The sequence below is a fragment of the Rattus norvegicus genome, chromosome 2 (assembly GCF_021556685.1).
Source record: "Rattus norvegicus strain SHRSP/BbbUtx chromosome 2, alternate assembly SHRSP_T2T, whole genome shotgun sequence".
Classification (NCBI taxonomy): Eukaryota; Metazoa; Chordata; class Mammalia; order Rodentia; family Muridae; genus Rattus; species Rattus norvegicus.
The window spans coordinates 209,964,663-210,108,841 of record NC_141535.1 but is presented as its reverse complement, the minus strand read 5'-3'; the positions used below and the strand labels follow the sequence as shown (position 1 = coordinate 210,108,841).

General features: G+C 39.0%; 1 protein-coding gene and 1 pseudogene across 9 annotated transcripts; one reads left to right on the top strand and one right to left on the bottom strand.

Annotated features, from left to right (window-relative positions):
- The first annotated feature begins 46,393 nt into the window (after window positions 1-46,393).
- Window positions 46,394-106,956, top strand: Ptbp2 (polypyrimidine tract binding protein 2). Of its 9 annotated transcripts, none has more exons than XM_087624858.1 (14): window positions 46,394-46,492; window positions 48,066-48,096; window positions 64,617-64,692; window positions 71,956-72,128; window positions 72,848-72,991; window positions 76,379-76,543; window positions 76,631-76,741; window positions 83,582-83,777; window positions 99,789-99,928; window positions 101,352-101,385; window positions 101,805-101,897; window positions 104,946-105,162; window positions 105,265-105,342; window positions 105,490-106,956. In XM_087624858.1, exons 1-14 carry the CDS (start codon window positions 46,485-46,487, stop codon window positions 105,620-105,622), a joined length of 1,599 nt encoding a protein of 532 aa, XP_087480984.1. In that variant the 5' UTR covers window positions 46,394-46,484; the 3' UTR covers window positions 105,623-106,956.
- A 10,816-nt stretch (window positions 106,957-117,772) lies between these two features.
- LOC103691683 (40S ribosomal protein S25 pseudogene) lies at window positions 117,773-118,158 on the bottom strand (annotated as a pseudogene).
- Between the last annotated feature and the right edge of the window lie 26,021 nt (window positions 118,159-144,179).

Genomic DNA, 144,179 nt, shown 5'->3' with positions numbered 1-144,179 from the left:
ATTGGCATTCTTTCTTAACACGAATAACCTGCTTATGTGTGTTTTTTAATCCCGCAGGCTTATGGCATGAAAAACAGAGCTGTTTTGCATTGTTCGCAGCAGTTGATTATGGTTTGCCTTGTGCTCTACCAGAGGCATAATTTTGCCAGCTACAGATAGCTTCTGTGATTGTATGATGCTTGGGATTCTGGAGACTTTTTGGAGGATCTATAAATGGTAGGGCTCCTAGAGGCGGGTGGGTCATTAGTTGTTGTTGGTCACAGTTTGTTAAGTAGTTATGCACAAAGAAGAAACACGAAGAAATTAAATATTCTGCCACCAAATATCAAACTTGCCCCCAAGGAAATGGACCCCCACCTTCAGTAATCTAAGATAACATTGCCTCCTTTCTGATCCTTGATTTTATTCAGAGATCTCTAACCTTTCCCCTCTATCCTTTTTTCTTTCCTATCTAGTGTTAGAGGATTAAAAGGGTGGAAGAAAAGGGGTGAGAATGGTGGAAGAAAGAACCCACAAAGTAGCAAAAGAGAGCTACACCTGAGTCAAGCTCTGTGAGATGAGAAATCACCATAATTCTGACTCTCATCATCCTTATATCCTGTGTCTAGCCCATGTAAGCTACCACCTTTCCCCATCAGAACTCTTACAATCCTTAACTCTTCCTCCTACTTGTATTCTTGCAGCCTATCAGCCCAATTGCCACACAGCAGAGTAATCTCTCAAATATGAATCAGAATGTGGCCCTATTGATTCATTTCCCCCTTCACCAACAGTTTCCCATTACAATCAGAATAATGCCGTTACTTCTGAGGCATAAGCCTCACAGGCCTGGAAATCTTCTAGCTCTCTGTGCTTAGCTAAGACAACTCTATATTCCTACACTGTCCATCTCTCTTATTCTCTGTTCTTCTAATACTGCCTTATGGTTCTCTCTCTGAAACACCCAGTTTGTTTCTCCTTTAGCATTGTATCATGAGCCATTTGGACTGGAACAGCAACATTGTCATGAATGGGGTGGCGTACATTCTAGTCTGTGTTATGGCAGATGGTATCTCATAGATGGTACCTCTTCCCTGGAGTCTTACATAATGGATGGGGCATGCAGCTCCTTCAGGTGTTGTTGTTGTTGTGGTGGTGGTGGTGGTTGTGGTGGTGGTTGTGGTGGTGGTGGTGGTGGTGGTTTAAAATTAGGGCAAAGTTCAAATTCAGAGCCTTCATGGCCTACTTAGCTCCAAAGATTCTATTGTTAAGATATAGGTCTCAATATGTATAAATTTTTGGAAGAGAGATATAAATATTTTAAGGGTTGGTCTATATATTGTCCCGGTCCTCCGTGCATTCACAGTGCCTATGTATACTGAGCACCTAGTACAAAACAATTTGTCTCCTATATAAGGTAACAACAGTGACTAAAGGCCGGTTCTCATGGAGTTGAGGCTTAGGAGAGTTCTGTCATGTTTCCTTAGGATTTCTGAAATGGCCTCCTAATCTTCCTTTCTACATCAGTTCTTGCTCCATTTAAATTCAATTATATGTAATAATAAATGGTTAATAAAAAATACTCTAAAATCTTGCTCTTTTCTCTGTCTAGGGTTCTCTCATATTTCATGCTTAATCTTCCTCAGTGCCCTATGGCTACCTAAAATGGCTATTTCTGTTTCACCCCAGTGTTCGTGTGAATGGGTGTGTGTGTGTGTGTGTGTGTGTGTGTGTGTGTGTGTGTGTGTTTTGTAGGGTCTTGCCTGTGGTCTCCTCCAGAGAAGGCAAACATTGTATCATTGCACTACTTGCCTTACCCTTCATCTTTTTCTTATCTGACCCTCCTATTATATTCTTAGCTTAGTAATGGTAGGGACTTTTAATCTTTTAATCTTTGTGTCCTTGTCGTGGGAAATAATAAATAAAAAGCACCATCTCATTCTAGCGCCAGGCACTGGCGGGCCACATGGCATCAGCGAGATATTCTCATCTCAGTCAGTCTGACTCGGCAGACTCTCTGGCCCAGAGCTCTCGAAACATCTCCACCGGATTCGCTAAGTTCCCTTGGTGGATCGCTGCCATGCCAGCCCCGTGCAATGACGGCCCATCTCGCAGTTAGCTGTCACAAATCCTTGTACCCAGGCAAAATCAAAGCCATAGAGGCTTGTAAGTTATCAATCAGATTCATATCAGTAAGTTCTCACTCCACAAAACGTTCACACAATAGACTCAGAACCAATTGATATTGATATAAACTGCCCACCCAGATAAGACAAATTGTCCTGTAATTATCCATCCTTTATAAGATATTCATAGCTACCTGTGGCCATTTAAAACCACACAGATTTGGGTCATCCTTCCCCTCCTCCATCTTCCTCCTACACCATACACTCTGTCCCCTCTCTTCCTCCCTCCGTTCTGGAAGTCCCACCTACTCCTCATCCAGTGATTGGTCTCCTGAAATCTTTATTCATTAGGGGAAGGTCTTTACCACATGTCTTCAACAATATCTCACATGTTATTTAGAGTTAATGCATCTTACATAGTGAGGACATTGTCTAGGATGCTGAACTATGAATGACAATGGAGAAGAATGTAAAACACATGGAGTTTTAATCATCCTGCAAGTTTCCAAACTTGGAGTTACCATATGGACTAGTGAAGCCATAAGAAGAAGCAAATTTCTTTACAAAACATTATTTATATAGTACTTCAAATAATGGACACACATAATTTTTGTGACCCATACAGAAAAATTTACATTTTTGCCCCAAAATTAAATTAGGAGAGTTACCAGTGAGCACTACTCTTGAAAATATAGAGACTTTGTATTATAAAATTCTACAATTAGAAGGATGGAAGCAAAGGCTTTAAGCTTAAGGAAGTGATGGGAGCGATAGCTCTGCCCAATTTAAAAAAACAAAAAACAAAAAACAAAACAAAAAAACCCCACACTCTTGAGCAGTGGTTCTCAACCTGTGGGTCTCAGACCCTTTGGGGTTGAATGACCCTTTTGCGGAAGTTGCCTAAGACCATCAGAAACACAGATGTTTTCATTATAATCCATACCAATATCAAGATTACAGCTATGAAGTAGCAATGAAAATAATTTTATGTTTGGGGATCAACACAACATGAGCAATGGCACTAAAGTGTTGCAACAATAGGAAGGTTGAAAACCAGCGCCCCGGAGAAATCAATGTGTTCTTTCTAGCAGGAATCAATGTGTTCCTTCTAGCATGTATCTCTGTATTCTGTTTTCCTCTACTCTCATTCATTCAAATTGAAACAGCCATAGTTGTATACAGAAAATCCACAGATGTCTTGTCAGATGCGAGGAAGAAAACTATGTGGAAACAGATTGGCCAAGTGTTTGGTGTTAACCATTGCATAGTACTTGTCTTTAAACATCAATCTCTCACCTTCTTAGGACTACTCCATAAGGTAGGTATAATTTTACAGACAAGGTTCAGAAATAGTCAAGTGATCAGCCAATGTCCTCACAGATGTCAAGTGACTTGGCAGGGACCTCAAATTGCAGGGACTTCCTTCATGTCTGTTCTCTTTACCACTAATGTCTTAGTAGAAGAAACTCATGCAAAAATCCTTCTGTTAATTCACTTGGCCTTCGTTCATTAATGCAATGAGAAGGAAGAAAAACAAGACACTCGAGGTGGATACGCAACAGCAAGTAGAGCCCCTAACACAATCAAACAAAACAATTAGCACGATGGGAAGCAAAATAAGTCAGGAAAACTGTTTAGTGGATGTCTAATAATATCCCTTTAAAAGATTCGAGGGGCTGTTACCTTCATAACGAGTCATATAATCAAGCTGTTTTCAAGGTGAAAAAAATCAGAAAATAAAAAGTCCTTGGGAGTCTAAAATATTGTTGAAATTTTCAGAATACGACTGCACTTGAAGAATAAAAGGGACATGACATAAAACCAAGTGCTGATGTGAAGGAGACAATAAAATAATTCTAGGAGATGATACATACAGTAACATAAATAATGTTTAAGATCTAATAGATACCGTTTACATGTGAGAAATTGATCTAGGACAGGGCATCACAGTTAGCTTCAGCTGTGACCTTGATGCAAACCTAGAAGAATGCCTCCTCTGTCCGATTAGAGGTGTGTGAAGCCATGCCTGGCAAACAGTCCATCTATAAAAGAAGAGTGAGAATCAAATCCCGGAAGTTGTCCTCTGGCCTGCATACCTGTGATGTGACGGGCACATGCTTACACTCAGATACACACTCCACACATACACACACACACAATTAAAAAGCGGTATCATTTCAATAAACATATGAGTCTGGAATGTCAATCTATTTTACCAATATAGAAAAGAGAAATCAATGATGAACTATATATGATAAGCTCTATAAGAAAGCCATTCTTCTAAACTGGGGGGAGGGGCATAATTCAGTAATTTTCAGTATATCATACCTGATGTAATAGTAGAACATTCTATTCAGAGGACTAATCTTAATCATGTATGATAAACTGATAAATCACAGAGCTGGGGTTGTGGTGTTTCATGTTCTATAATTAGGAATAAATTCTATTTTAGATTACAATTTTGAGTCAATGTATTGTCAAAATCACTAAAACCCTGATTTTTTTTCATTTTTTATTATTTTACTCATTTACATTTCCAGTGCTATCCCCCTCCACAAGCCCCCTATTCCCTCCTTCCCCTGCCTCTATCAGGGTGTTCCCCCACCCACCCACCCACTCCTGCCTCAGCGCCCTAGCATTCCCTTACCTGGGTCATTGAGCCTCCACAGGACTAAGGGACTCCCCTCCCAATGATGCCCACTAAGGCATCTCTACATATCCGAGGGTCTCCACATGTGTACTCTTTGGTTGGTGGTTTAGTCTCTGGGAGCACCAGGAGATCTGTCCCACCTAGGGATCCATCCCATCTGCAGATACCTAACCCAGACACTATTGCCAATGCCAAGAAGTGCTTACTGACAGGAGCATGGTATATAGCTGTCCCCTGAGAGGCTCTGCCAGACCCTGACCAATACAGATGTGGATGCTTGTGACCAAACATCAGACTGAGCACAGGGACCCCAATGGAGGAGTTAGGGCAAGGAATGTAGGAGCTGAAGAGGTTTGCAACCATATAGGAAAAAAAAACAACAATATTAACCAACCAGACTGCCCCACCCCCACCCAAAGCTCCCAGGGACTAAACCACCAACCAAAACCCCTGATTTTTACTTATAAAATGATTCAAATATTCCTTGTAATGGATAATACTAGAATGACAGAATTTGAGAGACAACATTAGGAGCACTGGAAGGGCCTGTTAAGGTATTTTATTCTTCACAAAGGTAACTGAAAGATTATTGAAAAATGATACATCAAGAAAAATAGTATTAATATTTAAAATTATAACTGTTCTGGTTGACTGGTTGGCAAGTTGACAAAAGCTAGTTACCTAGAAAGAAGGAATCATAATTGAGAAGATGCCTCCATAAAATTATGCTCCTGTGGGCGAGCTTGTTGATCATTTTCTTGATTAGTGTGAAATGACTCAACTCACTCACGGTGGCACCACCCCTGGTGATCCTGAGGTATACAAGAAAGCCGAGGTATACAAGAAAGCCGAGGTATACAAGAAAGCCGAGGTATACAAGAAAACAAGCTGAGGAAGCCATGGGGAGCAAGCAAGTAAGCAGCTCCTCCTTGCCCTACCTCATGGCCTCTGCTTCAGTTCCTGCCTTTAGGTTCCTGCCTTGGGCTTCTGCTTTCACTGCCCTCCATGATAGACTCTCTGTTACCTGGAAGTGTAAGATTAAATAAGCTGCCTCCCAAATGGCTGCTCTTGATCACAGTGTTTCGTCTCAATGCTGGGAACTGGAGACAATGGCGATAGCCAGGAGATTGATATAGCAAATGGAGTGGAAAAGGAAAAGAAAGGAAGAATTGGATAGAAATATAATTGGGGTCACTTTCAAATTTGCAGCCTTGTTTAAGAACATCTGGTATACAATGTCATTAAGAGATATAATTTTAACTTGTAGGACAACAAATTGTACAATACATAAATAAATGGTCCTATAAAAGTGGCAAATGTCTTGGTACCCTGGTGGTATCCTGACTAAAATACGAAATGGAGGAGTTAATTAGTCTTCAACTCACATGGCTCAAAAATGATGCTATTATAAGTTAAAAGCATATATTGTGAAACAATAAATTATCTGACTTAAATATCATAATAATGACTGTTTCTTAATTGAGCTGAATAAACAGTGTCAAATAAGCAAAGATGCCATAAATGAAATTATAAACATATTTAAACGTTTATTGATTTCAATAGCTAGAATAACTCAACAGCCAACTTTACTCTCACCATTACTAGTTTGCATGAGGACAGAAGGTCATGGAGGACACCTTCTTCAGTATTTGGGTCTGGTGTGGTGGCTCCAATCTGTGCCCTATTCAGTAGCCCAAGCTAATTAGAAATTTTCTTCCCATCCTAAAGACTGACATTACTGGAAGGATGAATAAAAAGATATACTGTTTCTTGGGGTCTGGGTCTGTTTGCAGCACAAATGAAAATATGTTCTTTCTATGTAGCTAAGGGAGAAATATGAGCATTTGCAGGATAATAAATGAGGCGACTTCATTCATGTTTACATTAGATTATTTCTTTCCATTGACCATTACTGATTTCATTCAGAAATGTACTTTAAGAAATTATTATTCCACCCACGAACTTTACCTACATTTGCATCTCAAGATTATACACACACACACACACACACACACACACACACACACACACACACACATTGCTCTAACAGGTTTACAAGTTGAGCTGCCAGTAACTGTGAGTTAATAGAGCAATTTATAAGCAAGCCATAATTTATCATTTCTCTGTAAGCAGACACTGAAAAAGCTTGCATGATAAATTACCCTTAAAAGTGAAAAATATCATTGTATGATACATTTATGTGTTCATTATATTAATTCCAGGAGTGGGATATTCGGTATTTGTATGTATGAGCATATAACATTGATAGGATATTGCTCAATTGAGTAGCAATTTTATGCTCACAGCCACATGTAACTTCATCTTTTAGGGATCTTGCGTCTCTTTGAACCTCCACCAACACTGAATAACGTGTAACCACCGCCAAATTATCCATTAACAAATAATCTTCCCTTTCACCCCTACTAGATGGGAAAAATGTTATCATTTTACTTACTTAGTTTTAAGACTGCTTTTCAGCAGTTTTAAATTCACAACACAATTAAGAGAATGCATCATTTCCCCATGTATGCGTACTGTCCCTTGTACTCTCTGCCCCACTATAGTGGTACGATTGCTTTAACTGATCAGCCTGTATCGTGCATCACAGTTGCCCAAAGGCCATAGTCTACTTATAGCGTGTAACTTTTTGGTATTTTGAGGTTGATTTTTGTTTTGCTTTGTTTTGTTGTTGTTGTTTTCAATAGTCTCATGTAGCCACAACTAGCCCCAAATTCATCTAGCCAAAGGAATATGAATTTGTTCTGATGGATTTTGTGGACAATCATTTCATTCCTTACTACCACTGGTCTGTTAAATTATTGATTGTCATTAATGCACAAATCAGGAATCCCTTTAAGGCTGAGTCAGTGTATGACATTTTATACAGAGACATCGCAGAGCAGCATTTCCTGCAGCCTTTGGGATGGTCTATGAAGAAGTTTTGTGGGTGTACTTGTAGAAATGTGCTGCATGTTTTAGGGGGATGAGCTTGTGCTACAAGGCAGGGCACTATTTAAACAAATTGCTTTTTCTTTTTTTTTTCTTTTCATCTTTATTAACTTGGGTATTTCTTATTTACAGTTCAATGTTATACCCTTTCCCGGTTTCCGGGACAACATCCCCCCAACCCCTCCCCTCCTCATCCTCCCCCCATTGCCGCCCTCCCCCCAACAGTCTAGTTCACTGGGGGTTCAGTCTTAGCAGGACCAAGGGCTTCCCCTTCCACTGGTGCTCTTACTAGGCTATTCATTGCTACCTATGAGGTTGGAGCCCTGGGTCAGTCCATGTATAGTCTTTGGGTAGTGGCTTAGTCCCTGGAAGCTCTGGTTGCTTGGCATTGTTGTTCATATGGGGTCTCAAGCCCCTTCAAGCTCTTCCAGTCCTTTCTAAGATTCCTTCAACAGGGGACCTATTCTCAGTTCAGTGGTTTAATGATGGCATTCGCCTATGAATTTGCTGTATTCTGGCTGTGTCTCTCAGCAAATAGCTTTTTCATAAGGATTCTGTTGCCCCAACCAAACTAACCGGACTTCAAACTTCACAGTACTTCACAACTGTACTGTTCCTTCTGACTCCTTCCTCTTCTACCTCCTGGGTACTAGGCCTATACTACACAGTGTGTGAATGCTATCTCCAGTTCCTTAGCTCTTTCTCTCCTACACCTTCCACAGACACTTTCCCCAATCAATGCCTTGCACGTCTAATCCCATTTCAGTTTCTCTTTTACAACCGTCCCTTTAGATCACAAATAGTTCAACTCAAGAGAAAGTCTAGGACTTGAGGATCATGTAAGCCTTCATAGAAGTATCATAATAGCTAGCCTAGATGTACATACTAACATATGTACATATTAATGGTATGTGCATATATAAACATATCTATGTATGTATATTTATATATACAGTAAGAGGAGAGTGAGATAGAGGGAAAGAGAGAGAGAATTCAATTTAATATCTTAGAATTTCTAGTGGGACTGGGGAAGGTAGCAGAGCAAGGCGATCTCCAAGTAGCCCTTCAACTGGGCCTCTCTATGATGTTCCCTGTATTGCAGATGCAGAAAGATGCTGAAAATGAGAAAGAAGAAAACACCAAGAGAGACATGACCTTCTTGTCCTTTGGCCTGTGTGGTTCCTACTTCTGAAATGCATCTCAAAGTGAACTCAACTTGTTGAAGGTACATCAGTTGAATCTGTAGTCATCATTATTTCTCAGACGTTAGGATTTTCTTCTGCAGTCCTAAAGTGTCTCTCGATGTTAAGTCATGCTTGATTTTGTGAAATGCAAACCACTTTATGTTAAAAGATCATTTATAGAAAAAATAAACTACCTTCATTTTATAGAGGTCAAAGGAAATGAAATTCATCAAAGACTTTTTTGTCAAAAAATGGTATTTCTTATGCTTAAGCATCTTTCGAGGATACGATTATGTGCCTGAGTTTTTGCATTTTCCTCTTGGTTAGCCTTCATTATGCTGACAGCCATTCTTCAGGTATGCGGGTTTTTCTTATGTTACTTTTCCTATGTATTATCAGACATGTCTCAGGAGTTGTTTTGTTGTTGTTTCATTAACATATTATAATATATATATCATATGATACATAATATAAAATAAAATGAAAATCACATTTTAAAGAATGCCTGGAAGAGTGCTCGATGTAAAAACACAAAAGCTATAATAACATTGGAAACACTGGAAACTGGTAGGTAAAACAGAAGACATTATTTGAAGTCATTATAAGTGCCTTCAACAATGCAAGAACACCAACAATGGTCCTCTAGTGTGTGATCTGTTAAGGGATACTACCTAAATATCTGTAAGACTTGCAGAAAAAGAAGATGTTGGACTAGAGAAACTGCTCAGTGCTTAAGGGAACTTACACTGGGAAGTTCACAATGTTCTGTAACTCCAGCAGACCCAACACCCTCCTCCATCCTCCTCAAGTGCTACAACCTATCTATCTCCCTGTCCCTGTCCCTGTCCCTGTCCCCGTCCCCGTCCCCTCTCTCTCTCTCTCTCTCTCTCTCTCTCTCTCTCTATGTCTCTCTCTCACACACACACACATACACATACACACACACACAGACACACAGACACACACACACAGACACACACACACACACACACACACACACTTTTTGAAAAATACAAACAAAATGTACACTAGGCTTCAGCTGCGTTGGTTTGAGAATCCTGACAGTGCTTTTGCTGCTCAGACCACTGAAAGTATATTCTAGCTATACAAAGATCCATCAGGAGCCTCCACAATAGAGAAAGAGCCAAAGACTAACTGAAAAACCTGGGTAAAACAATCCAGCTTGGATTCCTCTGTCCCTGAGAGTAGGAGCACCCAGAGAACAGAAAGAAAATAGCTATTTGGTGGCCTGTATTCATGATTGTCTTATTGATTTCATGAGGAATGACACGGGATACAGAGTCAGGCACAGCAATGGGAATAAGCGTTTGTTAAGTGACCGTTTCAACACATGCCTGAGTAGCCAGGCTATGGACGTACATTTGGTACCAAAAAGAGAACTAGGTTCTGAGGACGTGTGCTCTGACTCAAGGTGCCTGGTAAGTTTCCTTCTGATTTGTAATAACCTGACAAAACTAAGTTTACTGATGAGTATTGACAAGACACTGCCAGTTCCATTTCACCAGCAACTAAAATGAATCACACATAACAGGTTCATACCTCTTTTCTTTTCAAGCAAAAAGAGGATCCTGGAAAGACAAAATGTTGCTTCCATTGCTGTAATTAAAATACAAATATCAAGCAACTTTATAGCATTTACATATCTTTACAATCTTAAAATGCAGGACATTGTGGGTAGGGCCGACAAACATTGTCTTCTTTGTTTCTAAACTGAACTATATTCCAATTATTGGCAATAATTTGGTCTCATTGTTTCTATGGCTTCTATTTGGAGAAGTCCAATAAAGCATAGACCACTGAAAAGACAGTGTTTCTCTGCCACGTTTCTGAAATAATTCTTTCTTAAAAATGTCCCTGGCTTAAAGAAAATTTGAAAAAAGGTTTTCTCTTTGAAAAAATTCACATGATTGAAGAGATTTCACCTTCAAAGGGTTTGCCTCCCGAAGGAGCCCCCTTTGAGAATTTTAAGTATTGCATGGGAAATATATTCTTTGAAGATTTTCATGTTAAAAAACAGTTGCATGTCCTGGGTATCCTCTTTGAAGTTTAAAAAAAAAACAATATTTAAAGAATTTCCCCCCTTTGGATATTTTTAATGTTACAGAAGGCTCATTTTCTGGGGAAGTGTTCATTCTCTTCGAGCAGCTTGCTTTCTTTTTTCCCTCTTTATTATGGTAGCGTTGATTATTTTGTTCTGAAGAGACTATTATACCAGGACTTCCCCTAGCTACCATGAAACTGAGATCGGGTTTCCCAGCCCCTTCCTATATCATGTCAGATTCATAAGTACTATAAAACCACTAATGCCTAAGTAACTAATGTAGAAATAAGTACAGACCTATAAACCCAGATACTGAGGAGCCTAATGCAAGAGAATTGCAAGTTAAACACTCACCTGGGCTGCAAAGCCAGTTCAAGACCATCCCAAGAAACCTAGTGAGACCATGTCTCTAAATAACAAGAAGGGGCTAAGGATGCCGTGTGGCCGTCGAGCACTTACATAGTATGCATGGGGCCCTAGAAAGGCAGGGGAAATTAGAGTCTGGGGCTCTTAGTCTCATTAGTAAAAGGATTTAAGAATGCTCAGAACAAAAGCTCGAGGATAATTTTATTAGAGTTTAAAAGAAAACCTCCCAGGCCAGTACTGCTGTAAATCTCATCAGCTGCCTGGGGGAAGAGAATGAAGGAGAGGAAGGGGGCAGAAGCCATCTCATTAAAGCCAACATGGAAGTCACACCCATGGCAAATAAGCAGCCCCAGGGGGCAGAGTAAGGGTTCATAGGAAGAAGAGTGAAACCCAGATGTCCTGGTTAGGACTACGATTTCTATGGTAAGATATCATGGTCAAGGCAACTTGGGGCAGAAAGGGTTTACTTGGCTTATATATCTTGAATCACAGTCCACTGAGGGAAGTGAAGGCAAGAACTCATGCAGGGCAGGAACCTGGAGGCAGGAGCTGATTCAGAGGCTATGGAGGGGTGCTGCTTACTGGCTTGCTCTTCATGGCTTGCTCAGCTTGCATTCTTATAGAACCCAGGGTCACCTGCCCAAGGATGGGACTACCCACAATGGGATGTCCCTCTCATGTCAAGAAATAAGAAAATGTCCTACTTGCTTCCCAATCTTATAGAGGCATTTTTTCTTCTCTCCAGTGACTCTAGTTTATGTCAAGTTGACATAAAACTCGCCAGTACACCAAAGCAACAGATAAAGCATCCTTGGCTCTGCCAGTAACCAAAAGAAAGAGACAAGAAAAGAAACAGAGAAATTTGCACCTTTCTGACTCAGACCTCAGAAAGGCAGGAAGATCCTGCTGAAACAAATACTCCCTGGGACTATGCTAGGGGCTGGGGAGGGGGAGAAAAAGTACAGTACCTTACTAAAGAAATAAGTATTCCACCTGTTTCTTTAGCGTGGCTTAAAGAAAGTCCAACTTCTTAGGTATGGTCCCTTGGCCAGGTGATTGTTGTGACCCAAATGGAATGTATGGTCTCTGCCCAAGCCAGTCATTCTATTCTCTTGACCAGGAGGTGTTTTTTCTTCATGGGTCTTTATTACTATTCAAATGTGAGACTGTAGAGGAAAGAGATAATGGTATCTGAGCTAAGGATATTTCTAGGAACTGGGGAATTCCTCAGCAATTACTTAATAACCCCATAAATTGATTACAGATGTTAGAGTATCCTCCAGTGAATGATCTCATCATTATTGTATCCTGAAGCCATATATAGCTCAAGAAAAAGGAAAGGATCTCTTAGGATACATTGGGTGAATAGCTATGTAATGATTTAAAATAATGAATACCAACTTCCTTTCATTGAATTAACTTCTTATAAGACTCTAACTTGTTCTTGCCAGAGTACTTAAAATTAAGCACCACTCTTCCCCTCAAAGAGTTTACAGTCTATAAAGACTCTAAAGTGACCACAAATCAGAATCATGTAGAGTTCTGTGTTAAAGTACATCGGAAGTGAGAAGCATGGATCAGAGTTTAGAGAAAGGGAGATGAAGGATTAAGTCTGTTACAGCACCTGACCTTTAAGCAAGCCCAGTAGCAAGGTTTACACACAGAGACTAGCTAGTCATAAGTGTCCAAGAGACAATTTAACAGGATAGAGCTCTGCATTCTTGTTTACAAGCGATAAATAGTAGAGAATACCAAATAAAAAGAAGATATGCACATCTATCTCACAAAGTGAGAGAAAGTCTGCTTTCTTTCTTGATATTCTTTTTTAATTGTACATATATGTGTTGGACTGCAAGGATACATACATTTTAGTAAAAACATAGCCAACAAAAAATGAAAAGCTGTTATGTTCAAAGATGAAAGTTTTGAACAAATTAATTGTGGGAGAAAAGACACATTTGACAGAGACATCAGGAGACAGAAAGTTGAAGGACTTGTAACTGACTTCTGGAAGATAGAGTTCACCAGTGAGCAAGGTAAGGCTGAAGCAATAAAATAGGGTGAGGAGTAGGGTGAACTACAGACGTACTTGACATCAAAGCTTCAGCTTTGGGTATTATTCTGAGCACAGACAAGCCATTGGTGGATTTGGGACAAGCAATAACAGTATCAGAGTTATGTGCCAGGACAATCATAATATTGTGATAGATTGCAGGAGGACATTACAACCAAAGGAGCAATTATGAGGTATGGCAATACTAATAAAACAAACATGGTATTTATTACTTTAAAATAAAATATATGTTAATACTCCGCAATTTTTAGAATACCATCATTGCTCTAGACTCAAATAGATTGTTGTTTTTTGTTTAATTTTGAAAATTAGGGTTTAAAAAAATCTTCCTCGTAATTATGTTCTTTCAAATAGGGTGTACACATTTTGTACTACAGTGGGGCTGGGGTAGTAACTCGCTAATTAAGAGCACTTGTTACTCTTCCAGTGGACCTGGGTTCTAGTCCAGGTATTCACAAGGATGCTCACAACCGTCTGTCCCAACAGCTCAGAGAACCTGATGTCCTCCCCTGACCTCTATGAGCACTAGGTAAGCACAACATTTGTACACATAAAATAAAAAATAAATAGGGCTGGAGAGGTGGCACATCGGTTAAGAGCACTGATTGCTCTTCCAGTAGGTCCTGAGTTCAATTCCCAGCAACCACGTGGTGGCTCCCAACCATCTGTAACGAGCATTTGATGCCCTCTTCTGGTGTGTGTGAAGACAGTGAAGTAGTGGTATCTACTGTTACCACATTCATGAAGTAAATAAATAAATCCTTAAAAAAAGTAAATCAGCCTTTAAAAGATAATTGAAAGGTACACCATAGGAACAAAATATAAACCCTAAGCCTTGGAAATTAAAATTCATTCATGTTTTGTTTTCTTAACATTAACTTGAGGCATTTCCCCAATTGTTATATTTTAAATACGAAACATTTGACGCACACCATAAGTTGATGTGCTAAATGCTTGGCTGTAACTGTGATTCTGGGATATTCTGGAAACTTCGAGAATTAGTAGTAGTTATTGGAAGTGGGTCCTTAAGGACCTTTGTCCCTGGATCCTTACCTCCCTCCTTTTTCCTGTCTAGCCTTAGTCCATCAAGCCCTCCTACACATATTCACACTACAGCTGCTTTCTGTGCAGGCAGGAGAACTGGACTTCGGATCCCCAGAACTCACATAAATATTATCAACTGCATGTGCCCTTCACATACATGCACATGCACTTGAGAAAAATAAAAATAAATAAAACTTAACTCCGTATCTTTTAAAAATAGCCTTTTACTTTGTTCTGTGGTAACTACTGTTTTTTACTTTTTTAATCTCTTGACTTATTCAGAATATCTGTATGATTAAAATCACACAGTATATGATCTTCTATCTCAGGATTTTATTCAGGCTGATGTTTCCAATATTCCCCTTGTTGTACCACAAGTCACAGTTTTATTCCTCTGTAATGTGACTATGTGTTTTTTATTATAGCTTCTCATTGGATGCTAATGTGAGGATGCCCTGAAATCTTCCTGTAGGTTGTCTGGCTTTATCTGACGGCAGCACTTTGCAGGCCATAGCTTTGGCTTGCTGCCTCTCTGCAGGCTAAAAGTTTCGCATCCCTTCTAAAGAGCCAAAGAGAGCCATTAGCAGTACCACCTGCCAGAGAGTTGTTCAAAACCCCCCACTCCTGTCTGTCCCTAAGGGCTGTCTCTTTAAGTTTCCAGACTCAGAGACTTGTGAACCTGGATGCTCCAAGTCACCAATCTTCTAGCTTTGCAGAGCTTCCTGAATGCCTACAACTTCGTCTGACCATTGATCCCCACTGAAGCATCCTTCCCTACTCTGCTGGGGTAAATGCCCATTGCAACGGAATCACTACGCATTAACATGTTGAAATTTGCTAAGAGGATTGGGATTCTTTACTATTTTAAAGAAAGTCCCTGAAGTGTTGCTGATCATCTGAAGAATGCTGGATAAATCATACATGTAATTCTATAATGACAAAAACAAAACAAAACAAAACAAAAACAACACCTCTCTTGGAATATGTTTTTATGATAATATTTTGAAATAGCTGAGATATTTAATTTCCAGATCTATTAAATCAGTTTTGTACCATTCTCTATATACCTGAGACGGTTGCTAAGGAACTATTCAATGTAAATATCAAGTAATTCAGATTTGGGCTTCAAAGGGCAAAGTGATAAATCTGGGAGATCAGAGAGAGATAATGGTGCTTTATTTTCCTTTCCCTTTCCCTCCACTTGCAAATGCACAGAGATGTTCTGAAGACTCCTTTGTTCCTGTGTTGTGGCCCCTGTTCCTTGCCTGTCACTACATTCATCCCTCTTAGGATGCTATCAGGCCTCAGGGAGAATTTCCACGGTCATCTCTGTACTGCATGAGATCTGTCTTTTATTCCTTCATGTTTCTCTCAATTTTGTCATTCAAACGCAGGCCCAATAACAACCCCTAGCCTGTTACAGATTCTCACATATCTATTCTTTAAATGAATAGAGAAGCTAAGTAGACCAATGGAGTTCATTCTTGCTTTGTTTTCTAGGTTTGTTTCCCTTTCTCTTCCAGAAGTAACAACTGGATGTGCAAGTGTCCTGGTGCTGAGCCGGCCATGCAACACCTCCTTCTAGATCCCACCCCACCAGCAATTAGTTTAAGAATTGTAATGTGGTCCAAAGTCAGCCAGATCAAAATCAATCCTGGGTTTTTCTTGGAGCTTGCTGGGAAGAGGAGAATCCTTTTGTCTAGAGTTGCTGAACTGAGAGACAGTACTTTGGAAACGAACAAGGCCAGAACAAGAGAGAAAAGAGGTTGACAGGCAAACAGAATGACTAGGGACCCAGACAGATCTACAATCTCTGAATCCATGTCTCCCCTGCCTTTCCTGCATGCCATAACTTCCATGTGCCAATGTAAATCCTTTCTATGGAAAAATAGTGGACATCTCCATCATTTGCAAAGTAGAGTCCTGATTGTAACACACACAGCAAGCCTTAAGGAAGATGGCACATTTGAATACTGTACCAATTATGGGTACAATAATTATGGGTAAGACATCTGTAGTAATTATGGGTAAAACATCTCATGGTGAAGATAGCTTTCATGCTTAAAGTACTGTTGTTAACTTTCATGAGCACTCTCGCTCTCCTACACAACAAACACGACAGAGGTTCACTCTGCTGACCACGTGTGATCCGAACCTCACCCTGTTCCTGCTCCTCTGTGGAAGCCTATAACATGGCTTAGCGACCAGGATTTGTTGGAGGATGAGTGTATGATCTTAACTGACCCTATGAAAGAAATAGAAACTATTATTATTTAATAGTTGCAACCGAAGTCCCAAGATCTCTATGAACAAAGTGAGGGAAAGAGTCCTATGAGGAAGACCCTGAAGTGGGTGTTTGGGGACATGTTAATAATTAGGTCCCTGTTACATTTTTCTTGCTCCTCCTCAGGAAGATCCTAGCAAACTTTTGGAAAATGTTTGTGGGTGATTAGCTGAGATGAAAGTTGGCTGAGGAATTTTACTGGCTAGTTTTGTGTGTCAACTTGACACAAGCTGCAGTTATCACAGAAAAGGAGCCTCAGTTGTGGAAATGCCTTCATGAGACCCAGCTGCAATGCATTTTCTCAACTAGTCAAGGTGGGAGGACCCAGCCCATTGTGGGTAGTGCCGTCCCTGGGCCGGTAAGCTTGGGTTCTATAAGAAAGCAAGCTGAGTAAACCAGGGGATGCAAGCCAGTAAGTAACATCCCTCCATGGCCTCTGCATCAGCTCCTGCTTCCTGACCTGCTTGAGTTCCAGTCCTGACTTCCATTGGTGATGAACAGCAATGTGGAAGTGTAAGCTGAATAACCCTTTCCTCCCCAACTTGCTTCATGGTCATGATGTTTGTGCAGAAATGGAAACCCTAAGACAGAAATAGGATGGGGAGAGTTATTGTCAGCATTTAACAAATAACAAATAACATATAACAACTGAGATGATAGAGAAGATGCACGCCATCCAGACAGGCAAGGTGGGAACACAGGCAAGAGCCCCTGCAGCTATGATGTCCTACCTGGATATTGCTCTTGGAATCCAGTCTCACATCATCTAGCAGTCCTCCTTTTCAACATGTAGTCAATACACGAATACAGCTGCTCTGTATCTGCCTAGAAGGCTGGACTATACCTGTTTCCATGACAATGGCAGGGTTTCAGCAGTGGTCTCAGGAACATACAGGGACTTTTTACCCTAGACCATTACTTCTGCCAAATCCTGATAAGCAAAGCAATCACCACAAAGTCTAGATGCACATGAGGCTGAAGTGATCTTGAGATCCCGAGTGAAGGCACTGCAAAGTCACACCAGAAAAGGCTACCTCACACGGTCTGAAGTGACTTCTCCTCTTAGATATATTTTTTTTCTATGCACTAACAAATTCTCTCTCCTGTGTGGCTTAAGTATGCTTGCCCACCTCGCATGCCCTCCATAATTCCAAATGATACAAGGATGGATTGACTTTTGCAACCAGACTTTGGTCTCCTGCTGATGAAAATCATGTGCATACCTATGTCCTCCAAGGCTCCTGTTGGCCAGTGCTTAGAAATTTCACTGCTTTAACAACTACAGTTGAACTGTACAGGTATTTCCTGGCTACCTATGACCATTCCGTACTGGATAATGGTTAGTCTGTACACATACTGACAAGTGATAAAATTCACCTTACGTTTAAATACTGAAAGATGACTAATGGGTAGTCTACGAAATGGCATAGCTTTGAATTGAAACTACCTCTGCTGTTCCTTTCTAGCAAAATGACTATGGCTAGACATGTGAACCTTTGGTCTCGGGTATTTTGTCTTTATGACAAGGTAGACTGCCCAAGAATCCCCCTACTCTTGAAATCATTTCAAGTTATCCAGTAGTTTTGCTAAACATTTAGTAAATTATGTAGGAGTATTTTGTAAGTCTGTATAGATGATATGAACGGTTCTATTTTCTTTTTAAAATAACATTTACAACACTTTTTGTGATTTACATAGTGAGTACATTATTTATTGAATACATCCCTCTTAGATTTCTTTGTTGATATTAATTCCCAACATGTTTGCAGTCAAAAGGCTGTCTTGCACTAGCTAAGAAAGTCAAGAGTATGAAACCCTTGTGTATCAGATTACTACCTTTAGATGTTTTGTGTGAGAGACCTTTCCTGGACACACACACACACACACACACACACACACACACACACACACACACACACACAGAGAGGAGGTGGGGGGTACAGAGGCAGAGAGGCAGAGGTGCAGTCAGAGACAGACAGGAGTCCATTTGCTTCAGAAAGAGAATACATGCAACTTGGTGAAACAATGAGATTTTATGGGAGTTCCTAACAAGAGTAGAAGTGAGGACTCAGAGAAATGTGGATGGCTCTGTATTAGCTGGAGTTCACCTCACCAAGGGGTAAGGCTCATGAAAGGCATAACCATGGAGCACTCTACACAGCTTGCAAGCCTAATCATGGGTCCCAAGATGTCCTCTCTGCTGCTGGATGGGCAGTATCCTCCCAGCCAGTTGCTTACTTTTGTGAATCTGGGGACGAGCCTTGGAGACCGTTCCAAGTTTCTCCTTTCTTAGACATGTGAGCTTTTGCTTCTTTCCTTAGTGTCGGGAATCTCCCTCTCCCTCCTAACATGAATGTTCCAGTACAGAATACGCTGCTCTTCAGAAGAAATGGCTAAGTGCCTTCACCCTGCTTTCACGTGAAGGCACAATTAGAGGGCACCATTTATGAGATTGGAAGTAGGGTCCGCACACACTGAGTGCAACAGCACCTTGGTCTTCCAGCCTCTAAACTGTGAAAAACAGACACCTGCTATTTCCAGGAGACTGAACCCACAGTAATATACAAATCTCAACAGGTTAACAAAGGACACAAGAGAAAGTCGACAATGTAGAAAAGAAAAAAAAAAGCACATAGTAGAGAGAGAGCTCGTTTATAACTAAGTTGGCCATATAATTTAGGCCAAAATATGACACTTTTGGGAGTGAGGACACTAAGGATAATTCCAGTGGGAGTTAGAACTGTTCTAGACAAACCAAGGTATAGCGTCACTCTATGAATAACCCATCGATGCACTTGAAGATAAGCCAACAGTACGTTCGAAGGTCAACATGCTATGGTTCAGAGATGTATGCCCTCACATGACACAGCCCAAGGGGAGATTTTTACACCAGGCAAAGAAATAGATGAGATTGCTTTCAGTCAATTCTTCAAAATACCTTTCCTCTGGCCAGAGCTTTGAAAGACATTGAATAACAATGTATTGAAGATTAGGATACCAGGCAAACACATCTTTTGAAAAGTGCAGGTTAAAAATAGACCCGTGTATTTTAACAGTCAAAAGAATGGTCAGTACTGCACCTTGTATTATTAAAATTAGCAGTGGCATATGGGAATATTTACTATTACTTCAGTTCTAGAAAAATGGGGAGAAACTCTTGTTTCTATGAGTAATAATTTGCTTACAAATGAGAAGGTAACTGAACTATGACTTATTACTGGTGGAACTTTATACGGTTTCATTTCACTTGAAAAAAGAAAATAGATTGTTAAACGATAGCACTGCCTCTCCAATGTCTAGAGGGATTGCTCAGTGTAGAGCACCTGTTGAGGACGTGCAAGGCCCTTGAATTGAATCCTACACCACGAAAAAGACAAACAAAACATTATCTTTTCCTGCCATTTCCTACAGCTCTTTTCATTTCTTCTACCTCTAGGTAGGTGTTTCTAGTGGACAGCAGGGAGTTGGTTCTACTTTTCACTGAGACTCAGGATGGGTTTGTCTCCTTTCCCCGGTGCTGAGGTCAGAGACACGTACAGCCTTATGTGGCTTTTACACATGTGCTAAATATTCAAACTCAGGTCCTCCTACTCTTAGAACCTAAGCTCTTGTTCACTACATCCTCCAGATTCTCTTCTTCCTTCCATTCTTCCCCCTTCCTTCCTCCCTTCCTCCCTCCCTCCCTTACTTTCATTTTTCTTTCTATCCCAAATGTTGCTCCCCCGCACAGAGTTCTTCCACCATTTCCCCTCCCCTTCACCTCTGAGAGGGCAGGACATCCCTCCCCCCATTTCCCTACACTAGAACATCAAGTCTCTGTAGAATTAGGTTCATCCTCTCCCACTGAGGCCAGAGGTGGAAGCCCTCTGATACATATGTGTTGGGAGCCTTGGACCAGCTTGTGTATGCTCTTTGGTTGGTCGATCAGTTTCTGGGAGCTCCCACAGGTCCAGGTTAGTTGGTATTGTTGGTCTTCCTGTGGGGTTGCCATCTCCTTGAGGGTCTTCTAACCTCCTAACTCTTCCACAGGGGTCCCCGACCTCCATTCAATGGTTGTCTGTGGATATCTGCATCTGCATTTTGTCAGAGGCCTGTTATGCTAGGCCCTGTCTAGGTGGACGAGCTGTTGGAGTAGATGGATCTAGCTAGCAAGGTGGTTTAGCAGGGTTCCAAGCTGGCTAGTTTTCAAGCCCCCAAAGATTTCCACAAGGAAGGGAGATTATCTTAGGGTGTTATAAGGTTCCTCCAGACTGGAGAGCCAGGACACAGCTAGATAATCCAATTATTTTGAACATACCACATTCTAATAAGCCTATCTAGCAACTTTTAAAATGCAGGTGAGTCTTTCCAAACTCTGGAAGTTCCATGTTATTTAATAAGCAAAGCCAGCTATACATTTGATTTTTATGTAATAAATTACTATAAGAAAGTTATCTTCTTTCACAGTGGCAGGTCTCAAACCCAGGGCTTCATGCATTCTATGCAAAAGCTCTCCCACTCAATTACATGTTCAGCTCTGTAATAATGCTCCGTGTTTTCTATTCCTGATCTCATGGTTTTTATGCTTCATGATCTTTATGCTTTTCCTTTAAAATTTTGAGCATATTATAATATCTAAAATATCTGCTAAACTCCATCCTCTGAGGCTTGAGGTATGGCTGAATTGACAGAGTGTTTGCCTGCCCTGCACAGAATCATGGATTCAACTGCATATGCCTAGTTGTAGTGGTATAAGCCTGTGCTTTCAGCACCAGGAACGTGGAGGCAGGAGGATCAGAAGTTCAACATCTCCCTTGGCTCCACAATAAGTTTGAGGCCAGTTTAGACTATAAGACCTTGTTTCAAAAATAAAATAAAAAAGTCATCATCTCTATAATTGATATATAAGCTTCTATTGATTGAGAGCTCTCTAATATGAGACTCATTTTCTATTCATTTGGATGTCCTTCCATTTTATATTGAATTCTGTGCATGACAATTTTTACATCATATGTTGTAACTGCAGGCTTTTCCCCCTGTACCCCAATTCCTGAATAATGACTCAGAGGCTTATTATGCATCAATAAATGCCTAGGCCTTAAGCTAGACTTTTTCCCTGACTAGCTCATAATTCAATTAACTTGTTTATACTATTCTGTGTTTGCCACATGGCTGGTTACCTCTCCTCGGTTTCATATGTCTAAGGCCTCCAAGTACAGGGTGCGAATCTCCCATGTGCCTGACTATTTCCCAGAGTTCCTCTCTCTCTCTGCCAGATGTCCCACCTTCTAATTCTGCCTCAGCTTATTGGCCATCAGCTTTGTATTGACAGGTGATGCTTCCGTGTTGTATCCAAGAGATTATTCCTACAAGATGTGCGTTTGTATTCTCTCTCCCTCTTTCCTTCTCTTCCTCCCTTCCTTCCTTCCTCCCATCCTCTTAGTGCTGAGGAGTCAGTCAAGGTCCCACCCAGCTAGCACCTGCTCTGTCATGGAGCCACACTGCCAGCTTTTTTGATTTTGGTGAATGTTGACACTTGTTTACAAGACATTTAAGGTATTTGTGGATGAACTTGAATCTCTCGAGATTCTTTTTATAGCTTGTTTAGGATGATTGTGAAGAATCATAGCATTAATCCAGACTCATAGCTCATCTTCAGCCTTTCATGGATCTCTGCCCAAGGACATAGCCATAGACAATGGCTGTCCACCTTGCAGTGATTCTAGTCTCTCCCAGCCTCAGATGGCAATGGAGTGTGTCAGCAGACACCTCCTCAGTCACTTTTACTGGCCTTTCTTACCCTGTTTTTTATTGGAAATAGATTCTTTTTTCATATAATATATCCTGACTATAATTTCTCCTCCTTCCTAGTTCCTCCCCACCTCCACTCCCTCTCTGTCTTTCATTACAGAATAACAGGCTTCTAAGAGATAACAATTACAAAACAAAAGGCAACAAAATAAAACAAAACTACTACACCAAAGTTGGACAAGGCAAACCAGCAGAAAAAAAGGGCCTCAAGAGAAGGCACAAGAATCAGAGACCCACTTATTCACACACTTAGGGGCTGAGTAAAAATACTAAGCTGAAAGTTATAATATACATGCAGAGGACCTGGTTGTCTTAGTTATGGCTTTTACTGCTGCAACAAAACACCATGACCAAAAAGCAAGGTGGAGAGGAAAGGGTTTATTCAGCTTACACTTCCACATTGCTGTTTATCTCCAAAGGAAGTCAGGACAGGATCTCAAGCAGGGCTGGAAACTGGAAGCAGGAGCTGATGCAGAGGCCATGAAAGGTGTTGTTGCTTAATGGCTCATTTCACGTGGCTTGCTCAGCCTCCTTTCTTATAGAACCCAGGACTATCAGCTCAGGGATGGTAGTACTCACAATGGACTAGACCCTCACTCATTGATCACTAATTGAGAAAATGTCTTACACTTGGATCTCATGAGGAATTTCTTCAACTAAGGCTCCTTTTACTCTAATGACTGTAGCTTGTGTCAAGTTGACACAAAACCAGCCGTAGACCATTCTAGGCTGTGAGTTTGTTGCTTCAGTCTTTGTTCTCTTGTGTCTCTTGAGTTCATGTGAGCTTTGCTTGGTTGATCTAGAAAACCTTGTTTTCTTGGAGTGCTCCATACCCTCTGGCCCTTAACAGCCTTTCCCCACCTCCTCTTCTGCAAAGTTCTGTGAGCTCTGAGGGGAGGGGTTTGATGGAGACAAATTTAGAGCTGTGTGTTCCAGAGTCTCTCTCTGATAATATCTTGCAGTGAGTGGGTCTCTGTATTTGTTTCCATCTACTGGTCTTGTAAAGTTTCATCCTCTACAGGTACAGTTCACTGGTCATAAACAGAGTCAGAAGTCACTCTTGGTGATGTATAGAGCATCTCTCTACTCTCTTTCCCTTCCAGTTATCAGTGCTTCGTACTTAAGGTACCATAGCTTCATCAGAATCTGTTCGCTGCCATCTTGCTTTTGCTTTGCTTGACTCTGTCCTCATGACAGCCCCCCAAATGCCTTCAGATGTGAGGCTCAAGGACTGGCTCATGGATTTGACCCCATTTCTTTTTTTCTTTTGCCACTTATGCACCACTTGTCCACTTGTCCAATGAAAACACTTTTTCTTCCCATTTTCCAAAGTTCCCTACTGTATTTTCTCATCTTAATGTGTGCAGAACTGAATATTAGTTATTCTCTAAAGGCAAAAAAAGCCTTTTAAAAATTTCTTCATGATGTTCTTATAAGAGCCCCTCTAAGATGTGCAGAATTATTTGAAAGCATTACTTCTTGGAGTTGATGCTGACAGCTTGCAAAGCCATGTTTCAATAAAATGATCTATAAGAGAGAGGTGGCATTGTACATTAAAAGTAACCAATCATTCATGGACATCAGCTCAAATCTTACTTTTTTTTTTATCATAGTCAATTTGTTTTATTTATTAGTAGAGTTTCTGTTTTCCTTTTCATCCAGTGAAACCAGACTCCGGGATAGATGAGAAACCGGATCTTGCCACATAGAAATATGTTCTGTTTGTTTGGGAGTCACAGATTGAAGACAATAATTGTGGGTGGGGAGAGGAGGAGAAAGAGGGGGAGAGTGAAGTGCTCCCTGTGGCCATCATCACTGGCTCAAGGACCTTGTCTCCATTCCAGTTAGGCCAAATGCCCAGAATGTGGTGAACCTTATTGCTATGAGAGACACACAGGATGTTGGCCATTATTTCTTAACCCAATTGATACAATTTAATTAATGTTTGAAAACTATTTCTGTATTGTAAATACTTACATGCTATTTGCACGTTCCATTTCACAATATTTCACAAGTTATTTCACAATAAAAATCTAAAGTTTTGCTTGCAGTGAGACAAACTTTGTAGTTATGAAATTCATGATTTGCCTTTTAATTTTTTGAGTTGCACATTTCTATAAATACTTCACTACCAGAATGCAACAAGCAAGCACAAGGTGGGGATGAGAGAGATATGAATCATCAGGTTTAAAGATAAGGTATCCAGAGGAGATGAAGTATTACGTATAACCTGATTAAATATATTTCTGCATTACAGTACAAGTAAAGAGAATGGTTTAGCAAGGTGAGCACAATAAAGTTTCTGCCCTAGAGGTACCACAAAGTATATATTGGTGAAGTTCATGACTTCAGGAGCTCATCAGAACATTGTAATGAGAATGGGTAATGGAAAGAGAGCATGGGACACTACTATGGCCCATAGGGAAAGACTCTTGTGTAGAAGTGAGATATTGACTCCAATGAAGTAGTAAGAAATTTCTTAGGTGAAGGATCATATTACACAGCAGTACCTGGGAATGAGGTTCAAGCACTATGGAGTTTTCATTCCATGCAAACAAGATTAGACTTCATCTACAGTGGAGAATCATCAAAGGATTCTAAGGGATTTATTTCCATTCTTTAATAGAGTGGAAGGTAGAGTTAATTTGGAAAACAATACCTATTGCAATCCAAAAGTTACTGTAGGAATTAAATAAAGATGTGACGATGCCAGTTCCTCAGCAATGGACAGAGTGTAAGAGTGTGTGTGTATGTGTGTGTGTGTGTGTGTGTGTGTGTGTGTGTGTGTTGTGGGGAGGAGGTCATTGGTGAAGAAAACAGCACAGATGGTCCAGCATCAAGAAACTGAAAGGTGCACCCTTCATCCTCGAAACTAGAACAAAGAGATGTGAAGGGCTTGTGTGCATTAATTGGTATGAGATCTGCTAGCTGAAAAAGATTTATCTTATGGTTCAGGATTTGTTTGTTTGTTTGTTTGTTTGGTTGGTTGGTTGGTTGGTTTGTTTGGTTGGTTTGGTTTGGTTTGGTTGGTTGGTTGGTTTGGTTTGGTTTGGTTTGATTGGTTTGGGTTGGTTGGTTGGTTGGTTTGGTTTGGGTTGGTTTGTTTGGTTTGGTTTGGTTTGGTTTGTTTGGTTGGTTTGGTTTGGTTGGGTTGGGTTGGGTTGGGTTGGGTTGGGTTTGTTTTGTTTTATTTTGTTTGTTTGGTTGGTTGGTTTGGTTTGGCTTTGTAATCTGAATAGTCTGCATGGGAGTGAATGCACTGTTGAGATATAAGTAGGTCAAGGGCAGTGGTCTCAGAATACATCAATGGCTTAATAAAAGCAGCTATTATTGTAAATGCTATTCTGTTGTGCAGTTGGAGGTTTGGAAATATAATATTCTAGTGCATCAGCTATAAGGATGAGACACTTTCATCTAGTGGCACATGACTGTCCAAGTACAGGAGGGAGACTACTAAAGGAAGCATGATTGGTGTTTGTGCTGATCAAGGTGAGGAGAGGACAGGGTTTCAGAGTTTCTCTGAGCATTGGTCAAAAGAAAGAATGGAACTAGAAAATATCATCCTGAATGAGGTAACCCAGTCACAAAAGAACACACGTGGTATGCACTCACTAATAAGTGGATATTAGCCCAAAAGCTTGGGCTACCCATAAAGCAATTCACAGATGATATGAAGCTCAAGAAGAAGGAGGACCAAAATGTGGATGCTTCAGTCCTTCTTAGAAGGGAGAACAAAATACTCACAGGAGGAAATACAGGGACAAAGAGTGGAGCAGGGACTGAAGGAAAGGCGATCCAGAGACTGCCCCACCTAGGGATCCATCCCATATGCAGCCACCAAACCCAGTCACTATTGCTGATGCAGAGAAGTGTTTGCAGACAGGAGCCTGATATGGATGTCTCCTGAGAGGCTTTTCCAGAGCTCAGTGATGAGGATGCTTGCAGCCAACCATTGGACTGAGCACAGGGACCCTAATGGAAGAGTCAGAGAAAGGACTGAAGGAGCCGAAGGGGCTTGCAACCCCATAGAAGAACAACAACATCAACCAATCAGACCCCCTAGAGCTCCCAGGGACTAAACCACCAACCAAAGAGTACACATGGAGGAACCCATGGCTCCAGCTGCATATGTAGCACAGGATAGCATTGCCTGGCAGCAATAGGAAAAGAAGCCCTTGGTCCTATGAAGGCTCATTTCTCCAATGTAGGAAAATACCAGGGTGTTAAGGTGGGAGTGGGTGCATGGGATGGAAGCCTCTTCATAGGAGCAGAGGGAGGGGGCATGCGGGATGGGAGGAGGATAAGGGGATAATGTAAATGCATAAAATATCTAATAAAAATAAAAAGAGCAAGAAGAATAAGAACAAGAAGAAGAGAAGAGGAAGATGATAATGAGAAAATATGCATGGGACATGGATGTAAGGAAAAATGAAACTCCAGAGATCAGCAAACCTAGAGAGGTGGTTAAGAGGTAGTAGTTCTTTCAATTTGATGTCATATGTAGGGAATGTGATTGGAGTTGGGGCCAGGACAACACACATCAAACTTCAGAATCCAGATCAGGGGGTGTGGTGTTTGTCTTAAAGTCAGCCATAGACAAGGATTCAATCAAGACAGTGTTTCAGAAAGAGAGCTGTAGTCCCCTCTCAGAGAAGTACTAAACTGAGGCAGAGAAATGAGCAAACAGGCATGGTAGTGATACAAGTCTAGGCTTACAGTGTTTACAGTTATGTTCTTAAGACTGAAGCAGATACTTAAGTTGAGGAGTTTACTGTCTGTATGCAATGATTGGGAACAAAACTATGATACCCTGGACCTCATTTGGGTTACTCCAGTCCAGTGAGCATTTCTCCCTTCTGGGACTTTAGAAACACCCCATGAGCTGTCCCTGTTTCTCATGTGAGCAAACTCTGCTTTAATTCTAGTTTTCTGTTTGTGCTGTTGCATTTATCTTATTCCACACTAATAAAATGTGATGATACCTTGATTTTTTAAAAAAAAGCTTTGAATTAGGTTAAACCAATATTTTCCTCATACCTAATGGGGGTGGGGCTCTATTTAAAACAAATTTGTCTGTAATAGTCCTATCATTCAAAGGGATGGTACCCTTCGATGAGAGCTCCTACTGAGAGAAACAGGGTGCAATGTTATTTCAAGCCTTCTTTCTTGGAGTTGATTCTAAAGGATCCCCAGACCATGTCTCACTAAAATGATTTGCAAGAGAAAGGTTAGAAAGTGTGTTTTGTTCCACAGGGAAAGGACAGGGCATACAAGTCAGGAAGACAAAGGGAGAAAAAGAGATGGCAAAGTCAAACACTGCTCTAGATTCTTCATTGTCATCCCTAAGAGTTCGGGGGAGGCATCTCAGTGCATAACGGAGCTTGCAGTGCAAGCATGACCTGAATTCAGCTCCTCAGGACCACATAAAACATAGGGCCTGGCTTCGCACATCTAGCGTTGAAGGGTAGATGAAGAGACAGGAGGACCATTGTTGGTGGACGGCCAGACAGCCTAGCCAAAAAAGGAGCAAGCTCCAGGGTCAATGAGAGGTCCTATCTACAAGGGACAAGGGAAAGAAGGGCAGAACAGGACACCCAACCCAACGTCCTCCTCTGGTCTCCTTGGGTATGTATGTGAGCACAGACACCTATGCACGGTACACACACACATGTGAGCAAGCACTCGCGCATACATACTGTAGAAGCTTCATGAATATTTAGGGACTATTGATTCATTCACGAAAATAGACAAAGGAGTGAACTTCACATGCAAATCAGGGCAAAGTGTAAACCTGCAGGAGACAGACTCAGGAAGACAAGGTTGATCACATGGATCTGAGCCCTCAGGCCCAGACAGCGATGCTTCTCATAATGTTTATCTCAAAATTAGGATGATACCTTGACATCCCCCACCCTCCTACTGCTTCTCAATGACACAATTCAAAGGTCCCTCTCTGTGTCTCCTGACCTCCTTACACAGGCCTTATACCCTTAAGGAAGCAGTCACTAGGTGACACCACTGTTTTTTGAGTCACCCTTCTCGAGGGCATCTGTTACCTTTTCTAACAGAGACCGAAGAGAAAGACTGACTGGGTCCCTGACCTTTTATTGCTTCTAAATAAACAACTTGAAGCACAACTCAGTAACTGTCATTTTCATATAATAGGAGCATGACATTTTCAAACATCAGAGCACTGTGATAGTATATGAACATCTCCTGAGAGAGACTGTATGACCAGAAATGTGTGTTCATTCTGAACCACTGCAGACCGCTGGGACTGGATCAGCAAAGAAAGCCACCCTCATAACAACCCTCTGCCCACACATGCAGCCATCTGCCCATATGGGTACATGCTGGCTCTCAGGGCTCTGTTGGTGGGTCCAGAATATTATCTGGAAAAGGCTCATCAAGTTTGTCACTATCAAACCTAGTGTTGGCCTAAGCAGTTATTAAGCTAAATGTGTGCTTACGATATCAACAAAGCAGGGACACCATATATTTCCTTTTTTTAAGGAAACATTCCAAATTGTGGCTAGAGGCAAAATGTGTTGGGCAGGGTTTAGAGATCTTTGGATCTGGGAATCTATCAGAGGCTACGGAGAGAAGTTATGCTTTCCTGAGCAATTATATCCTTAAGACTTACCCACTGTATCTGTAGATATATGCTATCACCATGCTTAGTGGTATCAAGTGGAGAAGGAGGTGGTTAACTGAATACACACTGTGTGATGCAGATTTTTGTTTCTCTGATAAAACACTCAAAGTAAACAAATGGAGGAAACATTTATGTTGATGCATGGTTGATGCTTGGTTCTGTTGGTCAATGGAAAGGGAAGATAGAATGTTAAGGAATTTGTAGTGATCCAAAGATGTTTGACCTGTGATGACTAGAAAGGAGAGAAGAAAGAAAGGATCCAGGTCCTCCTATCCCAGGAAGGACATCCCCCTCCCCCCCAATGATCTAACTACTTACATGAAACTCTCCCTCCCAAGAGTTCAACTACCTCACAATAGTGGCACCCTGGTGAGCAAGTGTCCCAAACATGGACTTTAAATAATACCCTAGATCTAAAGTCTAACAGTCATGTTGGAGGCAAAAGAAAAATGCCCTAGGTCATTTGACAAAGATAAAAGGCAGAAAATAGTTCATAATTTCAGCTTGATCATTTAAGATTTAAGCAACTTAAACTTGTATGGCTAACAAACAACATATTAATGAATACAAATCCTTAGGGGGATGATTTAATGGATAGATAATAATTATTCATAAATTAATCATAATTAGTGTATCAATTGTATTTAAATTCCCTACTTGTGAGGTACTCGAAGCTGTTGAAAGTACTTAGAAACAGTTCATATTCTGCGTTATCCTAAACATGCTGGTTAGAAATAAATTGTACTAACTGTGAGCAAAGAATTATGTGGCAAAAAATTAAATTTTATTCAAGTCCAGTTCTGACTCAAAATAATAACATAATGTAATAATTTCTCACTTATTAGAAAATCTGAGTGTTGTGAAATTTTAAAGGTGACTTTATTTTAACTTTTAATTATCTTAAATGTGTGTTGTGATTTAAATGTGAAATGCGTATTCGCTCCTCTTCTCTTGCTGTGAAAAAAATATCCTGATTTAAGTTTACTTTGACTCGCAGTTCCCGGGGGAATGCCCACAGTGAATGGGAAGGCACAACAGCTGGTAGAGAAAGCACATCACAGGAGCAGCTTATCACAGGAGCAGGACATCAGCTAGTCACATTGTACCCACACTCAAAGGACACCAGTGAGTAGCAAGTGGAACTCAGCTATAAAACTTCAAGCCCTGGGGACAATAACCCACGTCTTCCAATGAGGCTCTACTTCCTGAGGTAACATCGTCTTTCCATTTTAAACACTCATGGTCTAATGAAATTAAATCAAGAAAACAGGCATAGGCCGGTCTGGGCAGCCGGAAGATACTCAAGCCCCTCCCTTGCCCGCCCTGGAATACTCTGTGGAGAGATGGAAGAAAAAGTGAATCTGTGAGCCTTGTACACTGTGGAGAAAGGTGGAACCGAGGACTTGAAGATAAGGAATAGATATGAAGAGGCCGTGGTGAGGACTTGACTTAGGCTCCCACCACAGATCATGTGTCCAAGGGTTCATGGTCCTGCTGCATTCATGGTCCTGCTGCAGCTGGAATCTGCAGTTAAATGCTCTCTTCTAGTCTTCATGAGCATATATGCACATGTACTTCCTGTACATATATACACATACAATCACACACACACACACACACACACACACACACAAACACAAACACACACGAACACGCACGCACTTTAAAAAATAAATATTAAATATACGTTTTTTAAAATGTAGAAAAGGATGATGGGAGAAGAAAACTCATAATTTATATGTGGGTGGGAGTGGAAATAAAGACCCTGTGATTGGCTGAAATCAGAAGAGGGTTATGTGAGGAGGAAGAGGGATTAGCAGAAAGCAGGTAGGGAGAGAAGGAGGAGGGAATGGGTAGAGGGACTCAGGAGAACAAATAAAGGACACTTTAAAATGCCATGATAAAACCTGGTTCTTTGGAACCAATTGAGAGTTCCAACTGTTCTTGAGACTGGGTCTCACTATGAAGCCCTGCTTATCCCAGAACTTGATACATAAATCAGGCTCACAGAGATCCACCTGAGTGCTGGGAATAAAGGCATGCAGTACCTACCTACCCTACCTGATTTGAAAAGGTAGTCAGTGTCTCTTTTTGTTCCCTAAGGCCTCTTTATCATAGTCACACTACTACCAATACCCAAACCTGAAAAGACAGAAGGGCCAGGAAATGGTGAGGAACAAGACCAATGAACAAATACCACCCCTCAGAGTGAGGAGGGTGTGATGATTCCTTTAGAAAAACAGTAACTCATGGTGCATTGATGATATCCGCTATACAACTTTAGAGCTTCCCATTGGGGACTAAGAGGATAGCAATGAGGGCAAAGCCAGGGAAACATTTGGAGAGACATTATGTAACTTATTTTATAATTTGTAATATCTAATTCCAATTAGTGCAGAGAAAGGATGCAAGTTTTAATCTCTTTACATAAATGGTAATATTTTATGAATTCAGATAATTAAATACAAGTAAGTAGAGCTGAAAATATAAATAAAATGTTTATGGTTTATGACGCTTGGGTTGCATCTGACGGAAGTAACCTATTAGCTAAGGAAAAGAGAATAGGGGGAAAGGGTGAGAAGGGAGAGATAGGAAGGCTGAACATAGAGGACGAGAAAGGTTGGCAGGGAAGGAAGAAGAAAAAAAAATGCTCCTCCAAGTACCAGTATCAGTGGGCCTCCGCAAATGCCAAAATAAGGGTGTGGCCATCCAGGCAGGAAGTGTCCTCCCTCCCTCAGATCCCAGGTGCTCCTCAATCTATGCTGGTTTCATTCTTTTGATCCTTCTAAAGATGTATCTGCCTCTCCCCGTACATGAAGTCTTCTCCCTGTGAATTTGTAGGGCTAGAGACTTGGATTGACAAGCTTTAGAATGTTGTTTATTCCTGATCTATCCAACCATGGCCAAGAGCACTCTGCTCATGAAGTGCAAGAGGTACAGGGGAAAGAGTCTGTATGTGAAGACGGTTTAGGAACTGGGCAAGAGAGACAGCATAGGGAGGTTGTTTGTTTATGGATAGCCCACAAATGGTCACATTAAAATGCTTTAGAAAACATTCTAGAGTAGAGGTCACCAAGTCCAAGCCACTGCCCAGTGCAGGAGTGCCTTCTGTCCTCAATGGCAGACCCCTGCTTGCACACTACGCTAACAGAGAGCTGACTAAAGTGGGAGGCAATTTGTTCTGGTATGAGGCAGCTTTATTGTTAGAAAGTTGGTTGCTCTGCTCAGCTGAAATGTGCCTTTCTATAACTTTAATCTACTCTGCTTTGTAGAACAAAAAAAAATAATATGCCTAATTCCTCTTTTTATATGACAGCTCCTCATTTATTTGAAGATAGCTGATCTATCCTTCTCTGGTTTTCCCCAGGGAAAACATCACCAGTTCCTTCAAACTTTCTCTGGGTGTCATGGATGGCTCGTCATTATTTTTTAGTAGATAGTTTGCTATCAGTTGTCCACAAACATATTCTGACTGCTAATGTGTAAAGTTCTAGAAGAATCACCTTGGCTCCCATCAGATTCAGGGTTCAGATGATATGTGATCCAGCAGTGTTGTAACTCCTTCATGTTTCCATAAAGTCTTAGGGAACATTTACTATTCACCAGATGTCCTATATTACAGAAAAAGAGAGGCAGAAACCAAACAATAAATGTTACATAATACACTATAATATTAACATGTGCTTTGAGAATTGATACTACAACCGGCAGTGTGTTTGTCAGCTGGTTACTAGTTAGCCACTCATACTAGCAGGTTGAAAGGTTCCCCATCATTAACAGCTGCTTAAAAACAGAAACTGAAACCACAGGACTCAGGTTACTGCTCAAGAGTAGATTCTAAATATCTCTGGACTTTTCTAGAAACATGTCAAGCTCTAAACTACCCCAAAGAATATAAAATTGCTATCTAGTTGGATGCTTTCTGGGCATGGACAAACGCCCCCTCAAAAGCAAAACAAACAAACAAACAAACAAAACAAAAAAACAACAACAAACCGTGCCAGCAGTCCCCTCCCTTAAGAGTTAATTCTAAAGGTGCTGTCAATCACCTGAGCAGGGAAACACTTTCAGGAAAGCACAAAGTTCCACAGACTTTAGGTAAACTTAAAGCCTACCCTAAAAATACATAGGTTGATGCAATGCTCTCTCGGGCCATTGCCCACTCTCATGCCCCACTTCACTAAAAATAGACTCTATCTTTTACTCAATGCTCTGTGTGTCTCCTCCGAATTCTTTTGATAGAGACAGACATAAAGAGGACAATAGAGTTGTGTGAAGGCCAGAGTGGCATCCTGATAAGATGATCTGGGTATCCCTCTGAGAATTGGGGGGTTTGAATAAGGACTGGGAATTGAAGGCATTATCTGTCAAGGATGCAAGAAATATTTGAGGGAGAACAGAACAACAGCTTAGCTAAGACCTTAGCTAAAAGGAGATAGGATCTCGCATGCCAACCGCATCAGGAATAGTACAGGAGGCCAATGCTCTGCTTAGGAATGGACAAAGAAGACAATAGCAAGGAGTGAGGTCAGAGAGTGGACAAGAGAACAGCTCCGACTAGCTTATACTCAGTCAGGATTTTAGCTTCTACTCAGATGAGGACCAGTTTCATTTCAGGAGGCCACACAGAGAATTGAAATAGCTGTATGTTCTAAAATGATGTTCTCTGGTCTTAGGGAGAAGAGATTGCTGAGGTGCAAGACTGTTTTCTGTCTTCCTGTAGGCTTTATGCTTAGGTAAGCTGCTTTTGTGCTCTGTGTGGTGACTGGTGTCCATCAGAGCCCCATGCTCCTGATGAATATGTTTGTACCATCATCAAATGTAAATTGTAGGGCTATATTGATCTATCTCTGAAGCAATCTTGGATTGAGCTTAGACTGACATTGGATCTTACCAGAAACTATGACATGTGGGGACCATTACTTTGATGAGCTTTTATCCCAGAGCTGCAAAAGAAGGTCAAATGTACCCAAATTACATGGCTGTTCCACAGGAGAAGGACAGAGAAAGAAAGTCAACCATAACACATTCCACAGTCATCGGGACATAAATACTATTTGCTTATTTTAATTCAAAACAAATAATCAACAAAATCTGAATAGAAGCCAATGGGACGGTGCTGCCTTCAGTTGTGTACATTAATTTCATTAACAAGATCAAAGATTTTAATTGCTTTAGGTCAGTGTCTTCATGGATTTTTAATGGATATTGTTATGGTCATACATCTCCTTATATGTAGAACACTTAACATAGCAGTTCTTTTTATTTAAATGTATTTGCATGTGTGGGTGGGGATGGGGTGTGTTTGACAATGTGTGTTTGTACATGTGTGGATGTGTATAGTATAACACATGTGAGGTTACAGAGAACAATTTTAAGGAGATAATCATCTCCCTTTGTCCTTTAGGTGCAGGAGATGAACCGCAGGTCATCAGATATGATGGCCTAAGTGAAAAATGATCCCCACTGGCTTGTGTATTTGCATACTTGGTCTCTGTTTGGTAATAATGCTTGAGAGGTTAAGGAACTTTTAGCCTTGCTGGAGAAAATAGATTACTGGGAGTGGGCTTGAAACATGCACTCACTGATAAGTGGATATTAGCCCAAAAGCTCAAATTACCCAAGATACAATTCACAGACCCCATGAAGCTCAAGAAGAAGGACGACAGAAGTGTGAATACTTCAGTCTTTCTTAAAAGGGGGAACAAAAATATTCATAAGAGGAGATATGGAGACAAAGATTGGAGCAGAGACTGAAAGAAAGGCCATTCAGAGCCTGCCCCACCTGGGGATCCAGCCCATATATACACAGCCACCAAACTCAGACAGTATTGCTGATTCCAAGAAGTACATGCTGACAGGAGCCTGATATAGCTGTCTCCTGAGAGGGTCTGCCAGGGCACAACAAATACAGAGGCAAATGCTAGCAGCCAGCCATTGAACTAAGAATGGGGTCCACACTGGAGGAGTTAGAGAAAGGACTAAAGGAGCTGAAGGAGCTTGCAACCCCATAAGAACAACAATACCAACCAACCAGAGCTCCCAGGGACTAAACCACTACCCAAAGAGTACACGTGGACAGACCCGTGGCTCCAGCTGCATATGTAGCAGAGGATGGCCTTGTCGGGCACCAATGGGAAGAGAAGCCCTTGGTACCCCCCAGTGTAGGGGAATGTCAGGGTGGGGAGGTGGGAAAGAGTGGGTGGTTAGGGAGGAGAAACACCCTCATAGAAGAAGGGGGAGGGGGATGGGACAGGGGGCTTATGGACAAGAAACTGGGAAAGGGGATAACATTTGAAATGTAAATAAAATTATCCAATTAAAAAACCCCAATTTTATAGTCTTAACTCACTTCTAGGTCACTCTTTCTACTTTTGTGTTGGCTGTTGAAGATGTGATCTCTCAGCTTCCCATGCCTGCTGCCTGCAGCCTCCCACACCATTATGGATGCCCTTCTGGAACTGTAAGGCAGCAGGCATTTGCCTCTAAGTTGCTTTTGGTCATGGTATTTTATCAGAGAGACGGAAGAGTCATACACTAGGCTTGTTAGCAGTCATTTTTTTTTTCAATTTACTATCTTGCTGCCCTAGTATTTTATGCTGTTTTGCTTTTACATATATTTATTTATTTGGGGGATATGTAAGAAGTCAGAGGACAATTTGTGGGAACCCGTCTCTTCTTCTATGGTATGTGTCTGGGGAATTGAGTATGCAAAACGACTTTTGCAGTATAAGTCATCTGTCACTTGAAAATCTGCTTAACACTATTTATTGTAAATATTCAATAAAAACAAAATCACATTCCCTTTCTTTTTTATTAAATTTATTTGTTTATTCCCTTTATAACCTAATATCAGTCCTTGCTCTCTTCCCAGTACCCCACGTGCAAGTCCTCCCACCATTCCCTCTTCCCCTTCTCTTTTAAGAAGTGGAAGCACCCCTCTGGCTGTCAACCACCCCCTCCCCCACATATCAAGTCACTGCTGGACTAGACACATTCTTTGCACTAAAGCCAGAAAAGTCTGTCCAATTAGGGGTGCAGGATCCGCAGGCAGGCAGGCAAAAAGCTCAGGGACAGCCCCTGCTCCAGTTGTTGGGGAACCTATATGAAGACCAAGTTGTTTATCTGCTACATATGTGCAGGGGACTAGGTCCAGCTCATGCTCACTCTTTGGTTGGTGATTCAGTTTCTGGGAGCCCCCACAGTCCAGGTTAGTTGACTAGGTTAGTGTTTCTGTGGATTTCTTCTCCTCCATCTTTCTCCTAACTCTTCTGTGAGACTCTCTGAGCTCCATCTAAGGTTTAGGTCTGAGTCTCTATATCTCTTTCCATTGGCTGCTGTATGGAGCCTCACAAACTATGCTTGGTCTCTGGCATGCCCTAGAGATTGTCCTTCCCCAGCCAATCTCCCTTCTCTCTCTCCCTTGTTCTCCCTACATATGATCTCTGCTGTCCCGCCCTATCCCCTCCCATCCACTCTTCCACCCAGTTCCCTCCTTCCATCGGTCTCAGATAGCTATTTTGTTTCCTCCTCTGAGAAAGATTCAGACACCCTTCCTTGTGCCTTGTTGTTGGACTTCTTTGGATTTGTCGATCCTATGATGGTTATACCGTTCTTTATGACTGATATCCTCCACTTATAATTGAGTCCATACCATGCATGTTCTTTTAGAACTGGGTTACCTTACTCAGGATGATATTTTCGAGTTTCATCCATTTGTTTGCAAAATCCATAATGACCTTGTTCAGTGACTGAATAGTACTCCATTGTGTAAATATACCACATTTTCTGTATCCACTCTTCAGTTAAGAGACTCTTAAGTTGTTTCCAATTTCTGGCTATTACAAATAAAGCAGTTATGAACATAGTTGAACAATTATGCTTATTGGATAGGGAAGAATCTTTTGGTCATATGCCTAGGAGTGGTATGGCTAGGTCTGAGGTAGAACTATTCCCAAACTTCCGAGAAACCGTCAAATTGATTTCCAAACTTGGTTGTACACGTTTGCGTTCCCACCAGCGTTGGAGGTGCTCTACATCTTCACCAGCATGCGCTATCCTTTGAGTTTTTGATCTTAGCCATTCTGATGGGTGTGAGGTGGAATCTCAGTTATTTTAATTTGCATTTCCCTGATGACTTAAGACATTGAACACTTCTTTGGGTGCTTTTGGCCATTCAAGATTCTTCTGTTGAGAATTCTCTATTTAGCTCTGTTTAGCCCCGCTTTTAATCAGGTTATTTGAATTGTCTGTGTCTACCTTAAGTTCTTTAAATATGTAGGATATTAACCCTCTGTCAGATGTCAGATTAGTGAAGATCTTTTCCCCATCTGTAGGCCGTCATTTTGTTCTGAAGGCCATGTCCTTTACCTTATAGAAGCTTTTCAGTTTCACGAGGTTCCACTTATTAATTCCCTTCCTTTTCTTAAAAAGTTATTCCTATAGTTAAAAATGGACACGGGAAGAGAAAAACATAGATTGGAGGAACAGTGTTTCAACAGAACATCTATTATGAAACAACTAAGGGCAACCACATTGGGGGTATTTTCAACTCTCACTTCTCACTTGGTCCTTCCCATTATTAAGAAGTCAGAGCTCTTTGAAAGCTTGTTGCTGTTATTAATAACCTTTGAGGCAGTTAATGTTGCCTAAATGAGTATGGGAGTGGGGCCATGCACTGGTGCATTGGCAACCGCCGGTGGCCACATCCCTAAAGGAGAGTGGCTCTTACTCTTTCAGCAGCCATCAACTTTCAAAAGCTCCTCATTTCAAGGGTGGCATCTTGAGGGTCCTCTCCTAAGCCATGCTGGAGTTCTGACTGTCTTGAGCCAATACAGGTCTTGTGCAGGTAATCACAGCTGTGTGAGTTGAATTGTAGAATTGTCCTAGTCACATCCAGAAGTCTATATATCACAGCTTTCCTCCTCATGCATCAGCTTTTACGCTCTTCCTATCCTCTCTTTTGTGATGCCTTGGGTGATGGGAAGTTAATACGGACGATTTAACCGTAGCTATCCACTCTGTTTGCTAATCTTTGCACTTTGACCAGTTGTGAGTCTCTATAGCAACTGCTACAAAAGGAAGCTTCTCTGAGCTAAGTTGAGAGCAACACAAATCTATGGGTAGAAACCTAAATATTTAAAAGGCAGTTTGAAAACGTGGCCAGTCAGCAAAACAATAAATAGCAAGTTCCTCCTTAGGTTCTGTGATCTCTCCAGTCACGTTTCACCATGTTTACAGCTTGGGGCATGCATTCCTCTTATAGAATAGCCAGATAGTAGTTGGTTATCACCACAACATTCATGCCACTATCACACCAATAGGACCAGAGCTGGGTGAAACCATTGCTGTCTTTTTTCCCCCAGAACAGGAATCACAAAAACAGCACAGGCTATTGCCATGATTGCCCGCCATGATTAGCTAATAAAACCCTACTGCTGAAAGCACCATTCACTTTGGATGCAGGACGTAGATAAAGCAAGCTCAACGGGTCAGGAAACGCCTCCTGCTGGCTACCTTACATAGTGATGAAAACTGGCTCCTTTCTTTGTAAAGTTATAAAAGAGTTTAGTGTGGAAACCTTACTCTTTCCACTATGTGCCATTTAATTTAATAGTTTAAATTATTACATGATTTTTGTTTGGAAATAAATTGTCCTTAGCCTCCTTTTCTGTGGGTGTTTGCACATAGCCACATATATTATGATATAGATTTTACATTTTATTTCATGATTTATTGTGAAATGGTGTTGTTTCCCTTGTACTTAACTTCCCCATCTCTCTTTTACTTTTCCGTGTGTTTTTTATTTTTTTATCTTACTCCTAGTTTGTGTCTGTAAGTGTTACCATTCTGAAAGACTCAGATCCAATCAAAGGTATTGTATGCTCTTCCAGGAATAATCTTTTGGTTCTTTTTTTTTTTTTTTTTTTTTTTTTTCGGAGCTGGGGACCGAACCCAGGGCCTTGCGCTTCCTAGGTAAGTGCTCTACCACTGAGCTAAATCCCCAGCCCCAGGAATAATCTTTATTATGTGCACAATACAGGAAGGACAGCCATCTCTGCTGAACTTTCCTTCAGTAAGCATGCAGACAAGCAGTCCTTGCAGCTGAATACCAATGAGGCGATGGTGCACTAAAGCCATACTTCACTCCTGCAGCCTAGTCTCGTCTCTTTTTCAATATAAGGCTTATTTTCTATCAGAGTAAAATATTCACATAGCTTTGAAGGCAAATAGTTCTGGATGATCTGTCAGGAAATAAGTGGAACCCAATCTACACACCCTTCCTCATCTCCAAGTTCCATGACCAAGATAGAAGTCACTATTTTCAAAATGTTCACCTTTCTCTGGCTCTCCTAGTCCTCACTTGGGCTTACATGATCGTCTGACATTTTCTCAGCTATGGATTGTATACTAACTACCTATTGACTTTCCACTTTGGAAGATGCAAAATTTAACCCTAGTGCTCTGGAATGCACACGTGTGTACACATACACACACACACACACATATACACATACACAGACATACACACATATACACACACATACACACACACATACACACACACATATATACACATACACAGGCATACACACACATACACACATACACACACACATATATACACATACACAGACATACACACACATACACACACATACACACACATACACACACATACACACACATACACACATACATATACACATACACACACATACACACACATATACACACATACACATATACAGACATACACACATACATACACATATACAGACATACACACACATACATACACATACACAGACATACACACACATACACACACATACACACACATACACACACATACACACACATACACACACATACACCTATACAGACATACACACATACATACACATATACAGACTTACACACACATACATACACATACACAGACATACACACACATACACACATACACACATACATATACACATACACAGACATACACACACATACACACACATACATACACATATACAGACATACACACATACATACACATATACAGACATACACACACATACATACACATATACAGACATACACACACATATACACACACATACACATTCACATATATACACACACATATATACACATGCTTCTCTACTATTCTCTACAAAATTGTTTCACACGCTTAATTTCGTGTATACTGTAATGGTATTTCATTAAATTTTTAGTTATTCTGGATTAGGAAAACATCTGGTGTGGAAAACTTGGTTCAGCTGTTGGAGACACTTCCTTCTGAGCCTGGTGACCTGAATTCGTCTCCAGAATTCGTGTGGTAAAAGGAGAGAACTGACTCTTGCCAGTTTGCCCTCTGACCTGCACACATGACCTATGGTGAAAGTTCCCATGCTTAGACACGTACAATACAGAATAAATAAACACACGTTAAACTTTTACAAATCCCATACTTTTTTTTTCCCTAAGCATGTCAAGAACCGTAAATCTTAGTTCTCTGTGTTTTTCCTGGAGACTCTTTCCCGTAGCTTTTGTTTGCTCTCTGGCTCCACAGGAACACGGGGACTTGTTCATAGCTAGGACCAGGCTCTCACCCACATTCTGGCTCACATATGGAACCTCAGGTTCTCAGGAACCTGTATTTCCTTCTTTCCTTAATGAGACATCACCACAAAAGAGTTAATGTATATCGAAGAGTTTTTCTTGTTTTGTTTTGTTTTACCTGTAAGGCATCTAGAGGAATTTTTAAAAATGATTTTTATTTAACATGACATCTATGTGTGGGGGAATGTGCAGGCGAATGCAGGTGCCCTCAGAGTCCAGAGGTGTCAGGGTCCGTGAAGCTGGGGTTACACGCAGCAGTGAGCCATTGAACATGGCTACTGGGATCCAAACCCAGGCTCTCTGGAGTGGACAGGCTGCACTTTCAACTGCTGAGTCATCTCTGCAATCCCAGAAGCAAGTTCATTCTGTCTTTATGTGTTAGTGACAACATGGAAGACTCTTTTTTTTTTTTTCCTCAGGATTCAGTTTTGTTTTTGTCTGTCTTGGGGGCTCAAAACAAAGCATCCTAACACGATGTTCCCAGGACCTTCTTAAGTGAGGACGAGGATGTCTGTGCTCATTTCTTTTTGTGTAAACTTTTAATATCCTATTCAAGTGCTTTGTTCATTTTCCTATTTGATTGTTGTTTTTACATGTTTACCTTTAGATTGCATTTTTATTTATTTACTCTGGGTTTGTTTCTCTCTCTCTCTCTCTCTCTCTCTCTCTCTCTCTGTGTGTGTGTGTGTGTGTGTGTGTGTGTGTGTGTGTGTGTGTGTGTATGTACATGCCATGATCACTTGACAACTTGTAGGAGTGGGCCAGCTGGATTTCATGAATTCTCAGACTTAATGGCAAACACCTTTTACCTGCTGAGCACGCTCTTGCTGGCCTTCGACAATTACTTAATTACAACAGCAATTGCTAATCTTTCTCCAAGGTCTCAAGTCCCACGTAGAGCAATTTGGTAGCATCTTTCAGAATTAAAAACACTTTACCTAGTTCTAGAAACAATGAAATTAATTGCAAAATTGTTCACAAAATTAACATAAAGGCCACCTAAGGATTTGTCAGTATGTCTAGTTAAATAAAGTATGATTTTTTTTTCTTGGTGGAACACATAGCTGTGTAGCAAGAATGAGACAATTCAAAACTCTGTAATGTGTGTTTTTAATCTCTCAGATCTCAAAGAAACATTCAGTTACAAAACAATACTGTCTACATAATGTTTATCACCCTTGAGTAAAAACAAACCAACAAAAGAGTATTTTTGTCCCAGTTTAGGTTCCAGTTGCTGTGATCAAATAATGACAGAAGCAACTGCCAGGAAGGGTTTATTCCTCTTACAATTCCAGGGGACACTCTTAGCCACTAGTCTATTGCTGTGAAGGGACACCATGACCAAGACAATGTATAAAAGGAAGCATGCAATCGCTGCCTTGTTCACAGTTTCAAGAGGCTGAGCCCATGCCATCATGATGGGGAGTGTAGAGGCAGGCAGGCAGGCATGGTGATAGAGCAGTAGCTGATACCTTGTATCTGACAAACAGAATGTAGATAGTAAGACAGGGCCTCCGAGCCTACTTCCGGTGACACACCTCCTCTAACAAGGCCACACCTCCTAATCCTTCCCAACAGTTCTTCCTATTGAGGAACGAATAAATATTCACATAGATGAGTCAAATGGGGCCATTCTCATTCAAGCCACTGCACAGTCCATCACGGGTGCGATGTCAAGGGAACAGGAATGTGAAACAGCTAGTTTATCCACAGTCAGAGCAGAGGGAGAATGAAAGCACGTATGTTCACTGCTCAACTCACTTTCCTATAGGCCAGGGCCCAACCCCAGGTAACGCTCTCACCCACACGGGGTACATCTTCCCATTCAATGAGTATGATGGATCAATCCCCCACAGGCCAACTTGATGCAGACAATCCCTCACAGAGACTCTCTTCCCGGATGGTTCTAGACTGTGTCCAGTTAAGTCAACCATCACAATGTCAATACAGGTATTAGAACACATCTGAAAATGTATGTGGTAAAGTGGAAAGACAGGTAGCTAAGGAACTCATGATGGGGCGCAGGATCCTGACACACACACTTATTTCAGCTGAGTCTAAGTATATTTGGCAAATTGTCAAACTCTTACGACATGGTGGTTAGCGACAATTTTCTTCATGTTATAAAGGAACTTTGTGCCTTTCCATATATTTTACATTCCCATGACCAGTGCCCAGCAACTTAGTAGTTGCCCCCTGTTTCTAATGGTTTCCCTTTTCCAGGGAGTTTGTATAGGCTTTGATAGCTTTAATTTCCCTTTCTCTGAGTTCGTATTACCTACTCAAAAATAAGTTATTATCTAATTGGTATATATCATTATTTCTCTTGCCGTACTGAAAAGTTAAGCGATACTCCAGTACCCAAGCAGACTAAGAGTAAAATGTTATTGTCGTGAACATGGTCCCATTTCCTATTTTTATTGCATCAGTGTTAGACCTCATTTTGGCCTAGCCTAGGCTGAAATTTAGATTTAATGATTGTTCACATAACTGAAAAATTCTCTGCGAAAGGTCAAAACTGTTACCATTCCGATGGAAAAGAACAAATCGCTGTACTGAGGGAAGATCTGGGTCTGAAAAGAGTACTGTCCGGCCACTTCACTTTTTATCACTCTATTCTGTAAGGAGACCATAAACATGAATTGAATCTTGTCAGCATTTACAAGGCTTTGCCAACCTCTACTGTTTAATAATCCAGCCCATAGTTAACCCCTACAAGTACACAGACTGATGTATGGGTGGGGCTCTGCAAATTTGCCGGTGACATTTCTCCTGGTTTTCTGCACAAGTGCCAATCTAATTTCATTACTGACATCTTTAACCTTTGGGGAGAACCTCTGTACAGATGTATTTATATGGATATGGGCTGCCCGGAAAGTTCCCAAAGCCAAAAATATGGCCCGTTCCTTCTCCAGAGAATAGTATCAGTGACAAGAACAGCGCTGACCAAGTGACAATCGAGGTGAGAGCAGCCCCATTTCTCAAGCATTTACTGCAGCCAGTCAAGTCATTTGGACACCTATTTGGATGATGACATTACTTTTAATCTCATTTCCATGAAAGAATGAATGCTTCATCCTTGGACTATGCTGACCATGCCCAGGGTCACACAGCTAATGCATCTTAAACGTGAAGCCAGGCCTTCATGGATATGTTTTTGTGGTACACAGGATACAGGGAATACAGTCTTATCCTACTACCAGGTGCCTGCAATCGCAGGTGGGACCAACTTCAATATCTGTTATTTCGTTCTGCACCTGGTCCATCTTCTGCAAACAATGTATGAGAAGTTAACCTCACACCACTAGTATGTCAGACATAGCCGGAGATTAACAATAATAGAAACAGGGCGACGGTAAAAACACACTAAGGACAGTCATGGGAATAGGTTTCCACTTTTAAAAATACTTCGTTGCTTGTTCACATCCAAGGAAGCATTTTACAATTTCTTGACACTTGACACTTTGTTGGCCTACGGATTGCCAGGAGCGCTACTCTTGTGCTTTGGGTGTTGAGTGAAAATAAGGAACTCCTGCATCTACAAAACCTGAGATACTATGATCGTTAAGCTGATTAAAGATACCTATCCAGTGAATAAACTAACTGGAAAACAGCATATTTAGCCTCGATGCTCTGAACAGAGAGAGGACCTATGTCCTGATCGGAGAGTGAGATGGAGAAGCTTTTGTTACGCTTTGCTCAGGATGGTACAAAATTTTAAACCTATAAATTATTTCTAAATTTTTACACTTAATATTTCCCAGCCCGGGTTTGCCACTGAGCAAATGACTGAAAGGGAAACCTCAGGTAGATGTCCGGGGAGCCTACTGCTGTGTGCTGATACATTAGTATTGTTCCCAACTTACGTTGTATTTCCCACCCTTATTTCTTCATTCCATTTTAAAAATCTAGTACTTCGAGTGTCTTGCCTTGCGAACTACCTCACGTGTTTTCTACAGAGTGTTGACTTAAATAAGCCTGCATATTGACTGTGTTGTATGTTTACTCTTATATGTTATTAGAAAGAGAAAGAACGTATTTTAGTGGAATCTGACATTTGACAGAAGAAATTCTGTTCCTCTTGACACAGATTGTCTTCCCCAAGATAAAGCGAGAACCAATTATCAGTGTTGATTGAGCCGATGTGAGGAATATGGAGAAGGAATCCAGTATCCCACCCTCCCTCTGGGAGCGTACAGATTTAATTGTTGAGTTGAAACTACGCGAACAAAACCACAACCCATGAAAAACTATTATTAATGGGAATGATAATGGGTCCTTTATGTATCAAAAGTCAATAGTGTAGATAGAAGGGAGGTGTTATAGGAAATTAGATTTTTTTAAAAAGAATCCCCAATCCCTGAGGCAAATGAGGAACATTTGAGCAGGTGGCGGCTTTGACAAGTTCTGATAGCAACAGTGTGCATGTGGTTGCTGTTGACGGCTTTTGAAACAGGGTCTCACTAAGTTGCTTCATCGTCTGGAGTAGCTGGGGCCGGGTTCTGACCTACCACTTAAAAATAATATACAATCTACCATTTAGTGCAGTGAAATTCTAGGTGGTCAGAGCCAAGAGGTTTCCCGAAGGAGATGCGGCAGACCTGGAAGAGGTATGGAGAACACATGGACGGACACCGTTGGTAAGTGCTGGAGGAGGGAGTGAGGAGCAGAGGTTGGTGCGGTCTGATTGTCACCCGGGGGAACATTTTCTGAAACAAAACTTTGGTAAGGCTATGATACAAACACATGAAAGGAAAACGGAAAACATGTACTACGGTGTCAAGACCTTGAGTCCCATAGAAAAGAGAGATTTTTGTCTAGGCCATTTAACATTCTCATCCTCTCTGCAACTAATGCTAACTCACTTGTCCTTCCCTTTCCATATCCCTCAAATGTTGGAATACACGAAGCCTTTCTGCCACCTCGCTCAGCGTGTGGCCATTCCCATCTAGGGATCTTGGAATCGATGTTTTCTTCTAACAGATGCACAATCATTACCAACCCAAATGAGAATCACCTTTTCTTCCGCTTGGCCTGATTGATTCCAGGTTTGTAAGCACAGGCCAATCTGATGAGCAGTCCTTATTTAGGAGGTGTTGTTTTATTTTACTAAACAATGGGTCTTGTCCAGTGGGGTAAGCTCTTTGAGGATGGACAGTTTGTGGATAAGGTCTAGGATGCTGCTATAGAGTCTTTTCTCTGGGGCTGAGACCATGAAGGGTCATCGGGCTGGGTCTGGGATTGGCCTTTGTGGGTGGAGGTAATGCAGCTTTGAGGTTGGAGGGAAAAGTGGAAGCTGCCTGAGAGCAGTGTTGCAGTCCGGGCCAGCCTGAGGCATACGCGGTTGCAGGTTGCAGGCTGCAGGCTGCAGGCTGTCCCACTCATACCGCCCACAGAAGGGAACCCAGGACGCCCAGCCAGCCACTGCAGCAGGCACGTCTCAGAGGGCGGGAGCACGCGCGCGGGCAGGCGGAGGCAGCCAACGGCGGAGGCGCCCACTCCCCCGGTCCCTGTGCCCCGCCGCTCGTCTCCCGCCGCTGGGCGCCCGCGCGCTCGGCTCTTTCCGCCGCCGCGCGCTGCCCCGTGCGCTCCGGCACCTTCGGCAATTTCCGTCGGGCCCTGGCCGCCATTTTCTCGCCGCTTGTGTGGCTCGCTGGCTGCGTGGCTCGGTTCTTGGGAGCGAAGCTTTGTCCGGTTCGGCAATGGACGGGTAGGTACCGGAGCCCGTGAGGAGATAAGGGAGGGAGAGGAGGCTGGTGGGGCTGCGGCCCGGGTCGGGGTCGGGTCGAGGAGCGGGGCTCCGGCGGCCCCTCCCAGGCCGCGCCGCCGTTACCCAACCCCCGCCCCATCACACACACCCCTCCCCGGGCTTCCCTCAGCCGTTCCGGCTACCGGCGCGAACCGCAGCCGGGGCTGGGAGGCCGGGGAGGCCTCGGGGCTTCTGTGGGGATTCGGTGCGGCCTGACGGCGGGGGATGGGGTGGGAAGCCCGGTGCGGCCCTGCCCCCTCGGGAGCCCTGTCGACGCCGCGGGGAGACCCGAACCCTGAGGTGGCGGCGGCGGCACGGGCTCGAGCGGGCCAAGCCGCGGAGGCCTGTGCGGAGCGCGAAGCCCGAGGCCCGCCATCCCTGGCCTCGCCCGAAACACCGCGGCGGGAGCGCCGAGTGGGAGCTGCGGGGAAGGGGAGGGCGCGTGGCGGCGGGAGGGAGGAGGGCACATGTCACACTCCTTTGTTTTCATCAGAGTCTGGGAGCGGGGGCGGGAGGCCATCGAAATGCCTTTACAACAACAAAAAAATTCAAGGCTTGGCCCAAAGGGCCCAGAAATTAAACCGTAAGCAAAACAAAACCCCATGAAAGTGTTTGAGGTAGCATCAGTCACATGGGCAAAGGCCACCAAGCCATGCTAGGCAGAGACAACAGATAATCCACACAGGGTTGTCTTCCCCGCGCCCCCTACTTTGATTAGTTTCTGGAGAAAAAAAAAATAATAAAAACAAAAACCCGCAAGCAAACATGGAACATGGATTACAGTCGTGTTGCATCCTTTGAGCGACTGGGCGTGAAGATAGGATGCTGAGTGAGCTGAGCGCTGTGAGAAAAAAAGAGGACCAATGTCGCGCCCTGTTAACTCCACATCTCTAACGACCCGTTCAACTCATTGTTCAGAGAAGGGAGCACAGTTCACGGCCCATTGAGGGGAAGGGGCACTAAGAGAGATTGAGTTAACGAGAACATTTATTAAAACGAGTGTCTGGATTTGAAGAGTCTAAAAGTAAAAATCAGTAGGTTATCATTCTAGAGTTAGTTATCTGATGTTTTTAAAGAGAGAATAAAAAGGTAACAGGCTTTAAAAAAGTCATTGCCACAAATTACCTTAATGGCAATATTATTTACCATATGAAATGTAGATTCAGACATGTTTTGAATTCTCCAGACGATTTTCCAATCCCCAGGTTCTGTTTAGGTTACCAAAGAACTTGAGCTATGTTGCTGATGTCAGTATACAAGCACTGTGGGAATAACATAGTGTTTCTGGGTTTTCATCTTGCTGTTAGAGGTTCTTAAAAATGGTCATAAACTGACTGAAACATCTCATGTTTCAAAGTTATTTCTATAAAATAGGTAAATAATAGTTTTAAAAAGTACCACTGGGCATCCGAGTATTTGTTTCTAAATGTATTGCCAGGGTCTGGAGAATTTATCAAAGGTCGTAAAAGTTTTAAAGTTAAGCAGCGATCATTAGAAGAGTAAGAGGTTGACATTTTTATTTTTTCCTTTACAGAATTGTCACTGAGGTTGCTGTTGGTGTGAAGGTAGGAAATTGCTTGAAAGTAAAGTGGTATCTAGGAATGTTGGCTGTAGGAGGCGTGGTAAGAGTGGGGAGGTTCAGTTGTCCCTGACAACACCCAGGCTAGTCTGTGAAGTTAGAACCTATCAACAAGGGTCCAGTTGGATAGTGTTAATGGCTGTGGTATGTTAATTACTTGATAATAAGCTGATTTTTTTTAACCTCTTTAGTAGTGTTAACTTTGTTAGTGTAAGACAGTTTGACTCTTTGATTAAAGTGAAATGTGTGTGTTAGGAATGAATCACATTGGAAATAAGGTGTCCTGACCTCAAAGAAGAACACGGTTGCTTTAAGTACTTTCCAGCTTGAGTTGCTGAAGAGCTTTCTTGTGTGGAGTAGGTTTTCACTCCCTTCTTGGGTAGAAAAACTGCTCAGCCTTTACAATTGACTCCATCCCTACCATCTGGTGCTTCCTTGAAGGCATAGACCTTTTAATGTCTTGGTGCATTATAGATACTTAGTTGCAAGCCTTTCTGCCTTGTTAGGACATACTCTGTCTTTTAACTATGCCCAAGCCTGAGATAGGATTTTTCCTGTCCCTTAACCTTAATAAGTGTAAATATAGAACCCCACAAATATAAATACCCTTAGTACTGTAAGTGTGCCTGGTTTAATGAGATTGACCTTCAGTATTTATTGGATCTTAGAAAATTGTGTTCATGATTGTTTAACCCAGCATAGGTTAGGAGGTGTTACTGTGTAGTGATCTAGACGCCCATGCTTTAATATTTAAGTTATTTTTGAGCTCATATCGTGTAGAACATTTAGTTTTATTGACAGTCATATTTTTCAAGTTGAGATAGTTAAGAGCTTTGAAGTCAGGAATAGATCAAGAGTACAAAATGTATTGATATTGCAGTTATTATCCAAATAGATTTCTTTTGTGAATTATATGAAAGAATAAATGATACAAGGTACTTTGTCAAAATGAGTTAACTAATAACTATGTGGTCTATTACTAGAAGATAAGTTACAAATATGAGTTAACTAGTAGCTCTGTGGTCTCTTACTAGAAAATTGTATAAGAATATTCACTACCCATTCTAAAAAGTTGTTTAATATAAGTTTGCAAAGTTAAAATTAATTTTCTATCATTTTTTAAGTTTTTCACATTTTTAAAAATTACTGATTTGTACCTTACCATGCATGTCTTATTTTTTGTACAAATGCATTGTGTTCTGACCTTTTCAAATTTTTATCTGACATAAATTGCCTGTATTTAAAGTCTGCTTTGTCTGTGCACGCACGTGTAAGGCCCCTGCTGCAGTTGAGGTAAAACCTGTTACTCTCAGGAACGCCCTCCTGCCCCTCTGTGTCCCCTTTGCCTTCCTTCCCCCAGAAGCAAGGGGCTGCCTCACTATAGATTTACTTGGATTGTTAGAATTGTAAATAAAGGGGCTCAGGGAGGTCCTCTGTTGGCTTACACTCAGCAGAAGTTAAAGCTGTTTACATGTGTGTTGATGTTCTCTTCCCCACTCTTTGCTTAGGACATGCTATAGGTAATTAGAAACCTGTAGTGGGCATTTGTGTTTAGGGGTATTATGAAGTTGCTGTGAGCATTTCTGCATGTTATTTGTGCAGACATATGCTTTTATTTCTCTTGGGGCCCATTGTTAAGAATGGCTGAATCATATGTTAGGCATATGTTTAATTGAGCCTCTTTTCCACAGTGGTTGCACCATCTTGCCACCACCAGGATATGAAAATTTCAGTTCCTCCAGAGACTTCTCAGTGCTTTTTAGTGTTTAGTGGGTGTGAAGTGATAATTTAATTGTGGTTTTAATTTGTATTTCTGTGTGGTATCTGTTACGAGCATTTTCAGTGTGCCTTTTGCCAGCTGTTGTTCTCTTTTGTTTTCTGAGACACGGTTTCACTGTATAGACCAGGCTAGTCTCAGCTAGAAGCCTGCCTGCCTCTGCTTCCCCAGTGTTGGGATTAAAGGCTTATACCACCATAACTGGTATAGTATAGTCAGGGTTCTTTAGAGGAAGAATTTATAGAATGAATCAGTGCCCACCCCCCCCCATGGATGTATATACATATATGTGTGTATGTATGTGTATATATATGTATATATGCAACTTTATTACTAGAGTAGCTTATAGGCTGTTGTCCTAGGATTTCTATTACTGTTAAGATACACTGTGATGGAGGCAGCTCTTATAAAAGAAAACCTTTAATTGGGGCTGGCTTAAAGATTCAAAGGTTTATTCCATTATTGTCATGGCAGGAAGCATGGTGGCATACAAGGAGACAGCGCTGGAGAAGCCAAGAGTTCTACATCTGGATTGGCAGGGAGGGAGGGAGGGAGGGAGGAAGCGGGGGAGGCAGAGAAACACAGAAACAGAGACAGAGAGATGCAGACAGAGACGGAGAGACATGGGAGACCTGGCTTGAATATTTGAAATCCTGAAGCCCATCACTAGTGATACCTTTTCCTCCAGCAAGGCACACCCTCCTTTCAAATACTGGCATTCCCTTTGAGTCTTTGAGTCCATTTTCATTCAGATGATCACAGCTGTGGTTCAGTTAGTCTAACAATGGTTGTCTCCAGACCAAAAGTCCAGGAATTCACTGATAGTTCAGTCTGAGAGACTCCTGTGCCAGCTCTAGTGTGCACACGTCAGAGTCCTTAAGGAGTAGGCTCTGTAGTGAAGGAGTGCCTCCTCAAGACACATGAACTTGCCCTTGAGGATGGAGGCAAGCAGGCCAAAAAGCAAAAGCTGCTTTTCATGGCCTTCATATAGGCTGCCACCGGAAGTTAGGTCTTCTGACTTCAAAGACGGAAATGTAGGGTAGGCCTTCCTACTTCCAATGAATTGGTCAAGACAAATCCTTACAGGTAGGTATATGCAGCAGCTTGGGTTTTGGTTAATTCCATGTTTAGTTAAATTGCCAACTAAGAATAGCCACCACACCTAGCTTGTTTATTTTGTCCATGTTTCTAAGATACTGTTTTACTTTTGGATTTTGTCAGGCTTCATTCTGGACATGTCCTTTTTTAATCAGTAGCTTGCACAAATTTTCCATTACCTTCTGTTCTCTATACAGTACCTGGGAAGAGCAGCAGCTACACTGGTCAACTCCATTTTAGTTAACTTCTTTTATGAATGGTTTAGTTTGTCCTAATTTAAGCCTTTCCTAATCTAAAGTAAAATGATTTGTTTTCTAAGAGTTTTTCATTCCAGTTTAATACATAGGTCTCTTCTTCATTTGGGATTAAAGTTTTTCAGGACCTTTCCATTTTGTTACATAGTGCACACACACCCAAAAACCTAGAAGGAAATAGAAGGAAAGATAGTGAAAGAAATGTAGAGAAAGACTACAGTATGAGAAGCAGAAAGAAGAGAGAAAATGTCCCACAAAGCAGAGGTTGAGTTAACCCTTTTAAAAAGCTGCAGACCATGGATTGAAAATTTTTATGTTAGATGTGGACATCAGTTTTCCTAGCAATGTTTGCTAAAAAGAATGTTTTCACTAGTCTTGTAGCTTTGTCAAATTAAGTTGCCTTAAAAAACTTGCCTATGTATGATTCTATGTCTATACTCTTTCCTGTGGACACACTTTATCTGTCTAGATGTCAAAAGTGTACTGTTTAAAGGATTAGTTACATACTAACTTTTTTTTTTTAACATACTCTTCAAATCAAGTTGCCTTGCTCTACCAACTTTGTTTTTTAAAGTTGTGTAGGCTCTTCTGAGTCACAGAGAGCAAACTGGACTCTTACTGTATTTGGCTTGAATTTGTGAAGAAATTTGAGAAACACTGACAACTTAATATTCAAACTTCCTATCAATGACAAAATAAAGTTATTTCTTCATTCTCATAGATTTTTAAATTTCGGGGCATTGGTCTTTAAGATCTCACTGTAAAGTTTTATATATTTTTGTTTAACATGTTGACTGCGTCCCTCAGTATCCACAGCTCCTGTAGTTAAAGTATCTTTAAGAGTTCAACTTTGATTGTTTGGGGCAAGAGTTTAGAAATATGATGTTTATATATTGAATTTCTGTACCTTTGCCAAAGTCAGTTTGTAAATCTGATAATGTTTGTTTTAGATTCTAACAGAATTTTCACATTTCCCATTGATGGCCACCGGTTTGGTTGCCATTTATTTTCTTGTCTGTGACTGGTAGTAAGTATTAAGTTGAATGGAAGCAGCAAGAGTTAGCCAGTTTTACCTTGTTCTTCCATTTAGGGTGAGTAGTCTGTCTTCTTACTCAGGAATTTAAGTTCTACAAACCATCAGTTAAAGAAAGAATGCCATTTTAGAGTGAAGCTCTGTAGGTCTTGGGTTTGCCTTCCCTGTGGGGAAGTTTTAAGCTATGTAGAGAGAGTTGCTTTTGCTTTCTGTCCTTTCCTTCCTTCCTTTTTCTCCAAGACAGTGTCTACTGTTCTTTTTCCATTCTGAAGCTTGGTGTAGATGAGGCCTACCTTGACGTCTCGGCCTGCCTGCCTTGTGCCACTGCACTCAGTCCTTCCTTGTACTTGTCCTGGTTAAGAATCCAAAGTCACTTGAGCACTCTGCTTTCTTCCATTGATATTCATCTTTTGATTGTTGATTCGTATTAATATTCTCACTTCAGCTTCATGAAGTTTTCTGTCAACTTTTTTGTCTTCTTCATTGATTCTTTTTTCTTCTGTCTTTGTCTCATGCGAATTTATACTTTTACTTTTAAAAATTATTTAATTTTTTGAGACCTATTCTCACTGTGTAGCTCTGAGTGTCTCAGAACTCATTATGCAGACCAAACTGACCTAGAGCTCACAGCCGTGCTCCTCCTCCCATTACCCCACCAAGTGCTAGGATTAAAGGTGCATGCTTTTTCAGCCACATGGTTTACGGTTTTACTTGCTTCTCTGTTGCTGTGATAGTCACCATGACTGAAAAACATCTTGGGGAAGAAAAGGTTTATTTGGCTTACGACCTTGTCTGTCATGGAGGAAAGCCAGAACAGAAGCTAAAGGCAGGAACAGAAGCAGTGACCATACAGGAGTCTTGCTCTGTCAACTTTCTTATACATCATGGGACCACCTTCCCAGAGGTAGCACTGTCTACAGTGACCTGGGCCCTTACTGTCAGTCATCAACGAGAAAGCCCAAGCTTTGCTCCTGGGTCAGTCTGATGGAGGCAGTTTCTCAGCTTAAGTTCCTTTGTCCTTGGTCTCTTCTCTAGTTCATATCAGATTGACAAAAGCTAAGCACACACAAACCTTTTCTGATACAGGGTTTAGCTATTATACATCCCTCGTAGTGGTGCTTCTGTGGCACCTCCAAGTCTCAACCTGCTTTTTATTGAATATGCTGTCTTATGCTTTTTTGTTTGTGGCTATTTAATACAGAAACTTTTGATGCAGACTTGTAAATATGGCCAGATCTGTAGCTTTTTTTTTTTTCTTAACTAAAAATCAAGATCTGTTTAGAACTGGAGTGATGATGAAGTATTACTGTTGTTAAGAGTAGCTTGCTTTTTTTTTTTTTTAACCAAATTGGATTCTGCTCTAAAAATAATACATAAATCCCTAACTCACAATTTAAGTTGTACTATATGACTATTGAATTCATCATCGTTGGTTTGCTTTAATGAGTAATTAAATAATACCATGCATATCTTTCTTGGTAATAGTTGAATGTAACCTTTTTTTTTTTAATAAGGAACGTGTTTTTAAAAAGTTGGTTTGCTTTAATGAGTAATTAAATAATACCAAGCATATCTCTTTTGGTAATAGTTGAATGTAACCTTTTTTTTTTTTTTAAGTAAGGAACGTGTTTTTAAAAAGTTGGTTTTGTTGATTTTCCTTTTGTTTAGATTTTGATTAAAATCTTTTTAGTACTAGAGCATGTACTTTGTTCTAGAGTTTTTTTTTTTTCTAAAAATTTCAAGTTTTATAACATAGTATCTGTTGAATGCCAGTATATTGAACATAGGCTTCTAAATAGTTTGTTGATTTTTTTTTTTTACTCCATTGTTAAGTGTACATATTAAATAGTAGATACTCAGTTAATGCATAATGACTCTGAAAATGTCTTGGGCTATAATATGTTTATAATTCATGAACGATTTAGTAGTAAGTAAAAAGATAAATACTAATTTTATTTTACCACATTCATACCTCCTGGCAGACTCAAGGTTTTAAATGAATGCCTTATAGCTATGCTAGGGTTACTTTTGAATGACAGGATCTGATCTGAGTGGGCTCCCCGGAAATAGTGAGCTGTTCTTCCCAGTAGATGGGTCCCCCCCCCATTTTCTATAAGAGTACTGGTCAACAGTTTTTTTTTCTCTCAGTCTAGCAAACAAAATGAATCAAAATATAACAGAATATTGTTGGTGATAAACATACACTTGTTAATGCACCTTATTTTAATAGAAAAAAAAATCCTGCTACTTAGTAACCTACCGCTCCTCCCTCCCCCCACACCCCACCTCACCACCATACACCAAAACTCGGATAGATCTTTGTGTACAACTACCATTCAGTTAACTGGAAATGTAGAGAACATAATCACAGCACACTCTAGCAAACAGTTGCAGGCTGTGGGCAATCTGTGAATTCTATAAATGTGTATTAGTTCTCTGTAGCAAATGAGAGGTGATAATTAAAAAGGATGGAGAAGAGCCAGGTATGTTGTTGACACCTTTAATCCCAGCACTGGGGCAGGGAGGGCAGAGAAACCCTGTCTCAAAAAGCCAAGAAAGAAAGGGGAGGGATGGGCAACTTCTGGGTAAGTGATGTTGTAAGGGAGGTAATAATCAGCTCATTCAGGGCACCTTATATTAGATTCTGATCTTTTCTGCCACTTAATAAACCCTGTAAAACAATAATGTTCACAGGAAGTTACACATTGTGTCCCAGATTTAAATTCTGACAAACTTTTGGTTATCCTAATAGTTTTACAGCTGTTGTTTAAATTTTGGGAGTCCATGGTTTTTAAAGGAAACAACTGAAACATTTACACAGGAAACAGCATAGGTAACTGGAACAGATTTGAATGTGGTGAATCTCATATTTTAACTATGTGTTCAAGAGTCCTATGACTAGTAATTGAGTAGTAATAGTTTCTGATATTATCATACTAAAATACAAATTTATAGGAAGAACTCAGATAATGACTTTTTCATTGCTTTACAAGTGATAATACTAACTTTATTCTCTAGAGTAGTGGTTCTCAACCTTCCTAATTTCTTTAATTTCTTCTTTAATTTCTCACATTGTTGTGATCCCCAACCACAAAATTATGTTCACTGCTACTTCATAACTGCACTTTTGTTATTATGATGTATATATTTGATGTGCAGGATATTGGATATATGACCTCTCTGACACAGGGATTAGGAATCACAGGTTGAGAATTACTGCTCTGTGCTTTCCATTATTAAGAATGTGTTAGAAGTTTGCCACAGAAATAGACCCATATTTTGTCTACTTTAAATTGATCTAGAACTATTTTACATTTTTCATTGAAATACATCAAAAGTTAAGGATTATATTGATTACATTGATAGTATCTTTTTATACAATAAAATTTAAAATAACTTAGTATAATGAGTAGTTTTCCTTTTAGGAACAAAGAAAAGCCAACATGTTGACTAGTGTCTCTTAGAGCCCTTTTTATCAGTCTATTCCTATATCCCCTTGTAATTTTTTGTTAGAGAAACTTGAGTCATCTGTACATTTTCTACACTTCAGTCTTCTGTAGCTTATAGCTTGTTTCATATGTTCCTCATATTTTCTTTATTAATTATGAACTTATAAATTAGATGACACTGGATCAAACTTGATAATAGGTTTATTTTTTAGCAAGAATATCTTGATATGCTATGTCATTTCTGTTGTATTTCAGGAGGCACAGAATGTCTAGTTCACGTGACATCAGTAGGGTGAGATGTTGTCAGTTTGACATACTCATTATAGAATGCTCTTATCATTGATTTAATAACCAATGATTGTGTAATCTTACTGGTATTATGAAAATAATACATTTTCCTCTTCATATATTAAAAGTTCTGTAAGAACTTTGCTCATGAATTATTTGTTTACACTGTAGCCACATAAAGATTTTAAAACTGAAGCAGGATAGGTTTTATTCTCTGATAGTTTTATGACTGTACATAATGAGTTGCAGTTGTTCTTATTCCTACTTTCTGCTTTCATTCCTCCCTCTCTCTTGCTGTACCCTCCTTCTCAAGAAGTCCCCTGCCTGGTGGGAGGTTACTTACTGGTGCATGGGAAATTTTTGGTGGCAGCACCACTGAAAAAAAAAAGGTCCTCTCTCCCAGCAAACACTGACTGGCAGTGTTTCCTTGGGTCTCATAAGCCCTCCTCATCACAGTTCTGATGATGAGCTCCAGTGTAGTTAGTGTTGGGTTCCTTTTTTATTATTATTACCCTTTGGAAATTAAGCATTTTAACATATATTTTGCAGTCTGTTGCAGTGACTTTTAAAAACATTACATCTTGGGCAGGTGGAGCTTCAAATACCAGTAATTTTTGATATGTGGTTGAAGTATCTTTGTTTTAAAATGAATCAGCCATACTTTCCAAAAGTTCTTGTGCCCAAAATGTAGAACGTGCTCCCTAGAAATCACAAGAATGATGTGCCAGGGAGATCCTTGCCTTAAGATTGTGACTGCTTCAGGACCCTTTCAGTGGACAGTTAGCACTTTTTGATAGGAATATCTTAATGAGCTCATTTATTATTTTATTTGTCATTTATACTTAAAGTTACACTGGTTTTGGTTATTTGAGTTTTTAATACTGTTTGCTTATTTGATTTCTTTTTCAGATTTATTTTGTGTTTGAGTGTTTTGGTTACATGTATGTTTGTGTATCATGTACATCTTGGAGCTAGAGTTATGGACAGTTGAAAATTGACATGTGGGTCCTGCAAATCAAACCCGAGACATCTCTGTAAGAACAAGTGCTCTTAAACACTGGGCCATCTCTCCAGTGATTTTGTTTGTATCTCTTGTCCCTGAAAAGTCTTGCTTGCTAATATTAACCTTGATATACCACACATAACACTTTAAGAAACACTAGCTTTTAAAAAAGACACTAGTTTTTAAAAACCATATTAATACTGTACTAACATTATTTAATATGATTTTTTATAGTCATGTTTTTTCTTTAGGGCATATTTTATATTTCACTGTAATGATTGAATTTTAAAGTTTATTGAAATTACTTTCTATATTCTACCACCAAAATAATGATAGATTTGTTTTCATTTTTGGAATCTGTTTTAAAAATTATTTTTAACTGTTTCCTCCAGTTGGAAAAATGACCTGAAACAAGCTTCATTCAAAGAAACTTAGATAACCCTCTGCTTTGTATTCTCTGTATGTGTATTTTCATTAACTGATTGGTTTATCCAACTCATTCATTATATTCAAATAGAAATTTGTTCATTTTCCTTTCTACAGGAGGTAGAAAGTGTAATGCATAATGTCTTATATCTTGGCATTTTCTAAGTGATACCTCCTGGACAACATTGCATGGCTGTAATAAGAAAACATGCCTTCTGTGGACTTTGACTGTTTTTACTCTTGCCAGAATGAAAATAACTAGTATTTCTTTAGAATAGGTCCTAAATATGAAATTGTTGGATCGATGTGTAATACAAATACAGTTTTACTAGATTTTCCTAATTGTTTTGTGTGGGGGTGGTTTTGCTATCCAGAAATAAGAATGCCAGTGTCTCCTAGTATGGGAGAGATTTTGTAGTGTGCGCCTGTAGCCCCAAGTATGTGGTAGGGGAGGAACAGGATGTCTAGGGCTTGCTGGCTGGCTGTTAAATCAGGTGAGCTCTGGGTCCCACCGAGAAGACCCTGTTTCAGGAAAAGAAAAAGTTGGAAATGTTGCTAGTCTAGTGGGTGAGAAAGTGTCCAAATACAGAATTAATTTGGATTTGTTTTACTATGAGGAAGATTAAACAGATTTTCAGCTTATGATTTATACTTCCTATGCCAGGATCTTCCAAGTTTTTAAGTCTGTGTTTGAAGTTTAGATTTCTTTTTTGATTCAGTTACTTAGAATTTGTTTCAAAATTTTATCTGGTTAAATCAGATGAACTTGATTGTATTTTTATTTTTCACTTCGCTTTTCATGAAAAGCATCTTACTGTTTTTGGATAAACATGAGATGTATTATAGAGTTTATATTCCAATGGATTTCATGGACATCTAAATTGAATGGCTAAATCAATATTAGGATGATTTCGAAGGAATAAAACAGATTTTCAGTCTGTTTTGATCTGTTTTTCTTGAGTTTGCCAGGGCTGTTTGGCCAGAAAGACTACGGTTCACGCTTTCTTCTACTGTATATCTTGTGTATATATTATCTTTAAAAAGCAAATCTTAAGCCTGGATTGATGACTTAAGAGAATGCTTGCTACTGTTCCAGAGGACCCAGGTTTGGTTCCCATGATTCATATCAGGCACCTTACAGTCACCTGTAACTTCAACTTCAGGGGATATTTGCTGGCTAGCTTTAAGCACAAGCTAGAGTCATATTAAATGAGGGGACCTCAATTGAGAAAATGCCACCATTAGATCAAGCTGTAGGGCATTTTCTTAATTAGTGATTGATGGGAGAGAGTTGAGCCCATTGTGGGCAGTACTGTCCCTGTCCCTGGTCTGGTGGTCCTGGCTTCTGTTAAGAAAGCAGGCTGAGCAAGCCAGGATGAGTAAGCAAAAACGCAGCCCTCGCCATGGCCTGCACATCAACTCCTGACTCTTAAGTTGTCCTCCGTTTGAGGAAGTATTAACACTTTTTCTATAATCAGTGAGTACCTGTACACATGTGCCATAAACTCATGCTGACACATACACATAAAAAGTAAAAATGAATCTTTAAACAAGTCTTGCTTGATAAGTAGGAGAGATGACCAGAACATGAGCCAAATTTTATGTAGCATCAAGTTGTATCTGTTGCTTGTGAAATAATTTTGTGATAGCTTTTAAAATATTTACTTATGGGCGCACTGTGCTGTGTATTGTACATGCGGGCGTCAGTGGACAACTCCTGAGAATGTTTTCCCTTTCACCTTGAGGCAGTGTCTCTCTTCTTTCTATTGACCTTCAGCCCAGCTGTCCTGGGAGTCTCAGGGCAATTCCTCTCTCCACTCCCCATCTTTCTGTAGCCGTCCTGGGCTTGCATGGGTTCTGGGGATCTGCACTCTTGTCATCAAGATTGTGCCCTTTTACCTGCTGATCCCTATTCCTGGCCTTGTGATATCTCAATCTGTAATATTGATTGTAGCTTGTTCTGGATTTTTTTTTTTCCTGATCATTTGGTGTAGATGTTATTTCACAGAAGTGGCTTATTCGGGGTGATTAAAATGCTTTGTTCTTATTCATTGTTTTCTCCCTGGAACCTTTAGTTAAATTTATTTGTGCTAACATTAGCAATCCTTTATCTACCACTTAAAACTGTGAATATTACATATATATTTATGGCTATATGCTTTTTACCTACCTGGGCATTTTAGTACAGGTATGTCTTCAAGATTTTTTTCTTTCAAATCTAATTTTGTCATGTAAATGCAAAAGATAATACATTTGTTCTTCCATGCTCATTGGTTTATATGTTCTGCATCCAGGTAACCATATATTGAAAATACTGCTTCCACATTGGTTGGTTATGTGAAGACTTTTTCTTGGAAGCAATGTAGTTAGTAAACCTGTTGTTTATGTACAATTTATATTGCATTATGTTTTGTAAGTAACTTAGAGACTTAATATATGTTGGAAGATGTATATAGGTTATAAGCAATTATGTCACGTTATACGCAAGGTTTGAGAGCATTCACTCATTTTATGTCCTTGAGGATCCCAAAACTTAATTTCTTTCAGATACTTGGGTGTATGTATGTGTTCATGTGTAGGCACATAGGTACAGATGTAATATATTTTATGAAGATAGTTACCCATAATTTGTCATTTTGGGGATGGGGAAGGGTCTTATATTGTAGTCTAAGCTGGCTTTGATCTCATGTAGGCAATCCGTCTTTTTAAGTCTCCCAAGTGCTGGGATTACCCATGTGAGCCAGTACACCTGACTGTGAGTGTGACTTCTGTTTGGATTCAGTGAAGATTTCAGTAATTAGCCAAATTATATGTGCAGTTGCATAATACTGTGGAGAGCTCTTCTGTGAAAATGCTCAAATTATCTCATTTGGTGGATATTTGGGATAAGGTTTTTAAAGTTTAACAGTGCTGGTATATGTATGACCAGTTTTTGAGAATGTACATGGATCCTTGAGTGTGTTAAATTTTACCAAGCAGCAGTGGGTTGTTTCTCATGGTTTCATTCTGATTTTTGTCTCAGATTAGTACAGAAGTGTTACATTGCAAATTCTTTTTTTTTTTTTTTTAAAGTATAGAATACAGTTTAGGGCATAGGGAGGGGAGTTGAGAGGGTAGTAGAGACAGAGAAAGGCAGAGGGAATAGAGGAATAGAGGCCAGCCATGAGCATGTGAAGAGAGAGGGGGCAGGGGAATGGGGAGAAAGGGGGGGAGCAGGACAAGAGGACAGAGCAAGAACAAGAAGGCATGAGAGCTATGTTCAAGCTCTTACTGACACTTTTATTTAGTTTCTTAATTTTTGTTAGTCTGGTGTGCTGTGGGTTTTTTGTTGTTGTTTACTTATTTTTGTTTTGTTCCTGGTTATTGTTTTCCCCTGATTCATGGAGTGTACATTGTTTTTGCCATCCGTCTACCATCCATCTATCCACCCTCCTAACTATCTGGTTTTTAAAGGTAAGATCTCTCTTTGTAGCCCAGATTTCCTGGAATTCTCCATAGACCAGGCTGGCCTTGAACTCAGATATCTTCCTGCCTCTGCCTGCCTCTGTCTCCTGAGTGCTGGAATCAAAGGTGTTCACCACCACCCCTGGGTTGGTTTTTATTTTAAATGTGGAGCTTCACGCTAACCTTTACACTTTCAACATCAGATACATTTCATGAACTCTGAGCACTAGGAAGAAATAAAATGCACGGCAGAATTAGAATTAGAAAAATAATTAGCTTTATATTCATCTCCTTTTATAACTCACGTTTGTTGCCTGAATTTAGTTATTCCTTATCCTCTTATAGTCTTTCTTGTTCTCTTTGTAACCTGTTACTTTACCCACATGTACATGTGTTTACCTTATGTGTGTATTCTTGGCTACATTTCACATGAGAGAGAGCATGCAGGTTTTTGTCCTTCTGAGATTGTGTGGTCTTGCTTAATACTATACATTCTAAGTCCATCTATTTTCCTGCAACATTTTTAGTTTTATTTTTCTTTAGGACTTAGTATCCCCCCAACCCCCACTGTGTGTTTTATACACACATGTATATCATTATTTCATTATCCATTCTTTTGTTGATGGGCACCTAGGTTAATTTCTGTTCTTCCTTACAGTAAACAAAGCAGCAGTAAACATGGGGTGCAGGTCTCTATAGAAGGGTATGGCATTCTCTGGAGACACACACACACACACATACCCCCCACGTACACCCCAAGGAGTGAAATAGTTGAACCATACACACCCCAGTCACTACCAACAGTGAAAGGGGTCTTTTCACACCCTCTTCAGATTTAATATGAGATTTGTTAATTATAGCCATTCTTACTGGGGTGAGGCAGTGTTTCAAAGTAGTTTAAATTTGTGTTTCTTTGATACTAGGTTACTGAATGCTTTTACATAGTTATTGGTCATTTTTATTTATTTTTGAACACCATTCATTCTTTGCTATTTTTGATTTCCTTAGCATGTAATTTCTGCAATTCCTTGTAAATTCAGATATAACCCCTTTTCTGAAGCATAGTTGGTAAATATTTTCTCCCATTTTGCTGGCTGTTAATTCTGCCAATTGTCTTTTTGTTGTTGTTGTATAGAAATTTAATTTTCATACAGTACCATCTGTTGATACTTGCTTGGGGTTAGTTCCTGTGTTGTTGCTATTCTATTTCAAAAGTTCTTTTACCCTGCTCTCTTGAAAGCTATCTCCTGTGGTTTACCAGTGTTTTAATATGGCTGCACATTGTTAAAATTATATGAACACATTTCTTGCACATTTTAATTTTTCTCTTGCTCTTCTGGCTGTCTTCTGTTGATTCTCAAAAGCCTGTTGGACTATGTTTGAAAAAACAAACTTAACTTTCTTCTTTCCCATACCCAATGACAGTCAACACAGAAGACTTTCCTGACCCCATAAAGGTTGAAGGGTTCTTTTTACCAGCAAACAAGTAATTATTTAATAACAGATTATCAGCTGAATGTCCTCCAAACAACTTCTGACAGTATACCTAGAGAAAGCCTGTTTTGTTTTGTTTTTTAACCATATTCATTTCTCTCACAGAAATTTCTGTCCTTGTGAGCCTTTCCTTAACTCTGTAGAATACATTTCTTGAAATGATCAGTTATATACTATAATAGATGTCAATGTTTCTCTGATCATACTTATTTACCAAGAGACATTTAAAGCTAATTTTGGCATATAAAATTTTTAGTTGAATGTAAAACCAGTTGATATCTTAGATGAATGAACAGTTTTAAAGATTACATATTCTTAGTACAGGTTTTGATTCTGAATTTAAGTACTAAAAGTTTAATTTGTTTTTGGTAGCCACCAAAATGGAACAGTCATCAATTATTATGTGTGTGGTTTTTACAGAGTCCAAGTTAAAGAACGAGGTTGACTAAGATATTTCATGTAAAATTATTATATTCATCAATGCTGTAAAGTTAACATTGTTGTAGAATCATTTCTCTTGATCCCAATAATGGTAAACCTTTCACTCTGAAAAAGTGAGCATAATTTTCTTGTATAGAATAGCTGTAGATAGAGCCAGCCTTCAGTTCTTGTCACCTCTCAAAATAATAACTTGTATTATGACAGAACATGTGTAAAATGTACTCTCAACAACAGATATGAAGTAATTGGATGAAAAAATGACCAATATACAATTAAAAAAAAAAAACCTCAAAGATTTTGCTAAAAAGAGTTGTTGTAGAGAAAAGGAAGAGAGCCAGCTTTCTGCATGTAGAGTTAGTTAAGAGTAAAGGCTTGGCTTCCCTTTAATTTAGAAACAGGATTTCTTACTCATTTCTTGGTAGTTACTTAGGATCTCCTAGGGTCGAAAAGAAAGCAAGCAAGTTTAAAGATACAGTGATAGTACACATTTGAAAGGATGTCCTGTTTACTTTGGAAGCTGGGATGTGTGTGGGGGTAATGGTGGATTAGATATCAGAAACTTCAAAATGGTTGTGCTCCTTGTTTGGGTAAATAAAGCAACAAAGATTTCCCTGACGTCATCCTGTTTACTTTTAGAAGCAGATATAGAATGGTTTATTGAAGGGCTGATTATATTCTCTATAGGAACCCATCCTATAGTTGGGAGCCAACTTTTGTGTATATAATAACTTGGTTTCAACTGTTTTTTTATATTTTATAATATACAAATATTTACAATTTATTATCTTGATTTTTGTGTTCAATTTTATTCTGATAAATTATTTAAATAACCCAACATCATTGTTTTTAGTTATTTTAAATATTAATGCCCTCCTATGCAAATATACATTATTTTTGTAATACACATTCTTAGAATAGTTGGTTTAGGTACTTTAAATGCTTACCTAGTGAATTATATTTTTATAACATACAGGTATTTTCAAAATATTTAAAACACCACCAAGTGGTTTGAACATGTGAGACATTATAACCTTTCCCTGTGTTCCTTCCTTCCTTCCTTTTCTATCTATCCTTCATCTATACATTTTTGTTATATTTTGCCAAATGAAAAATTTTATTTCTTCCTTGTTGGTTTTAATTTTCAGTGTTCTAGTTGTTGGTGTTTTATACCTTTCTTTTTATTATGCTAATGACAAGTGCCCCATTTTGAAATTTGATTATCTTAATGAAAAAGCTGTTAGAGTGGAAGAGAAAAGCTATCTTTTAAGAAAGGCTATCTCCTCTGGCCTTTTTTCTTTCCTATTGGTAAATAATTTGAGGTGTAGCCTTTTAAAGAATCGATTATGAAACTATACTTTTTCTTACTAGGATTTGGGCAAAAGAAGGAAATGAGCACTTTTATTGGTGTACATGGGAGAGTAAAAAGGGATGAAGTTATCCCTTTGTTTTAGGGCAGGGATTCTCAACCTGTGTTAATGGTTTCCTGAAAATTCATTCTCATATTCTCTCTCTCTCTCTCTCTCTCTCTCTCTCTCTCTCATTCTCTCTCTCTCTCTCTCTCTCTCTCTCTCTCTCTCAAAACTTTATAACTAGCAAATTTACAGTTATAAAATAATTTAAGGTTGGGGAATCACTACAATATGAGGAACTGCATTAAATGGTCATATCATTAGGGAGATTGAAAACCACTTTTATAGGGATTCAGTTGATGCAGCAGTAGAAAGTCAGAAGTAAGAGATAAACTTTTGTGTTATTGTTTTGATCACAGTGACTTACGGTAATCTGTTTTGTTTTTCTAGAGAGGATCTGACGAGCTACTCTCAGGCAGTGTTCTCAGTAGTCCCAACTCTAATATGAGTGGCATGGTAGTTACAGGTAAGTGTCGCTATTTTACTGTTTTCCAGGGCAGTGTTAGAGCCAAAGCATAATTTATGCCAGAATAGTTTTGTTTTGAAACCTGAAACTGGTAATTGTTGTGGGCAAGTAGTGTTTAAATCCGATTGAATCTATTTGCCTGTTCTGTGATGCTCTGGGCTGAGCTCACATCACACTCTTCCTCGTGCCAGGGAATCACTACCACTGAGTCATACCCCAGTCCTAAAACCTTTCCTTGTTTCTTTTTAACCACGGTTAATTTATTTAAAATTTCTTTGTTTCTAAGTGAGAGAAATTCTACATACTTAAAATGTGGGTTGTAGACTTATCTAGATCCTGGATCTTGTAGTTAATATTTCCAAAAGCTTTTATTTTCTTTTTCTTATTTTATTTCCCACAACAACCCCCACCTCCACCCCACCGCTGCTTCCTTTTTTTTTTTTTTTTTTTTTTGATAGTCTCTCTTATCCAGGTTGGCCAATTGGATTGGCTTCCCCTCCTTGGCCTAAGAGGGCAAGTAGTCCTTCCGTGTTAGTTTCCCATGTAGTTGGGACTATAGGCACCTTAGACTAGTTCAGTCTTAATAACTTCCTTTTTAATTATGCATACACAGACAGACACACACACAAAACCATTCTCACATGCCTCATTTTTACATTTTTCTTATAATTTCAGTGTTTGTGTCATCTTTATTATTTCATACTACAAGTTCTATTGGCTATGCTGTAAATGAAAACCCTAAGTTAACCCACCAGTTGTCTTCTATTTAGCTTTATCCTTTGTGCTCTAATGTCTTTTGAATGAATTTCCATTTTGTTGTCTGCTTAACAAGTGTTTAAGAGCAATTATTTACACAGTTAGAGCTTTTCTTGGGTATGTCTGAAAAATATTTTAATGTCTGAAGAAGAAATATGTATTTATCTTAGACTTTAATTTTGTGACTATATTTTGAATATTATTATTAAATTAATTTACCTCAAGACTCTACATTTTATACCTGGTTTCCTAAAACTAGTTTGTACTTTTTCCTATAAAGGTCATGAAAGGATAGACCAAATTTCTGTCAACTGTTCCTGTTTTTGATGGACATAGAGTCCTAGTGCTTTAGTTAACAGAATGGGAAAGTGTTTGCTAATGACAGCAAGAGGATGGAAAGCTAAATTTTTAGTATACATTATTTATTTTACTGTATAACAATTATAAAACAGTATCACCAGGCCATGATTCTGACAATAAACAAGCAGGTTTAAATGTCTGCAACTCTGCTTTGTCAGGTTTTTGATCTATAACATTGTAATTGATAGTAGGAAAGTTTTAAAAGTTATTATTTAGGGCTATACATGAGTAACTGTAGTCTCCAATCAAAAATTACAGATTAGATGAAGAAAGAGAAAAAAAAACACCTAGTGGGAGAAGTGTACAGTAAGGGAGAGACTTCTAAAATGTCTAGGTAGAAGAATTAGTGTGCAAAGACCATAGAATTAAGTTTATGGGAAAAAATTAAAATAACTGAGCAGAGGTTGAATGTCTTTATGTAAAGAATTTTTTTATTTTTAAAGCATAAAAATATTCTGACTGAACAATTGAATATTTGAAATGAAAAATTTGCTTGTTGAGATTAAAGCAGGAAAATGGTTAATAAATTTTCATAAAAATGAGTTAAATTTATTGACTCTGCTAGACAAAAGGTATACCTATGGGAATAGCATACAAGAAGCAAACAGTCTTACCCTCCTCCTAACCCTATATTTGGATTTTTGTATAGTGCACAGAAAGAGTGGAACAGTGTACGTGTGTACATGTGTGTATGTGTGTGTGCATATATTTGAATATGTATATACACGCATATATATGTATACACATGCATGTCTATATTTGAAATAGAAATTACTGGACACTCATAAAGGTTTATCAGAAACACGAACCTAAAGCAGTTCAGTAAGCAGCCTCCCTATTGTTGGGTTAATCTGAAAAACAAATACAGACTGAGGTACAGAGTACCCAGTCGTAGAAAACTAATAGTAAAGATATTAGAAATGTCCATGCAAAAGACATTTAACAAGAAGTCAGCAGATCACACTAACAGAGTACAGGCTAACCTTTTTAGATTTAATAGAATGACATTAGCTAAAATCTCAGAGCACATTAAAGGTTATTTATGAATACTACTGTTAAATGGCAAATGTAAATGATTCTTTTAACCCTGTCTCAGTCATTAGAATTTCTTTGTATTCTCTGAACTTCTGTACATTACCCTTATTATATAGTGGAAACTTTGTATTATAGATTTTATTGATTACGTAGATAAGCCCGTGATGGCAGTCCAAAAGTGAAGATGTTCTCACTTTACATAAAATAATACAATGTTGATTTTAATGTAAAAACATTCTGAACTTGGTGTTATGTACCAGAATCCCACTAATATCTTTACGAAATGATGAAAGTATAGCTAGTAGATAATAGTGAAAACACTGGAAGATAGTCTGATTTTGAAAATAACTTTAAATTACAAAAATCAAACTAGCATTATATTGGCTACTGACCAAATACAGAGAATTCAAAAGTAAGCCCACATGATTATTGATGCTTGTGGGAGGTGCAAAGTCTTATGGGAAAAAAGATTTAGTAGAAAGCTATATAGATTTTGTCTTCCCATCTCTCTCCTGGTGAAGTTTGGATTTATATCTTCTGGTGCAAGTGGCAGTGAACTTCAGATGGACTGTATTTGAGAGTAACACAAATTGATGGGCATGAATAAATATTTAGAGGATAATTTGACAGCCTGAGTACTTAACAAAGTAGCAATAGTAAGTTTCCCTCAAAGCCTATGGTCTCTCCAGTTCTAAGCTTTTGACCAAGTTTACAGTGACAGACGTATAGAGCAGGCTTCCGAGAAGTGGAAAGTCATTGGTTACTGCTATAACTGTCATGCCACTGTAGCATCAGTGAGCAGGCGCCTCCTTCTAAGCAGGTTGGTATTGTAGTTGTAGCATGCAGGTTCTATTGCTAGATGAGGCCATTGATGTCTTTTCTCTACCAGTAGCCTGCATAGCGTCTTCTGTCGCTGAGTAAGTAGGGAGACAGTTCTTTGTCAGCCTAGGTTGATTTCTCTATTTGCCAGTTTCTTAAATTAAAACAGTATAATCAACTGTAGGATTCTGCTCTTTTCTCTCCTAGTTGTTTATTCACAATAAATGAAGTTCATTAGAATGTCTTAGTATGTGAAGGTTAAGTAGATTATAGTAACTCAGAATTAAAACAATGTGAGTGTCGATCAGCAATTCCTGTTTGGGCCGTATGTGCTATTTGTGCAGTATTGTCTGACTTAGCTCTGTAGTGTGAGTTATGGATACAACTGCAGAGATGAATTTCCAGGTTAAGTTAGATAAAAGATAGAAGATTAAAAAGTCTTCATGTCTATAGATGATGAGTTTATAATAGTAAATTGTAAAAAATGATAACTAAGTCAAATTGGCTGCTAGGCAGTTCACAAATAGTAAAAGGACAGTGGAAATGGCATGACAAAGGGGATAAATAGATTGGAAAATGACGATTATATGTAAAGGTACAGCTTCATGTCCATGGCAGCTTGGTCATAGGATTGCCCCTTCTTCCTCCCAACATGCCAAAGACTATGAATACTCAGATCTCCTTGTAAGATGTGATATTTTCATATAACCAATATACATCTTCCTGTGCATTTTTAAATCATGCGTATATTATATCTAACTGTTACATCTCATTTGCATGGAGATGACTCAATGTAGTAATTAGGTAGGAAATTCAAGGGCTTTTTTTTTCATCCTTTATTCATATCATACCTAACAAATGCTTTCTTTTTCATTTATATTTATTCACTTGACATAACCATCACAGTCCTTCTTCTTCCAGTCTCCCCCTTTCATGGCCACTCCCCTCCTCTCCATCCCCTTCATCTCTAAGGAGGGTGAGGTCCCCATTGGGTACCAATCCACTCTGACACCTCAAGTCTCTGCAGGACTAGGAATATCCTCATCTACTTAAGTCAGCCAGGATAGCCTGGTTAGGGGGATAGGATCCACAGACAACAGTCCGAGCGAGTCCTACTCAGTTATTGGTGGACCCTCTTGAAAACTAAGTTGCATATCTGCTGCAGATGTGCAGAGGCTGGGGGCCTAGGTCTAGCACCTATATGCTCTTTGGTTGGTGGTTCAGTCTCTGGGAGGCCCCATGGGTCCAGGTTAGTTGACTTTGTTGTCCTTGTGGAGTCTCTATCCCCTTGGGGACTTTTCCACAAATTCCAGGTAGAGTCTACATATAAAGAACTTGTTTATCTAGAGGGCCAACTTTTTTGTGGTTTCATGGAATATATATACACATACTAAAATTGATCACATAGCATATTTTGTATGTACAGATACTTGAATGACCCAAATTCAGAACATTGACACTACCAAATAGTGATTATGATGTAGATAACAGGACTTTAATTTAATACTGGTAGGGATATTAGATGATACAGTTGTTTGGGGAGCCTTATTTTGTGTTTTCTTATAAAAGTAATCATATTCTTAAACATTGCAAAAGTTGTATTCCTGTTTATTCAAAGGAAATGAAAACTGGGGCAGGGGGAAGGACACAAAAACATGCACACAGATGTTTTATAACAAAGTGTGAAAAAACTGAGATGTCCTTCAGTAGGTAGATTGTACACAATTGTGGTATGTCCAGGCCAATCCCCCCCCCCCCCCAGAAAAAAAAAACAAAAGCAAAATTGGGGAAAGAATCTTTAATGCTTAATACTTGGCTAGGTTCAACCAAAGTGTGATTTACCACGTTGTTCTGATGGTCTGATTAAAAAACATGAAAATAAAGAAGACTTTTAGAGCTGGGGATAGACTGTATATTGTACTGTAATGGATATGATGTCATTGTACATTTTCAGAACTTAGTTACATGAAGAGTGCACTTTAAGGATCTAACATGCTCTGCTCTGATGGAGAATGTTGATAATGGGGGAAGTATATGTGTTTATGTGGGAAGAAGGTATATGAAAAATCTTTGTTACTGTGGATGTAAACTTAAAATTATTGAGAGGTTTGCATTACATTTCGTTCGTAAAAGACTGGACTATACAGTTTAATCAAAAAGATTATTGCTCTGGATTTAAAAAGAAGTTCTAACTACTGTTCTAAAGTCAAGTTGGCACAAATAAGTTAATTGTAAAGGGATGGGAAGTTGTATTCCATTCAAACAGAAAACAAAGTATTATTTTACTGACGTGCGAACAGAAAATTTCAGATGAGGGGCATTAAAATCATATTTCATATTTATCAGAAAACCTAGTATTATCGAATTTTGTCTGGAACTACCTTAAGACATGAAAAACATGATGAAGCACATGTCTTAGTTGTACTTTCAGAAAACCGTTTCCTAGGAATTTATAGAACAGTTACCTCTTTCTCCCAGGATTGTTCCTTCATTGTGTCCCAATACCTGGCATGAAGCAGCGTAAAGGAGGAGAGTATATATGTTTATACTTTAAGACGGGATGTAGTTTCCTGGGACAGGAAAGCTATGGTGGCAAGAGATTAGTAGCAGATCACATTGGGTCTGTACTCAGGAAGTAAAGAGAAATAAGTGCTGGTACTTAGCATGTTGGGATTTTTGTTTTGTTTTGTTTTTCCTCTTCTTTTTTCTTTTATTCCTTTGGCACTCTAGCTAGAGTCTGGGTCTTTTAACTTTTATGGACTCATCCTACTATACCCTCGTATACAAAGTGGGTTTCTGTGGTGATTCTAAATCCAGTCAAATTGACAAGCTTAACCGTAACAATTAACAATGTGAATAAGAAGATACAATAGTGCATTAGAACATTAGGCTCTGTCACCTTAGTGACCCTTGTTTATAAAACTATACTGGGTAACTATATAGGATTAGAAGAAATCTAATAAGGGAGAGCTAACAGTTCTTAGTCACTCTTGGGTGGTCTCTAAAGGCTGGTCCATAAAAGTAATAGGTTCAAGATACTTATTTTTTTTTTCAGTTATTTTTTAACCAAAGTGCTCTGTTTAAATGTGAAGGTCATTTGTACGGGATTATAGGAGAGCTTAAGAATGTTTTTGAAGAAACAAAATTTTAGATAGACAGTTGTGAGAAAGATAATTACAGAGAAACTAGAGAAATATGATTCAGAGTCAGCGTGAGATTACTTTACTTCCCTTACTCATGAAGATGTTGGTGTTAGAGATGGAAATAGGAAACAGGTTTTGACTTAAAGAGAAGTGTTGGAGTAGAAATAGCTTTTAAGTTTCATTTGTTTGGATATTTAAAGTAGAAACTGTATTTAAAGTGCCTCAAGACTAAATAATACAAGATAAATGGTGGGTGACAAGACTCCTGGGCCTCTGAGGTGCCTCACCAGGTAAAGACATTGGCTGTCAAGCCCAGTGACCTGCGTTTGGTTCCTGGGGCACACATGGTGGAAGAACATGGCTCTGGCAAGCTTTGCTCTGACTTTCACATGGAATCATAAAGTATTTTACTTTATAAAGTATTTAGTCTTTAAAATGTAACCATGAATGTATATGTATAAGGATTCTTCGAAGTCTTAACACGTACACTTGAGTCTCTAGTACAATATGACCAACTGATGGATGCAGAAATGCCTTTCAGTTTTGTATGAAATGCTATATAATCTGTAGGCATCCACAATTACACAGTATTTTCCTTTTTGGTGGAATTTAGTAATGAAGGTGTATTTATTTATTGAAACGGACATTACTAGTCTAATGATCCACAAGTGCTTGCTTCTACTTCATTATGGTTTGTTTCATTATTTATTCTTAGTAAGCACCTGTGTCCAATATAAACCTTACATGTGCATGTAACAGAAAAAACTTCAATAGAGCTCAATTCTAGCTGCTTATACGCATACAGTGGGGCCTTTGGGATGTACCTCTTTTGGCTAAGGGGAGCCTACTATATCTTCTAACCTATAAAAAGAATTCAATGGTAATTTACTTGTGTTTAGACACTGGGTAGTTTTGGTATGAAATCGAATTTTATTATTTTTGCTAAGTATTCTTCTATATACGTTGTGCACACATGACTTGATAGTAACGTTAATTGTTGGTTTAATGATTTTTCTCCTTTTGAAAGTCTAATTTGAGTTTTTGAAGAATTCAGATTTACTCACCCATGTTTTAAAGTATTTTTACCTTTTCATAGGAATCAATATTTTTTCATGCTGATTTATAAAGAACATCTCTGCATATCTTTCAGCCAATGGTAACGACAGTAAGAAATTTAAAGGAGAAGATAAGATGGACGGGGCGCCCTCTCGTGTGCTTCACATTCGAAAGTTACCTGGTGAAGTGACTGAGACCGAAGTAATTGCGTTAGGCTTACCTTTTGGTAAGGTGACTAACATCCTTATGCTGAAAGGAAAGAACCAGGTACAGTTCTACAAGCATTGCTAACATGTAAGACTCCAGATTACACAGAATGAGGATTACCTGTCACCCAAAGGATTACTTTTCTGACAAAATTAGAAAGAAGTTCAGTTTTTGTTTTGTTTTGTTTTGTTTTGTTTTGTTTTGTTTTGTAATAGCAGAAAGCAGGGGTACTTACTAGTAGCATCTATTACATGAGTTTATTCATCTGATAGCATTAGAAATCAGGCTTAAGTTTTGGATGCTCGTTCATTAACAGTAGCAGTAGGATCTAGGTATATTAATGACATTGTGTTTTAAATTGCCTGAATTAGCCCTAATAATATACTTAAAATTAAAAGATTTCTAAAATATATGTGATTATTTTCAAATTATGTATCTGTTTGTGGATATGTGCATGTGAGTTAAGGTACCAACAAAAGCTAATGGTGTCACATTCCTTGGAATTGAAGTTTAAAGCAAGGCATTTGTAAGCCACTGTAGATGGGTCTTGGACTGTGAACTTAGGGCCTCTGGAAAGGCAACAAGTGCTCCTAACAACCATCGCTTCTAGCCTTTCAGTAAGATACTAAATTCTTTTTATTAGAATACTGAAATGTAAATGAGGGTTATATTCTAGGCAGTATTTTAATTAGTAAATAGGTTACACAGGTACTTAATTTGGAGTTAAAAATTGTAACTTTTACTTAAATTCATGGTATTTTTTTTTAACTCATTTTCAGGCATTTTTGGAACTGGCAACAGAGGAAGCAGCTATTACTATGGTTAATTACTATTCTGCTGTGACACCTCATCTTCGTAACCAACCAATTTACATTCAGTACTCCAATCACAAAGAACTAAAGACAGATAACACATTAAACCAAGTGAGTGTTTTTAGGTCCATAAATAATATGGCTGATAACATCTTAAGACTAATAAACAGTATATAATAGTAGAAGATAACTTTCATAAGCATTTTTGTTATCTTTAAAATCGTTTCTTTAACAGTTTTGTGGAGAGCCTTCTGTGTATGCTTGCGTCAGTGTGGTCATCCCTCTGTGTAGTGCTGTGGATGGATTAAATCCAAGGCCTTGAATTGGTTAGTTGAGCACTCCATCACTGAGCTATGCTTTCCATCTTCAAAGACTCAAAAGAAGGAAATATATAAGAAATATATAAGACGGAGAACAAGGCTAGATGTATTATTTTAAATTGGAATTGTGACTTTAAGTCCCATATCGAGGGGACTTTGGAATAATGAACTTCAGAGTGGCTAGGCAATAAATTACTTATTCTATTACAAAAGGAATGTTCAAATTAAGTAAAGTTCTTAGTTTTCAAAAGCCCTTCAGACTGTTTTGTCTGTTTTTATCTTATAGTTGGGCAAAGAAAGACCCTGGCAGGTCTTAGAAGAGTCTAAGTACAGTTTTATTTGTAAAATAACGTAGCAGAGGCTGACTAACATCTCCTCAGCTTACCCTTTGTATTCCTCTGTTCTCCCTCGCCCTTCTTGCTCCTGCTTTATTCATATTTGAGAGTGCACATTAGAATTCTCTTAGACTCACATAATTCCCCCTAGATTAAAGTATTGAAGAATTGGGTGCCAAATCTGTCCTCTCTGCCCACTCCCAAATGCCAAAGAGGCATTATTCTAACAAATGTGACGTTTAGGACTTTTGATTCTTTTAAGGGATTATTGGTTTTAGTGTTGAGGGTGATGAGTCAAAGGCAAGAATTGAGTTGCTTGTTCATTATCTAGACTTTTCCTTAATCTGGACCTGTGTGTCCTATCTCTCTGTTTTGTGAACCTTCCAGTTGCTGCTCTGATTCCTTTTTGTTTTTGTTTGTTGTTGCCAATATAAATTTCAGGTTGTCGTGTATTTTCACTCTTTTTTTTTTTTTTTTTTTTTTTTTTTTTTTTGGTTGGTTGGTTTCTAGAATTTGATAAAAATAATTTTCAGCCTAGTGTTTAGTATTTGTTACATTTTTATTCATTTACAAGCATTTTGATATTTCATAATAGAGAGAGAGACAAGTAAATATGTTTTAACTATAGCCATTTTTAAATAACTGAGACCTATGAGTTCACTCTTTACCGTGACCTGTATACTTTTCTCTATTCCTTCCTGCCACTGTTACTTAAATGACACAGTTGTATCGAGTACTAAGTTATTCTGAATCATGTCCTTTTTGTGCTTGGTTAGATAAAGGCCTAGAACACCTCCTGTATCTTCTCCCTTAGGGCCATCTGTTGCCTATACTTTACCTCAGTGTAATTACCAAAAGTAATGATGTTTGGTCCTCTAAGTGGATGAGATTTCTCTTGCTTTTGAAGTCTTTTGGTGCCACTGCTCTCATTTACAGAGGGATTGTGGATAAGGCCATTCTGGGTTATACAGTAGAGACCTATCTATAAAGAAATAGACAAGATACCTAATAGCAGATGTTGGAGTTGATATCCAAGGAAGCTTGAATTCTCATATAGAGGTGACTGGGATGTATATTGGTAGAATCATTTTTGAAATATCTCAAGTTGAGCTTATGCATGTTCTATACTTAATAATTACACTCCTAATTGCATGCTTGAGAAGACATATATATATATATATGTAAATAAAAAGATATGTGAAAAAATTCAGAGATCAACAATTACATTCTAGTAATCCAAAGCTAGAAATGACCCAAGTGTGCATCAGTAGAAGTTGTGGAATATCCATGGCCAAAACAGAATGAACAAGCTCTGTGTATTTGTAAAGCATAGGTGTACATCATGAAACAATATTTCCTGAAAGAAAGCCAAACCAAAGTAGAGCACAGATGTACTCTCAATGAGCACTCCATTGCTTTATCTGGGAGAAGGCATGGCTCTGAATTCTGCTACATTGGTAGTATTACAGGTTATTGTTTTGTTTTGTTTGTTGTGTTAATATTTTTTTTTCAGACTTTAATATGTGGTACTTTACCCAGGTCTCTTCCCAGTTGAGTCCTTTTCTGTGTATATGTAATATTTTGGAAACTTAAAATCTCTTTTGGTAAACCAACTGTGCTTCATGTATTAAAACAAAGTCATTTGTTACTGCTACAAGGAATTGTAATTGTCAAGCTAAAAAAGATGGTTAGCAATATATAAGCATTGAATTAATATATGCTTTTGTTTAGATCTTACCTCTGAAAGGATGGTGATGGACAGGAAAGGGAACTTTGGTGACAAAGTTAAAGGGAGAACACCTTTTGTGTTTGCTGATTTTATGTGGCTACTTTACGGTTTCTAGTTTTGAAAGACATTTGAACTTGTAACAGATGTTAGTTATGGTATTTAATGCTGTCATTAGGTAAATATCCGTACTGAAATGTTGCTCTTAAGGTCTTTTTATTTTCCACAGTAGTATTAAAGTATCAAACAGTTACTGTCTTTAAAAGGCTGAGTTTCATTTGAGGTTCTTGTGATATATGCATGTATAGTTTGTATTGTTAATTAGCATTTAATTGGGCTTCCCCCCCCCCAGCTGGGGACCGAACCCAGGGCCTTGCACTTCCTAGGCAAGCGCTCTACCACTGAGCTAAATCCCTAACCCCATTTAATTGGTTTTTATTTAGATGTATGTGTACTGACTTCTTGAATCTTAGGTTGCATGACCCCTGGTTTATTCTCATAAACATATTAATTCTTTTGTGTTTTTCTTTTAGCAATTAACTGAATTTATATATTTATTTACAATAAAGATTTGTCAAACCATTACGATAATTTGAAATTTAAATAATGTATTTTGCAGGGTCGATTGTATATTATCTACCATAAAATACACTGGAAATATCCTTCATGGTATATGTGAAAATGTTCCAGTTATACTAAAGACCACATTAATTTCTAATCAGATTTTTTGTTTTAATCTCCTCTGTTCATTTGTTAAGATTATATTAGAAATAATAAACCTAATGATAATGTTTGTGAAAGATCATTGGCAGTCCATTTCCTGCAGTGTACCTTGTTCATCGAGTGAATAATATGTAATATGAAGTTAAAGTTTTTATTCTTTAAATTTCTCATTGAACAGTTTCTGATTGTAAACATCTATCCAAGTATATCATATTCTTTCAGAATAAATGGCATCACATATGTGTGTCAGCATTGGTGCCAAAGTGCTTAGGTAACTATTTTGCAACAAAGGTAGTGGAATACTTGGACTACAGAGAGACAGTAGTAAAGCATGCAACAGAGTTAAGTACAGAGAAGGAATCTGTTCCTAACCTACTTGTCTTATCAATTTCAGCGTGCTCAAGTAGTTCTTCAAGCTGTGACAGCTGTCCAGACAGCAAATACACCTCTCAGTGGCACCACAGTCAGTGAGAGTGCGGTGACTCCAGCTCAGAGTCCAGTGCTTAGAATAATTATTGACAATATGTACTACCCTGTAACACTTGATGTCCTTCACCAAGTAAGTGAGGTGTGCTTGCCATAGTTGCTTATAGCGTGAAGAAATACTATAGTAGGTAATAATGCTTTGATTTTAATGTTTTCACAGATATTTTCTAAGTTTGGTGCTGTATTGAAGATAATCACATTTACAAAAAACAACCAGTTTCAGGCTTTGCTCCAGTATGGTGATCCAGTAAACGCTCAACAGGCAAAGCTAGTAAGTGCGGGCCTCCTGAGGTAGTGATGTGTTTTTCATTCGTTTGCGGTATTAGTTTAACTTACAACTCAGTTCTGAGAACCACTATAGCTATACTCAGCTGTAGCCTAGGCTTGTGTTGTGTATTTGTTCAGTTAGGTTGTCAGCTCTGGTCTTGCTGAGACCGTGGGATTGTGTTGGTAGGAGCTTCACGGTGACTTTTCAAGGTAGTTTGGTTCATGTACTTCAGTATTCTGCTCAGCTCTAATTCCATTGTGTCTTACAGGTTTGTGGGGGTTTTTATGTTTTGTATTTAGTTTCTTAGTCTGCTTTTTAGTTATACCATTTATCTTTTAAATTATTTTTAGATATATAAGTTAAGAAACTATAGAGAAGTAAAATTATTGAAAATTCATAAACCTCGTTGCTTCTTAATGCCTAAAGCTGTTTAATTTATTCAATTCTTCTTTTCTGTTTAACTTTTTTGTCATGTTATTTCATTATTAAATCATTAAAAATTAATATTAAGTAATCTTATGAAGCTTATTAAGTCAGTTTTTAATCTTAGTCTTACCTAATTTTTTACTTTTGGTTCTCTTATTTTTTTATACTAATCATGTTCTCTAGTATTTCATTGATTTCTCCAGGTCAAGATTGCCCACCTGAAAGTTGGACCGGTTTTTTATTGTTTGATTTCCTTTGACCTATAGTATCAGATTTGACCAGTTAACATGCTTGCAATAGCAAAACCTCTGTTAGCAGTAATGGCATGATTGTAATAAGCATCTCCTCACTTTTTTTTTTTTTTCTTTTTTTCGGAGCTGGGGACTGAACCCAGGGCCTTGTGCTTGCTAGGCAAGCGCTCTACCACTGAGCTAAATCCCCAGCCCCTCTCCTCACTTTCTTGATATAAAACAATGTTAAGATTTAAAGAGGGACTTATTTATCAGTTTTTCAGGTATTTCAGTCTTAACCTACTTGTTCTCAGGTTATCTGAGAGTAAAAATCTTCTTTTACTCTGCTTTCCTTTCCAGACAGCAGTCAACTGTTAGAATTCTTTCTTGCCCCAAATACTTTTGCTTCACATGTCTTGCCTCCTGTATTTGTAAAGTTTTTATATTAATGTGGTATGAGATTATACAGTTGGAAATGACTAAAGACTCTGGTTTTTATGGCATTTTCCACAATGTCAAAGGTGTTTATTTGTAAATTGTGCACATTTTTTATGTGTATTTTATATGTGTGTTGGGTTGTGTCTGAGTGTATCTCTTACCTGCTTGATCCAGAGGAAGGTATTGGCAAAGGATCAGTGAACTGAGTTTGTTTAGAATTTATGTTGCATTTGTTACAGAAAAAGTTTATGTATCTTGTCTAAAATAATCTATAATTATCATTTAATATTATGATAAAGTATCACAATTGGTTTTTATATTTGTGTGTGTAGATAAGCATCTGACTCTGTGTGCTTGTGTTTATGACTATTTATATACACTCACTGAAGTTTTCTTTACAGAAGTCTAAAGGGATAATTTTAAGAGGAATACACTTTTAAGTACACATTCTGGTAGCTGAACCCTGTTAGTGAAGGGAACGGTATTCACTTTCCACAACACTTCCTTGTTCTATTTTCTTGTCATGCCTTTTGATGACTATAGCAGTCTGCATTTTTTTAACTTTTATCAAGGGTGTACCTAGAGAATATTACATAGCATCCTATCTTCTGACAATTGAGAATGTTTTACATTTGTGTGTCATCACTAGTAGTCGTTCTTCCTGGGGACATATTTTCACATTCCTTTTTTGTCAGCAGTACTCTGTTTTACACAGAGTTAGGGATGATGCTTTTACTCAGTCAGGGTCTTCACTCTCATTTGTGATTTTTTTTTTTAAGTCAAATGGGAATTTTAGTAGTTTGTAGCAAAATCTAGTCCTTAGCACGTTGGTTTAGGTAACTATGCCTCTCTTAAAGAAGGCATATATACTTCATCACCTCTCTAGTATCAGGAAAGAACAGATTCATAAATTTCCTTCTTGCTTCCTTCCTTAGGCTATAATAATTTCAAATATGTTCAAGTTTCTAGTAAATGTACTTCAATTCTGCTGCCGTACATGTCCCTTCATCCTCTTTCATCTTTCTTCTTTCTTTTCATTTATAGTTAGTTGTCTTTTTCTGCTCTTACCTCTTTTGTCCCCCTCTTTTCTCTGTGCACAGTAATTTGATTTCATCCATAGTTGCCTAAACTACCATTTATACTGTTAGTGGTCATCAAGGTAGTGTAATTGCAGTAGTCGTTTTCAGTTTTTATCTTAATCTGTGGGTAATATTTGACACTCTGGCCCCATTTTCTTAAAATTTTTCTTCCTCCTGGTTTCTGATACTTTCCCCTAGATTTCTCCTTTCTTTTCAGTTGTCTTTCCCCTTGACATTCTGCTTGTGTCTGACAGACTTGACTCACACAGCTTAGTTATCTCTAGTGCTTTTGTTTTCTAGCTCAGAACTTTACCAAAAGACCCAGACTAGGAATCTAGCTTTTAAACTTTCAAACGTAGACTGTCCTCTAAGTTGCAATTTGTGGTTCCTAGTGTCCCCTGTGTCTCATAGTGCAAAATGCCAGTGTCATTGTTATTTAACAAACCAGAAAACTTGGGAGTCATTACTCCTTCCTTCCATCCTGTTTCCAGACATTGCTTCTGATTCCTGAGTTCCTGTTTGTCTGTCTGACTCTCTTACCTCCCTAGTTTTAAACAGGTGTTACTCAAAAAGTTGTTTCGGAATTTTTTTTACTTATGCAAATGTACAAAAGCACATATTTGTAGCTATAGTTTACTTAGTCCTGATGCTAATAGAATGTTTTGTGTGTTCAAAAAAAGTAATGCTGTATATTTTTTCTCGTTAGTTTTAATTAAACATATAGGTTTCATTGTAACATTTATACCTGTTATATTTTAATCACACCCGTGCTTATTAATTACCTTTTCTTGTTCTCCTACCACTCTTGTTGATCCCTTTCCAGGAACATAATGTGACGGATTATTACAGGAGCAACTGTCTTAGTTACTTTTTAATTGTTGTGAACAGACACTATGACCAAGACAACTTACAGAAAACTATATTGGTGGCCTTGTTTTTATCCTTTTCAACAATTGGGGACCAAGTATTCAAACGTGAGCCTATGAGAGCCATTCTCACTTAAACCACCCAGAGGTGCAGCTTATTAGTACCTCCACTACTGAAGAAAATGTCTCTCCCTAGTAACCATAAATGCCTGTAGATTCTCACTACCCTTTTCTTTTCTGTTGATGGAATGTTAGCAGGTGTAGTCTTGTACAGATCTTTCTTGTGCAAGTAATTACAGATGCTAAGCACTCAAGAATGCAGTATCATGTCATGCCCAGAAGAGAGTTTTGATAACATTCCCCCTTCACTTGGCTCTTAGATTCTGTTATGGTCCCTGAGCCTTGGAGAGAGGGATAGAGTTTTATTCTTAGTGCTGAGCACTGGTGTGTCTGTAGTTAGCTGTTGCTTGCTGCCAAAAGAAGCTTCTTTAGGCCAGAGTTGGCACTGACACTTAAGGACACAGATGTTTAGATGGAAGTCAAAGAGCAGCCTGTCCATTTGCTACTGGTAGAGTATTTGACACAAGTTACTTTTCCAAGCTACTTGTCTTTGACCAACAGTGCATAGAGGTTTTCTGATCCAAGCGATCAGGACAACCTCTGAAGTCAGGCTCATGGCTTTTGGCTGAAATCTACTACTTCAGGATCTTAGGTCATTCCCAGTGAGTTTGTTTTTTCAGACTACATGTGATGTCAACTTAGGCATACTACTTCCTTTCTCAGTGTCCTTCAGTGACTATGTTTTGTCCTTAGGATAAAGTCTGTAGTCATTAGCTTAGCATGGTTTAGGAGATTAAATGTTTGCTTGTTTAAGTTTCATTTACTAATTTTCCATTTGTGACAGCCTTTAAATATTTAGGTGTGCTTTCTCTGATTTTTGAGGCTCACAGTGTGCTATTTCATTTGTTGCTACTGCTTTTCTCTTCACTTTTACTCGTTTCTTATTCTTTAATCAAATTTCAGTTTAGAAGTTTCTTCACAGAGAACTTCACTTTGTAGTTGGAATTAGAATGGGTTTTATAATTATTAAGAGACGTGAGTTTTCCCTTAGTTTGTGTGGATACTGTGTCTCCTTTGATTGCTGCTGCATCTATTGAGCGCTGACATTTGAGGTGATAAACTGCAGCCATTGCAGCAGTCCTAATTACCATAAAGTAAAGGTCTTCGCATTTGTAAGAAAACTCGTGCAGTATACTGGCAAGGCAAGAAAGCTCTTTCCTTGGCTTCTCAACAATGTTAACATTGAAATGTGTAAAACTAACTGAAGCATGTAAATACTCCAGTTTTAAAGGTTTTTTTTTTGCAGCAAAGTTATAACAACAACGCGTGAGTAGCAAATGTCCTTTTGCTTTTTATTTGAAATACATGAAGTGTATGTTTTTTTGTAGACACTAGATAATGGTGCTGTGTTGTCTAGAATCTTTTTCATATTGTCATTTTGTTTTAGCATACTTGGGGGTTACATTTTAGCTTTTAAGAAAGCAACAGCAACAGTAAATTCAGATGCTTGTAGCACTAAAATCATGTCTGGAGTCTGTTTTTTTTTAAGATGTTTTAAGAAATTTAACGTGACGGTACTTTGTTGACAGTTGGCTTAAAGTTGCTTAATTACCTTTTGGCTTTTACATTTTGCATTTCATGTTTATAAGTTTTATGTTTTATCAAACAGTTGATTTGATCTACTTAATTATTATTTAAAGTCTAAGAGTACTTGGAACTTAGAGCCTCCCTAAAGAATGCAAGTTCCATGTAAACAGTGCCACTGGAGTAACTGCACATCCCATTTTGCTCTTGTAATTGTGTGTTCTGTTTGAACATTTCCCTTACTTGGATGCTTGTGTTTGTAAATTTTAGTTTACTGTGGCCAATTTTTTCTAATTGTTTGTATGCAGTGTCTAACCTTTCTTTGAAAGTAGGACTGTTTGAGAACCTTTGCTTGCTACACATAATCTTGAGCTTTGACTGGTGTCTGCTGTAGTGAGATCACTGTTCTGGCTGCTGCACCCACCATAGGACTGGTTTGTGAAGCACTGTTCTTTCTTGGGATTGTAAATACACTTCGAAATGAAACTTGCATCATTTTTTTCAACATGATTTTTTTTCTCCCTTCATATAATCTTAAACTAGATTCCTCTCTTACACAATTATTTTATAAAATTTTACTGGTTGTTTTTCTAGCTCTCGTAGTCTATATGTAGCTGTGTGTCTTTTACACGAATACAGATATTTTCTAAAAGTTAAAATTGAAGTTATCAAAGGTTTCTAAAGGGTGTTGTAGTAATTGGTGCATTGATCGTAGGTAATTTGACATTCTGCCTTAATATCACATTAAAATAACACTTTAAAAAAAAAGTCTATTGTAGATACAGTAATTTTCTCTCAGCACCGTCAGCATTTACCTAGGGATGGTGACTCATGCCAGTCTAATGAGACATGTACTCCTTGATAATATTTAATTAGTTACCTAGGGGTAAAGTTTGGCTACTCATCTTCTGATAGACATTTGCAGCACTGATATTCACAGTGCATTTAGATTGCATAGCAGTCACAAATGCTGTCATCTGGCTCACATTCTCCCAACAGGAATGCTTTAACTTACTGTAAATTACTATCTGTTAGTGTGTTATATGTCTCCACAGGAGGATGCTGGATTATTTTACATTAAGATCTTGATAAAGTTGATATATTTGGTGTCTACTCTTATATGGTATCTTTTTTTTGTGTAATGATTTGCTTGATCCAAATGTAATTTGAGTAATAATGTTTATGAAATGCCTTTAAGTTAGTTTTTACCAGCCCTAAGATCTTCTGATGGTGAATTTTTTGCTGCTTTTCAGCTCAGCAAAATTTTTGTATATTGAGATGGATCATTGTTCCAGAGAGTAAAGAATATTGCAATGTTCTAATGAATTCCACGCTTAATATACTTAAAGCAACTATAGAGGTTTACTTTTCCATTAACAAGACATTTTTATTCTTATGATAAAAATTAATGCTATTGTTCCCATTTATAGTTTTTCTTGACTATAATATGCATTGTTGAGCTAGAAATGAGTGATATACAGTGGTAAAAACTATAATTATGGTGTCAGTAATTCAAGATAAACTTTATCATGTATGATCTTTTATTTAATCCCCACAGTAACCTTTTAAGGACGTTTGTTGGCTCTTATCATCTCTATTTTCTATATTGCTGCACTGATACTCAAAACGAGTAGTGTTCTTACACTGATGCACTTAAGTCTAGACTTTTAACTATAGATAACACTCTTAGTTCCAGAATTTTCTGGAGTGACAATTGACTTTTCTAATTTTATCAAGATACTCTGATACAGGTCCAACAGCTCATCTTAGGGAATATTTACTCTTCCTTCATCTCGTGGGAATTTTTACACATCTTGAGGCTGCATTTATCTGTATGAGGCAACTTCCTATGTTGGTGGTATCTAGTAGTTGTATCACCTTATTTTAGTGCTGTCATTAGGGCTGTTTGTGTGACTGTTAACAGTTTTATTTTTTAAAGCTGTTTACAGCCTTTTATTCTTTTTAAAACTGTTACATTGATGAAATGGTAGAATTTTTAGAGTTAAAAAGCATTTCCTATTTAATGAGGGCAGTGAGTGAAAGAAACTAACGCATGTAGAACAAAAGTAGCATGGCTTGATGTGTGAAACTTTAATCCTTTTCCTGTTTTTGCTAACTTTCGAATTTATGGTGTCTGATACATTTTATTCACTTTTACAGGCCCTAGATGGTCAAAATATTTATAATGCTTGCTGTACCCTAAGGATTGATTTTTCCAAACTTGTGAATTTGAATGTAAAATACAACAATGATAAAAGTAGGGATTATACACGACCTGATCTTCCATCTGGAGACGGCCAGCCTGCATTAGACCCAGCTATTGCTGCAGCATTTGCCAAGGAGACGTCCCTTTTAGGTATGATTCTTACTGTCTGTACCACCTTCCCTCCATTGCTCACGGAAAGTGCCTGTTAAACCACTGTAAGTAGAGTGAACTTGGATTTTGTACCTTAACAAATGATGTTCGTGTTTTATGAGTTTTGTTCTTGTGTATTCAGAGGGTTGTATGGATTCCATTACAAGAAAACTGTTAACTTCCTGACTATAAAGTATCTCCCTTTACCCCCTTTTTATCACCTCACTTTCCCACATACAACTCCCCGAAAATAAATGAAGAAAAACTGGAATGAAAAAGAATGTAACTAAAATATGTATGCTTCAGATTGGATGTCCTGTCTAAACCAGAGGTTTTTATGTGTCTTGTTAGGGTTAACTTGATTGCTTTAGCAGTATGCAGAAATAGCGAAGTATTAACAAAGATAAAAATAAAAGAGTCTATGAGTGCATGGAATTTTTTAAAAAAAAGTATAGTGTACCATAAATGTTGAAAATGTGTACATGAGGATTTTTCTATAACATGCGTATTGCTCTTCCTTTGGACTTGGTTATATAATTTTACCCTACAATGGATTTGTGCTACTTACATAAAGTGCAGTGTAACATAAGCAGCTGCAAGTTGATTGACTGAAGATTGGGGGAAAATGTAAGTTAGAATAAGCAAACTGATAATGTCAAATTTTAATAGTTTTCTTGAATAGTGTTTTGAAATTATACTTAGGTATTTGTAATACTGTCTTCATTTTTATTTATGTGTGGATGTTTCCTCTGCATGTATGTTTGCATTCCACACATGTACAGTGCCTGTGAAGGGCAGAAGAGAGTATCTGATGCTCTGGAACTGAAGATTGCAGACAGTTGTTAGCTGCCATGTGAGTTCTGGGAGCACAGCCCATGTCTTCAATAAGTGCTCATGTCCACTGAGCCATCTCTACCCCCGAGTAATAGTATCTTTAAATCAGGATTACTGTCTAGAAAGAATCCAAGATCCATGGTTGAGAAAGGAAGAAGGAGCTCTTAAAATTTTAGTCTATGACCATCATTTTAAGAAACAGATGAGTGTTGAACATATTTGTCATGAATATGTTATAGCTACGTTCACTTGTAAATGTATAAAATTATTGGTGTGCATGTGAAATGAGTCTGGTGTTCAAGAGCATTTATTTGCGGTTAATTTTGAGGAGGACATAGAAAATTGATGACCCTTTATACTAGCATGTGCGATCCCTAGCGCCAAGCACTGCTGTTCGTTGTGACTAAAATGAGTAGGTAGATGCTTTAGGTTGTTGTATTAGCAGTGTTCCTGACAGCATGTGATTTTCAGTGTCGGTATGGTTGAAGCTTTGGTTGATTCATAGCTCACAGGTTTTAATGGCAGTGTCAAAGTTGAGATAGTAAATGAGAGGCAGCTTTTAACTTTACTAGGTAGAACTTGTACAGAAAGAGTTAACAGACCTTATAGAGTTTTAGCTTCTGGCTTTTTAGTTGTTCTTCTAAACACTTCCCAAGTACATTAGTGAAACCTTAAATAGCCAAACAAAGTAGGTAGTAGCAAAGTAGCAAAGCTTTTATAGTCTAGAAAATTAAACAGTTATGTCCCACTTCTTAAAGAAAAAAGTTACGGGTAAAATACTAAAAAACGTGCCAATAAAGCACTGCTGATAACATGGTTGATTTCTAAGAAACTATGTGTATGTTTGGATCCTAAGTAGAGGCATAGTTTTTGAGGTCATTGGGAAGTTTCTGGGGAAATGAATAAGTCTTTGTTGTGATCCTTAAGGCTTTGGTGAGAAAATGTAAAGGAAAAAAAACCCTTACTGGCATGCATGGAACTGGAGTTGTTGCATTTTCACACTGCTTGCTCTGTTGCCAGAAGCTACTAAGTTTGAATCTCAGGGACTGTAAAAGCCTGCACACTAGTCGGCCATCTGGGAGTAGAGAAGGGGGCGGGAAGGAGGAGATGGGGGATTCCTGGAGCTCATTCACCAACCTAATTGGTGAGTTCCAGGTTAATTTGAGGAATTACGCCTGCTCTCCTAATTCTGTCATCTTTTACTTGTTTTCATTGTTCTACCTTCATAGCCTTTTCTTTTAAGTGTCTTCCAATGATTTTGAAAGTTTATCTTTCAAAACTGCTAATAATAGACTCTGTAAGTTATGGTGTTCACATGAGGTACGTTCAGATTAGCCAGTTAAAGTTTGGACTTTTTTTAAGGAAAGTAAACAATCAGGTATTGGGTAGGGGACTGAGATCTCTCAGACACTGGATCACCAACCAGGCAGCATACACCAGCCGATGTGTGAGGTCCCTGACACATAAGACAGCAGAGGTCTGCCGGGTCTGGTTTCAGTGAGAGGAGATGCACCTAACCCTCTAGAGACTGGAGGCCCCAGGGAGTGAGGAGCTCTGGTGGGGGTGGAGGTAGGGCTAACCTTTGGAGACGGGGCATGGAGGGGGCTGGGGGTGTGCATGTGGAACAGTCAGAGGTGGACTGGGACGGGGATAAAGTCTGGACTATAAAAAGAGCTTAAAGAATAAAAAAAGTGTTAATTTAGAACAATTAAGTAGAAGTGATAATTTTAGTAACTTATAATGGATATACTTATAATCTTCATTGGTTATTTTTGTTTTTTTTCTGCTCCACTACATTGAATCTTTGAAAGTGGACATTAAAGTATTTTTATTAAAAATTTTTACCTTAAATTATTTTCTCCTAGAACTATTGAATAAAAATATTAATGATTATTGATAGCCTTACAAATTTTTTCCTGGAAGATGTGTATGAATTTGAAATACATGAATGGTGTAGAAGGTGTATTTTGCCCTGTCAGCACACCTTTCTTGGTTGAGACAATGTCACTGTGGGGAGAGCGCTGCTAGAAATTTGCTTTTCTTCCTGGTTGGCCCTGTACTCTTGTTTTTTTTTTTTTTTTTTTTTTTTTTGCCTCAATTGTACTAGTGCTGAAACCAGTATTGTTTTTATACATGGCTTCATTTCTTTTTTAAAGGCATATTAAATTATTGCAGAAATGTATCATTAATTATAAACTGCTTTGAAGCTTTAAAAATTTTCATTTGTCTGGAATCTTTCAGCTGGTGTGTTAGGTAGTTCTTACAAAGGACTTACAAGTTAGTGACTTAGAGATGAGTCTTCAACTTGTTTTAGGACTGTTACCTTTCAGAAAAGTATTTTTAATAGCTTCTCACTTTTTATTTTAATTTTATGTCCTTTTAAAATTAAGGTCCTGATCTTGCCTTAACACCTGCTGCAGTCTTGAAGTAGTGAGAGTATAAGTCTGTGCTCTATGTCCAGCTCAGTGCTGTGTTTCTGAAAAGTTGTTTCCAAACACTTTCCAGGGACATCTAGTGCTCCATTGCTGCCACCATTGTGAAATAACTGTCTTTTCTCTATCTTTTGCCTCTTAGGATATTTTATCGTGACTTCAGAGTACAACCAAAGTAATAGTGGCGAGATTCCTTTCTTGGTCAGTCTTTGTGATGCAGAACTGCTGAGATAACTGCTACAGTACCCCTTACCAAAACGATTATGTGTACCTCAATATTCTTTCACGTGTACAGGGTTCACTTTACTTCTTATATTTAGCTGCTTTGATGAGTCCTTACATTTAAGAAAGATTTTAATCACTAATTCTTTTAAACTATCACTTCCACCTGGTTTCCCTGCCTCCTCCTAGGAATCAGTGTTTTGGAAAATGTACTTTACTCAGAGAAGGAAAACACAGTACTCTGTAGATGCTTAGAAACGTGACATCTAAATACACAATCATAAGTTTGGCAGTCTATTTTTTCACTCATATACCTTTTTCAGAGAACAAGGGGGTCACAATTATTGATTATAAATTGAGGCATTATAATTTTTGTCAAGGTAGATGTTAATATATTAAGAGGTGGATAGTCTTAGAAAATTGCTAGAAATGATTTTTTTATGATCATGTTGTCACTTTAAAATATTAAAGCAGCTAATTCATCAAAGAACAGAGTTTGAATAAAATAACACCCATTCTTAGAGTAACAGCTGATAGCAGCAGGGGATGAGCAGTTGATGACTGAGGAGAGAAAACAGTGCTCATGAGGGTTAGTTTGTATTCCTCGTGTACTGGTGCTTTTCCAAATGTGCTGGCTATCAAGTCACCACGGAAAACCAGTGGGAATGGGCCTAAGGCGTTCATATGTTTTTAAATATCTCAAAATATTTTAGTAAAGCAAAAGTTGAAAATTAACTGCTATTGGAATTTTTATACCACATTTTAGAGTTTTTGTAGTTATTTATTGTGTCCTCATAAAAAGACATAATAGCCATTGCACAGTATTTTAATATTTTTATTCATGTTATAATTTACTTAGTGTAATTCTGATAAAATGTTAGTTTATTGTTAAGCTGGGTTTATTGTGTTTCTCCCTTTTATCTGTAATCCTAAAATTACCAAGTTTATTTCAAATTTTGGAAGGCTTTTCTTTTGTTGGTTTTTGAGTGGGTCATTCACATGGTAATATTGTATAATTTGCATTTATATGTCAGTCTTACATGTCTTAGAATGAATCCCACATCCCTGTAATAGGATCCGTGCTGATCACCGTGGATTTACTTTTTTTCCTATTGTGTTTGAAGTCAAAGTCACATCTTAACTATCACCACAATATCCCAGATTTTCTTACCAAAACATAATTTATCACATCAGGAATTTCTGATTAATTCAATAGAAACAAGAGTCTCCCTATGTGGTCTGGTTCCAGTCTGGTCTTTGCAAATGGCTGTGTAGAACAGACTACCCTCAAACTCAAAATGTTTTTTCTTCAGCCTCCTGCATGCTAGGGTTCCATGTCTTCCTGCGTCACCAAACCAGTCAGTGGATTTTCTCTCTCTCTTTTTTAAATTTATTTTTTCTTTTATTGAAAACAGCTTTTTCCTCAGATAATATATCCTGATTATGCTTCCCCTCCCTCTTCTCCCAGTTCCTTCCCACCTCCTCCAATCAGATCCACTTCTGTTTTCTCAGTAGAAAACAAAAAGGTTCTACTAAAAAGACTAATATCAAAATAAAACAAAAACTGTTACATCAGCATAAGACAAAACTAACAAGAAAAAGCCAAGAAAAGGCATAAGAAACAGATATAGACACAGAAACTTACTTGTTCATACACTCAGGAATCACATTAAAGTACAAAACTTGAAACCACATAAAGGCCATGTAGTGCAATAAAAGAAAAAATAAATTTATAAAAGTAAAAATCAAAATTAAAAGGAGTTAAAGACTGTAACACGAGACAGGGACCCTCTTAAAGACACGGAGTTCATTTTGTATTGGCCATCTACTGCTGAGCGTGAGCCCTGCCCTTAAGAGTAGTTTGATTTTTCAGTGGGGCTCCCTTGAAGAAAATTAATTCTCATTCGCCTAGAGGTTATCAGTTGAAGAGTGCTTCTGGGGTGGGGTTGAAACATACGTCCACTTCTGCTTGCAGTTCTAGGGCCTGTGTGGGCAGACCCTCTGCACGGTCCTCCCTCAGTCTGTGCTCATTGATTCTCCTGATTTAGAGGATCTGTGTCCTTGATATCCTTCTTCCTCTCTGGCTTTTAACCCTTTTCACCTCCTCTTCTGTGGGGTTTCCTGAGCCCAGAGGTGAGACATACCTTTTGGGCTGAATGTTCCAAGGTCTCTCTCTCCCTCTGCAGATTGTCTGACCATTGCTATATGATTTTGTTCCTGGCTTCTAGCACCGATCTCTTAATGCGACCAAATACCTAGCCTGCATCAAAATTTCTTATCATTAAAAGTATTTATTTGTGTTTGGTCTTTTTAGGTAGAATCTCACTGTGTAACTCAGGCTCCTGTGCTAGTTCCTGTATTTTTTTTTTTAACATGGCTTTTTGTTTGTTTTGTTTTTATTTTAAGGTAGCCTTGTGCAGAGCAAGATTCTAAGAGATATACTTGGAGTTGGTTGTTACCTGTGTCACTTCTTTTTATACTCTGATAAGCTTTCTTCTCTGCCCCAACTTTAGTTTTATTGATTTGATTAAAAAAAAAATGAATGTGTTGCTTTTAGGAAAGTTGCTAGTTTACATTGCTCTCGTTGTTTCCCCATAGCACTGTTCCTTCTAGTCCCTGTATTTGGGCTTAACTACATCTCGGGAGAAGACATGTAACATCTGGTTTCTTATTGGTTCCTGATGGAGTTATGCTGGAGAGTGATTGTGACTTATATGGTAACATGAAGTTCATTCTAGTTTCCTGCTAATGGGTTAGTATTTACCCATTACTAGTTACTAGTGACCACTGCCTTAGTGTATTTTATTAGAGTGAGGGGTTTGTAAAGATTTTCCTCCTTTTTCATTAGTTAGCAAAATTTCGACATTTCCCCCTTCAATAAGCTAGATCTTTAACGTGTCATCAGGTGTGTGCAAGATAATTCTGGTCTTTCTTTCCTCTACCTTTGGGGCTGGAAGCAGTAATGGAGACTAACCCAGACTAACCCAGGACCTCAGACCTTTGTGGCCATATGCTTTGATGACTCAGCCTAGCCCTAAGGCAGAGGAGACCTATTCATTCCTCAGTTTCTTTGCTAACAAATAGAGTTGCTAGACACAACATCTGCATGTATTTAATTGTTTTAATAATGAATGGTACAGGCATTAATTCCTGCCAAGTTTATGAGTCAGTACAGGGTATATGATAGGTTAGTCCCAATCTCTGCTTTAACTTTAGAAACCGTTGCTTCCAGGCTCTAGTACCCCAAGAGAGTAACCTGGTAATTCATTGATGCACAGTTTATTGACGTGTAATTATTGACAAAGTTTCCCTTCCTCTGACTCCAAAAAAGAAGGAACCGGGCAAAGGACTTAACAAAGCTAATCAAAGTTTATACACGTTTAGATATATTTCTTTTTCCAAAGGAATGCATCCTAAAAACAAAAAAATAATCAGAAAGCATTAATATTTTCTTAATAGCAGAAGGTTATGTATTACCTCTCATCATAATTGTGAGAACAAAAAAGATCCAGGTGTGACTGAGGTAGTAAAAGTTCATTATTTAGCCATAATAAACGTGACTGTTTTCCTTGCTTGTCCCTCCTGTCCTGTCCCTTTCACGTCTTTGTCCTACTTCACGTCTTTGTCCTACGTCCACATTGTTTCTTGGCCTTAGCACGTCCACATAAGACAACATTCCTAAGTGAGTCTGTCTATCCCTCCACAGAGCCTGTCACGGCACAGATCCATCATTTGAATGAGGTCTGATTTACTGTCTTATCTCAGTGATTTTGTGGGGATGGATCATGAAGGAGTAGCCTCTTTTCTAACACTTTGAGTTTTAGAATTAACTAAAACTTACCTTTACCAATTTTGAGTTAATTTTTATATGAGGAATGAAGTTTAGTAAAATTTTTGTTCTTGTTTTACACTAGCTAATTCTTCCAGTTCAACCAAGACTGAACCTGTATTGCATTATACCTGTTCTTTTTCAAATAATTTTTCAAATATTTTCTGGTCGTGTGTGTGTGTGTGTGTGTGTGTGTGTGTGTGTGTGTGTGTGTGTGGTATCTTACTACCTTGTTTACTCTAGCTCTATATTAAGTATTACAAACATCTTTCCATCATTTTGTCACTTTCTTTCAAAATTATTTTGATTATTTTTAGTGCCTTTCTGTCAGTCTAGCAATTATCTTTGTATAAGCTGCATCAGAGACAACTGATGATGGGGAAAAAAAAAAAACAAAAGAAAACCAAAAGTATAAAAACAAAACAAAAATAGATCACTGTCCCCATATATAACTAATTTTGTGCGTGTACCGAGAACCTGCTTTCCATGCCAGTTTACACCACCCAGACTGTACCAGGCAAGGTTAGTGGGATTGAAAATACCACCAGGACAGGGCTAGCTAAGACACACTCAGTAGTGTGTTAACTATACAAAAAAAAGACTGTACAGTTTAAAAACAAATCCTACACAGCCTTATATTTCAATCTTTTTCTTTAAAAGGAGTGAGTTATATACGGGGGGTTGAATGCTTTATAGACAAGAAAAAAGCTGTTCTAAAACCAACTTATTCATCATCTTCCTCTTCTCATCCTTTTCTTCATCATCCTCATCTTCCTCTGCCTTCTTTCAGCCTTGATCACCCCTTTTTCGCTGCATCAGGTTTTCCTTTAGCCCTGTAGGCAGCAATATCCTTCTCGTGCTTCTTCAGCTTGGCGCCTTCTTCTCACAGGGCTGCTTGTGTCCGTGTCAGTGTTGTTCCACATCTCTCCTAGTTTCTTCACAACATCACCAATGGATAAGCCAGGATGCTCGCCTTTGATTTTGGGTGATACTCAGAACAGAACAAGAAGAGGCCGAAGGAGGCCTCTTGGGGGCATTGGGGTCCTTGAACTTCTTTTTGGTCTCACCTTTGGGGGGGGGATGTAGGTTTTATTTCTCTTTCATAACGACCCTTGTCAACCTTCGCTTCCCCTTTTCTTTAGCAGACATGGTCTTCCACCTCTCTGAGCACTTCTTGGAGAACTCCGAGAAGTTGACAGAAGCATCGGGTGCTGCTCCTTATGCTTTTCGCGGCAGGGTTGCGTAAAGAATGCATATGAGGGCATTTTGTCTCTCGGCTTCTTAGCATCGCCTTTGCCCGTGTTTAGATGATTTTCCTCCGCATGTCAGAGCTGCCCAGTGCTTGTCTGGTTCTCGCTTGTCCCTGTGCTTTCTCTATGGAGCTCAGTTTAGTGCAATGGCTATCCAGTTTTCCACTTTTTAAAAAGCATTTTCTGAAATTACGTTTGCCATTGGTTCCCTTTGTTGTGATTCTGTAACATGCAGAAAATTTTAAACAACTTTTACAAGACATTCCAATATACGTGTTATGTATTTTATAATAGCACCAGGAGGAAAAACTGCAAGTGAGAGCACTGTAGCAGTAAGCAATAGAGCTGTTCTCATTGTTTCTAGATTATATGCTAGTAAGCACCAGTTCTTTTATCTGTGTATGTTCAAAAAATAAGAATTACTGTCATATTTGAAGATTATTGTTTTTTAGTTTGTTCATAATGGTTGCTACTTGTAAATTTTTCTACTGAACCATTAGAACAGATGCTTAGAAAGATGGAAATGCTGCTTGTTAATCTTGTGAATGTAAAGGTTCCTTTCCATTTTTAAGACAATTTTGGAATTAAGTACCTTTTAAAATGAAGTGCTAGTGAAGAGTTGTAGACAATGAGTCTAGGTACATATAGGGATTGGCAGCCATTCTCTGTCCTGTCTCCAGTGCATTTCTTAGTTTCTATTTAAACATTTGACTCCACTGTGAAATACTTAGACAGATCCTTTTGAGGATAGTTTCTCCCTGTAGAATAACTAGAAAAGTATCAGTTTAAAGAAAAATTACTTAAGATTCTGCCTCTATTTAAAGTTCTTTATGTCATTTGTTGCAGCAGAATCATTTAAAATACAGCAGTTTACTAAGTGTTTCAGTCAGAGATAGATTCATTTGGAGAAGATTCTCCCATAAGATTACAATATAGGTAAAAAATGCTGTCTAGTAACTTGTATCATGATAGACTATGAAGCAGTTGTGCTGCCCGCTCTATAAACATATACTGAATATAGCTAATGTATAGTTTATAATACTTGATACTGTTGCTGAATGACTTGCTGACTTGCATCATACCTTTTAAACATTATTTTAGAAAAGCTCCAGTAACTTAGAAAACTTACTGTATGATTGGGTGCCATTTTATTCTAGGAGCAGTCTTAATGCATCTTGTTTGTGTATGATATATATTCAGATATGGTCTGAGAAAATGAGGATTTTTGGTCTAATTTTTTGGTCTAACTAACTGTAGTTGAATTTTAAAACTCTTAATGTTTAAGTCTTAATTCTTTTTGGGGAACAACTGTCATGACATGAGTCTATAGTCTCAGAACAGAATAAAGAAGATTTAGTATTTTTAATCCTGAAGAGCGCAAATTCTGTAACAGTCCGTTCTAGCCTTTGACTAGAGAAAATTTGTTAAAATGAATCCAGGCTGCAGACTTAATTGTAAGCTCACTATAGTCATGTGCACTTGTAATCCCATTTGGGAGGCTGAGGCAGGAGTGCCAGGAATTCAAGATCTGTCTGGACCACCTAGTGAGACCTTGTCCCACCAGCATGATAACACAGAAACCATGTATTTTTAAAAGATGACAAGTACAGATGCAGTGTGTAAAACACACAAACTTTCTCAAGATGCACATTGCATCTGTGTGCAAGCAGTGCAGCGTGAGGTGACGGCGTGAGGTGATGGTTATGTATCATCAGTGGGAAAACATAGACACATACAGAACATTTCCATTAGAGCTTTTTTTTCATGTTACTTTGAACAGGAGAGTGCCAAGGTGTCTGATCTTAACAGATTTTGTATTCTAGTGGGAGGTGATTGCCAAGAATAGTTTTGATTAGAGGTAAATAAATGTAATGCTGTTTTGCATAGAGTGAAATGTGTGATTCATGATCAGAAATATTTTGATATGTCTTCCAAAGGAAGGAAGAATCAGGGTTTTATGAGTCATAGATACAGTATAAGCAAATACGATACAAAGTCTGAGCTGTGTTTTGTGAGGGACAAATATTTTGAATGGCACATAGAATAATTGGGAAAATATGAATGAGATGATGCTACAAAGAGTTACAGGACAAGATCTTAGGAAAATGTTACCTGTGAAATGTAAATTTAATACTGGAATTCTTAATCTCTTAGCATCAAAAACTTATCAAAAGATAAACATCCAAGCATTTTCTAACTATATCTCATGAAAATACTTTATAATTATCCAAAATGTTAAGAACCTTTGCTAAAGGACCTGTCAATTGTCCAAGTAATTGAGTGAGGGTGATCAGTTTATTTTTTTAAGAAACTGGCTTCATGGTTATTTCTGGGAGCTAAAAACAGGAGTACTGGATGCTTCTTTTTCTCTTTTTCTTTTCTTTCTTTTTTTTTGTCTCAAAGAGTCTAAGATAACAGGAAATGGCGAAATGTGGGAAAATAACTGTAAATGCATGATACTTTAATGGTAGTTATTTATAAACAAGGAAATGTGACGATATCTATGAGACAGAAGGGACTTTAGAGTTCTACGTCTGTCTTCCTCCACGCCTGGCCAGGTTTCACAGCATCCGGCCAGCCTTCAGCTCACAAAGATCCATGTGCCTCTGACTTCCAAGTGCCGGAACGGAATTAAAAGCATGCGCCACCATTCCTTATCTAATCTAGAATTCTGACTTTTAGTTTGAATTTTGGCAAGAGCTTTAGGGAGCTATGAATTTAGAAGGTAGAAATTAATACTTAAAACTTTGCTTTACTTTATGAGATTAAATTGTGGAGTAAGAGTTTGGAAGTACATGCATACGTCTTATTGTATTAAGGTGAAGTGAAGACTGCGAGATAGCTCAGTCGTAGAGTACTGCCTAACAGTTACCAGCCCTGGCTTAGCCACCACTCCCTAACACGGAAAGTGATGTCTGTAATGGCATTACCTCCACAGTCACTCTTGGTGCACTAGGCACCATATGATTTTCCACATAAGTACGAAGCATACTTGGAAGAAGTAGACGACACCAAAAAATAAATAAATAAATAAATAAAAAATAAAATAAAATAAAAAATCCACAGTAAATTAATGCCCAAAAGATGTTGTCATAGGAAGGAGAAATGGCGTGATAAATAAAGCATTACCCAAGAGGGAATGTTTGCATGTGTCAGAATTTGTAATGATGAAGTTGGAGTCAGAATGTTGAAGTCCAGCATTCCTGTGTTGGAAATCTGATGTAGCTTCACTGTCTGGCTTACACATTTGCAATGAGCATAATGGTGACAGTCCCTGCCAGCTACAGCTATTGTGAGGATTAAATATAATGACATTTATGAAGGGTTTCCTAGTGCCTCGCATGTAATAAGCGTTTGATTTTCAAGCTAAAATTCTGGAATCGATTGTAGATTGGATCAAGAAATAATGAAAAATATTGAAGCTTAGAAAATAATTGCCTTTTTTTTAGGAACATTGGGAAACCTAGAAGGAATTTTTATCATGTTCTTATAGAAAGTTTGGACCAAAACTGGCAATAGTTTGAATATTAAAAAAAAAAAAGAAAACAAAAACAAACACTAGGAATATTTTTAAAAATTAAAAAAAATAGCTAGGAATAGTTTGGATGTCTAGAGACTTGGTCAACTTCTGTGACATTAGTAAACGGAGGTGAAACTTGTAAGTGGAGTCCAGTGGGAGGTTCTTGGATGAGGTTTTGTGAAAGAATTGTTTAGTGGTTCTTCAGACAAGATTTCTGAAAAAGGATAGTCATGACCACTCCCACTTACTCCCCATGTGACTTCTCTCTTTCACGTTGTTACCTCTTTTTCCTCTCCACCTTAACACCAGCAGTGACCTAAAGGGGGGTTCTTAACCACATGTGATCGCCTGAAAGCTTAAATAAACATCTTTCGTAGTACTTAGTTTCAAGTTGCATGTTACTATAATGGAAGATGTATTAATGTACTTAGCGCTAAAGAGTTTGTAAATCATTAAAATTAGTTTCTCTTGCCAAAATTTAAAACTTATGCATGTGATGTACTTTAAGTTTTACAAGAAGCAGTTATAAAATTGAGTTAACATTTATGGATTTATGTAGAGGTTGCATTTTTATTGATGAGCTAATGCATTGCAAAACATTTTGTAGGTTTTCTTGTTGCCACAAGTACTTACGTAAAATCTAAAAAGTTTCTGTGTGATGACAGAATTAATTTTTCAGAGAAGAATATTTGGAAAAAAGCTGAAGTCTGTCCATAGAGGCTTTCAAGTCTGATAAAAGCTTAAGCTGGGCCTCTGGTGTAGGAGTGAAGGTAGTTTTCCTGCTCCTTAGTAACTGAAGAGCGTAGCATGTTATTAAGAGGCAGCAGTGTTTGCCAGTAGCTCCTGAGAGTCACTGGTTCCATATGGCAGCTGACTTAGGACATCATTTTGCAGTTCTTTTGACATAATTTGCCTTCTGTTTCGAACCCAAACTTTTCTTGGGTGAAATTGAACAGTTACTTTATTAAAAAGTAATATTTATTATAATTCAGCTTAGACTTTTAAACTGTCTTTATATTTGCCTTTTAATTCACAATTATTTTAGGTTCATTTAAATAATTCTTTTAATTTAATGACATTTTATGACCTAAAGCTTTATCTAAGTATTTAACATCAATCAAATTTGCTCTCTTATAAAACTCAGATGTAAAAACCTGGAGTATTTTTTAAACTTTTTTTAAAAATTTAGTGTTTTGAATAAATTTTCAATTAGTTTTGAATTTGATAATTTTGTTAATTATTGAATTGTTGTCATGCGGAAAATACATCTTAAAAGGGGAAAGAAAATTTCCCCCAAAAGTGAAATCTTAATATTTTAATGATTAATTTTTTGAGAATGCAACAGGAAAATAAGTGATTTAGAACTGTCAGTAGTCTAATTTTAACTGTATACCTTAATTATTCCTTGATGTCATTTCTGCATTCTTTTAAATTTCTCAGTACGTTTTAATATTAAGGGTACTATTTGTAAGATTGTAGGGAATCTCTTGATGTCTGGTGAAGGTCCACAAAATCAAAATTTCTCACATTAATACTGTCTTTTAATTCTTGATTGTTCTTATTGGTCTGCAAATTTTATTTTTATATTACCTTAAGGCTAATAGACAGAGTACATAATTATATATTCTCTTGCTCTTACTTTTATTATAGTAAGAATCAATAGGTATAGTCCAGCTTGTTTTCCTCAGTAATTTTAGGTGTAAAGGGAGACATGAACCCAAGAGGTTTCAGTTTTTATTAGCCTCGTTACAGAGCCCGAGAACTCTGAATCATAAACAGGAGATGCTAAGAGTCTAGATGTACAGAGAAAATAGGAGGGCTTTGAAAATTTTTGAAATTGTTTTATTTTTGTGTTATGGTTGGGTTTTCAGTGAAAGTTTTCTGATTTAGAAGCCTTGAAAACTTCTCCTTACCTGTTAGAATCGAAATAGCACATAAATGAAGTTAATTTCATGTGTTGTGGGGAAAAGGGCTTACAAAGTAACTGTCCTTGACGTCTGTATGAAAGAGAGTGAGGCTGAACATGGACCTTTGTTTTCTGTCGCTGGTAGTGTAGTAAGGTTGGTGAGTTTGGTCTTGTTTTTTTAGTTTTGCCAATAATAGTTCTGAAGTCTCATAAAGACCATAGAGTTTAGCAGCATATTAAATTACTTTTTCTTCCAAGAGGTAGCCAATTAAAGCCACTAAAACAAAGAAATGATTTGACAATATAATTACTACATCTGGTATTTCTACTATTATTAAATAATTGTATTGTCAGCCAAACTGCCCAAAAATGCTGGGTGTTTCCCTTGTGTTGTTATTACTTTGTTTCTAAGCAAGGAGAGGTCATTTACCAAGTGAATATAAGAGAAAAAAATACTGAGTATGGGTATCTATAGTGTGTGTGTGTGTGTGTCTGTGTCTGTCTGTCTGTCTGTCTGTCTGTGTCCCCTGACAAAAAAATGATAAATGAAAATAACCTGTGAGGTGTGATGAGAAGTATTTAATAAGAAGAAGTAAGCCAGGGCCAAGGAGATGAGGTAGCGAGTAAACAAAGTACTGTCATGTCAGACCTCAGGACCTACGCTCAGATCCCCAGAACCTGGGTGAAAACGCCTAGAACAGCAGCACCCCTGGAACCCTAGTGCCTGGCCAGGGTCAGGGGTGTGGAAGCCTATTGTCAGCCAGCCCACCTGAGCCACTGAGCCTCCGAGAGACAGTGGCTCAGAACACAAAGACAGCACTGTCTTCACCCGTGCACAGTTAACATTATGAAGCACACATACCACATACAAGTAGAAATAAAATGGGTTGTTAATACGCAAAAGAATATTGTGTTATGATTGTTCAAAACATATGATGGTACTTGGTTTTATTATTTTTAGCCTTCTTAATTTTAAGTTAGAACATCCTGAAACAAAAAGTAACTCCCAAGGAAGGTCAACAAAAAACTGCCAGATATACTCACCCAGAACAATTTTATAACCCAGAATCTTCATCTTAGTGATAGAGTGCTCACAGAGGAAGAAGAAAACCCGAGTGATGAAGAAATTGAAGGAACTTTTTTCACATAGAAACTTAGAAATTTTCTCTCTAAATTCTTGAAACTTCAGTGAAAGTTCATTCTAGTCTTTATAAATCCATCTAAGCCTGACAAGAGAATATGATCTTCACCATGAAGGTAGCAGTAGACTGGAGTGACGCACAAGAGCAAGAACACTATAAAAGGGAGAGACAGTGACTTTACAAACCACAGTGAAGGGCCCTGTCTCCGCAAGTGTGTCACGAGCTCCATGACATTTAAGTCGAGTGCTGCCGCCATTCTCAGTCAAGGTCTAAGATCCATACTGTTTGCACTGCACTTATCGGCAAGTAATAAATACTAGGTAAATAAAACTTTAAGGTTGAAAGTGGGTTCCTTTTGTTTCTACTTGAGTATAAAATTGAGAAGGCAAATTGTCAATGTGATTTTTCTTTAGGACATTTCTATGAATTGTTTAGGTGGATTTGTCTGTATTAGCTGAATTTTATAGGAAAACAAATTTGTTTCTTATGTAGCAGTGGGTTGAGTGGTTGTTGTAAAGGTTTCGTTATACTTACCTTTCTCACTGTAATCATGGAAGTGAGTGAACATTTATTTTTCATGCTCTGTTAGCTTTTCCATAGGGAAGAAAAAGGACTATCGTGTATGTAATATGTTAACATTGTACAGGTACGTACCTTAGTTCAAATAATAAATGGCTGTTGAAATCAATTATTTTTCTATAACTGCTCCACACCAACAAAACATTTTTCTAAACATCATAAAAAATTAACTTACAGGAACCATTTGGAACGGTCAGCATAAGCCACGCAGCCACTGTGCTTAAATTGGTTTTGTAAACGACTTGTGTGTGTTTCGTAAAATATGCTTTATTTTAAAATTAGGGCTTCCTGTTGCAGCTGTCCCAGGAGCTCTCAGTCCTTTGGCTATTCCTAATGCTGCTGCGGCAGCTGCTGCCGCTGCCGCTGGCCGAGTGGGCATGCCTGGAGTCTCAGCTGGTGGCAACACAGTCCTGTTGGTTAGCAATTTAAATGAAGAGGTTAGTGAAATAATTTTTAATGGCTTTTTCATCTCCATTTCATTTGTGAAAGTTTTTCATATTTCATTTTGCACTTGCCTTTCTTTTTATGTATATTCATTAGCCAAAATATCTTTTGTATTTCTGCTTCTGAATAAAATCTCCGTACTTGTTTAGTTAGTACTGTTTCTTTAGACAGTCATATATCTTTATATATGTATATATATTCTAATATAGCTACCTATTTTTCCTAAGAAAAATATGGTGAAGTACCGTAGTTTGGCTTTTTATTTTTCTGTTGTTCTCAAAGGCAAATGTGACCTAATTTTGCAAGTGTAACTGTACAATAATTTTGCTCTTTGCCTTTTCTAATGATTTGCTTGTTCATTTCATGCTTATGTGTCATTGCATTTTTTTTAATCTTATTTTACGTGAACTACTCTAATACATTTTTCTTTGAAGGTTCTTCCAAAGATCTTGACGAGGCACTCTTCCAGTCTTTCTTAGTAATTTTTTCTTTGCAGTTTTTAGTCATTGTCTTCTACAAATATATATATTTCAACTTTACCCTGCCCCCCTTTGTTAAATAAAGTTGCTGTTATTTTGTTCAGTTGTACATTTTATGTCTGGTATATTTTATTTTGATTGCTATGAAAGCTGGTATGAAATGTGGGACCCTCAAATGTATCGAGTTTATGATGTCTAATTTGAATATTTGTCTCATTTTTGATTGGCCTCTGTTAACAATAGATATAACCTAATTTTGTCATTTAGTACTGTTATTCACAGTTCTGCATGCTAAGTGTTTGAATCAGAGTGCCTTTAAGACTTGCCTGCATTTCATAACCAGCCATGCTTATGCAGTTAAAGTTCAAAGTTTAAAATTCCTATGCATGTGTTCCCTCCCTATGTTGAGATGAAATGCTGTATTTACTCTTTGATAGAGATGTACTTTACCCATATTTGTCTTGGATGACTACATTTTGCTCAGTTTTTCTTGTACAGTACATAAACCAACCATTTTCTGACCAAATTCCTGCATTTCCTATGTACTGACCTATATTTTATTTTTTTTTTGTTCCCCAATTCCTTATTTTTTTCTTCTGCATTGCTGTTTCCCTTCCCCATTTCATCCTTTTCCCTGTGTGTTCACCTCCCCTTTCCTTGTCTTCTCCCAAATGCCCGTTCCCTTCCCTGTCTTATCCTTTATTTTCCTTGTCCTTGTCTTCATTCCCTGTCTCCATTCCCTATGTTCATGCTTCTGTGCTTGAACAAATGTTCCTCGGACCAACTTGCCCCAATTAACCGCCTTGAACCATGATCCATGACCACCTCACCATTCTGCGGGAACCACCCTTCGTTATGGATGATCTGTTCATCTCCGCTCTTCCTCGACTCTTCTCTCTTCTTGTCTTACGCTGCTTGCTCTTCTCTCCTTCTAAAGATGGTTACGCCCCAAAGTCTGTTTACCCTCTTCGGTATGTTATTGTTAGCACTATACTTTTATTATTGATTTGATTTTTTTGTTTCACCTTAATTCTTATTTGTAGCTAGCACTTTGGCTTAAAGTTGAATAGTAAATCTTTTGCTATTTTTCTTTGCTATTTAAAACTCTCCATAGACACAAAGTTTGTTTTAATGCATGCTGATTTATTTTGCATGGTTTTTAATTTAATATCATTCACATAGCTTTGAGGGTTTATCAAAAATTATTCTTTTCAAAATTCACTGTTCAAATCTTGTTCTTCTTTATTCATTTGTGTAACTGGTGAGGATGAGTGAGTGATCATGTTGATGTCTGAATGTTTCATTGATGTGTCAGAGAGAGAATTGTTAGCTGACTTGCACATAAAATTAATTCCATTTCTGGATTACCTCTCTGTGGCTCCACAAAAAGGTGTTTATGGCGATGTGCAGCGCGTGAAGATTTTGTACAATAAGAAAGACAGTGCTCTGATACAAATGGCCGATGGGAACCAGTCACAGCTTGGTAAGAGGGGGCTGCTCGTTACCTATACATATAAATTCTAAATGCAAATGCAAAAGTGTATATCCGTGACTAAAAAACAGACCCTTTAATTGAGTAAGAGATCATTTGTGGCTTATTAGTGATCAAGGCTCAAAATGTCTTATTAACTTTTATATTTTTATAGTTTATACATGGTGAATCCGGGTTTTGCTTTCTTCCTAACAAGTCTGAGCACAGCTTTATGGAAAAGGATGTTAGCCCCAAAACGGAAGTGGCTTTTAGTTAAGAGTTCTATTCCTGTCTATCTCCTGTATTACAAATAATCGTTGAGATAGGACAGAAAACCCTACTTAGTGTTCTTGTGCACTGCAGCTTAGCAGTGGAAAGGTAAATGCCCTCCCAGTAAGTTGCTAAGTTTTGCAAAACAATAAAATCTTCACGAATGATTAATCCAAAGACATAAAATGTATTTCAGTCAACTTCCATATACATTACTGGTTTTCACACATGCTTCAATCTAGAATACAACTGCATGTTCAAAACGTGATTTTCTGTAATTATCACCAGACTCTTAGCTTATCATTTAATTCATTAAGATTCAGGAATGATGCTCCCTTTTTTTGGCTGCATTCACATTTTTTAAACTTTGGAATTTACCATTTTTGATGGGATTAATTGTTACAGCAATCAGAAGCTCTGTGAACTTTGTAGCTTAGATAAAATATAAAACTATCTGACTTTCTGGTTTAAAGTGACAATACGTATCTTAAATGTGCTAGCTTACACATAGGCATTTGGTATTTGTATCATTTTCTCCTGGGTTTGTGCACATAGCTTTCTTCTGAGGTGAGTTTTGCTATTATTTTGTTATCACTGAATATTTTGTTTTTAGTAGTGCTGGATATCAAATCCCGAGATGTGCACGTGCTAGGCAGGTTCTCCGAGCTCCAGCTCACTGTTGTTGTTCCTGTACGGTGCCTGGGTGTGTAAGGAACACTTGACAATGTTTCCAGTGAACAAAACATTTTCACTACTTCCTTCTCTCATTAGTATTTGAATTGAGTAGGCTTTATCTTCCTTTCATTAATACCAAATCATCGAGAGTTATCTGAGATAGGGGGACTAACACATTCTGAATACCTTTTGTTTTCATTTTATACTTTATAAGTGGTACCTAAGTCTTTATTGTTCTTGATTGCTGCTGCAACAAAATACTATGATGGTAAAGCTGAAACAACAGAAAGTAGTTTTCTTGAAGTTATGGATGATGTATTTCCAGGTCAAGATGCTAACACATGCGGAAGGCTGTCTTGTTGAGCCTGGAGGCCGCCACTTTTACCTCTGCTATTCATGTTTTTACCCAAAATGAGCATATATGTATTCACTTTTTTCTAATTTGCTTCAACAGAGTGTCTGAGCAGAGAAACTTAAGGGAGATAGGGTTTATTTTAGCTAACAATTTGAAGGTTCAGTCTATCACAATGTCATATCAGCAAAAGCCCAAGGCAGCTGGCCATATTGAATTCATAGCCAGAAAACGGAATGATGAATGTTAGCTGGGTTAGAGCTTGCTTTTTATAATTTGTGTAGTCCAGAATGCAAGCCGATGGTATGTTGCTGTCCTCAGTATTGTGGGCCTTCCCATCTGAGTTCATCTAGATCCCTGCTGTGACCCTTTAATACAGTTTATCATATTGTGACCCTTCTAACCATTAAATTTTGTTGCTACTTCACAACTTAATTTTTTATTGTTATAAATCATAATGTAAATACCTGACTTGCAGGATATCTGATGTGTGACCTATGAAAGGATCATTTGAGCCCCACAGGTTGGGAAGTGCTGATCTAGTTAATCCTTCAGGGGCTCGTCTCTTAGGTGTTAATGCTCAGTATAACCATTGTGTTGTGTAAGAACCTTCAATGCAAAGTGAAGACCCTTTTAAAACAGCGCCTGCTAATGTCCTCGACTCCTGCTTAAAGAAGAAAACACGTAACTCTTTGCTAATATTAGGCAAGTTCTCAGACTCGAGAGATGGCTCAGCCATTAAAGACTAGCTCGGCTCACGACCAAAACCAACCTGATTGGTACCTTAGGAACACATATGTTATCCTATTACCATGTGCTGTGTAGAGATAAGTTTTTTGTTTGTTTTTGGTTTTTTTTGACTTTGTGAATTTGAAGAGAAAAAACAGTTTGAATAAATTACAGTGACTTTAAAGGTATAGGATATTCACAGAGGATATTTAGTGACATATGAGCTTCTGCAACAGATGATTAAAGGGCTTCTGTAGAAGCGACTTCAAAAAATGATTTGATAAAATTGAGAAAAGTGTTAGAGAATACTTTCTAGCTAGAGAGCATGTCCTGTAAGAAATACTACTAAGATGTCATTGCATCATGGCTTGGATAGTGTCTTAGCGCATCACCCCCAGCACTGGCTGTCATTGCTTACCATCAGTAAATCTGTCTGTGCAGAGAGACTGGAAGGAACGTAAGGGTCAGGCTGGGAAATGTAACTACATTAAAGAGCGAGTTTGGATTGTTTCCAGGGATGTTTACTAAGTGATGGCATGATTAATTGTAACCTGAGAAAGTCTTCTACCTACTCTGTATCGAATGGATGAGGAAAATAGATAGAGATCCAACAGGAGGGCAGATAAAAAAGTTGGAGTTGCCCAGATCTCCAACAAATGAGTGACTGGTGAGCCATAGAGGGAACATGATTGTGATAGGGAGCTAAGGGGATACTCCCACTCCTGCCACCCAGGTAGAGTTGTAACTAGGAGACCAAGCAGCACAAGCGAAGACAGCATTTGTCTTGTAATTAAATCCAGTTTATCATCAGGATTCTCACAAAAGATAGAGGGTCATAGACTTTTTTTTGTTCTGTGAAGTAAGTTTTTTGGTAAAGTAAAAACCAAAATGAAATGAAAAATGAAGTCTTAATTTCCAATTCATATGCTAATAAATTCATAATTTTTAAGTTGTAAGAAAATTAAGAATTTTCAAATGAGAGGCATTTTTATTCTAAACTTTGATATTTTAATAGATATTCTTTATTTTTCTAGCCATGAATCATCTTAATGGGCAGAAGATGTATGGAAAAATTATTCGTGTTACTCTCTCTAAACATCAGACTGTGCAACTACCTCGAGAGGGACTTGATGATCAAGGGCTAACAAAAGATTTTGGGAATTCACCCCTGCACCGTTTTAAAAAACCGGGATCCAAAAACTTTCAGAACATTTTCCCTCCTTCTGCAACCCTTCACCTGTCCAACATCCCGTGAGTATCTCAGCTCATGACTAAGCACGGTGGTGGTGTAGCAGAGTGGGAGGTCTACTGTTGTCTGTATTAATCTGGACTCTTCCTGTCTTCTTTCTCTAGTCCTTCTGTAGCAGAAGAGGATCTGCGAACTCTGTTTGCCAACACCGGGGGCACTGTGAAAGCATTTAAGTTTTTTCAGTAAGCAAGCTTCTTTGTCTTAAAATGTGTAACTTAATAGAAATTAAAGTTTCTTTCAAATTCTTTTTATTTATTCATTTTTTTACCTCAAATGGTAAACTCTTAAACTCTTCTTATGAAGTATCTAATTTCATAATTTTGTTTCAGAAGAGATCACAAAATGGCTCTTCTTCAGATGGCAACAGTGGAGGAAGCTATTCAGGCTTTGATTGATCTTCATAATTATAACCTTGGTGAAAACCATCATCTGAGAGTGTCTTTCTCCAAATCAACAATTTAAGGACGGGAGATGAAGATGGCGGGCAGATCCCATTGTTTGGTGTCATCACCTGTTGACTGTTCAGAAAAGTGGGGACCAGAGTTTGATTTTTTCATGCTGTTCTCATTCCTTGGTTATAAATGAAATGGCGTATGTAAGGCAGAGTTGCTAACTGCTGTATTTCATCTGTTCAGTAGGGAAGCCATTTTTGTCTGTTTAAATTTTTAGTTTAATTTTGCTTCTTTTTTTTTTTTTCCAACTTAGTTGACATACGTGCCTTACAAAGGAAAACTAGTGTTGCTATTGTGCATTTACTAGGAAAAAGGAATTGGTTGTTTAGGGCACATTGTTATGTGGAAATTAAAATCTGTTTAGGCAGGGGTGTGTCAAAAGGTTAAGTTTTTGTTTCTCCTGCTTGGAACTTATTTTGAATTATTGGCTTATCACATTTCTTTCTATTTAATCTAATAAGATACTTGATACTGAAAGTGTAAAACAGCATTTTTAGTTCCTACTATCTTAGGCTTTATTGCTTTGAAAACATTGGCCTTTTGTATCTCACAAATCTGGTCTAGATTCAGTTATGAATATAGGCATTAGTTAAAATTAACAAGATGCAGAGTATTAATTTCTTAAGACAAGTGATTTCTGTAAGTTTGAGCCCTATGTGGAAAGCATTGTGGAACCTTAACCTTTTTGTACACACTCTTGTGGGACGTATCATATAAATGTCAGCACTAAGTAATGTCTTGTTTGTGGCTGAATATTTTTCGTAGATGTTTTTGAAGTTGACATGACTTATGTGCATTTAAATATATATTGCCATCCTTAGTTTGTAATTAAGATTTGGAAAATGGTTGTGGATTTCTGAGCATGTGCAGACTGGTCTAGCTAGTTCAGGAACTGGTGCATGTATTTTTCAAAGACAAAGAAAAGTGTACTGCGAAAACTTGCAGGAAGATTAATTTTGTGGCAGTTTTCTAAAACTGACAACCAGGTGGGACCAAAGTTTATGTGCCTTTAGTCTTAATTTACCTTGCATTGTAATATTCAGTTTTAATAAACCTTCAAAATATTTTGTATTTAGGAATAGATCTGACTTTAATAAAAACATGGCTCAGAATCTACAGGTCAAATTTATTTGAACAGTTCTTGTCAATCTGAATTGTTGATTCTGTTAAATGACCAATACTTTTTGAAATTGATGTACTTAGTTTCAAGATTCATAGATTCTGTTATCTATGTAGACAGAATGGTCATGTATATTTTCTATTAGTTGAGTTTTTACATCTTTAGAAATGTAAAATTCAGTATAGTTTGAAAGCGGCACAATTAAAAATTAATTTTCTAACAAAGTTGGGAGGTTTGATGGTTGTTTAATTTCATTTTGTGTGTACTCTGCTTACCTCTGTAGCATGCTCAATAAACACTTCTGTAGCTCTGTATTCACCTTTTCTGTCTTTCTCTGCTGCCTTTTCTCTCTCTCCTTTGTTTTCACTCCACTGTGCTTCTGAATTCATGTTTACTCTCTGCCAGGGTGGGAAAGGAGTAATAATACTACAATCCTATGGCTTTATACCATGAATAAATCCAGATGCTGTGAAAATGCACCAGCTGTTCCTTTTTTTTAATGCAAAAGGCGGTAACTGCTTTTTCAGGAGGACACATTGAACATTTCCCACCCTGTTTACAATCTGCTTAAAGACATAACTTCTACTGTAGCTTGTTAATTCTCTCTCTCTCTTTCGTTGTTGTTGTTCCCCGTAGATTATGCACTAATAGACCTTTTGGATTTGCCATGCTCTCTTGCTGCAGTTTCATCTTTCATCTTTGTGTCTGCTCAAGATTTCCTACTAATTTTAGACCACTTCTGGGTTTGACAAAGGTTCTGGTATTACTGGAAAGAAAGGGCTATGTCACCTGCTTCTAATTGGGGGCCATAAATGCAGGCTTTTCTAAGGTGCTGTAGTGTCATTTTTTATACTGATGCTGTCATCAAGTTGTTTTTTAGTAACTTTTTATATACAAATATTGGTATCAATTAAGTTTGGAGTTACACATGAATACCTCAGAGTCACACACTGTGGACATTAGGTTAATTTTATAAAATGGTCATTTTGAAAAGTATTGTTCTTTTTTTTTTTTTTTTTTTTTTTTTTTGGTTCTTTTTTTCGGAGCTGGGGACCGAACCCAGGGCCTTGCACTTCCTAGGTAAGCGCTCTACCACTGAGCTAAATCCCCATCCCGAAAAGTATTGTTCTTTTCATAAGAGTCTACTCTAAGAAATAAATACAGTAAGAATGGTTCTGTTCTAGAGTTAAGAATCTGAGTGTTGCTCGTGGTTGTTTGTTTGTTTGTATGTTTTGAAAGTGGTGTTGCAGTACAATGGCCAGGTACAGGAAGATCAGCTATGCCTTAATTCTGTTAGTTTACGCCCATATGGGGACAGAACTACTTTAAGTATGCTTTCCTCAGAGTTGCATGGTGGCTCCAATACCTGAAAAAGTAGATTTTTTTTTTCCCCTTTGTTTCAGGTAGTTCTTTGTAGGGTAGAGTTGTTTAAAAGGGACCAAAAGAAAAAAAAAAAGATTCTGGACTATGTTGAGATATTGGGATCCTCTCTTGTAGTGACCTGGGAGGCGTTCAAGATCTCTCGAATGACAAAATCCCCCATCCAGGGTGTGACTGATTTACCTTCTTTGGATAGTTTCCACCAATGCAGTTTTATTTTAAAAGTATCAAGACACTGAAGTGGGAGGGGGGAACACTGGGGGTGATATTCTAGAATTCTTAAAGTTCAGTGCATTAGATTAAAATAGCACTCTATCAAAAGGATGTTAGATAAAGTACTGTCTGCTTCATATTATTATGATCACTCTGCCTCAATCTCTCACACTAGCTAACCTTAAAATATTTTTAGTATCAACCGTTTTGTTAGTAAAAGATTGTCTTGGGAATTTAGAGACAAATAACTGAATTTTTTAGAAGCTTTCTTTTAAAATTAATTAAGATTTGTTTTTGACAATATGTTTCAAATCACCTACATAAGAAGGGGATTCATATTCCTAGTAATGTTGGAAACCTATTTCTTTGTGTGAAATCCACTAAGACCTTTGCCAGGAAAAGGTAACAGAGTTCTGTAAAATCGTTAAAAATCCTGTTAACTATAACAATATTGAGGTTTTAACGTTAGGATAGGAAAATATGTTAATTGATATAATTAGTTCATGTAGATGTGTTTAAACCACCAGATGTATAGTTTTCAGAGGAAGGACAATTTTCCTAAGCCTTAAAAGTAAAATGCAGTCCATAAAATTACATCCCCAGTACTCAGGAAGCTGAGGCAGGAGGATTGCTGTTTGAGCCAAGTGAGACATCATCTGTAAAACAAATGTTAAGTACCAGTATTCCTACCTTGCCAGGTTTGTCTGAAGTAACCCTAGTTATCAACAATCCATATCGTCCCACTGTCTTCCTTACTGTTGTAAAGAAATGTTTGTTAATGTTTTAAAATCGCGTAAATGTTCCTTGTTAACAGAGGGCAGTTACAGAATACATCCCACAGCTTAAGGATGCCCAGCCTTGGATTTTCCTTTGAACGACTTGATAGTTGAGTAATGAATTATAGCTTTTTGTAGTTACAGACTCCATATGAAAGGAGATTGTGTATAAGCCTTTACAATCGACTGTGGAACTTGAAGATAATTCTAACCTTACTAAAGAGTTTTCCAGCATAAGGTGGAAGAAATGGCATAACTTTCTGAGTAACCCAGGGCTCCATACAAGGTGGGAGCATCGGTCTCCATCCAGAACACAAGAATATAGAATTATTTCATGAAATTGCGCACACACAGGATTCTATTTCAGCTGAACACTAGTTTCTAGAAAGTCTGATAAGTAATATGAAAAACTATTAAACTGGCATTGGAGTGTGGGCTAGTTATCAGTCTTCCTAACTTTATGTAGTTACACTTTATTTCCCTAAAGTTATCTCCTTAGTTTGATTTTGTAAGTAGTGTACATCTTATAGTTGCATTATCATTTCTCAAAGTGAAAAAAGTCTGTAAAGAAGAGAACGTAATGGATGAAAGCTGTCCATTCAGCTCTGCTGAGTATTAAAGACTTGACTTGCCTGCCCTTTCCTACCTCTTTCCCATCTTGGTACCTACCTCATTTTGGCACTGGAGGTAACCATTACCTTGAATTTAGTATTTTATTCAGCAGTTGCTTTCCAAAGAATTCATTTTCTATTGTGTCATTGTGTACCAACTTCTCTTCCTTTGAACATAAATACTGTAACACCCATGCTGTTAAAGCAGCCACACTTTGTTGTGGTTTTTTCTTTTGTACATCACAGTTCATAGTTGTTATGATTGGGATGCTAAGTCACTGACAGCCTTTTCTAAAGAAGCTTTATAGCCCTCTTCAGTAAATAATTTGGTTGAATCTCAAGAGTTTCTGAAGATAAACTTGAAAATAACCATGTGGCCATAGCTAGCATTGGTAACCAGCTATGTTTAAGATCTACATATAAAACTGCCAGTTGAACAAGACATATTGCCACCTCCTTATCACATATTACATTCTCCTCTTTCTCTGTCCAATGGACAGAAGCAAAATTCGGTTTCTCTCCTTTTGTTCTTTTTATCTGGTATTAGTGTGTCTTTTTTTTTTTTAAGCCAACAAAACTGGACATTTTTATAAAAAATTAAATCAACCTTGGTTTTCCTTCACCCAACCTTCCTTCATTTTAAAGCGTAGTTATTCAAGAACTACCTTCAGTAACACTATTTCTCCTTAACAGTATTTTATCTGTGGTCACCCCTGTCTTTTCTCTAAACATCTGAATAATTTTAATTTTTCAGTGTTGCTTTTCTTTCTTGGTAACCAACACAACCACAAACCAAGGTCAGTTGCTGTCCCCTGGGACTTAGGTCAGGAACCTTGGACAAGATTCCTGCACATACGAGCCTGAGGAAACACTGTAGAACAGGAGTGGGGAAGGTTTGCTTCCTGTTTCTTTGAGGAGATTTTTTTCTATTTCATTTAGTAGTTGTAAATCAGAGTTAACAGTCCCGCTGAGCCCAGATATAGCAAGCATTGTACATTAGCCGTGAGGATGCAGGCCACCAGGTTCCTGACCCACACTTGACTTGAATTATATGGATTAAAGGAAGTACAAAGTTGCTGTTAGTATTAATAAAGAGAATGTTTGAGTTGATAGATAAATATGTGGTTGAAATTAGTATGGCTTTTTATTTAATGCTAAGTGTTAGCCTAGAAGGAAGGAGAATTTCCACATAAGCTGACTTAAAAATAACAGCAAATTAACTACCTGTGACTTGGTCAACGTGTTAAGAAGGAAGGAAGCCTTGGGTCTTTAGTAAATCATTTTCCTTCCACTTTGCACATTTTAAATGACCTTTCTCACCTCCTGTGGAAGAACAGATACCTAAGGCCTTAGCTGTTGAGAAGTGTGCTGGTAGGGGCCACTCCCTACCTGCAGCACAGCATGTGTCTGGTGTCTGTCCTGTTTGCCTTGCTGTCTCCTGCTTCTGCTCATTGCTGTCAATCTTCCCCTGCTTCAGCTGCCCATCCCTACACTCTATTTCACCATTCTCTCTGAAATTAACTCTCTTCTTCCTCCTCTGATTTGAAACTGTAATCATTTGTACCTTTTTTGTTGTTTTTGGCTAATGAACTGACCAATGACAATGCACTGTATGTATATAATAAGGCATTTTACTGTACTTTTGACTGGTTTGCCTTAACAACTTTCTTGCACACATGTGTGAACACACACCCAACAACAACAACAAAACCCCAAGCAAACCTAGAAATCTAGATGGTGGTAGTAGTTCTGGCCTCCTGAAACTTCTAAGGGTCCCCTTGCCCCAAATGTATTTAGTCTTAATGGAGGAAAAAAAAAATGGTTTGGTTAGACCTTTAAGAAGGTCGCATTCTGACCGGAAGTTCCACACCCGAGGATCCCGGCCCGCAGCAGCTCTCTGCTCCCAAGCCCCGTGGGAGAGAGACCTCACCGCCTGATCAGGTGGGCACTCCTGAGGCTGCAGAGCGGAGGAGACCACCAACACTGCCCACCCCTGCCCACATCCCTGGCCCAAGAGGCAACTGTATAAGGCCTCTGGGTTCCCGTAGGGGAGGGCCCAGGAGCGGCAGGACCCCTGCGCCTGAGACACCGCCGGAACCTGAAGGAAACAGACCAGATAAACAGTTCTCTGCACCCAAATCCCGTGGGAGGGAGAGCTAAACCTTCAGAGGGGCGGACACGCCTGGGAAACCAGAATAGACTGCACTCTGTGCACATCCAGACGCCAGAGGAAAACAACAAACGTCATCTGGAACCCTGGTGCACGGAGGCTCCCGGAAAGAGCGGCGCAGATCTTCCCGGTTGCTGCCACCGAGGAGAGGACTTAGGCAGTACCCCACGAGCAAACTTGAGCCTTGGAACCACAGGTAGGACCAACTTTTCCCCTGCAAGAAACCTGCCTGGTGAACTCAAGACACAGGCCCACAGGAACAGCTGAAGACCTGTAGAGAGGAAAAACTACACGCCCGAAAGCAGAACACTCTGTCCCCATAACTGGCTGAAAGAAAACAGGAAAACAGGTCTACAGCACTCCTGACACACAGGCTTATAGGACAGTCTAGCCACGGTCAGAAATAGCAGAACAAAGTAACACTAGAGATGATCTGATGGCGAGAGGCAAGCGCAGGAACCCAAGCAACAGAAACCAAGACTACATGGCATCATCGGAGCCCAATTCTCCCACCAAAGCAAACACGGAATATCCAAACACACCAGAAAAGCAAGATCTAGTTTCAAAATCATATTTGATCATGATGCTGGAGGACTTCAAGAAAGACATAAAGAACTCCCTTAGAGAACAAGTAGAAGCCTACAGAGAGGAATCGCAAAAATCCCTGAAAGAATTCCAGGAAAACACAATCAAACAGTTGAAGGAATTAAAAATGGAAATAGAAGCAATCAAGAAAGAACACATGGAAACAACCCTGGACATAGAAAATCAAAAGAAAAGACAAGGAGCTGTAGATAACAAGCTTCACCAACAGAATACAAGAGATGGAAGAGAGAATCTCGGGAGCAGAAGATTCCATAGAAATCATTGACTCAACTGTCAAAGATAATGTAAAGCAGAAAAAGCTACTGGTCCAAAACATACAGGAAATCCAGGACTCAATGAGAAGATCAAACCTAAGGATAATAGGTATAGAAGAGAGTGAAGACTTCCAGCTCAAAGGACCAGTAAATATCTTCAACAAAATCATAGAAGAAAACTTCCCTAACCTAAAAAAAGAGATACCCATAGGCATACAAGAAGCCTACAGAACTCCAAATAGATTGGACCAGAAAAGAAACACCTCCCGTCACATAATAGTCAAAACACCAAACGCACAAAATAAAGAAAGAATATTAAAAGCAGTAAGGGGAAAATGTCAAGTAACATATAAAGGCAGACCTATCAGAATCACACCAGACTTCTCGCCAGAAACTATGAAGGCCAGAAGATCCTGGACTGATGTTATACAGACCCTAAGAGAACACAAATGCCAGCCCAGGTTACTGTATCCTGCAAAACTCTCAATTAACATAGATGGAGAAACCAAGATATTCCATGACAAAACCAAATTTACACAATATCTTTCTACAAATCCAGCACTACAAAGGATAATAAAGGGTAAAGCCCAACATAAGGAGGCAAGCTATACCCTAGAAGAAGCAAGAAACTAATCATCTTGGCAACAAAACAAAGAGAAGAAAAGCACACAAACATAACCTCACATCCAAATATGAATATAACAGGAAGCAATAATCACTATTCCTTAATATCTCTCAACATCAATGGCCTCAACTCCCCAATAAAAAGACATAGATTAACAAACTGGATACGCAACGAGGACCCTGCATTCTGCTGCCTACAGGAAACACACCTCAGAGACAAAGACAGACACTACCTCAGAGTGAAAGGCTGGAAAACAACTTTCCAAGCAAATGGTCAGAAGAAGCAAGCTGGAGTAGCCATTTTAATATCAAATAAAATCAATTTTCAATTAAAAGTCATCAAAAAAGATAAGGAAGGACACTTCATATTCATCAAAGGAAAAATCCACCAAGATGAACTCTCAATCCTCATCTTCGGTTGGTTTATATACAAGTGTGCAATTTCTAGGCTTGAAAGTAAAATAATGCTATCTGGTGCTGGATAGAGGAGCCTTATTTTTTATTATGGCAGCTTGCTATTTTTGTAACATGGTGATTTGGTTGAACACAATAAAGTACAGTAGTAACTGATCTCCCCTTCTTCCTGGATGAGTGAGGAGATGATTAAATGTTGATGTCAGCATCCTTGTTCATATTCAGATGAGCTTCTGCTTCTGTTGAAAAGGATGCTGTGTTTGATTGTGGTCCAAAGCTTTGAAGCACTACTTGGCATCTCCTTCCTTGGAGGTCTCACTGTTTAAACATAACAGATTTGATAGCTTGTTGGTAAGGTGAGGTCCAGCTTGTCTCCACTAGGTCATCTTCATGTGAATCCGGTGGTTATACGGTTTTGTTCTAGGGATATTTCATTTTTTTAATAACGGTTTTAGCTGACATTCATGGAGAGAATGAATCCTTAGAACTGTGCCACTAGTGAAAGGAAATCCTGTCTAGAGTATGTTTCTTTACAAAGCTGTGTCACACCATCCTTTGGGCCCTCTGCTGGAAAAGTAGAATCAAGTCTCAAATAATGCCTTTTAAATTGTATCCTCTAGTATTATAGATGTAGGACAGTACCGTATCATACCTCTGTGGATGTAAAATAGCTTGTACCTGCTTTATGATACGTAGTAGTGACCGTGCTTTATCAGAGCTGTTTTTAATGATGTTGCTCAGAATGTTTTCTTTCCAGATGATGATTGAGAAGCTAATTTAAAAAAAAATGGTGCCAGGTACCACAAGAGTAACAGAACTGTGCTGTTTTCTCGGGTTTTGTTTTTTTACTTTTTTTTTTTTTTAATGGAGTGTGCTGGATGTCTCTACAGTTTTGTTCAGATGACTGCAGAACCTGGAAAAGCTGTTGCTGCTGTTGATGCATAACACACTGCTATTATTGGTCTTTTTATATAAATATATATATATATATACAGATATATAATTTGAATTTTTTGAAACTTTAGCTGTGCTGTCAACTTTGGAAAAAAGTATCCCCATTTACTGTGTTGAGTTGGCACTGTACAGAAATTAACAGCCATATTGGTCTAGAAATGTTGAACTTAAGTTTTTTCCATTTGTACAGGGGTAACACACTGTATTAAATATGCAAGGTCTTATCTACGTGGGTTTGATTACAAAAACTAATAAAGTATTCTCTAAATTAAAAAAAAAAAAAGGTCGCATTCTGTGAAGCCTTTCCAGTTCATAACATCAGTAGAAGCTGTCTCAGGGACAGTGTATATTACTGCTGTGATTGTGTCAGCTCTCCTGAATCTGGAATGTTCTGATGTGAAAGTACTTCATTACAGAGGCATCTGTGGAGTATAAGCACTGATGACACTGTAAGGCATTGAAACCTCATTTGACTGCAGTGAGGCCTTGATTAGCCTTAATTTTCTCTTCTGTGAAATAGATAACTGACCTGTGAAGACTGCATGAAACAGTCCCAATCTGTTGTCACTTTTCTTTTGTCCCTGATAAAAGTATTTGGCATTTCAATTAGGAAGGGTTCCCTTGCCCCACCTCTCCTGATTTTTTTGCTTATTTTAAATCTTCAGAAGATATTTGGAGTATGTTATCTATTGGAGTACAAATACAAAGAACCCCAGTATAATTAGTTTCTGTGGCACCTTTAAAAAAAGTGCAGTTCAATATATCAGTTTTTATGTTTACTTAGTGATTCTTTGGAAGAGCTACAAAATGGACACAGGAAACAACCCAGCTAGACTAAGCTGGGTCAGGAATATAAAAGTGCCCACGTGCAAGTCCTTGCGCATGGGTCTCCTGAGTTCTCTGTGTTTAAGATCCACACTGCTCTCTGTTGCTAGCTTATTTCAGATAAGCCTCCTAGTAGCTCATATTAAACTACTGCCCTGCATTCTTTTCCTCAAACTCAAACTAAGGGATCTTCCGAATAAAATGTCATATTACAATATTAAACATTTTTAACCACGTAACATGGAAATTATGCTGGTGTTTTTAAGTCTTTGTTGTGTGTTTTATTGCAACCTTACGATTTTTCCTTAAGTCCCATTTTTGCCTAGGATTACAATTTAAAAGAAGTGGCCATTCTGGTTGCATGTAGTATGATTCATATTGTGGTAGCATATAGAAAAGGATATAAAGTTGGACCTTGGAAAATAAGGTTGTGTTTGCAGTTACTAATCTCAGTAGGTTGGGCCAGGAAAGAAATGAGTTATCTGAGCCCCTTCCCTCACCAGTGAAATTGAGTTGTTCTTCTTTGCTAGGTTAAGATTATAGCTACTATAACCACTCACGTGCCATGGAAATAAGTTTGGTAATGGCTTTTTGCACTAATTTCTAGATGACATTACAATTTCCTGAGTGGACAAATTTTCATCCCCAAAACACCTATATTATACATGAACAACTTAACTGCAAGAGAGCAGAAGAAACAGAAAATTTGACTCTAAGGATTGTGTCATTAAATGACTAGTATTGATTTCAAGTCAAACAGTCCCCTTTAAAAATAAGAATTTTTGTCACCCACTAGTCTCATACTTTTGTGTGTGTGTGTGTGTGTGTGTGTGTGTGTGTGTGTGTGCGTGCGTGGAAGTGCAAACGGGTTCCCATATTTGAAGTCAGATGTGAACCTGAGGCAATTGCCATGTAGACTAGTTGGACTCCTCAGCTGAGATCACAGGCATACCAACATGACTGCCTGACTTTATTCCACAAGAGCCTTCTTCCTTCGTGCCATGTTAAATTTTTCAAAAAATAGATCATAGACATCCTTTGCTAATACCTACTTTTAGCTTCTTGAGGATTGTCCCGGTTATAACATACCTACTAATAATTCAGCTTTGAAAACTAATGGAGAATGACCACTAAAATATACTTTTGTCATATAATGGGGCCTTTAGCCAATGGATAATAGTCCAGGTTAGTAACAGTGTGTGGAGAGCAACTAACTCCACTAGCATATGCTCAGCTGTTAGTAATTAAGATTCTTGGGAGGAGGAGTCCACGAACTGCCCAGGTTTGGGAAAAGGGCACAGGTGTATAGAGAACAGTCAAAAAAATAAATAAATAAAACAAGATGGTAACATCCTGTACAAACTAAAAACTTGACAGAACAAAATCTGATACTTACACACAGACCCACACATATATTGGATATATTCATTTTACACCTCAATATCAGCCCTTCCTCTGCCAGTACCCCTCACATAACCTCACACCTCCCCCAATTCCACCTTCCTCATTTTTGAGAAGCAGAATACCCCCTTTGTGGTGTCAGACACGCAAGAGCATGCACATCAACTCCCCTGCAGTACTAGGCGCATCCTCTCTCACTGACACCAGGCAAGGCTGTCCATACAGGGGCATGAGACCCACAGGCAGGCAAGCAACAAGCTCAGAGACAGTCCCTACTCCAGTTGTTGAGCGATCTGCATGAAGGTTAAACTGCTTATCTGCTACCTATGTGAAGAAGGCCTAGGTCTAGCCCATGCTCACTCTTTGGTTGGTGGCTCAGTCTCAGGGAGCATCCAGGTTATTTGACTGTTGGTCTTACTCTGAAGTCCATGTCTTCCTCCTGCCTATCAATCCTCCCAACTCTTCCTTAAGACTCCCTTAGCACCATCTAATGTTTGGTTGTGGGTGTCTGCATCTCCTTCCATTTGCTGCTGTGTGGAGCCTCTCATGAGAGGACAGTTATGGTAGGTTCCTGTCTACAAGCATAACAGAGTATCATTAATAGTGTCAGGGACTGGTTCTTGCCCTTGGGATGGGTCTCAAATTTAGGGCAGTCATTGGTTGACCAGTCCCTCATAAAGATGGCTTTATCTTTGTTCTGCACATCTTGTAGGCAGGACACACTTGGGTTGCAGATTTTGTGGGTGAGTTGCTTTTTTTATTTTTTATTTTTATTTATTAAGTTTTATTTTCCCAAATGTACAGCTGATTGACTCTGTTTATGCATCTTTACCAGCAGTTGAGGCATCTCCACCCTTTGTGTTTCTGGTGTAAATTACTTGGGCTCTGTGCTTTGAAATCAGCTTGATAAGTCCTTTACTAAGTAGCTCCTGAAGGGCTGCCGTGGCCAAGGAACCTCAAATCTTCAGTCTCTCGGAGACCACAGGTGGAGTAATAAGCTTATAGTTGGGAACTTCCTTACAAAGTTTGTCGTATGTAGCTTTGTCAAACAGGACGAGATTGTTCAGCTTGTCCCAAACTTTGCCTTTGGACCACTTCTTTTTAGCCTTGCCACCAGATTTATTTACTGGGTCTTTGTCTTTTTTGACCGATTTCCTGCATCCTTCTTGTCGTCTTTGGGCGGAATGGCGAAGCTCATTAGTGTGGACCATCCCTCCACTAGGAGTCCTGCTTGGCTACAGGAAATGTCCACTTCAGGACTCACATCCCCCACCGCTAGGAGTCTCAGCTAGAGTTGCTCCCATACCCTCCCTGGAACTTTCCCATTCCAGGTCTCTAACACGTCCTAGAGATAGACCCCTCCTGCCTTTGACCACTGATTTCTATTTTGTTTCTCCTTCTGAGGAAAGTTCAGCCATCCTCCCTTACTTGGCTTCTCTGGGTCTGTTGATTTTAGTCTGGTTATCCTGTACTTTATGGCTAATATCCACTTATAAGTGAGTACATACCATGCATATCCTTTTGGGTACGAGTTACCTCAATCAAGTTAATATTTTCTAGTTTCATCCATTTGCCTGTGAAATTCATGATGTCCTTGTTTTTAATGGCTGAGTAGTATTCCATTGTGTAAATGAGCCACATTTTCTTTATCCATTTTTCAGTTGAGGAACAGCTAGGTTGTTTCCGGTTTCTAGTTATTACAAATAAAGCTGCTATGAACGTAGCTGAGAAGATAATCCCTATGGTGTGTTAGGGCATCTTTCAGTTATATGCCTAGGACTAGTATGCTTGGGACTACTACAGCACTCCCACCAGCCATGGAGGAGTGTTCTTGCACCACATCCTTATCAGTATGTGCTGCCACTTGAGTTGCTGATCTTAGCCATTCGTTTTGATGAGCATTTCCCTGATGACTAAGTATTTCTCAGCCATTCGAGATTCCTCTGTTGAGAGTTCTATTTACCTCTGTACCCCATATTTTAATTGGGTTATTTAGTTGGTTGTCAAAATTTCTTGAGTTCTTTTTATAATTTGGCTATTAACCCTCTGTCAGATGTAGGATTGGTGAAGATCTTTTCCTATTTGTAGTCTGCCATTTTGTCCTATTAATGTTGTCTTTTGGCTTACAGAAGCTTTTTAATTTTATGAGGTCTGATTTATTAGTTGTTGATCTTAGAACCTGAGCCAATGGTGTTCTGTTCAGGAAGTCGTCTCCTGTACCAGTTAGCTCAAGGCTATTCCACACTTTCTGTTCTGTTAGATTTAGTGTATCTGGTTTTATGTTGACAGCTTTGATCCACTTGGACTTGAGTTTTGTGCAGGGTGGTAGACATGGATCTATTTGCATTCTTCTCCATGCAGACATCCATTTAGACCAGCACCATTTGTTGAAGATACTTTCTTATTTTCCATTGTATGGTTTTGCCATCTTGGTGAAAAATCTAGTGTCCATAGGCTTGTGGGTTTATTTCTGTGTCTTCTATTCAGTCCCACTAATCTACCTGTCTATTTCTATACCAATACCATGCAGCTTTTATTACTATTGCTCTGTCAGGGACTACTTGAAGTCAGAAATACTGATACCCCCAGAAGTTCTTGTATTGTTCAGGATCAATTTAGCTATCCTGTTTTTTTGTTTTTGTTTTTTCATATGAAGTTGAGAACTGTTCTTTCAAACAGTATATGAAGAATTGTGTTGGAATTTTGATGGAAATTGCATTGAATCTGTAGATTGCTTTTGGTAAGATGGCTATTTTTGCTATGTAAACCCTATTAATCCATGAGCATGGGAGGTCTTTTTATCTCCTGATATCTTCTTCCCCAATTTCTTCAGAGACTTGAAGTTCTTATCTTGCAGGTCTTTCATTTGCTTGTTTAGAATTACACCAAGTTATTTAATATTATTTGTGGCTATTGTGAAGGGTACTACTGTCTCCCTAACTTCTTTCTTAGCCCATGTTTTGCTTATGTAGAGGTTTGAAAGTTTGGTAGAATTCTGCACTAAAACCATGTACCCTAGGGCATTTTTTGATTGGGAGACTTTTAATGACTGCTTCTATTCCTTTAGGGTTTATAGGACTATTCAGATAGTTTACCTGATCTTCATTTAGATTTTGTAATTGGCATCTAAAAAAATCACCCATTTAGATCTTCTGTTTTTGTGGAAAACAGACCTTTGAAGTAAGACCTACTGGTTCTTTGAATGTCCTCAGTATCCATTATTATGTCTCCCCTTTCATTTCTGATTTTGTTAATTTGGGTAGTCTTTTTGCTTTTTAGTTAATTTGCCTAAGGATTTGTCTATCTTGTTGATTTTCTCAAGGAACCAGCTCTTGGGTTTGGTAATTCCTTGTATTGATTTCTTTGTTTCTAATTGATTGATTTCTGCCCTGAGTTTGATTATTTCCTGTAGTCTACTTCTGGGTGTGTTTGCTGCTGCTGCTGCTCCTCCTCCCCTTCTCCTTCTCCTCCTCCTCCTCCTCCTTCTCTTCCTCTTCCTCCTTCTCCTCCTCCTCCTCCTTCCCTCCCTCTCTCTCTCTTCCATGACGCACTGGATAGAGAGTCATTGAGTTTTCATGAATATGTAGACTTTCTGTTGTTGAGGTCTATATGTGGTTGATTTTGGAGAAGGTTTTGTGAGGTGTCAGAAGAAAGTATATTCTTTTGTGTTTGGGTGAAATTTCTATAGATATCTGTTAGCTCCATTTGAATCATAACCTCTGTTAATTTTGTTATTTTTTTGTGTACTATTAGTTTCTGTCTCAATGACCTGTCCATTGATGAGAGTGGGGTGTTGAAGTCTCCCTCTATTAATTAATGTGTAAGGTTTGATGTGATTAAGTTTTAGTAATATTGATTTTAGGAATGTGGGTGCCCTTGCATTTGGGGCATAGATGTCCAGAATTGAAGTGTCCTCCTGGTAGACTTTTCCTTTGATGCTATTAAGTGTCTTTTTCTGTCTTTTTTTTGTTTCTTGGGATTGTTTGCTTGGAAAATTTTTTTCCAGCCCTTTACTCTGAGGTAAATACAGCAGTATGAGGGATTCTGTTTACTCATCATCCATTCTGTTAATCTGTCTTTGTACTGGGGAGTTGAGTCCATTGATGTGGAAAGATATTAATGAGCAATGATTGTGACTCCCTGTTATTTTGATGATGGTGGTGGTGGTAGCGTGTGTGTGTGTGTGTGTGTGTGTGTGTGTGTGTGTGTGTGTTCCTCTTCTATTGGTTTTAATGGTGTGAAATTATTTCTTGTGTTCTCTTGAGTGTAGTTAGCCTCTTTAGGTTGGAGTTTTCCCTTCTTGTATCCTCTGTAGGGCTGAGTGGAAAGATATTCTTTAAATTTGGTTTTGTCATGGAGTATCTTGGTTTCTTCATCTATGGTCATTGAAAGTTTTGCTGGGTATAGTAGTCTGCTGCCATCTGTGGTCTCTTAGGGTCTGCAAGACCTCGTACCATGCTTTTACAGCCTTTAGAGTCTCAGATGAGAAAATGGGTGTAATTCTCATAGGTCTGCCTTTATATGTTTTTTTGGCGTTTTTCCCTTGCTGCTTTTATTTTTTTGTTGTTTGTTTATTCTATATATTTAGTGTTTTGGTTATTATGTGACAGGATTTCTTTTCTGGTCCAATTGGTTTGGTGTTCTTGTACCTTTATAGGCATCTCTTTTCTTAGGTTAGGGAAATTTTCTTCTATTATTTTGTTGAACATGGTTTCTGGACCTTTGAGTTGGAAATCTTTTTCTTTTATTCCTTTTCCTTTTATTTCTTTTTATTCTTAGGTTTGGTCTTTTCAACAGTGTCCCAAAAATATCCTGGATTGCCTCAGTTTCTGTTTTCTTTATTGCTTCTATTTTCCTCTTCGAGTCTTGGGCAGTTTTACTCATATCCTTCACCTGTTTGATTATATTTTCCTGTATTTCTTTATATTCATCTGCTTCCTCTTTTAATGCTTCTACCTGTTTCAATGTATTTTCCTATATTTCCTTAAAGGAAATATATGTCTTTTTTTAAAAAGCCACTATCATTTTTATAAGATTGGATTTAGGATCCCCTTCTGGTGCTTCAGTTTCGTTAGAAAATGCAGGGTTTGTTGAAGCAGGATAGCTGGGCTCTGGTGGTGCTTTATTGCCCTGGTTCTTGTTGTATTCTTAAGCTGTCTTTTAGGGACTCGATTTTTCCTGATGTTGACTGAATGATCCTAATGGCAACAGTCCTTTTTGGGAAAGTCGGGGGAGCTGTGGACTAGACAATGGAGGTCACGGTACCTCGGTCATGTACTCTGTAGGTTGTGTCCTGGGTGGGCCCTACTCTGCAGTCTGTGTCCCAGTAGGACTCAATTGTCATGGCAGGAGGATCTGACTGGGATAAGATTGCTTAAACAGGGTTATTTGGTTAGTCTTGGGATCTCCAAAGGTTTCCAGAGGGAAGCAGGACACTCTTGGGGTTCCCCCAAGTATCCTCCGTACAGAAGAGTGAGCTCAGAGTTAGACAGTGGGGCTCAGGGACCATGTGCAGCTCACCTCTATAGTTCATCCCAGGCAGACCAACTGGGATGGCGTGCGGATCTCACTAGGATGGGATTGGCCAGGTAGGGTTCTGAGCTGCTTAGGTTTAGAGCCAGCAAAGGTTTGCATGGGGAAGCAGTTCGCTCTTGGGGTCCCGGAAGGACCGAAGAGCTACCTGAGAGCTTATGCAACTCACTCAAAATCTGATTTTTAAAATTAGCATTCTAAGTACCATTATATCGTTTTTCAGTTCTCTTTTTGTGAGTTTTGGTCGATCTGGGACTGGGATGGAGGTAGAAGTCCTGGAGCAAGAGTTGGGGGTTCAAGACAGGTACAAACCCAGCTGCTCTCTTCCTGAAATCTGCAGTAGTAGGATCGCTCTTCTCTGAACTCAGGCCTTCCTGTCCTGGCTCATGTAGCCTTGTGCGCCCACCTTTGCCCCTCTGGAGATCATGTAGCCTGATAGCCAGGTTAAACTTACTCTCTGCTTATAAGGTCATGTTCAGCAGCACCTGAAATTCCTCCTTATGCAAATGAAGCATCCTTAGTGCATAGCCCCTAGTCACTCCGCAAAGGTTTAAATAGCACCCATTTCCCCCATTCAAATGAGCTATCTCATTGAAGCTGCCTACAGTCTTTTCTCCGTACGCATTGCCTCCTGTGCCTGTGATCTCTTCTGCTCCTGGCTGGCTTGCCTCGCTTCCCCACTCGGTTCACAAGGTTGTGATCATGGGCCAATCATACAGGTCTGGAGAAGTGGGGCCTGTTGTGGCTTGGTCTTCCCCATTTTAAAGTTCCCATCCAGTCTGTCTTGATATTCCAAGAGTCATTTTGTGCCATTCCCACCACCCACCTTCAATGCTTCTCAGCTGTTCTTACCGGCTCATGCTCCCCTTCCTGGTTTTTAAGGTTCTTCCTCACTTAGCACCTGCATGATAGTGTTTTATGTGCATACATTACAGACTTGGATATGCATACTGAGGAATGTGGGATTTGTTTGCCTCACCTGAGTTTGGATCACTTGCTTAAAATGCTTTCAAGATCCAGTTATCTTCCTATTAAGTTCCTGATTTCCGTTTTTATAAAAGATTTAATGATGTATGTATTGAAGCTGTGTGTGTGTGTGTGTGTGTGTGTGTGTGTGTGTGTGTGTGCGCGCGCGCGCGGGTGGGCACATGGGCACCATGCCCTAACAAGTGAATGTTTCTCTGGTGACCAGAAAATGTTATGGGATTCCTGGAGCTGGAGTTAAAAGTGATTGAAACTGGAACCAAACTCTGTAAGAGCAATGGGTCATACTTCTGGTCCTCATAATCTTGTCTTCACAGCTGAATAAAACTCCACCTAGTTTATGTGCCACATTTCCTTTTCTGTGTGACCTGATGGACATTTGGGTTGGCTCCATGTTCTTGCTATGATAAAGACAGACGATGAACAGAAGTGGGTTTACAGGGGACCAAATGAGGAGAGACAGATAGGGAGTAGTCAGGTTATGGGGAATGCTAAGTTGTTTAGAGTACTCTAAGACCAGTAGGCCTCTTAGAGGTCTAAAATATAACCATTACATTAGATTCTTAAGTCTGAGCAATATAGATGTGTTGGTAATCTAGACAGCAAGTATTTGACCTGGCTTTCCTCTTTTTTAATTAATGTATTTTTGGAGAAAGGATTTCCTGTTGCCCAAAGTGGCCTTGACCTCAACTCTGACCCTCATTATGTAGCTGAGAATGGCCTGTGTCCAAGCCAGGAGGTGCATTTCTTTGTGTGTAGACAGATTGTAGCTCCGTAACTCATACTGGCTTGGATTTTTACAGTGTTCCTGTCTCTGCCTCCCAAGTGGTACAATTAAAGGTATGTCTTAGGGTTTCAATTGCTGAGCTAAAACCCCATGACCAAAACCAGGTAGGGAGGAAATAAAGTGTTTATTTCAACTTACATGTCCCAATTACAGCCCATTATGAAAGGGAGTCAGAGTAGGTAGGAACTCAAGGCAAGAACTAGAGGCAGAAACTGAAGCATGAGGCCGTGAAAACTGCTGCTTACAGCCTTCCCTGTTTTCTTAAAAACCCTAGCACCACCTGTCTAGGTGTAGCACCACCCACAATGGGCTGGGACACACAGCAATCATCAGTCAAGAAGATGCCACACGGATTTGCCTAACTGCTGATCGTAGAGCAGCGTTTTCTCAGTCGAGATGCCATCCTCTCAAATGATCCTAGCCTGTGCCAAATTGACATACAAAACAAAACAAACAAAACAACAACAGCAAAGAAAACAAAACAACAAAACAAAAAACAAACAAAAAAACCTAGCCAGCCCATTGTCTGAGCTAACAAGCCTGATTTTTTGAACCTTTTTTGTTGTTTTGTTTTTTAAATAATAAAATGCATGAATACATGAATTACTTAATTCTTTCAAGTAAATTTGAGAAAATTCAATGAAAAGTGAGACACTAGAGAATACCAGTCATGCAATGTGTTGAGATGTCTGAAGATAACAGACTCAGTCGGATGAGCCTATTTCTCTTGGGCCAACTACATCCAACAATGAATTCATTCATCGGGGTTTAGGATCATGGTGACCTCTTTTCTGTCCCCAAAGAATGAAACATTTTATCAGAAGCTTCTAGCAGTTGTTTGACAGTGTGGAAAGCACAATGTCCATATTAGATACTAAACTTAAACTCTTATTTACTTTGATGAGGACACTAAATCAATCTGGTATCTGTCCAGGGATCTAAACTTTGTTAGATTTTCAGTACAAAAGAACAGACGCCTTTAGACTGAACCCAACACTGAAATCATATGATTGCTTCCTTCGGTGAAAGATGAGCCTCCTCCGATCTTACCCTTGGCTCTTTACTAAATCATCTGTGTCTCTGCCATGATTCGATACTATTGTCTGCCAGCTCTGCCTCAAGGAAAGAATTACAGGACAAGAAGTTTGCAGTTCAGGGACAGTACATTAGCACACCAAGTCAGAACCTCCTGCATGATGTAAGGAGGAGGAGGAGGAGGAGGAGGAGGAGGGGGAGGAGGAGGAGGGAGAGAGAGAGAAAGAGAGAGAGGGGGGAGAGGGAGAGAGAGAAAGGGACAGATGGACAGAGACAGACAGACAGAGAACAACAGGGGCAGAGAGGAGGCTGGGTCATTTTAAATGACAGCAAGGACTTGACCTGATGAGACAAGGGTAGGGACCTTTGAAATTCAGGTGAAGTAAGTCCAGGGAGCCCTCCTGTTCTCCCTGGCCAACAGGGCAGCACCCTGAGGGTCATCTGTGGCCCAAAGGCAGGTAAGGAGAAGGTTGGCCTTCTGGCCTAGAGCCCAACAACCTGCCAGATAGGAAAAAAGAGCTCAGTAATGAGGCACGTTTTCTTGGACATGAGTCCAAGAGTAAAACCCTCTGGAATCTAGTGTGGAAGTGCTCAGAGGTCATTCTGAATGACCTAGAACCTCTCCTAGCTGTCTACCTAATTAAGAATGACCTATCTCCCCCTTTCCCTCAATACTAACATTTTATAGTCCTTTGGATATAAATCCTGCACATATAGGTCATATGTAAGTATACAAATTGCATTTAGATTATACAACAAAACATAATGTAAATATTTTTGGATGAAGGTCAGACTTCTCAACTGTCCCCTGTCTGAGTTAGGGAATTAAATAGGAAGGAGACATCAGTATCCTTTTCTTAGTAAAAAGGATAGCTACAGGAGAGAACGTGTCGAAACAGCGACAACAGAAAAAGTCTCTGATGTCCAGTAGGTGTGGATTGACCCATCTGCTTTGGAGATGGGAGAAGCTTACAGAATTGTTTTACTGTCACAGGCTGAGCCCTATCTCTACTACCTCACTTAGGACTTGTGACCAGCATGAGGCCAGTGTTAGGTTTGGGGAGAACAGGGATCGATCAGTGGATGTAGCAAATTGTAAAGCCTATGTTTTAAACAGGACTCCTCCTGTCACCCCGAGCCCAGACTTTTAATAGTGATACTTTGTCCTGTGTCTGTGTATATCTTTTGATATCTTTTTGAAAGATGTGATTGCATTGCATGGCCTACCTGAGGCACTACAGTTCAGAGTCAGACAATAGGACAAATAACTGCTAGGTTCACTTCCTAGTTGCTCCGTGTTTCAATACTGCTGATCCTTCAAGCTGACTAGTAGGGATGTATGCAGAAAAGAATTATGGGCCATTTTAGACTATCCCTACGTTCATTTTTTCTTTTTCTTTTTCTTTTTTTTCTTTTGAGTTCCATTTTTTTTTCTCTCAAGCTTTTTTCCTCTAGCCTCCATCCTTCTGCTGTCAGTATCAACCGTAGCCTTTGCAGTATCCTCTCTGATGTCTAACCACAGGCATTTCTCCTTATAAGGATTAATCACCTCCTTCATTGAAAACAGACCTTTCGTTGGTCATGTGTAGTTTGCCAAGAAGCATCTCCATTCAGTTGTAATTTTGTGATGCTCTTCACTGTAGCTCCCTGGACCAGCATTACCTTTACTTGATAACTTAGTATGAATGTCTATTCTCAAGATAAACCCTATGTCCACTGAATGAGAAACCTGAAAAGTTCAGGGTCTATTTTTTTTTAAGAAGCTCTCTTGATGGCTAATGGGCACTAATGCACAAGCTACACTGGCCTGAGCATGAGTCCACTGACTACCCCCAACATCCATGTCTGCTCAAGCTTCCAGCCCCTTCACTGTGTTCTGATTTTTAAGGACTTCAGGGCAGGGAGGCTTCCATCTGCCCCAAGTTTCTTAATGCTCTGGATTCCATTTTCATAGGGAACTGCTCTTCCTCTTCCCCCTCATCCCCCTCCCCCTCCTCCTCCTCCTCCTCCTCCTCCTCCTCTTCCTATATAAAACAATCTTCTAACAAAATTATGAGATGAGAGCAAATTTGTATGAAAGTATAATAAGTAAAAAAAAAAACAAAAAGACACAGTGTTGGAAACTGCTAAGATGTCAGGGCATTTATTTATTTGTTTATCTATCGTCCTTTCATTTCATCTTTAATTTCCTTTATATATTCTGGTAAAATTTCAGGGAATTTCAGTAAGTTAGATCTAGCTATTCAGAGTGAGAAAACTAACCATAGATGTCAGCCAAATAGCACAAATTAACTCTAATTATATCCTGGCTGCCTGTTTCTCAAAGTAATTCTTTGAATTCTAAAAATTCTGTCATCCACTCACCCCTGTATTGACGGGAAAATTTCCCAACAATTACGTCAATGCTATTCTTAATTAAACTATAATACATACAGATTCTTAAATTTTTAAAATATAATTAAGATAAGACAAATCATCACATTGAAGTTGGGCAAAGCAAACCAACAGAAGGAAAATAGCCCCAAAAGAAAGCACAAGAAACAGAGATCCAGTCCTTCACACACTCAGGGGTTCCAGGACCTGGTGCCCATGTAAGACACCATGTAGGCCCTGTGTTTGCTGCTTCAGTCTCTGAGTTCATACGAGCTTTGCCCAGTTGATTTAGAGATCCTTGTACTGCGGTTTTTCATCTCCTCTGGCTTCTTTATGCTGCCCACTGCCTTTTCTGCAGGGTTTCCTGAGCTCTGAGGCGAGGGATTTGTTGAAGAGACCTCTTTTACAGCTGTGTGTTCCAATGTATAATTACTGGCCGTGGGTCTCCGTATTGGAGGGAACATATTCCTGGTACTAACTTCCACATGAACAGATCACATTTCTGTTTTCCTTGGGCCTCAGTGTATTCATAATAGATTTATTTAGGAATTCCTGTGTGGCAACTTCATAGTTTCCCAAGACTTGGCAAAGCTGAATTTTACCTTGGAAAGAACCTGTCCTTGTTGGCAATATCGTGACCCTTAAAGTTTTGGAGTCAGCTAACTTGTGTCTAGATTGCTGTTCACAAGGTTAGCTCAAGTTCTCAGCATCACCTTCCTCTTACTGCTGAACATTACTGTGCTTTCCTGGGCCAACTCTCCATTGCCAGGCTCTCTATGGATCTATATCTCCCTTGCTCCAGAACCAGAGTCCTCTACGTCCATAGTGTCCTGCGATGCCTTTCCCACCACACTACTAACAACTCATGCTTCTCTTTTCACATACATTCTAAAACTTAGCCCCATTTTCTCTTGTGTATTTCATAGGAACCTCTACTTTCACAAAACAAAACAACAAAACCCCAAAATGATGGGTACAGTGAAGTATTTGCATCTGGCCAGGATCAAACCACACCCTCTCTCCTACCCATCCTCATTATGAATCATATTGATGCTTTTGTATTTCTGGAAGCCATTTGCCCTTGACTTCTTTATTTCTACCCAAGATTCAGCATCCTGATTAACTTATGTACTCTTTTTATCAACAGTCTATGCTACCCTTGGAATTACTTGCTTGCCTAAAAAAAGGATATATATCTCCCCTATCATTGTCACCTCTTGACAATTCTAAGTAGGGTCTCATACTCTCCACATCTGCTTTACTTCTAGAAACTCAAATTTCACCTTGGCATTTGTCATTTTCCCCTTCACTGAATCTCCCAAACTTAAAAGTTATTTGGCTACGTCTTTCCTTTCTCTAACTCCTCCACTGGGGACCCTGCTCTCAATTCAATGGTTGCCTGCAAACATCACCTCTGTACTCGTCATGCTCTGGCAGAGCCTCTCAGCAGACTCCTATATCAGGCTCCTGTCAGCATGCACTTTAATTTTCTTTTCTTTTCCTTTTAATATTATTTATTCAATGTATATAAGTACACTGTAGCTGTCTTCAGACACACCAGAAGAGGGCATCAGATTCCTATTACAGATGGTTGTGAGCCACCATGTGGTTGCTGGGAATTGAACTCAGGACCTCTGGAAGAGCAGTCAGTGCTTTTAACCACTGAGCCATCTCTCCAGTCCCCTGCATGCACTTCTTAACATCCACAATATTGTCTGGGTTTGCTGAAGGGGTTTGCAACCCCATAAGAAGAACACAGTATCAACCAACCAGACCCTCCAGAGCTCCCAGGGACTAAACCACCATCTCAAGAGAACACAGAGATGGACCTATGGCTCCATCTGCATATGTAGCAGGAGATGGTCTTGTTGGGCATCAATGGGCGGAAAGGCCCTTGGTCCTGTCAAGGCTCAATGCTTCAGTGTAGGGGAATGTTGGGTGGGGAAGTGGGAGGGAGTGGGTGGGTGGTTGGGTGGGTGGTTGGGTAGATGGATGGAAGGAGCACCCTCATAGAAGCACGGGCCCATGATCACAACCTTGGGTAGGATAGCTGGTTTTTGGAGGGGAAACCAGGAGATGGGATAACATTTAAAATGTTAAAAAATTTTTCAATTAAAAAAAGTTTGGGTTATGGAAATTGCTTACTAAGTGCCATGAATTGAGTATCTCAATTCTTGGAAAACAACTTATATTCCTGGCACTATATAATCTGGAATTATGTAGCCATCTAACTCACTGTCAATATAATCTTCACTCCCTTACTATGTGTAGCCCGTGTAAAAAACTGCACTATGGCACCTACTATATAGTATAAGGGAGTGACAGGTAGGTACACGTTAGCTTGAAAACTTCTGTTGGAACATCTGCCTTTGAAAAGCATATATAAATCACAGAAAGGAGACAGGAGCAGAGTCAATAACCGGAGTGGCCTTCGGTTATATACCATTCAGACAACTGCTTGAAGAGAGTGGACGAGGCATCTATAGAAAGGGAGTGATGGTGGTATATCTATCTGTTTATTGTGTTATCAATCCTCTCTGCTAAAGTACACTGAGTTCACTGAGGGCTGGGTGTCCAGTCAAAGAGCATGTACCTCTAAAAACCCAACAGCACAAAATGATCCTTCCTGATGAAAGGGTGTCTGCTTAGGCAAGGTGCTCCTTCCTGGACCCTCTGTGTTTAAAGCAACTTTTCTTGTTCTTTGCTTGTGCACTCCGTTGAATTCAGCACAGAGCAATTAAGAAGTAATTCCTGGCAAGGTACACAGTGTAAAGAAATGCCACCACCGTACGGAAGGCTTTGGGTGCTCCATGACTTACTACGGAACGGCTTCTTCTGCCTAAGGAACTTTTCAAGGATATTGAAAAGTTTTAGTTGCTGATGTTTGGCAATGTAATTTTGACAATATATCCTAACTTATATAGTTCTGCCTTCAAGTTTAAATTTATGCCAATCTGGAAGGCTGTAACATACAAGTCAGTCCGAGTTCTGAATGGCTTTACTACATGTATGAAAAAAAACACGCGAACTATTGCTGCTGCTTCTGTGACAATAATTGTAGATATACTATTAGAGAAGTTACACAATTCTGTGCTTACGTGTATACTCTAGATAGGCTGAATCTGAATTTATAGGCACATTAAAATTTTATTTTTATTTAATTTTTAATTTTTATTTTATTATTTTTTTCATTTCTCCTCTTTTTGGCTGGGTGAGTGTTCTCTGTCCCTCATGTTCTCTTATTCTGTCACCACACTCACACACACACTCCTTGTTCCATTAAGACCTGAGTTAAATACGCAATTTCCTAAGATGTCCTTGTCAAGCGACATTATGGAAATTATTTGAATAGCATTGCTAAGCCAGGTGAGCCATTTAAAAATGTAAATAGCTTGCAATACCATGAATCTGGCTGATGAAGAGCAACCTTAATGCTGATTGATTTATTAGAATCTTTTCCTGATTAGTAATTGCTTCAAAGTCTCTTTTCTGTGGTTCAGTTTATCATCTTAGTGTCAGTTCTTAATATATAACTGTGTAACTATCAAGACTGCAACAAGCATTTTCCATTGTTACTTTCCCGTGTTTTCAGCCATGTATAGAGGCAAGTAACTGTATCCCTTCTGGCTATTGACTGCATACCCTCAGTGCCAGGCTGGTCCTGTTAATGATCTGATTTATGAATCCATAAGCCCGTTGCACCAGTCCACCTCAGCATTGTTTTTCTGCAGATTGGTCTGCTTTGACTATTGTTATGACAATAAAACAACCTTCCGGTTATGAATGAACTTCCAGCTTTTTGCCTGTTCCTCAAAATTAATTTAAAAGCGAAAAAGTATAATCATAACCTTGAGACGTTTTGAATGCGAGCCTCGCTTAAAATTCACAAACTTGATTATGATCTTATGAAGCAGTCAGTGTCTTAGGGTTGTCTTATTGCTATAATGAAGCTGCCAGGAATTTTCATTTATTCTCAAGTTAAACCTCAGGATAGCTATTTGATCGCAGGAAACCAGCCAGAGCTAAAATACTGCTTTGACGCTGGAGTTCACATTTATTTGTATAACTCCCGAGGAATGTCTATCAGTCAATCATGGATATTTTATTGCCTATCATATTTATTTTTAATATAAATTTCAATTTAGCATTCTCTGAGGGTGAGCACTCTGTGTATTGCTACTTTGTCATGCCACCACATCTTCATTCGTTACACTATAGGCATGGCAGGAAATTCGCCCAAGTCTACATGTCATTGATTTGGGTTGTAATAGTTGAATTAAGCGCAGTGCACATTAGTTTTAAATTTTGTGGTTATGACTTTTTTCCTGTCTTCTATTTAACAGAAGTAAGAGGTAGGATGCACATTCGTTGTTGGGCAGGCAAGATGTCAAAGCAGATAAAGGCCACTTACCTGATGTAACAATGACCTTAGTTTTAGTTCAATTACTAAGACATACTTAGTGAAGGAGAGAAGGGACTGTGGGAGGTTGCGCTATGACATCCACAGATACACATACAGATACAAAAGTAACAAATGGAACTTGGACGACGTTCTGGTGAGTTGTGCACACACCTTGTAATCCCAGGACTTGGGAGGCTGAGACAAAGAGGATAGCAAGTTCGAGGCCAGCCAAGAATATATGGAAACTTTATATTAAAACCAATCATATGAGCAATGTGTGTGGGCGGGGGTGGAGAAGAGTGAGTATAGGCTATAATAATTCTGACAATTTGGAATGAAAATTGCAGTGAAGTTATTTTGATAGCAATGATGATCATAACAGCAAGAATAAACCTAAGGTAAGTCCAATCTTTGTTATATCTCTGAAAATGAGGACAAATTATCTACTAACATAAAAGCAAGTGTCTATCTCTTTTATATGTTCTCCAGTGCTCAAAAATCATATATCCCAATACTGTTTTATTCCAAAAATATCATTCTATGAAAAAGATAAGTCCTTGGTGCTAGATGGTTCACAGGATAAGAAGCATTTGCTGCTTTTGCAGAATATGTACTTTTAGTTTCCCCCACTCACTGGGCAGTTTATAACCACCTCTGACTCCACTTCCAAAGGCACTCACACACACTCTTCTCAGTTGTTTGCTATTGCTGTGATAAACATCATGACAAAAAAGCAACCAAGAGAGGAAATGGTTTATTTATGTCATCATATGCTTTACAGCCTATCATGAAGAGCCTTCAGGGCAGAAATCTGGAGGCAGGAGCTGATGCAGAGGCCATGGAGGGATGCTGCTTACAGGCTTGCTCCCCAAGGCTTGCTCAGCCTGCTTTCTTTTCTTTTCTTTCCCTTTCTTTTCTTTTCTTTCCTTTTTCTTTTTTTACAGTTTCTTTCTTTTTTTTTTTCTCCCTATCTTTATTAAATTGGGTATTTCTTATTTACATTTCAAATGTTATTCCATTTCCTGGTTTCCATGCCAACATCCCTCTAACCCCTCCCCCTCCCATTCTATATGGGTGTTCCCCTCCCAATCCTCCCTCCAGTACCTCCCTTACCCCAAGAATCCCGATCACTGGGGGTCCAGCCTTGGCAGGACCAAGGGCTTCCCCTTCCACTGGTGCCTTTACTAGGCTATTCATTGCTACCTATGCAGTTGGAGCCCAGAGTCAGTCCATGTATATATAGTCTTTGGGTAGTGGCTTAGTCCCTGGAAGCTCTGGGTGGTTGGCATTGTTGTTCTTATGGGGTCTCAAACCCCTTCAGCTCTTTCAGTCCTTTTTCTGATTCCTTCAACCGGGGTCCTGTTCTCAGTTCAGTGGTTTGCTGCTGGCATTTGCCTATGTATTTGCTGTATTCTGGCTTGTCTCTCAGGAAAGATCTACATCCAGTTCCTGTCAGCCTGCACTTCTTTGCTTCATCCATCTTATCTAGTATATGTATGGGCCACATGTGGATCAGGTTCTGAATGGGCGTTCCTTCAGTCTCTGTTCTAAACTTTGCCTCCCTATCTCCTCCCAAGGGTATTCTTGTTCCCCTTTTAAAGAAGGAGTGAAGCATCCACATTTTGGTCATCCTTCTTGAGTTTCATGTGTTCTGTGCATCTAGGGTAATTCAAGCATTTGGGCTAATATCCACTTATCAATGAGTGCATATCATGTGTGTTTTTGTGTGATTGGGTTAACTCACTCAGGATGATATTTTCCAGTTCCATCCATTTGCCTATGAATTTCATAAAGTCATTGTTTTTGATAGCTGAGTAATATTCCATTGTGTAGATGTACCACATTTTCTGTATCCATTCCTCTGTTGAAGGGCATCTGGGTTCTTTCCAGCTTCTGGCTATTATACATAAGGCTGAACATAGTGGAGCACGTGTCTTTGTTATATGTTGGGGCATCTTTTGGGTATATGCCCAAGAGAGGTATAGCTGGGTCCTCAGGTAGTTCAATGTCCAATTTTCTGAGGAACCTCCAGACTGATTTCCAGAATGGTTGTACCAGTCTACAATCCCACCAACAGTGGAGGAGTGTTCCTCTTTCTCCACATCCTTGCCAGCATCTGCTGTCACGGGAGTTTTTGATCTTAGCCATTCTCACTGGTGTGAGGTGGAATCTCAGGGTAGTTTTGATTTGCATTTCCCTTATGACTAAAGATGTTGAACATTTCTTTAGGTGCTTCTCAGCCATTCAGCATTCCTCAGCTATGAATTCTTTGTTTAGCTCTGAACCCCATTTTTAATAAGGTTATTTGTCTCCCTGCGGTCTAACTTCTTGAGGTCTTTGTATATTTTGGATATAAGGCCTCTATCTGTTGTAGGATTGGTAAAGATCTTTTCCCAATCTGTTGGTTGCCGTTTTGTCCTAACCACAGTGTCCTTTGCCTTACAGAAGCTTTGTAGTTTTATGAGATCTTATTTGTCGATTCTTGATCTTAGAGTATAAGCCATTGGTGTTTTGTTCAGGAAATTTTTCTCCAGTGCCCATGTGTTCCAGATGCTTCCCTAGTTTTTCTTCTATTAGTTTGAGTGTGTCTGTTTTGATGTGGAGGTCCTTGATCCACTTGGACTTAAGCTTTGTACAGGGTGATAAGAATGGATTGATCTGCATTCTTCTACATGCTGACCTCCAGTTGAACCAGCACCATTTGCTGAAAATGCTATCTTTTTTCCATTGGATGGTTTTGGCTCCTTTGTCAAAAATCAAGTGACCATAGGTGTGTGGGTTCATTTCTGGGTCTTCAATTCTATTCCATTGGTCTATCTGTCTGTCTCTGTACCAATACCATGCAGTTTTTATCACTATTGCTCTGTAATACTGCTTGAGTTCAGGGATAGTGATTCCCCCTGAAGTCCTTTTATTGTTGAGGATAGCTTTAGCTATCCTGGGTTTTTTGTTATTCCAGATGAATTTGCAAATTGTTCTGTCTAACTCTTTGAAGAATTGGATTGGTATTTTGATGGGGATTGCATTGAATCTGTAGATTGCTTTTGGTAAAATGGCCATTTTTACTATATTAATCCTGCCAATCCATGAGCATGGGAGATCTTTCCATCTTCTAAGATCTTCAATTTCTTTCTTTAGAGGCTTGAAGTTCTTATCGTACAGATCTTTTACTTGCTTGGTTAAAGTCACACTGAGGTATTTTATATTATTTGGGACTATAATGAAGAGCCTGTTTTCTTAATCCACCCAGCACCACCAGTAGTGAACTGGGCACTCCCACATCAATCATTAATTAAGGAAATCCCTTTGAGGTTTGCCCACAGGCAGTCTGGTAGAGGCTTTTTCTCTCTTGAGGGTCTTCTCCCAGATAACTCTAGTTTATGCCAAGTTAACATAAAATCAACCAGAGCACTGCTTATTGCTCTAGGGGAGGTCAAGCCTAAGAGAGAGGAGCTGATCAATGAGGTATACCAAAGTCTCATGTAACAGCCACTTTTATTCAGAGCATCAGACAATTTATGTTCTGAGGGTTATGAGGATCACATGATTTACACAATCATAAGGGCGTACCAAATGTGGCAAACAAGCCACAGATAGTAAAAAAACCATGTTTTCTCTGTCCACGGAGGCATATAAACAAATAAACATAGCCATTTATAATGAATAATCTGAAGTAAACTCAGTTCTACCCACTATACCCGGGAAAAGCATGAAAGCAAACCCCAGAAACAATCTTTTGAAGAGACAGAGGTCACAACTGCCTTGTCTTGGTTTCTTACAGTTTTCTCTCAAGAACTCAGAAATCTCATAGGATTCCATTGTTGGGCTATGTTCCAATAGGACACAAATTCTCAAATTTTATTAAAAGAATCAAAAACCAACATAGTTATGTAAATGATGTGCCAGTATTTATACTTTTATGGTGATTATTAATATTCGACAAAGGCAATGTTTCAAAAATCATAAAATGTTAAGACTCAACAGGACTGCAAATGAAGTGTTTTCTCTTTGTTCATCTAAATGTTAAGTAATTTGGGTAGCTGGAATCATATATATGTTTCATAAGTTCTATTCTCTTTATATGAAATATAGGCTAATTCCATTCCATTGCTGTTTAACTAAGGGATTAGTAAGGAGAAAATATGCCATTTGTTTGAAAAATATAAGTAATAATTTAAGATGTTTAGTGGAATCTTTCAGTATTAAAATAAAAATAAAGTAATTATCTTGTGGTAAAACCCATGTATAGAACCTGGAGATTTGATAACCTCAGTTTTATACATATATTTAGTTCAATTATATTTTTTTCATCTGAAGAATGTTACTCTAGCATAAAAAATTCTTTACAATTAAGGCAATGTATAAGAGAACACATAAAAAATTCTGTAAGAGTGAGCCACTCGTGACTCTGATTGATTTAAATCTGACCTTGAATAAATCATTTGTCCATTTAGAAGATACATTTTTTTCATAAATAGATTTAATTTGATTAATGGATGCAATTTCAGAGAAACTAAGATATATTTCCATCTAGAAAAAAACCACTTCCACCTATCTATTTGCATAAGAAATGTTGCCATTTTGAAAGTGCTGAGGAGGAAGGATACTTCCCATTGAAAAGTAAGAGAGTTGATTACTAGGAACACGATCCTTTTAATAAATCAGTACATGGAATAAAACACATAGTTGGAAAAACAAGGATATCGGTTTTGAGAGCTAAATTCCTAGACTAGTCTGTCCCCTATCCTAGCTCTGACTTAGTGTTCCTATATCATAGTCATCCTGAAAGATCTCTACAGGACTGACATATGCAGTCTCCTGAGGAGCCATACCATTTTAGGTAGCTAAGGGAGAACGCACTACTTATCAGCTTTTCCTATTCGCTTGGCTCAAGGCACGCTACACCCACACTCAGAGGGGGAGCTAATATAATGGTTTAACACCAAAAGAAAGAAAATGGGGTATTGTCCATGTCTGCAGTTCACTTTCTATCACCAATATTCTTTTTTTCTTGGGGTGACCTTCCTTCACGTTGACAAGGTGTCTTTGTACTTTTAATTGTTGATTACTGTACAAGCAAAGAACTGGAAGGATTTGGCTTTGTTGCTGTAGCCTATCACCGGGTCTTCTATTTGTAAATGCTTGTCCTTACACACATGCCCAAAACATGAAGGTCAGGCAGCTCTGAATGTCTTAGGCAATCAAAGAGATGGGCCAGGCATTGTCTTATTGCTGATTGGTTGTAGTAAAAATCTGACAGCCAATAGCTAGGGCAGGTAGTGTAGGGACAGGACTTCCTGGCAGTGGACGGGATGCAGGCAGAGAAGAGAGACGAAGAGAGACTAGGAAGAAAACAGAAGGGAGAGAACAGAGCTGTAAGCAGGGAGAGCGAGCCACATGGGGAGATTAGATGGAGGAATAGTTAGGAAAAGTTTAGATGAGTTAGCTGTGATTCTGCCTCATCAAAGGTCCTAAACTTTCAGAAGTCTCCGTGTCTTATTCATACCACGAGCGGGTCCAGGAAAGCCCCACTTTTTTTTGTTGTGTTTTCCTGGGGACTTTTCAAATCAGCATTAATAATGTGTATTAAAAGTGGATTCGTGGGCCAGGTATGCCTTAACTGTTGAGGGGACGAAGGCTAATGTGAGTTCTGGCAGGGAACAAGAGGGGAATTAAAAAAAAATGCCCTGGAAGCTGAGGACCTGGAGGCTGCTTTTCTTAAGGCTGCCCACGTTCATCTCCTAAGGAGGTCTTGACGTACTGCAACTATTCCCACCCAATGCTTACACCTCACCGCTGTACTTCAAGGTCTGATAGGCTATTTGTGGTAAGAAAGCATAAGGAATCTGGGCTAATGATGGGAAGTCTGCTACGATCCTTATCTGGACAGAAGAGGGATGTCACTGGGGCATCCTGAAGCCCTTAGGGGCGGGTCTGTTGGGCAGCTTCTTGACCCCGATTTTCATCACTGTACCATGGCTAATGGACCCTGCTTCCGGGTTTGTCCTTTCCTTTTCACACAGCTGCACAAGATTCAGCAAACTCATGGAATTCACCCACAGATGGCTGTTAGAGTGATTTTGGCTATGATGGTTTGATTAGACACACCCTTTACCTAGAGTACATATATGTGCACAGGGCTTTTATTTTATTTTATTTTATTTTGTGCATTATACCTTGTAATAGCAAAAAGTTAATTGCCCTTCAGTAGAAGACAGATTCCATTTTGGTGCATGTCCTAAAGTCATTAGTCAAAGTCAGAATTTCTTGGGCCCAAGATTTTATCTAGGAAGAAATAAATGGTTAAGGAAAAAAGGTAAAGATTAGAACTGTAGAAGGATTGAGGAGAGGGTTATGTATTCTGTGATCACGAGTGGGCTACATCTTGGGAATCAACCTTGATAAATTTGTAGGGCCAAGTATAGAGAACTCTGTATTTTATTCCCAGGGAACGGCCCAAGGGAGGCTGCAAACACTGGCTTGCCTGCTCTTACAAATGAATGTCTACAGAGTACGGTTCCATCACAATGGCAGAGTTTGCTCAGTTGGAACAGACACCGTGACCTTCATAGTCACATGCAGCAAACAACTGTTAACCCCTGTACAAGACTGGCAAATTCTAGTACTCTAGTTTACCATCCTGTGAAAGTGGAAGAGATAGCTATTACACCTTAGACAAGTATAGCACAGGAAGCTTGAGGATTCCCCATGATAGAAAATCTAAGATTGGGTTGGGGAGTGTGGCTGTAGTGCTGTGGGCATGGAATCAGCAGAACAATAATTGGGCAGGGGCAACCAAGAAAGCCATCAGCTATTGGAGGAGCCAGCACAAACAATAGCAAAGGCATGGTCAACATCCTATGATTGAATGGCCACAGCACCAAAGGATGCCAGCTAGCTTAAGAGATACCAGACTGGGACTATGAGCCTGCAACATGTTAACTCCCCAGTTAACTCTTCCCCCACTCATTTATCTGTCCATCCATCCATCCATCCATCCATCCATCCATCCATCCATCCATCCATTTACCTGTTCTCATCTATCTATTCAACAACTCCTCCAAAAATGTGTAGTCTTTTTAGAACACATTTAAAATTAAACCAAAAAATTAAACATAATTGCATATGTGTAATATGCATAAACAATTTTTCATAGTAGCTGTCACTGTTTTAAAGTATAGAAACGTTCAGACAATGTAGGAGTCTCCAAAAGTATCAGCAGGTAACCTGTTAATAATGCTGAGTAAACCTGTTATTTCATTTTGACCGGTTTCAGAGTGCCTTAGAAAAGAAATGTCAACTGCAGAATATTGTTATGAATAATGTTTGGACTTGAGTAATATTTAGGCAGGTCTTTCAAAGTACGTAACTGAATGGAATTGGGGAATTGTGAGTGACTTTCAGGGTTGGTGAACATAAGGAAGTGAGTCTTAATATGTAAACTGAGGATGACTAGTAAACTCTGTCCAGAAAAACACTTCTAAAGCAGACTGCTCTACAAGGTGTTTCCTATATGAAATAGTAGAATTGTTTATTGATTTATAGCCTTGCTTTATCCTTACAGTGCTTTTCTAGAACAGATAGGTTATGCTGACATGGGAGGTGTACTGTCACCATAATGCTCTCTTTTCTCAACACAGTCTTCCTGGAACTTATATTCCAGCAGAGGATGTAAGACAGTGAACATATTGTGCTTTATTGGTTACCTGACTCTTCATAATCTCTCTCTCTCTCTCTCTCTCTCTCTCTCTCTCTCTCTCTCTCTCTTTCTCTCTCTCTCTCTCTCTCTCATCTCTATCATCTATCCTATCATCTCTGTTTTCTGTACTTTCTATTATATATACTGTCTGCCAAATCATATCTTCTGTCTGTCATCTATCTTATCTCTCATCTATCTAATCTATCATCTATGCATCTGACATCTACCTATTTCTATCTATCATCTGTCATCTATCTTTATCATTATCATCTATATCTACGTATCATCTATCATCTCAAATGGCAACAGATGCTATGGAGAAAACCAAGCTAAACCAGGAGGAAAGAGATTGGGATGGAGGGGTATGCTTGAAGAACATGATTAGGACAACGTTATCGATTAGCAGACATTTGAGTAGTGTTCTGCAGGGTATGTAAGAGAGCTTCAAAGAGGTGTCAGAATGGTCAGACACCATTTTAGAAATTAGGATTCCATAATTAGTTCAGTCAGGGAAAAGTAGAGCCCCTTTTCTTTCTCACCTGAGACTGAAATGTCTTACCTGCCCACTAATACAATAGACAGTCACCACTTTTCTCTTTCCCCTGTCCTTCCTGCTTTAGTCTCCACAGCCCTTGCTTTACCTGTTGATAATTTTGAGGTGTTTATCGCACTTCCCAGATGTCTGCTCTGGGAAAACAGTTTTGTCCTGTGGATTTCTTGGCTCACCCTCCACGTCCTGATTGTCTTCTTTCTTCTGCACTTCCCATGGGTTTTGCTGAGCAGGAAATGCACACACACACACACACACACACACACACACACACACACACGCACATGTGCATACACACACACCCATATACAGTGTGCAAGTAACAGATCACTCTCTGCACACCACCTAGAGGAAGCCAGGTCACTCTTGAGACTTTTGCTAGGGAGGAAACTGAAGCACAAGTTGCAAAGGAATTTCCCAAGCAGACAGCATTGGTGATGTAAAAGCCTTGGCACTCTCTGGACTCCTTGCTCTGATAGGCTGAACAAAGCAGGCTCTCTAATGCCCTGTGTGGAACGGGCTGCCTTACTCTGAAAGCTTTGTGTTAGATTTTACCTTACCCAGCATAGCTCAGACTCTTAGATCTGAACTTCTCATTTAGAATAGTCAGACCTCATACTGCACTTACCAGCATTTGCTTACCACGAATCTTTCATCTATTTGCAATTAACATATGTTCTCTGATGTATTCCAGTCAACGATAGTGATGAAGACCACAATGACAATGCTAACAACTTACCTTTGTAACATCACTATCTATGAGCCCCTGTCCATTTTAGAAGATGTCTATAAATGAGCATTTCACCATCACCAAGTCTTCTGAGATTAGCAGTCCTACGTTACTGGCTAGGAGACTAAACTTAAGTAAGACGTGTTGGGATGTTACTTGTAAGTTAGGATTTAAAGCAGTGCTCTTGAATGGAGCCTGCACCTACATACTCTATTGTAGCCACCCAGAGCTTTTCTATTTTATAGTTATGCAAACAGAGGTTTAAATGTTGCTTTCCAAGGGTCAAACTAGAAATAGTATACAAGGTTTTATAATCTCACTGCTTCATTAAACCTCCTTATAAAGAACCTTCCATTGTTTTGCTAGCTCAAAATGGAAGCCATCAGAGCAGCATATATACCAGCATATATATATCACATAGAGAAAGGGGGGATAACATACAGTCATTTAGTAACAATGTCAGTAAGGAAGATTCAGGCCCAAGATCTATCTACTTCTTTCCCCCATAGCACAAGGTATGAGAACTTGTTCATAGGGTAACATAAGAACAAAAGTTCTCCTGAAGAAAACATTCTTCATGCAGTCTTACAATATACTTAATATGAACAGCCATGTCCCCCCAAGGACTGGTTTCTCCATGACACCAGAGGGATAGAGGCCAGGGTTTCAGAGTGCCTGCTATCCCTGCAAGAGGACCTGAGTTCAGACCCTCAGCTGCTGCGTGCAAGCCAAGGCTGGCAGTGTACTTCTGTAACCCCAGTACTGGGGTCTGGGATGAGAAGTAAGGTAGCTAGGTTCTTGGAGCTTGGCCAAACATCCTAGCAAGTAGATGAACTCCAGGACAATGATACACCAGGTCTAAAAAACAGACAAGTGGAATCTAGGAAGAGAGGGAGTCAACCTCTGGCCTCCAGTGCATGCTTACCTATCTCAGGTGTGCTTGCACAACGCACATGAACTTGTGCCTACACCCACCCAACACCAGCATGCACATAACACACAACCAAACACCTCAAACTTAATTTCTGCAGTGTCTCTGCTCCTGACTTGAATACACTCTTCTAAGTTAATGCAGGAGAAGAGCCAGAGAGGAGCTATGTGAGAGGTTCTTCTGGGGATTAGCTGTAGCTGAGAGAGATAGGCAGCTGCTTGGTGAAGACTTTCTTCCTCAGTATTGCAGTCTGTTCTCAGCAACACTCTGTGGCTTGCTATGGTCTCTCTGAGTGTATATATGTCATAGACATCACCCCATCGGTGAGACTGAACAAACACAGAATATACAGAAAGGTTTCCAGCAGCTCCACATCTCTTCCTGTTCCCTTTCTAGTGACCCCTGTGGTTCACAGTTACTATCATAGTTGGCTTTTCTCATCTTCAAAGAATTTTTTTCCCTCCTGTGGTTGGTCTGTTAGCTTTCTGTCACCTTGGCAACATGCATGGGATATGTCACAGGACATAAAAGAGGACAATGTAGGAAGATATACTCATTTTGGTCCAGGGTTTCATAGGTGCCTGTCCATGTCAGGCTTCCTGTATTATTTTGGGGCCTGTGGTGAAGCACAACATCTGGAGGAGAGCAGGATGGACTTGATACCTGGGAAAGAGAAAGGATCAGCGGGAAAGAGAAATAGCAACGAAGACAGAAATAGAGATGGATGCATAGAGAGGGAGAGACAGAGACACGTGGGTAATGGAGGGAATGGGGCCAACATTTCAATATCCCTTTAAGAGCCACACCCCCCAAATTTAAATTTTTCTTCTTTTAAGTCCCACCTCTTAAAGGTCCACACTCCCTCTCAAAAAGCACCATAGGCTGCAGACTGAGCCTTTAACAGCATGGCCTTTGTGTGACATTTTCAATCCAGGAAGCAGGTGATTCGTCTTCGCAACCTTCTCTGGAGCTTTATCCCCTGTCTTTTTGAAATGAAGCAGCTGAGGTAGAAAAGTCAAGAAGTTAAGAGATTTGCAAAGAGCTAAGGAGGTATTTCCAGCTAGCCGAGATTAAGACGGAGCCAGTTCTTGCCTGAGGTTCTGCGCTCACAGACTTCTCTTGCTCCATGAAAAATACATGCCATTTAAATATTTACATTTTGCTAACAGTAGCAGATAGAATGCCAACAAATGTTAATTAAGCAGCCAGAAGATGATGCTCACACTGGCACCGGCCTCCCCAGCAAGTGTAAATCTATTAACATTTCCTATTGACTCAGATGTCTCACTGTGATATGTCTCCATGAGCTGAAACAAAACCAGTTTTTTTTTTTTTTTTTTTTTGATCAAAGGGATTTTTCTCAGGGGGGAATCAACTTTGTGAAGAGCTGTGCAGCCCATGGCTGGTGGGGAGTGGATTCTTTTTTTTTTTTAATTTATTTAATACGTAATAATAATTCTTTGGTTTCCGGGTAAACATCCCCCTCCCCGCTACCCTTCCTTATGGGTGTTCCCCTCCCAACCATCCCCCCATTGCCGCCCTCCCCCCAACAGTCTAGTTCACTGGGGGTTCAGTCTTAGCAGGACCCAGGGCTTCCCCTTCCACTGGTGCTCTTACTAGGATATTCATTGCTACCTATGAGGTCAGAGTCCAGGGTCAGTCCATGTATAGTCTTTAGGTAGTGGCTTAGTGCCTGGAAGTTCTGGTTGCTTGGCATTGTTGTACATATGGGGTCTCGAGCCCCTTCAAGCTCTTCCAGTTCTTTCTCTGATTCCTTCAACGGGGGTCCTATTCTCAGTTTAGTGGTTTGCTGCTGGCATTCGCCTCTGTATTTGCTGTATTCTGGCTGTGTCTCTCAGGAGAGATCTACATCCGGCTCCTGTATGGTCTCCACTTCTTTGCTTCATCCATCTTGTCTAATTGGGTGGCTGTATATGTATGGGCCACATGTGGGGCAGGCTCTGAATGGGAGTTCCTTCAGTCTCTGTTTTAATCTTTGCCTCTCTCTACCCTGCCAAGGGTATTCTTGTTCCCCTTTTAGAGAAGGAGTGAAGCATTCACATTTTGATCATCAGTCTCGAGTTTCATTTGTTCTAGGCATCTAGGGTAATTCAAGCATTTGGGCTAATAGCCACTTATCAGTGAGTGCATACCATGTATGTCTTTCTGTGTTTGGGTTAGCTCACTCAGGATGAT

Excerpts from the sequence above, each read along its gene's own strand:
- Ptbp2 (XM_087624855.1), top strand. Across the intron at positions 101,386-101,804 it reads AAGTCTGTTTACCCTCTTCG|GTGTTTATGGCGATGTGCAG; the intron begins GTATGTTATTGT and ends CTCCACAAAAAG. Across the intron at positions 101,898-104,945 it reads TGGGAACCAGTCACAGCTTG|CCATGAATCATCTTAATGGG; the intron begins GTAAGAGGGGGC and ends TTATTTTTCTAG.